At 39.0% G+C, this 144,179-nt stretch overlaps 1 long non-coding RNA gene across 1 annotated transcript; it reads left to right on the forward strand.

Moving 5' to 3' along the window:
- The first annotated feature begins 24,274 nt into the window (after nucleotides 1-24,274).
- On the forward strand, nucleotides 24,275-118,188 carry LOC122455691. Its single transcript, XR_006274090.1, has 3 exons — nucleotides 24,275-24,344; nucleotides 34,193-34,284; nucleotides 117,993-118,188. It is a non-coding gene; the product is annotated as an uncharacterized LOC122455691 (long non-coding RNA).
- Nucleotides 118,189-144,179: the final 25,991 nt, after the last annotated feature.

Consider the following 144,179-nt stretch of genomic DNA (forward strand, 5'->3'; position numbering starts at 1 on the left):
GTCATTAAGCTTAACAGCATGCATATGCTCACTGCTTGGTTGTGTAGAAGCAACCTTTACAAATCCTGTGTGGTAAGAGGCAGTAGCCTAGGATACCCGTGCTCTGAGATGCAGCAGCTTCATGTGTTACCTGATGCCTGTTCCCACTTGGCCAATGACATTTATTCCTCAGGTGCTTGGTGGACTTGCAAGGATACAGCACCTTCTGGGCGCCTCTGCTGGTCCAAGAGACTTGGGATGAGTAACAGGGGAATGGGGAGGTGAACACCCAGCCTCCTTTTCCCCAGGGTAAAATGGTGATTCTGTTTCCCACCAACCCTATACCCTTCTGCCAGTGCAGCTTGGGATTGCTCGTAAGAGTCTGCAAACCCAGCTAATTCACCCACTGCATCTACCATGTTTTCCCAACAAATAGTATTTTATATCATCACTGCACATATTCAGGAACTGTTCCTGAGTAACCAAATCACACTTTTTCAAAGCTTGCAATGCCTTTTCCCCTCAGTCACTTGTCTAACAAATCTCTCATTTCATTTACATAGGCCACATTACTTAATCCAGATCCCCTCTTAAAACTCCTGAATTTTACCCTGTAGGTTTCAAGTGTAATCTGGAACTGTTTCAAAGTCAGTTCCTTAAATTTACCATAATTTGAAGCACCAGCAATAGGCATTTTATTGAATATGTCCAGAGCTCTCCCAGTCAATTTTGCAACCAAAGTAGTCATTTTTTGATCCTCAGAAATCACATGGAGAGTGCAGTCTCCAAAGGTGATGAAATACTTGCTCCCATTTATGGATTTTTGGAGACGTAGAGTCAGCTGCTGAATGGTTCTGTCTCTTCCACTCCATTATAGCCAGTTCATGCTTCTGGGTCTCAATTTGGGCTTGTTTCTGGATCTCAATTTCTTGTCTTAACTCCAAGGCTTGCTGCCTCTCTTTCCTTCTCTCCCTGAGGAGTTTGCTGTGCTAACCTCTGGGCTTCCATAGCTCTTCTGTGTGCAGCCTCCTCTCTGGCCGACTCTTACTTTTATCTCCAGTTCTTTGAGTTGTAATAATCTCTGGTGCTCCTGCTCCTTTTCTGCAATGTACAGCCTAAAAAGCTCCAACTTTGAAATTGCTTTCACTCGTTTTTCTGTTCCTACTTCCCTTTCCCAAAATAAGAAAACAGAAAACAAACCAGTAACCAATTTGTCTGTTCTCCAGCCAGCACACTTAAAACTCCCTTAAAATCAATGCGTGTCTCAAAGCAATCAGCTGTGCAAAGATCCTGGTCAACTACGCCATTGTGACATGTTCAGTCACAGAGACCCGTTTGAGACTGTCACCTGATGTAATGAGATTACCTCTGAGCCCATTTTCCCTACCAGTTTGGGACTCCAGAACCCTGCCTTTTTGAGCCAGACATGCTAACCTGCTGCAACACAGACTCAGGGTCTGAACCTCGCCCCAAAGCTGCAGACTTAACTAAAAACAGCTCAGCAAGTACTTCTGTCTCTAGCACCCAGCAGGATCCAAACCCCAAATACGTTTTACTCTGTATAAAGCTTATACATGGTAAACTCATAAATTTTCTGGCCTTTCTAACACTGATAGAGACATGCACAGCTGTTTGCTCCCCAAAGTATTAATCCCATACGCTGGGTTTACTAATAAACTAAAGTGATTTTATTAAGTATAAAAAGTAGGATTTAACTGGTTTCAAGTAACGGACAGAACAAAGTAAGTCACAAGCAAAATAAAGCAAAAACACCCAAGTCTAAGCCTAATACATTAAGAAACTGATTACATGCAACATCTCACCCTCAGATGTTCCAATAAGCTTCTTTCACAGACTAGACTCCTTCCTAGTCTGGGCCAAATCCTTTTCCCTGGTACAGACCTTGTTAGTTCCAGCAGACATCTTAGGTGGAAAACAGGGGCTCTCTCATGACTGGCAGCTCCCTTTGTTCTGTTTTACCCTCTTTTATAGCTTTGGCACAAGGTGGGACTCATTTGTGTCTCTGGGTCCCCTCCCTTCCTTCTAAATGGAAAAGAATGAGGTTTAAAATGGATTCCAGTAACAGGTGACATTCACATGTCCTGGGACACCCCAGCCTCCGTTCTTCCAGGGCTGGCCCACAGGTACCCAGGAAGTTTTGCAAGTAAATGGAGCCATTTACAGGTCATGGATTTTGAAGCACCCTTAATGGCTTCCACTTAATAGTTTTACATCAGCAATACAAGTTTATATCTTATTTTCTTAACTTCAGACATAGAAATAATACATGCAAACAAATAGGATTAACACACTGGGTAGATCATAAACTTTGTAAAGATACCTTACAAGAGACCTTTTGCATGAAGCATATTCCAGTTACATTATATTCACACTCATAAGCATATTTCCATAAAACATTATGGAGTGAAACATCACAGGGTCCTTAGGTCTGCTTTATAGATGGGGAAAGTCTAAAAAACAAAACAGAAATTGTGACTTGTCTCAGGGGCTTGGATTAGTGGATTAGAATAAGACTAGCTCAGTCAAAGATCTGATATAGATAAATATTTCAAACTAGAAGTAGCTACAGCTAAGCATGTAAATAAGAGAGCATTCACAACTCCCATTGATTTTAGTGGGACTTGCAAGTACTGAAAAGTAGACCCCTTTTCATGTAGGTGCTTAGCCTTAGAACACAAAGGCAAAGTTTTCAAAACGTGAGTGCCTAACACTAATTCTGGACAAGACTTATGTGAGTTTAGGAAAGTTACATCTCATTTTTATCTGTGTAAAATGTGGCTAATGATATTTACCAGCTAAATAATAATAATTCTAGGTAGCTGCATAGGAACGGCTAAGGTGGGTATAGAATCCACATATCTTCTAGCTCCCAATTCTGGTTTAAATCTAATAGGCATGTGACTTTGGGAGTAGAAGGGATTCTTCTGTTGCCACTTTATTTGAATTGTGAATGGAAATTGCTTGCAGCAACCCTACTTTATGCAAAAAGCAGCTGCTAGCAAATTCCTTCATCACCCACATTTCAAAAATGGTTCTAACAAATGGCAGAAAATGCTTCATGTGAAAGTATATTACCAGCATGTGCCACTCTGGCTAGAACTGAAGATCATAATGAAATTTGGTCCTTTTTTCTATTATGTGCTCTTGTGAGAGAAAAAAATGCTTGCATATGGAGTTTTATTTGAGTCTGGTCATGATATTAATATTCCTGGAAGTCTGATGGAATTTCAATTTGCTTTTCTCAGTTTTCCCCTCCACTTTTGTGTGTGCTGTCAGTAGTGCTCTTATTAAACCTTAAGCTAGAAAGATTTTGATCTTTTTTACATAATTATTCTGAAGACAAAATATGGGTGTAACAAGGTAGTTTTTTTTAAAGAAAATATTAAAATTGGCACTGTTTTCATAGAACAACAGTTATCCAGTACTGTCTTGAATTGTAACTTGATTCTATTATAAACTGTAGCCTAATTTATAAGAGATGCCAGTCTGCATCTCCCATGGTTAGTTTAATGGTTATTTAGAAGAAAATCTGTTCAAAAATTGAATTATTTGTCTTATTTTGCGTTGATACTTTAGGTCAATACAATTCAACTAAACAAAACCTGTGAAAAAAGCAACCGGGTAGGACAAGTGAATGAGTGCGTGTATGTGTGTGTGTGTGTCCAACATACATCTAGAGAAGAGAAAATGAAATGTGAAAGGTATAGTGCCAAAAAAGCAGGAAGTAAAGATAAACAAAAAGGGGAAAACAAGTGTGTCAATTGAACTGGGACCAATATAACTCTAACATTGTGTGAATTCATAGACAAATGCATAGAATTTAATACAGCTGTAATTTACACTGAGTAACCACACTTCTAAAATTGTATGTCTGTTTAACATTTTCCAGTATTAGTCAAAGTATTTACATACCAACTCGAATGAGGGAAATCCACAAGGAAATACTTTTATCTATAGAACATTTACAGCTATAACTATAAAATCATACCTATATATTTTTTTCCACTACTTTTTGGAATGTGGTATAAAGAAAAGTGCAACAGTGCACTCAATTAGTGAAGGCAGGGTGTCATAGATACACAGAAATTCAAAGTTTTAATTTTTCCATTACCTCGAATGTTGACTCTTCATGTTTCATTAACATTACATCTGCTGCCTTGGGAATTTATAAAAAGGCCTAGAATGATCCTCAAACTAAATACTTTATTCACCTAGAAATAAACTTTCCAAATGTGTTTTACTCTGGAAGTAAATGGGATTTACTTAAGCGAACTAAGAACAAGACTGAGTGAGATTGGGAAGAATTTGGCACAATTACCAATCATTGTTCCAGGAACATTCCCACCCTGCCATCCACCCCTTGATTAACACATGCATTTTAAATTCACTTTCACTTTATATTTATACACTGATACTGTGACAAATTGCCAGCACTACTATGATGGATCTCGTGCTCTCTCTCCTTAGGGGGATGGGGAAGTTGGGTTCAGGGCACCGTTCTTGCCCCTGAATTGGGGTATTAACTGTCCCACTCTAGTGTCCTAGAGGAAGGGAGTGGAGAGGGAGGGACCCAGGCCTGCCCTCTACTCCGGGTCCCCGCAGGGGCCCTAGGGAGAGCAGTAAACCACTAGAACTAGCGGTTCCTTCCCCTGGGTTACTTACCTCTCTGGCCCTTCAGCTTGTGGGGCTTCCTGCCCTCTCTCTGCACAAACCTGGTGTCGCTTTACCTAGGGTCTTGGTCTTCTTAGCCTACCACAGCACTTTTCCAAACTCTCCTCTGCTTCCCTCTAAACTGCTCTTTGCTCCAATGCCAATCCACTCTACTTCAACGCCTCCTCTTGTCTGATTGAAGCGGGGGGTTATCAGGTGACTGGCTTCAGGTGCTTTAATTCTAATATTATAATTCTCTTCTAATAGTCTTCTGCTGCCCTCTGGCCATGCTGTATCACAATACACAGCTACTGAAATCACAGGGCAGGAATTCCATCTTTCCTGGAGAGTTAAATATGCAAGGTCACTGAAATAGTGCATATCTTGGAAAAGTGATCATGCAAGGAGTACAGCAAAGGGTCACAATTTAATAGTACAAGGATGCAGCAAAGGTGGTTTTGATACACGTCCCAAAGAAACTTGCCAGAGTTTAGTTTAACTATATGCAATGGTCTTCTATATTGGAAACTAATGGGTCACTTAATGCAAGAAATGGGCTCCAGAGATGCTTCCATTCATATGCCATGATAATGAGCATGGCATAAATATGTAGGTAGATAGTGACTGGAAATACAATTGAGCAGAACTCTCAGCAATTCTCATTGCCGTTTATTTAAAATATATAATCAATTGGTTGAAGTGAAATTAGATGCATCTGGGAAAATGCAAACACCAAGAGCAATTATTTAATCTGCTTTGCAAGAGAAGGGGGATTGTGAAATTAAACCTTTTAGCTTCCTGTTTGAATTGGAAGACAGTCAGTCCATTCAGTAGGTAAAAGAATGGTGTGTCTATGGTTTATGTAGACCTGGCATTCAGGTTAGTATAGTGTGTGGGTATTTTTTGTTTTTATACATGACCATTAATCAAGGAGGAGAGGAGGAAAGATTCCTATACTGTCAAGGAGTTTGTTTTCAAGAAATAATTTTGGCTGAATTAAGGACTAATTGATGTATGCTTATGTGCAAGCTTGGATCCACACCACTATGGTCTGTTGTTCATCTAAGGGCTCGATCTTGCTGTCAGTGAAACCAGTGAAAAAACTTCTGTTCCCATCAATGGTAGGATCAGGACCTACATGCTCAATATCAGCCACATCATCATAGGTTTGGAGAATGAAATATTGAGTAGAAAAGCCTGTTCAGAAAATCAGTGCCTTTCTGATATTCAGTAAGTTATGGTCAGTAAATGAGGACTAAGGCAAAGAATAACATTCTTATTTTTGAAGTTATCTAACGTCAAATAAGAAATAAAATTTCCACATACAGTATTCATAAATTCTTGAAAGATACCTTTAATGAAGGTTTGTGGACAGGTACATGTAGCAGCTTGGAGAGATAGTTTAACTATATGTAGGGCCAGGGCTGAACATTAAAACAATTTTCCAGCCAATCCATCCTTTGACGCTAAAGGGCAGAAGAATCATTCCTCCACAGAAACTTAATGCACTCTTTATGATCCTTACTGGAAATACTATCAGGCATCATTATTACATTTGATCAGTCACACTGCTTTTCAGATAGTTCTTCTTCTCCTAGAAGAAATGGCAGACTCCACCTATTAGTATTGGACAGATTCTCTCATTCAAGTCACTAAAGACAAAGAATTGAGAACTGAGGTCTACTCATAAAATCAGGTTTTCGAATGTTCTTGAAATCGGCCACCTTTAATGTGTGCTTGGTTTTGTATGCACTAATACCTGTGTGCACATTTCTCACATCCCATGCCTTGGGTGCACAAGTAAAATATTCAGTGATAATGGCCACACCCTTTAGCTGGCTGAGATGAAACTGTTACATGACTTTCAGTTTGAAAACATCCTTTCCTGGTGTCAGGAGAATGTACACAACATATAGTGTCCTAGTATAAGAAGCATGGCAATCTTTTTCCAAAGTGTCCTTCAAACTTTACATACGAATGATTTTAGAGAATAAATAAGGAACAGCAAGTGTCATGATTACATCTGTCTTCTGACTGCACAGTCTTCAATCCATTTCCAGTACTGTATGCCATATCCTCTGGAATTAGGACCTGTGACTTTCAAGGTCCACTTTTTCAGTTGTCGGGTTTTTTGTTGTTGTTGTGGGGTTTTTTATTTATTTATTTAAGCTTTGAAAAATTTTATCTGCTTCCTTAGCACTTTTGAGAAGTCTGGGCTTGCAGAGATTAAACAAAATGAGAAGCTTTCTTCCCAGAGCTCAAGTTTGGTGTTGGCTAACAATCCAAAATATATATTAGAACTATCTAGGTGGAGGACATTTCCATTACATTCAATAAAATAGAATTACTTTCCTTGGTCAAAGTATTTTTATGCCCTGTAAATTTATAACATGTTATGCCATTTTGTGTTCACTTGTATCATGCCAGATTGTAGCATGATGCAAGGTAACCCAATTTAATATGACAAAGCACACAGGAAATTAAAAACAAGTTCAGGTCTAATCTATTTATACAATGAGTGTCCAATTAAAAATAGAAAAAGCAAATAGAAGCAGAGGGAATATCAAAGTATATGCAGCCTTTTTAAAAGAGGCAAACATCAGAGTTTGAAAAATATGCATTCACTAAAGGAAACCTGCATAAAAGAATTCCTTGTATCTTGAATTTCTCTCCAAAAAATTCTAAGTCTTTATAATGCATCTGAGTGGTGAATAAAACATTTCTCACTGAAGCTAACTCCAGTTATAATACAAAATTGCCAAAGAGAATAGATTTTAATGGAATACAATAATACTAAAAATGAAGCCTGCAACATCTGTTCTAAACTCATATTGTTGAAGAACATATTTCACAATTATATCAATAAAATTAAGAACAGTAATTTATATGAATGTATGTGTCTTTTGTGCAGTGCCACATGCATAGTCAATGTTTTCCTAGCTTTTCAGCCCTCAGTAAGGGAGAAGTTTGTCTTCTAATGTAGTACATTTCCTACCATACAACTAATGGCAAAAAGGCCTGTTCATAAATCCTTTTTTATCACTGAATGACTCATCTAAGCAGGTTAAATAGAATTCTCTTTCAAAATAGTGGGGTTTATTATGACAAAAAATTAGACTTCCCAGTGTGTGTGGGGTTTTTTTTAACTTCATATTGTCATGTTTCCTATTCTCTGCTTCTGGTTGAGTGTTTGTATAATGCTGCCGACTATATTTACTTTCTGCATAACAAATTCATTATTCTCTGACCTATGCCTCACTTCTGGATGTCTCTATTTTACCATGTATTTGTTGAATTCATTAATTGGACAGGGCACAGTTATAATCTTTCATGGGCGGGGGGGAAGCTGACAATTCTGGCCTCGTAGTTATTGTTGCAGAACTAGCTCTGCTGGGCTTTGTCTGTGGTGCCTCACAAGTAGAAGTGAGATTATAAAAAGAGCACACTAGCTAAAGCATTTATCAACTCATTTTAAAGTGATCACAATAAATTCCTATTCAGGACTGACTTAACCCATCACCAAGTCTCTCATAAGTGTGGTGTTTTTAGTAATCAATTAAGATACTTTTAAAAGATGAATGCATATAAAAATTAACATCCATTCATAGCCTGACTGAGCAATGTTAGGAATTAGTTTTTTTAAAAAAATGTAACCACCAATATTGAACAAAAGAGAATTCTGAGCAAGTTATTTCTTAAGTTATCAAGCATGAGCACAAACAACCCCCCGCCTCCACTTTAATAACATATTTCCCCACTGTAATTACCTGTGCAGGAGGTCTGTTTCTTGTACTTGGGACCATGAGCTTTGAAAGAGTAATTCATTTTTTTTGGCCACTGGCTCTGGGGACTGTTTGACTAATGATTTCAAGATATAGTATAAACTTTCTTTGATGTGGCTCTTGTTTACAAGGAACTCCCTAGTATTAGACTAAAAAATGTGGCTACAAGACTGTACACTAAAACAGACATATAAGAAGTTGTTGAAGCAAAGAGAAACTTCTGTTTGAGAAAACAGAATCTGAAATAAAAAATGAAGTCTCTCAATTTGAGACATTCCCAGAAGATCTGAAACTGGTTCAATATACTACCATACTCCTTCAATTGTCTGTCTCTTAATTTTGTGTTGGCTTAGCTTTGCAAAGCTCTAATGTCTGCAGCTTTCCATTGGTAGTCACTTCATGAACTGGAACTTGTACTATCCATAGTGCTCGGTATTATATCCTTTGTAGAGATTTATTGTTTTGCTTCTTTTTCCTAACCCAGGCACCAGCTGTGAATATTGCCCTGCATCTGTGTAGAAAAACATATATTATACACAAACTCTATAAAAAGAACATTATTAAGACTGCAAAATCAAGCAACCAAAAGCTTGGAAATGCCAGAATTAAGGTTGCTTGTGCAATCTTAATTTGGCCCCTTTGTGCATATGCATCATGATGCACTCTTTAATAACATGATCACGTTTTGTTTCTTCCCCCTCCCCCAGAGCCATGTTCACTTAAGGAGCAGCTATTCAATATTTTGTTTTCTCATCAGTGTTCACTATATGGCCTTGGGCCTTATTTACAGCACACAGTTCAAACCCTGCTCTGAAAACAGAATTATTTAATGTCCTCTTGGGCTTTTTTGAGGGTGTTGCTCACTGTAGAATCTGTGGGATTCAAAGATATTATTAATTTATTTTCATAACACCTGCTAGATGATGGAGTATAATCCCAATTTTACTGATGGGGAGTGAGCCACAGAGAGAGAGTAAGGTCAAAAGTGTTCACTAACTTTGTGTATCCAATTTGAGATGTCAAGGACCTGATTTTTCAGAGTACTTAGCATTATATAATACTATATATGTTCAAAGCATGGCTCCCACTGACTTTAGTTAAGGCTGTGAGAGTTCAACACTTCTGTAAATCAGACCCCAGGTCTGAAGTCAGGTCCTTGGCCCTCCTGCTCTTTCAGGAAGAGAGTATGTTGTCCTTTTAGTCCAGTTTGGTTGTGTGAGAAAGTATTATAATTGCTTTTTAATATTTTCTGGGTTCTTATGTTGTGTATGTCTAGAGCAATGTTTCCCAAACTTGGGATGCCGCTTGTTCAGGGAAAGCCCCTGATGGGCCGAGCAGGTTTGTTTACCTGCCATGTCCACAGGTTCGGCCGATCACAGCTCCCACTGGCCACGGTTTGCTGTGCCCGGCCAATGGGTGCTGCTGGAAATGGTGCAGGCCAAGGAATGTACTGGCCGCTGCTTCCCACAGCCCTCATTGGCCTAGATATGTGATAATTTTTCAGATGGTTAAATACCTTTTAAAAATCTGTCTCTAAATAAATATAAATAAAAATCTGGAGCTTGCGCTTTATCTAATTAAAAATAATGCGGTGGCTCTTAAACTTTATTTCTTATAAATATAATATGAAGGTTTCCATTAGTAACTGTAAAATATTGGAAGATCTATTTTCCTGGATTGTTCTTCCCTTCCCATTAGCAAATTCAATAATTTTCCAGTATGTTTACAGAATAGCTTATCAGGCACATTTCATTCTAGGCCCATTGACCAGTCCTACCAGTCATTATTTTCAGTCATGAGGAATGGAATTTCTTTGTTTAAATTACCTACCGGTAGCATTTATTGTAATGAAGATGAACTCTTCAGCCATAGTGTCATAATTTTGAATAAGCATAAGCCAGATAGGCATAAAATGTCCCCTTAATATTTCTAAAAAAAAATCTTTTTTATTTTGGGGACAGTCTGAAGGTAGGATGGATGGATAAATAAATAGGCCTTATAAAGGTTAATAGTTTCTAAAATATATTTACACAGTACAGTTGAGCAGAGAGCTCTGCAGCACACTGAAGACTAAACAGCTCTTTAGAAAATTTTTCTTTGCTTTAGGTTGTTACAATAATATATTTCTTAGTTTTTCATACAAATTAAGCAGACTCTGGGTATTTTCCCCCAAGCAGGGAATGTTGGTTTTCCTCTAGCTAGTGAGTCTCTCTCCATCTTTTCTATGGAATCACTCACTTAAATGCTTGTCTCAGAGGCTCTTATTTCTTTCCACACCATGTGTCCTAACAGGTTTTAAGGCTTGGGGTATTAATGCCTATGTGGCATCCTCCATGACTCACACTTTTCTCTTAACTGCTTATACTTTTTTTGCTCACAACTTCAAGTATAGAATTCTCTAGGACTGAGCAATCCCTGGCCATATAGTCATTCTCTTCCCATGTATAACAGAAACAAGCATAGGTTAAAATTCATTTATTTTAGGGCAGTGTTTTCATTTGTATGCAGCTGCTTTTGCCTGAAGCTTGCCCTTAGTGTCAGGAAGCATGGGGGTGGATGTCCTTTTACCTTTGTATCAGAAAGCCTTTCCTAAAAATCCACAATCTGTTTAGAAAGCTTTTCTTTTTTCTGGTAATAACTTGCTACAATAACTCCCCACTCTCCATTGAAGAGAGAATTCCCATAATGCCTTGGGAGTGGGGATCTGGGGTATCACTGCTGTGCTTTGTATATATTCATCCAGCACAGCTTACAGTATCAAAAGTTTGAGATGGAGAACATCTTTTAGGTCTAAAGTGGGAAAACACTGCAAAAACTTTTTTTAATATTTATTTTTATATTGTCAAAAGTGTGGATGATATCTTAAATTGTAATCTCCGTGATTTACATGTCTGAGCCTGATCCAAGCCACTTGAAGTCAATGGGAGTCTCTTAACTCTTAACAAAATTAACTTTGCATCAGGCCCTAAGTTATGATAAGATGTGACAAACATAAGGCAAGGCAGGGAGAAGTGGGGAAAGACAGCTCCTTAGGAGTCAAGTGTCAACCCATTTAGAGCTTCAAAAATGAGGACCAGGAAGCTGAGTTGGACCTGCTACTAAATGGGGAGCCGTGAACTGCAAGGATTGCTTGTGTATGCTATTGTTCTCTTCTTCCTCTGCTTAGAAAGGCTAATAGACTGATTTTTTTTTTGAAAGGTGTCAAGCACTCATAGTTCCCAGTGACAACAATGGGATCAGTAGGAGCGCAACATCTGTGAAAAATCAGAACACAAGTGACTTGCCTTGGATGTGCAGTGGTCAAGTGGACTAGGTTTAGGACAAAGAGTTCAGAATAACTGGATTTCATTAATTTATTGTGTGATCTTTGATAAGTCACTTAACCTCTCAGCCTCAGTTTCCCCATTTGTTTCTAAAGTGCAAAGTATTATTTAGGCCAGGCATTGGAAGAAAGAGAAATAGAACTCAGGATGTTATGGTGTCTGTCTAATTTCCACATGCCTCACTGTAAAAATAACCTTCTTTCTATTAACATCCCTCCCTTCCTCCCCCAAAAAATGGAACTGCAAAACTCGCACAAAACAAACCAACCAAAAAAGAGTGAAATTAAGGAGAACATATCCAATTTGCCCAGCCCTACCAATTTCATAGTCATTACTGCTTCTATCTGGGAATTTTCTGTACTTGGGTCATATATGTCACAGGTCAGCACTTCATTGTGGAGTCACCTGAGCAGGATTGCTTTTCTCTGCATTTTACTCCTTTCTACTTGGTCATTGGGTGGGCAGGTACAAGTCCGTACCCATTTCTTTTTTTTTTTTTCACTTCCTGAAGGACTCAATACTTATTGTTTGGTGACAAGAATAAAAGGCTCCCGAGATTGGTTTGTTTCCTTATTAATCTTCCACGTTACTGTAGTTTTCTACCTATTGTCTTGCTCCTCCATACCTAGCCCAGTCTTTCCTGTGTTTGTGTTTCTCCCAGTGAATACTGTTCAAGGTCCGGTAACTTTTTATCCAGAAAGAAAAGGAGTACTTGTGGCACCTTAGAGACTAACAAATTTATTAGAGCATAAGCTTTCGTGAGCTACAGCTCACAGCTGTAGCTCACGAAAGCTTATGCTCAAATAAATTTGTTAGTCTCTAAGGTGCCACAAGTACTCCTTTTCTTTTTGCGAATACAGACTAACACGGCTGCTACTCTGAAACCTGTTTTTATCCAGAAAGAGTCAACTTATTCTTGATGTAAATGTAGCATTCATTGATCAGCTTCCATGGTGGATTACTCTCATTCCCTTGGCATCTGTTAATCCCACTTGTATCTTCAAGGGCTCTGTGATGGGGTGGCCAGGTAGGCCAATTAACTCCACAACTACACTTGGAGGAGAAGCCAGGGAGCAGAGAACTAATCAGAAGCAGGTGCAGCTGTGCAGGAACAGGAGGGACCCGTATAAAGCCAGGTGGCTTGCAATAGACAGAGGCTGCTGGGAAAGGCTGCAGGAAGACAAACTGCAATCACTGCCTGGGCAGAGGGAGGAGAGTGATAAGGGGAACCAGATGTGCTAGGAAGCAGTCCAGGGAAGGAGCAGTGAGGGCTGAGAAAGGAAAGCCCAGAACTGCTGAGCTGAATGTCACTGGACTGCAACCCAGAATAGAGGGCAGACTTGGGTTCCCTTACCAGCCTTTGAGGGAGTGGTACAATGGGGCAGTGAGAGGGAAGACTGCCTAGGACTGCTGGGGAAAAGGGACTTTGCTATGCTGAAAAGGGGAACACTGAGTGACCTGGCTGGAAGGCTGAGTCATGAAGAGGATGCTGCAGTTCCTGGAACAAGAGAGGTGCTGCAGACCTCAGGGAAAGATAGCGATGGGGTACAAACTGCAAAAGGGTTGGGGGGAACCTCAAGTGCTAATGCCTCAGAGTGACTAGTAGAAGGACCTCGTCAAAGGTTCTTCTTGACTTCTTATTGTGACTTTTCGATGCCCAGACACTTCAGTCACTTACAATGTTCTTGAAACCCCATTATTGGTTGCTTTATTATTCAATGAGTGATAGAGCTTTTTACCTACATCAGCTCCACCCACCTCATTTTAAGTCTGTATAGAATTTTCAAACAAAGAAACCGAGAGACCTCACTCCTTTGTTATTCTGTACGGTAAATCTGGAATGATTTAATACTGGATACACATTCAGATGCTTGTACCTGCTGAGGAGATACCATTTCCTGTACTGACAACATGTTCTGCAAAATGACTCCTCTAATTGTCTGTCTGATCTCCCAATTTATTCACCCTTCTAGCAAAGAAAATTCTTGAGGAAAAGGCTATTATCCTAATAGGTGTGTTTGAGGCTCCTTACCTCATGGTCTATAACATGGCCCTCGTCTCAAAGTTTGGAGACCCCATTAGATTTTTGAAGGGGCTTCTCAGGCCGAAGCGACTGAGAAAGAAATTAAATATATGCAAAATCGTTTAGTTAAAAAACAAAACAAAAACCCACTTCTCTACTCTGTGTCAGTGTTGCATTAAATTCTAAATCTGGTATAAAAGTTAATCGATGCAGGTACTGTGAAATCACACAATATTTGTCAATACATTAAAAATTTCACATTCTTTTTTTATTTTATTTCTAAAAACTCACTTGTATGCTACAAATACACATATTCAAAAATAAATATTTTAGAATTAGTGAGAAGTATGGTACTGATGTTTTTCTGACAAAATTGCATATAGCTGTGGTTCAAAGTTAGTGTTCCCTATCATCAAAATTGATTGTACCTGCTCGGCTGCAGCAGCAAGTTGGCTCCCCTTTTAGGGGGGACACTGTCTCCCGGGGCACTCACCCCTCTGCACAGCTCAGCTGAGTTACCCTTTCCCCCTGTGAGCTGCTGCTAGCAGCCACTCCCCCTCCCTGCTCCTTGTGCCTACTCAGCTGTTTGCCACTTCTCCCCTGTTGGTTGGAGGGCTGGACAAACAGAAGCCCCAGGCTAGATCCAGCCTGCGGGCCGTAGTTTGGAGACCCCTGGTCTATAATGTCCTATGGCTCCCTTGTGCATGGGAAATGGAACAGTTCCCTATTCCTCCTAAGTGAATAATTCATAATTCTCATGTTCTCTTTTCTCTGGTCACCGGAAGCGCATAAACAGATCAGTGTTCCCACCTTCATCCATTATTTGCCTAGCACTTACAACTAAGTTATCCTGTGTGCAGCAAGTGTCATTCTCCACCTTCTTGTGTTTCAGCTGTCTACCAGAAAACACTTTCCATTTACCATGGCCCCATTATTGAGCAGATGCAAAATCATTTTTCTCATGTTGTAGAACAAATTATTGCACAGGAGGGGGTTAATGAAATAGTCTGCCAGAGGAATAACAATTGAGGGGACAGAGTTCTGGTTATTAAGTTGAATAGAGGCCTGGTGTCCTAAATTATACCTTGTTAGAGGTAGGGAGTGTCTGCATTGTTTCAGTAGAAACAGATGATGCTGACTTAAGGAAGCAATATTGTAACCCTGATATTTTTCAAGTGTGTCTGGTAATTTACTCTGGAGCGTTCAACATCAATGAAACTGTAGCAATTCTAAAATGTATACTTTGGGTAATATGAAGTCTTATATGTTTTACAGAGAAGTTCCTGTGATTAATTTACAGCTCTGGATATTTCATAGACATATTAGAAGCATCCAAAAATTCTGTGTTCTGCGTGTAAAGAATTGTAATTAGAACCAAACTTATAGCTGCTTTGCTGTAGTTTTGGTCAACACTGCTAATGCTGTCAGCATTCTAAATACTGAATTCAAATTACTTTCTAGGCTTCTTGTCATTACGGCTTCCTTAATTTCTATGGTTTGTTTGGAAAAAACTTTTAAATGAAGCCAGTGTCTCCAAATTAAGAATCTTGCCTCAGATCACAGTATGAATTTGTAGCATCTCAACTTTCCATCTCTCACCAATTATAGAATGCAAAAGGCCACAAGCAATTTAAAAATTACGGTTCTGCTTGATTTATTTTTTCCTACTAGTGTTACAAGTAACACCAAAAACTGAATGATTAGGAAAAGGATTTCCCTATTTTTTTTCAGTTTGTTTGCCTTCAGCGTTTTAACACAACTCTGTATGTAGTCAGTTCCCCCTGTTGCACACAGCAATAGAAGAGGGTATTTAAAAGACACAAGAAAATGTGATTGTGTGATTTTTTTGCAGTCTGGGAGAAGGACTGTGGAGCTGCTGTACAAAGTGAAGCTTCTAAGCATTTCTTTTAAGACTAGTCGCCTAAATACCTTTTGAGGATCTGGGCCTTTGTTGCAAGTTGACTGCAGTGCCAAAGGGCCACATTTTTAGAGGTACTTAGGTACTTAAAAATGTTTGTAGGCATCGATGTGCTTTTGAAAATAGCATTACAAATCCATCTCTAAGGGTACATCTACACTGCATGCTTCTTCTAGTGGTATGTTGTGTGATATACAGGTTGCATTCCACCACCCCCCACTCAAGCAGAGGTATAAATAGCCATGGCTTAGGTGAGTAAAGATACAGCTGATGAATACACACACTCTCCTTGCCTAACCCATTACTCCCTGTCCACCCCTGCTATTTTTAGTGTTCCATCGCCTCCCTGCTGCTGGAGCCTTTCCTTCCTGCAGGGAAAGACACTGATGGCAGGGAAAGGCTCTGGCAGAGGGAAGCAGTGTGAAAAGACTCTGCATCTCCCCTGCCAGAGCCTTTCACTGACACATGTAGCTACACACTGCAATGTGCATACAGCCTGCCTTTCGCTCTGGTGTGTAGCTACACTTGTGTATTACCGCCAGTGATGTGTAGTGTACATGTAGCCTTTGTGACTTATAAAATGTGGGTTACAGCTTCCCAAATGTCGCACATAAAAAATCATTTCCACTTCACCATCCAACCAGCTCAGAGCTCCAGCCTAAAATTAACCTTGGCTTTCTGATGCAGAACTTTTCAATTGCAGAATTACTCATAACTCCTTCAGTTCCTGCTGACTGGTTATGTTTACCTCCCTGACTCAAATTTGGCACCGCTGGGACTTGTTGGAGCTTGGGCAATAACAGGAAGATGATTCTGTCAAAGTAGCTGAACAGTCAGTCTTGTTGGATCAAACTGGAGAGGGGAACAACTATTTTCCCCAGTCAGGCAGGCATTTCTGCCTTCAGAAGCTGAAGAACAAAAACTTAACCAAGGCTTTGTCTTTGAGAGATGTTGGTGACCCTTCCCCCACTTTATCTATTAATGCCACACTCCCATAATATTGAGCTGCTTTAGTTGAGCTGTAACCACATACTTAGCCTAGTCTACAAGAGTTTGAAGGGTATTAACAGCAACTAAGGAGAGGGGAACATTCCATACTCACATAGGGATATAACTAGGATTAATGTGGGGGCGGAAAATGAGTCTGAATATCCAACACTTCCTGATTCATAGATTCATAGATACTAAGGTCAGAAGGGACCATTCTGATTATCTAGTCTGACCTCCTGCACAGCGCAGGCCACAGAATCTCACCCACCCACTCCTATGAAAAACCTCACCCATGTCTGAGCTATTGAAGTCCTTAAATCATGGTTCAAAGACTTCAAGGAGCAGAGAAGCCTCCCTCAAGTCAACCATGCCCCATGCTACAGAGGAAGGCGAAAAACCTCCAGGGCCTCTCCAATCTGCCCTGGAGGAAAATTCCTTCCCGACCCCAAATATGGTGATCAGCTAAACCCTGAGCATATGGGCAAGATTCACCAGCCAGATACCCAGGAAAGAATTTTCTATAGTAACTCAGATCCCATCCATCTAATATCCCATCTCAGGGGATTTGGCCTATTTACCCTGAATATTTAAAGATCAATTACTTACCAAAATCCCATTATCCCATCATACCATCTCCTCCATAAACTTATCGAGTAGAATCTTAAAACCAGATAGATCTTTTGCCCCCACTGCTTCCCTTGGAAGGCTATTCCAAAACTTCACTCCTCTGATGGTTAAAAACCTTCGTCTGATTTCAAGTCTAAACTTCCTGGTGGCCAGTTTATACCCATTTGTTCTTGTGTCCACATTGGTGCTGAGCTTAAATAATTCCTCTCCCTCTCCTGTATTTATCCCTCTGATATATTTCTAGAGAGCAATCATATCTCCCCTCAACCTTCTTTTAGTTAGGCTAAACAAGCCAAGCTCCTTAAGTCTCCTTTCATAAGACAAGTTTTCCATTCCTCGGATCATCCTAGTAGCCCTTCTCTGTACCTGCTCCAGTTTGAATTCATCCTTTTTAAACATGGGAGACCAGAATTGCACACAGTATTCTAGGTGAGGTCTCACCAGTGCCTTGTATAACGGTACTAAAACCTCCTTATCCCTACTGGAAATGCCTCTCCTGATGCATCCCAAAACCGCATTAGCTTTTTTCACAGCCATATCACATTGGCAGCTCATAGTCATCCTTTGATCAACCAATACTCCAAGGTCCTTCTCCTCTTCCGTTACTTCTAATTGATGCGTCCCCAACTTATAGCTAAAATTCTTGTTATTAATCCCTAAATGCATAACCTTACACTTCTCACTATTAAATTTCATCCTATTACTATTAGTCCAGTTTACAAGGTCATCCAGATCCTCCTGTATAATATCCCGATCCTTCTCCGAATTGGCAATACCTCCCAGCTTTGTAGCATCTGCAAACTTTATTAGCACACTCCCACTTTTTGTGCCAAGGTCAGTAATAAAAAGATTAAATAAGATTGGTCCCAAAACCGATCCCTGAGGAACTCCACTGGTAACCTCCCTCCAACCTGACAGTTCGCCTTTCAGTAGGACCCGTTGCAGTCTCCCCTTTAACCAATTCCTTATCCACCTTTTGATGTTCATATTGATCCCCATCTTCTCCAATTTAACTAATAATTCCCCATGTGGCACGGTATCAAATGCCTTACTGAAATCTAGGTAAATTAGATCCACTGCATTTCCTTTATCTAAAAAATCTGTTACTTTTTCAAAAAAGGAGATTAGGTTGGTTTGGCACGATCTACCTTTTGTAAAACCATGTTGTATTTTGTCCCATTTACCATTGACTTCATGTCCTTAACTAATTTCTCCTTCAAAATTTTTTCCAGGACCTTGCATACTACAGATGTCAAACTAACTGGCCTGTAGTTACCCGGATCACTTTTTTTTCCTTTCTTCTTAAAAATAGGAACTATATTAGCAATTCTCCAATCATTCGGTACTATTCCTGAGTTTACAGATTCATTAAAAATTCTTGCTAATGGGCTTGCAATTTCAGGTGCCAATTCCTTTAATATTCTTGGATGAAGATTATCTGGGCCCCCCGATTTAGTCCCATTAAGCTGTTTCAGTTTCGCTTCTACCTCTGATATGGTAATATCTACCTCTATATCCTCCTTCCCATTTGTCATGCTACCATTATCCCCAAGATCCTCTTTAGCCTTATTAAAGACTGAGGCAAAGTATTTTAGATATTGGGCCATGCCTAGATTATCTTTAACCTCCACTCCATCCTCAGTGTTAAGCGGCCCCACTTCTTCCTTTTTAGTTTTCTTCTTATTTATATGGCTATAGAACCTTTTACTATTGGTTTTACTTCCCTTTGCAAGGTCCAACTCTACTCGACTTTTAGCCTCTCTCACTTGATCCCTACATGTTCTAACCTCAATTAGGTAGCTTTCCTTGCTGATCCCTCCCATCTTCCACTCCCTGTATGCTTTCTGCTTCTTCATAATCACCTCTCTAAGATGCTTGCTCATCCAGCTTGGTCTACAACTCCTTCCTATGAATTTTTTCCCCTTTCTTGGGATACAGGCTTCCGATAGCTTCTGCAGCTTTGATTTAAAGTAATCCCAGGCCTCCTCTACCTTTAGATCCATAAATTCTTCAGTCCAATCCACTTCCCTAACTAATTTCCTTAATTTTTGAAAGTCAGCCCTTTTGAAATCAAAAACCCTAGTTGCAGATTTATTTTTGTTAATCCTTCCATTTAAAGGATTTTGATGGAGGGGAGGTTACATAGCTGAACATGTTCAAGCTCAAACTGAGACTTTGTCCTGTCATGAGCAGGGGGTGGGACTAGATGACCTCCTGAGGTGTCTTCCAATCCTAATCTTCTATGATTCTATGTGATTGGTAACTGCATAAATTAGGTTAATGAAAGTGGATAGCTTCATGTCTTTTTAAAGTGGTTGGGTTGCTAAGATATTGGAGTGGGGAGGGGGTGTTCCCATCCACTCATGTACTGCAGCAGTAGCTCTTTCATTTGGGTATATATGCTATGTTAAATTCTGTTACACATGGTAAATTTATTTAAAGACTGTAAATTTATTTTGTACCTGATATTGTGGTTGGGCAAGTCACTATGATGGCTGCTGGGATGGTACTTCCAGGTGACATTCATGCATTATTTAAATAATGCATAAGTGGGCTCTGTCTCTCACTTTTTTTGTTTTCTGAGATCGAGGTTAATGATGCCTCTGGACAGAGAAACCTGCCAACATAAAATGCTTGTAGTTGGCCAGGAACTACTTAAGCCATTTTTATAAGGGTGTGAATTGTTTCCTACTTTATAGTGTAAACCAGTGTCTGGTTCCTGGTAGTGAAATAGAAAAGAGTCCACAGATGCACCAAAGGGACTGAGGTCTCCTTATGGTTCAGTGGAATAGGGAGCACTCCATAGTCTGAAGAACAGTTTTGCCTATTCCTTTCTGCAAGAACGATTCCTTGATCTGTATCTTGCATTTAGGGGCACAGAATGCAGCATCTGTGCCCTTCTTCTCAGCTGGGCTCCAAGCCTCCTCTTTGTGGCAACATTGGCATCAATATTTAATTTTTATTTTATTTTTCATTAGATCCTATGCTGAAGCTTGGAAGACAAAGTATAATGGACTGAATAAGTCTGGAGAAATCACTTGCTCAGGGCTTCAGTGGATTTCTCCTGTGCAGAAGCTAGGCAGAAGTTTTTGCCAAATTTGGTTTGAACATATGAAAGCATTTTACAAAAGCTTGGTGATTCAGAAAGCTAGATATGGATAATCTTCACTGTCCTATTAAAATCTGTACTACTGTAACATTAACCTGTAACACACATTTTGCTGCTCCTTTTACTTAGAGTTTTACTTGAAGGTATTTGAGATGTTTCCTATACTTGGAGTAGGGTAATAGGATAATAATACTAATGCAATCAGTAAAAATCTAGGGTGAAATCATGGGTCCATTGAATTCAATGATAACTCCCTTTGACTTCAGTGAAGGCAGGATTTCATGTCAAGATTTTAATTGCACACTTTTCATATTTGAGCCTTCCATGACAACTCTGAATTTGATGAATGCATGTAACTGTTGGAAGAATTTGTTACTGTGAGTATAATTATTTAGGCTTGGTGAGATAAACTGTGGAGCAAACATTGTCTATGACACAGTTCAAGGCAACTGCACTTCCATTTTTCTTCCATAGTCTAGCAAGGGCATCGACCCTAAGCTGAAAGCCATTCTCTCTCATGGGTGGATACACAAGCGTGTCCCTTCTAACCATGGTATTTCCAAGTTGAACAGTTCCCTGCCTACACTATGATATCTCCAGAAAAAGACCAGTCTACTTAAGCAGACTTCCTTTGTGTTCTCTTCAGAGTTGGTTAACAGTGTAATGACCATACTGAATCACACAGCTCTTTCTAAGCAAGCTCATTTTATTCTTAAGGTAAAAGCAGCATGTAGAGAACATCTTTAAAAGAACCTACATGCATACCAGATATCACCTTAACTGCAACGTGGCTTCTGGCAAGTGAGCAGCCCTTCAAACCCTGTCCAGGGGTATTTCTGTGGTTTCAAGCTCATATCACCCTTTGCTCAAAGCAAGAACCCCCTTGAATCTGTGTGTGTGAGTCCTTTATCCAGTTTGAAATCTCTGAAGAAACCATGGATAGGTAATCAGTCAGATAATGGTCCCCTCCCCAGAAAGAAGAAGCTTCAAATTGCTGAGTTCTTGTCTAATCAGAGGGGTTACATTGGCATGCCCCCTCCTTCTAAAGATTTATTGGGAAACGCACTTAATTTTAAAAGTTCACATTGTTTTAAAAAGTCCTTTGGCATCCCAACATTTCCCAAAGATTACATCAGCCATGTCTCTTAGAGAGGTTATATTTAATTCCACAATAACACACAAACAATTGCATTGTTAATATGATAGATCCCAAAGGTATTAAATTTAATTCAATGAGGTTTAACTTAATTTAGTAAGGTTTATCCAGGATATTTCCTTATTTGTCACAGTCTGCTCCTTCCACAGTTTCACCAACTGTTTTGGCTTCCATCATTGTATTGAGCTTGGGCCCCAACTGCGTTTTATTCTTTTTGAAGAATCCCCTCTGAGCTAGCTGACCCCTGAATTGAACAAGGCCACAGAGGGAAAGTGAAGTGCCAATTACAGCAAGATGAAGCGGAAGAGCTATAGAAAGAGGTCCTGAATTCATGCAGGTTCTTAACCGGGCTTTGAAGCTCATAGTATTTTAAGGTCAAAAAGCAACAAGTACTTGCAGATGGGGAAGATTTTTTGTGCATTATTTGCTACCAGAATATTTAATATATATGATACTTATTTCAGTTCTTCATTATTCCTTGAGACCTTTAAAAATCACAATTGCCAGTAATAAAGACATTGTATCAAAACATCCCCAAGGGTAAGTTAAATAAAAATTCTCTGGAGCCTGTTTGAAGGTGTTAACCTAATCACTGGTATGCCTGTCAAACCTCAAGGAAAGTGATAAGTAAATCAGTAATTCCATGAAATATGGACTCTTACTTATCTGACTTGACCTTTCTCCCTGCTCTTTAACCTTTCTGCCGTTCAAGTCTCAAAAAATGGCTGTGTACTAAGATTAATGTAAAGCTGATTGCTACTTGGTAAACTGGTGCTGTACACAGTGCTGAAGTGTGTTATTTCACCTCTGGAGGGTCTGATTGGAAGTAGGACAGTGGGAAAACTAACATAATGCAGCTGCATTCTTTTATAAATTGAGAATTTGGTTGTCCTGTTGTGAAAGAAATAGCTTATATGTGGATACAGACCTTATGTAAGAGTTTTAAAAAAATTGTTTTATGTCGGTTTCACCTTGATGGGTTTTACAGTAACTTTTCTCTATCAAGATGGATATTCCCAAATATGAGCTGTTTTGCTTAATCTAGTTCCAAAATAAAATGATCACTGCAAATTGTCTCTTACACAAGAAGAATGATGACATTGATCATAAATTGTTAAACTTATTTTTAATGTTCTGATGGGTGAATGTTGAATGACTGGTGATTAAAAAAGAAACCTAGCAATTAGCTATTTTTGTAAGATTTTTCTGTAGAACTTTCTGTAAACTGATGACTTAATGTCATATCAAGACCTTTTCACCCGGATAAGATTATGCCAGAATGATAAAATATTGTTAGGGATCATAGACTTAATCTATGTAGATTAAGATCTATGTGGAAGGTAGAGTAAGTGAAATTTCCAAACCATAAACTCTGGTAAACAAGAGTTGTTAAAAGTCTGCTTATCAAGTATGTTCTGTTAAAGTCTATTATAGTATCTGTGGTTGTGGGAGGCGAAAGTATTAGACACCATCCAGGAATAGAATCCTACACAGGAAGCTTTATAATTGTTTTTAAGGTTATGGTTCAAACACTGGGTATCTTGGTTTCAGTATTACCCAGCTCCAAGTTATAGGCTGGATTGAATTTTGTTAAAATACTTGAGTTGGGATTTCTAATCAGACATCTTCTTAGAATCCTCTTTAGAATTTGTAAGGATAGTTTATTTTTAGTATTCCTTTGATTTAACTCATTTCATGACTTAATTCCAATTTAATATTGTAGATTTAACCTTGATTTCATGGTTGTACTGCTTTATTCTTAGTTTAGTTTAATGTTAGTGACCTTTTAAAAAAATATATTTGTTGGTTGTGTGACTTCTATAAAAAGATACCAAGTCACATTTCTTTCAATAAGGACCGTGAGCCCAGTTGTGGACACTAGTTAGACAACTTAAAAGACTCGCCAGCTCCCACTAATTATCATCCATAGATTCTTAAATCCATGAACAATTTACTTCTCACCGTTAAATTAGTTACTGATAAGTGATCAAAAGGATGATTAAATTTAAAGAGTCTTTTGGGGATTAAAAAAACTGCAATCCTTAGGGATGTGGCAGCTGAATTTGTGCAGAAAATTTAAGGACAGAAGGGAGGTCTGTGATCATAGAGTTTCACTTTCTGCATAACATAGGCCATAGAATCTCATAAAGTGATGTCCATAGCTTCTGGTTGAACTACAACATATCTTTTACAAAGATAACATAATTTAAGATTTCAAGTAATGGTGAATCAAGCACACTTTTAGGTAAATAGTTCTAATAATTAACTACCCTCCGTGTTAAAGGTCAGAAGGGGCCATTATGATCATCCATTATGATCATCCGCATGCAGCTCCCAGTGGCCGTAGTTCACTGTTCCCGGCCAATGGGAGCTGCAGGAAGTGGTGGCCCAGTGGGGAACGGTGAACTGTGGCCCTTGGGAGCTGCGAGCGGCTGTACCTGCAGACGCTCAGGTAAACAAAGCATCTCACGGCCCGCCAGGGGCTTACCCTGAACAAGCTGTGAACCAAGTTTGGGAACCCCTGGACTAGAGTAATCAGAAAGGGTCTACATTTGATTGGAGCATAAGAAAAGATCAAAAGAATAGTCAATTAGAACAGTCAAAATTGTATAAAAGACAGAGGCAGTAGGCAGGAGTTAAGAAACTAGGGGTAGGGGATAAGTTAAGAGCAGGATGAGTCAGGAGAAGTGAGAAAAAGCAACCACAGGGGCTGGGACAGAGCAGAAAAGGACCCTGGAAGAACAGAGGGAAAGAAGACTACGGAGAGTAAGCATGCTATCTATAGCGTAAAATTTAGATATAAATAGGATTAATGAATGTGTCTGTATGTTTGGGTTACTAAAAATGTGAGTGTTGGTCCTGTTAATGTTACATTATTTCATATGTATGTAGTTCAAGATTGCTGTCAGTGACAGCGGGCGACTGATCACCAAAAGCAGAATACAGCCATTTAGTATTGCTCCAACTATGTTTACGGTTTGGATACTTTTAGCCTGTATCCAAGGATTGTGCTAAGGAATTTATGTTTAGACGTCTTGAATCAGGGAATATGGGTTACATTAAATAAAGAAAATACTTTGTTTAGGAAGAACACTGCCTGGTTTCCAATCAATTATATTGGGAGGCTGTATCTGTCCTTTCAAGGGTAGCAGGTCTAATAGGATGTTTTTCCTGAGAGAGTGTGTTCTGCAAAATCCTGGCAATTCCTCTAGGACAGGACCCCTTTCACCTTGCAAAAATGGATAAATGAGTCTACTGAAGAGAGCCTCTGGTAAACCCAGGAAGGGGAAATAGGTGAGCTATTCTGGGAGTACTCTCGGTCTGTTTTTGGAGGTAACTCTGGCTTTAGTTATTGCAAGATCAGGTCCTGTGGAAGCAAAATGCTGAACATGTGCTTTACTTTAACCACTCCAGTGAGACTATTCACAAACTTAAAATTAAGCACCCACTTAAGTATTTTGCTGGTCACATTGCTTTAGTCACACCCCAATGTACATTTATCCAGTGCCATCTCCTCTTGCTCTTGAGCCCAATACTTTGTAATTTGTATCTGTTTATTTTAGACAATAAGAGCAGGAACTTCTTTCTCTGTTTTTCTAAAGCATCAATCATAACTCTAATGGTGCATATTATAAACAACAGTGACAGGCCTAGCAAGTTTGTTGCAAACAAAAGTGTTTTGGGAGCCCATAAAGAGATGAAGAATTTCTGCATTCAAACTACCTTATAATTATTCAATATTTGGGCAGCTCTGACATTTTAATGCAAGTAAGAGATCTTTTTAACAATTGGACACATTTAATTATACTACTTGGGATGTACAGAGGGGAAAAATGCATTTATCAAGCACACCTGGCCATCCCAGTCACCCACTCACTCAGATGTAGGATATTTTGTGTTGCCAGAAATGTATTTTTGCAGTGGGTTATTCCTGGACCCCTGAGACTTTAAAAAACAAGTAAATGCATATTTTCCTAATTATAATCTCGGATGTTGTTCAGCCCTGGAGAGGTGCCTTCATAACTCTCTGCTTCTTTTTCTGAACAACTGCAATCATACGTATGAAGAGAAATATAGAAAGGATCAAGTTTCATGAATGATAGATGCTTTGCAATTTCAGGTGGCTGTCTTAACTCAAGGATAATGGGAGTGGTTGCTGTGTTTTACAAGGCAGTAATCATCTTTGATAGGATAAACTGAACATTTATATTGCAGTAACACCTAAAAGCATGTTGCACTAGACACAGTACAGATGTAGAAAATAACTGTTCCTGCCCCAAGGAGTTTACTAACTCCTGAAGCAAGAGTGGTGTAATGATTTAGGACTTCCCCTCACAATGCCTGGGCAGAACTGCAGACCAACTGAAGAGGACTGTAAATACCAGAGAATCTATCTAGTTTCTATAGTGAACACAGTGTGTGCTGGGGATAAGGCTGTTGAGTCAATACTGTGTCAGCACCCATGCCGTGCAGACATGATCAATAGATATCCTATTTGTTACCTTGATACAAGGTGCTCCTAATAAGAGAATGAAACAAATCCTTCATAGAAGGAATCTGACTGTTTCGGGGGGGGGGGGGAGGGACATCTCCATAAGATACAAGAAAATATTCACAGCAAATCCAGAAACCAGTTAGAATTTCTTAGTTCAGGTTTTGCTACTTACTTACCCTGAAAGGGTCACACACCTTTCGGCCAAACATATCCTGAGTTTTTATGACTTCAAGTGGATTGACTGTCGCACCTGGAAGTCCCAGGCGTAGCCCATTGTGCCAGGTGCTGTACAAACGGGGTTGGGCCGGGAACAACCCCAACATGAACCCAGGTGTAATGTTCAAATGGTATGATGGGATAACTTGATTTTGGCAATTAATTGATCTTTAATTATTCTTGGTAAATAGGCCCAATGGCCTGTGATGGGATGTTAGATGGAATGGGATCTGAGTTACTACAGAGAATTCTTTCCTGGGTATCTGGCAGGTGAATCTTGCCTACATGCTCAGGGTTCAGCTGATCACCATATTTGGGGTCAGGAAGGAATTTTCCTCCAGGGCAGATTGGAAGAGGCCCTGGGGGTTTTTCGCCTTCCTCTGTAGCATGGAGCATGGGTCACTTCCTGGAGGATTCTCTGAACCTTGAAGTACATGATTTGAGGACTTCAATAGCTCAGACATAGGTGAGAGGTTTATTGCAGGAGTGGGTGGCTGAGATTCTGTGGCTTGCATTGTCCAGGAGGTCAGACTATATGATCATAATGGTCCCTTCTGACCTTAGTATCTATGAGTCTGAGTTTTGAATTTCCATTCATGGGAAATTTCACCACTTTTACATTTGTTTTTCTTCTAAATCAGAAAAAAAATATTTTCAACAGAAAACAGTTTTGATTTGGGGGAAGACGAGGAAAGCTGCTTGGAAAATTTTCAAGCTGCTAAGAACCCAGCTTTTCATGACTCTTGAGTACTTATTATCCCTTAATCTTGGTAAATGCAGATTATTAAAACTATTTTCTTTAAAGTAAAACTTCTTCCCCACTGCCTCCTTGTTGTATTTCTACTTTAAGCCCTAACTGGATGCACATGTGTGGTTTTTATTTTTTAACTGAAAATAAAATTGAGGGATTTAATCAGCAAAGCATTTCCACAAAACTGGCATTTTGAACCCCTTTAGTTTACTTTACCCTGCAGTATGCTTATGTTTTCCTGAGCAGATTGCAAACTATAAGAGGGCAACATTCAATAGATTGAATGGTATATTTAATCAGTTAAGGCCTGTTCCTGTGAGGTGCTAAGTGCCCTCAACTCAAGCATCTACCAGTTGGTAGGATGTAAGTGTACAGTTTGTTCTTGCTCAGTACTATGTGAGATCAGATCCTTAATTATCGTTAATGTTCTCTCTATTAAAAGGAAACTGGATTCAATAGATTGCACTAGTGCTTCTAGAATTTATATTCCCCCTTCAGTATGAAAGAAGATTTGCTGAAAGAATGTTAAGCAGTGAGTTAACTTTGATGGTCTTTAGCACATCTTCAACATGGGGTTGAGTTGTTATAAAGTGAAATTGATTTCCAGATTACTTGGTCTTTATGCCATATATTTTAGGGCATAAGGAGATCAGTTAAAAATGGTAGTGTCTGAATAAGAACACTTTTTATGGGATTAAAAAGTAGTCTGATTAAAAAAAAAGAACATTTACATTTTCCATGTTTCAGAGTAGCAGCTGTGTTAGTCTGTATTCGCAAAAAAGAAAAGGACTACTTGTGGCACCTTAGAGACTAACAAATGTATTTGAGCATAACTTCATGCCCTTTCCATGTTGTGACTTATGCCCATTAAAAAATGCCCTGTCAATGTTCTTAGGTACCATAGTTTTAAGTAGGTGGAAATTAGCAAGAAAGCACCAAAATCCTGAACATAGAGATATTTTTAAAAAATTAACCCTTTGATCTGCATTTACATCTGAATTTACATTGGTCATGAGAGTTTGCGGCATGCCAGGATGTATAACATGGGAATATTAATGTCAAATACTGTTATTGCCCATGTAGTTGTGTATTAATATGAAATAAAACACATTTTAAAATGTATGCTTCCAATAGTGATGTGGAGAGCAGCAAATCTGTGAGCACCTACTAGAAATGAGTAAGTGCCTAAGCCCTGTTCTCCACATAACCATCTTGTTCCTGACAAAAAATGTCCCTGGAGTTCAAGGACTGAAAAAAAAAAAAGAAAACTTCACTTCACAATATCCTTTAGGTATTACCCTTGTACAAGCATTCTCTGCTCTCCCCATCCTCAAAGTGCCAGGTCTCAACCCCACTTTCTCCAACTACTGCCTTTTTGTCTCTTCATTACTAAACTAAATGAACATGCCATTTGCAATCATTGCCTTGAGTTCCTCTGGATCACTCCAAACTGACTTCTGCCCTCTACACTATTGAAATAGTTCTAATTAATATTTGCATTAACCTCACGGGCTCTTCTTCATCTTCCTTGACCTCTGTGACACTTTCTGTCATGCTCTCCTTGACATCCTATCCTCAGTTCACTTGTGAAAGATATTTAACACACACACACCTCTCTGAACATTGGTTCAGTTTCTATGTAAGTAGATCGGCCTCCTCTTCTCTCCTGCTCGCTGTAGAGATCTACCAAAGGTCTGATAATGTCCCCTCTTGTTTTCCTCTTCACCTTGTCTTTGGGAAGTCTCACCTACACATGTGGCTTCTGCTATCATCTCTCTACTGATTACACACATCTGCCAGTCCTCTCCAGTCTTGTGGGTTTTTTTTTTTTTCAAACAAATCCTGCATTTAGTCTGTCTTGGGTAGTTCACTTTACGAACTTAATATGTCCAAAACTGAAATCCTTATGTTCCCTTCCCAGCTCCTCTCCACTAGCTCTGTTTATTGTCACTGACTACACTAAAAACCACTGTCTCAAGCCAGTTATTTATGACTTTTCTTCCTTTTTCTCTAAACATGTAGGCTGTGTCTATACCTTGCTGTTTTTTTCCTCCCCATTACCTTCTGATTTATATTTTTTATTTCTTCCATTACAACTGAAACTTTCAATCAAGCCCTCAATATTTCCAGTCTTGCTTATTACATCATTTCCCTCCTGTCCATTCAAAAAGCTTCCCTCAAAATATTTTAACTTATTATTCTGACAATATCACCCTGGTCTTTGAGATCTTCCACTATATTTATTTCAAGCTGCTTATTCCCAGCTTCAAAGTCTTGCATAATATCACCCTCCCAACTTTTCCACCCTTGTCTCATTTCACTTCACTTTACCTCTTCCACTATGGTAACAATACTAACCCTTCCCACACATCTAGCAGCATATTTAGGTTTCTATTATTTGTACTATGGATGTCCCAGAGGACCCCCCATATGGGATCAGGCCCAATTGAGCTAGACAATACAGAAACATACAACAAAAAAAGTACTGTAAACTCTTCAGGGCACAGACTAACTATAAAAAAAAAAAAGGGTGGATATGGGATATGTGCTTCTTCCATGCTGTCCTTTATACATAGGACACCCTTCTTGATCTCATTCGTCATGGCCTTATATACTTCTTATTCAAGTCCCACAAAGGATCCACTTCTCCTGTGGTAACAGTGGGAAAACTATCCGATCTACATTAAGTGTATGGAGCTATTAGGAATAATGTATGCATTAAAATGAAACCTGTTAACTTTACATTACCATGCCATGGCTAATCATCACCATGATGCCTCCTTTATATTCGTTTGTTTGTTGTTGTTCCTAGCTCTCTAACCTTTGTCTGTCTGTTTGCCTGCCTGTAGACTATACATTCTTTGAGGAATGGACCTTTCTTTCCCTGCATTTCCCCTCATTGGGAATATTATGGGCACTATCATAGACAAATAGGTAGAGTATTGGTAAATGAAGTTTAAAGTGTCTGAAATTTACCAATCTGCTAGCTGTGGTGGATATCTGTGCATATAACTCAATAAAATTTTTTTCAGATAGCTGTACTACTTTCACGCAAAAAGAATTCCTTCTGTTTTTTGTTTTCATTTTGAGTGCACTTTAGATGCGTGTATGAAATCTGCTTTGAAGTATGCTTTAAATGCATTAATTTAAAATTCCACACAACGTAGTACAGTAGAACCTCTGAGTTATGAACACTTTGGGAATGGAGGTTGTTCATAACTCTGATCAAAACATTGATTGCTTTTTCAAAATTCTACAACTGAACATTGACTTAATACAGCTTTAAATCTTTACTCTGAAGAAGACCAATGCTGCTTTCTCTTCTTGTTTTAGTAGTTTACGTTAACACAGTACTGTACAGTATGTTTTTTTTTTTTTCATCTTGCCTCTGCTGCTGCGTACTTCTGGTTCCAAATGAGGTAGGGGTGTGTGTGTGTGACTGACTGACTGACTGACTGACTGGTCATTTCGTAACTCTAGTGTTAGTAACTCTGATAGTCTACTGTATTTTGGAAATAAAGGTTACAGCTCATTGTGACATTCCCCAGAATATAATCTGGACACATGGATATCTGTGTTCCCTCAATTCTCCAACCTGGGGTTCCCTTTACACTGCCTGACTGTGAGAGAAACCATTTTGATCTGCTTACACACAGCCTCCAGCACATAAATTGCTCCCAGCTATACTGTCTGAGTGTTATAGCCAGTCAGCCTTGACTTGCGCTGCGGTCAATACCAGCAAACTGAAGTCCCAGACTTTCCCCCAGAAATGTGCATCTTGTACTGCCCAAGACCCTCCTGGACAATATAAGCTCATATAAAATATGTCATTTCACTAATAGAAAATGACATGCACAAACCTTGCTATCTCAAATGGATTTCAGAGTAGCAGCCGTGTTAGTCTGTATTCGCAAAAAGAAAAGGAGTACTTGTGGCACCTTAGAGACTAACAAATTTATTAGAGCATAAGCTTTCGTGAGCTACAGCTCACTTCATCGGATGCATTTGGTGGAAAAAACAGAGGAGAGATTTATATACACACACACACAGAGAACATGAAACAATGGGTTTATCATACACACTGTAAGGAGAGTGATCACTTAAGATAAGCCATCACCAACAGCAGGGGGGGGAAAGGAGGAAAACCTTTCATGGTGACAAGCAGGTAGGCTAATTCCAGCAGTTAACAAGAATATCAGAGGAACAGTGGGGGGTGGGGTGGGAGGGAGAAATACCATGGGGAAATAGTTTTACTTTGTGTAATGACTCATCCATTCCCAGTCTCTATTCAAGCCTAAGTTAATTGTATCCAGTTTGCAAATTAATTCCAATTCAGCAGTCTCTCGTTGGAGTCTGTTTTTGAAGCTTTTTTGTTGAAGGATAGCCACTCTTAGGTCTGTGATCGAGTGACCAGAGAGATTGAAGTGTTCTCCAACTGGTTTTTGAATGTTATAATTCTTGACGTCTGATTTGTGTCCATTCATTCTTTTACGTAGAGACTGTCCAGTCTCAAATGGAGTTTCTAAAACACTTGAATACAAACATACGGGTTTAGATAAAACAATAAAACAATTTTATTAACTACAGGAAGATAGATTTTTAAGTGATTACTTGTAATGAGGCATAAAAGTCAGAATTAGTTTACATTTTATTTCTTTGTAACCAACACCTAACTTACGCTAAGTGAATTCAAAGAAAAGGTTTCGCTCACCACTTGCTTTACACTGGCTGGAATCCTTTCAGTCAGGAGCTCTCTCCTGTTAATTATTAATTTCCTTGTCCTTCAGGTGGTTTTACCATGAGTAGAAATGAAGGGGGAGAGATTTTGTATCCTCTGTTCTCCTTTCTTATAGCTCTTTTTTTTTTTTCTTTGAAAATCATCTCCAGCTAAGGTTCAGGATAAAGTATTACTTGTCTGAGTTATTCTCTGATATTGAAAAGAGGACACTGTTGTGTTAGGTTTCAGAGTAGCAGCCATGTTAGTCTGTATTCGCAAAAACGAAAAGGAGTACTTGTGGCACCTTAGAGACTAACAAATTTATTTGAGCATAAGCTTTCATGAGCTACAGCTCACTTCATCAGATGCATCTGTAGCTCATGAAAGCTTATGCTCAAATAAATTTGTTAGTCTCCTAGGTGCCACAAGTACTCCTTTTCTTTTTACTGTTGTGTTTAGGCACTATACCACCATGTAGTAAGACAGTCCATGACCTAAAGAGGTGACAAGCGTGTTTGTGGAATGCACATGTGTTCAAAAAAAATTAAATGAGATCATTTATTCCTAGGGGAGCAATTTATTGCAGACCCTAATTTTGCATCTTTTTTATAAATACATGTTTTGATATTTTGTCACTTTGGGTCTACCAGCTGTTTTTGAGGCAAGGATTGTCTACTGCTTGTTTCTGGACCACCTAATGGAATGTGCCCTTGATCATGAATAAGCCTCTTTATGTGATTGTAATACAAGTAATAATTACCACACTGCTCTGAAGCAATTATATTCGTTATTTTTTTCTTATATTCATCTAGATATAGTATCTTAGTAATTTTGAGCAAGTTTTAGGTTCAGATCTCTGTCCAAAATAATACTTGGTGCTGAGAACTCTTTCAGGTCTGCAGCTGGTTTGAATGTTATATTTTCCATGGAAAGCACAGTCCCTATCCATTAACCTTACTCCAGTCCTCTGATGCATTCCAGGTTCTTGGTAAGCTTTTCAAAGCTGAAGGATTTTCTCCTCACTATTCCTTTAAAGGATACTGAAAGGTGATTCATGTGGGTTTCATACAATGACAACTTTTAATAGGTTAAGTTATGAAACTGTTGTATCTGTTCAAATATAAGGATAAAACCTCAACATCCCATCTCCAGGATAAAGCCTTCCTAGTCTATAGGAGGTGACCTTCAGGTTCTTTTAAGAATACCAGGGTAAAGAATTCAGGCCCTTGGGAATATCAGCCTCATCTATCACTAACGTCCCATTTATGTCCCTGTTGAGCATATGTCTGTATGATCCTTAGATCTTTATTTTTACTTTTTAATCAGTTCTTTACTTTGTAGCATACTGTTTCTGTCATTTGCCACTCATTGATTTAGTCTCCTATTCCTTTGTGTTCAGACTACATACCACTATTCCTCTGGCCAATTTCTCACCTGGTTTTTGATTTCTAATAAGCTTATTGTTAGAGGGCTTATTCCTTCACCCACTTACTTTCCTGGTCCTTCTCGCATGAACAGAGAGCAACAATACCTGAAGTCCAAAGGTGCAAACAATTCAATGTTTATTGGGGTGAACTTCCAGGAAGCATGATTCCAGTTTCCTTCCTTAGTGTCCCCCTTCCCAGCTCTGACACCACAGAGCCTTACCTGTGTCCCTGTTCCCATTCCTGCCCTTAGCTAAACATGACTCCAATTTCCTCCCCCCACCCACTCACTTCCTGATTGACTGCAGACTATATAGTAAAACTTGAGTTCTGCTTAGCTATACCTTCACCAATCATTTTACTGAAATTTAACTAACCAATCCTAACATATTGTAATATGATTATTTACCAATTATATCCCACCACCTTAATTAGTTTACACCCAGCAAAATTAATTATACAGCAGACAGAAACAATCACAGAACCAGACAGAGATTATACAGACAAACAATAGGGAAATGGGGACTACAGTGATAGAACAACAAAGAAATGAGGATTTCACATTCCAGCTATTGATACGTGAGTTCTTGCCAGACAGGATGCTATCAAACTAAGTTTCCTTTTACATCTTCTAGGCCCTTCCCTTTCTCTGGAAGCGATAGGCATTATCAGGACAGGATTGTATTCCTAACAGCCCAATAGCAGCTTATTTCAATGTGACTAGTCTGGAATGTGAGGATCTGACCATTCGCTTCTCAGTTTATGGCTGCCTCTGCTGCTTAGACACAGATCTTAACCTAAGCACAGGGCCTCAGACTGTCACAGTAAGAGAAGGACCTTACACTGTCAGACAGTGATTTTGATTCTTTCTTTTATACCTCTATAACTAGCCAAGTGATAAGAATACATCTAAATTCTTCGAGTATAGGCCTTTACAGACAGGCCTGAATATCTATATCCTGACACTTATCATTTAATCTAATCTCCCTTATTTTTCTATTATTGTATCAGCTAGTGAACAGGGGACTGCAAACAGGGGAGCTTGAGAGGGGGAGAAGGAGATACCCCTGCTGCATGAACAAGGTACAAGTACTAATCTTGGGGTGAGTGAGTTTATTTGGCTGTTTATATTTTTCTTTTTCTTTCAGGTTATTTCCATTACAGGGTCCGTTGGGATTGTGTGTCTGGGAACTGTTTGAGCCTTTGTTCTCTGCATCATCTTTGATCAGCCTCAATCAGTCTTGTGATCGCCCTCCCACTGTGTGATTAATGATGGGGGGGCGCTGACTTAGGAGAGAAGGCCTTAAAAGCCAGAGGCTAAGCAACCAAGGGGAGCTAGCAAATAGGGGACTGCAAATGGGAATTTGAGAGGGGGTTGGTGGTAGTGAGATGTAATATAATAGCTATGGTAAGGAAGGGCCACATCACCAGTGCCAACACTGTTCCTGTCTCCTCCACTTGCACTGTATCTAGACAGAGAACCTAACCATGGATGCCTGTACCCAGAGCCTGGTGTGGATTTGCAGAGACTGTGGCCTGCATTTCCTATTCATAGAAAACCAGGATTGGGGGACCATCCAATGTGAAAGGTGCCTGCTGGTGGAATCTCTCAGGAAGCAGGTGGGAGAGATACAGGAGGAGGTGGCTAGGCTGAGGAGCATCTGTGCCCATGAGGAATTCATTGACCATGTTCATATGGAGACTTCCGAGGCTGAGGATGCTATCCAACTAGAAAGGACTGCTGTCATGTCACCAAGGGAGGAGGATAAGGCTTTGGTACAGGGAGAACACTGGCTGCTGGTTACTTCTGGCAGCAGGCAGTGCTCCACCCCTATTCCCAACCCACTCACCATAGTGATGGAGAACCGTTATGCTGCCCTGGCTACTAGTGATGAGGAATCACCCCCAAAGGTTGAAGAGGAGAAACCATGTACCCCCAAGGCTGGGAGGATCACAGCCACTAATCCCTGGAGGAAATGTAGGGTAGTGGTGGTTGGAGACCCTCTTCTGAGGGGGCAGAGGTAGCCATCTGTCACCCTGATATGGCATCCCAGGAGGTATGCTGCCCATATGCTCATCCATGTGGGCACTAATGATACTCCAAGGTATGACCCTCGGTAGATCAGAAGTGACTACAGGTCTCTGGGAGTAAGGGTGAGGGAGTTGGGAGCGCAGGTCATGTTCTCTTCAGTCCCTCCAGTCAAGGGTAGGGGCCTCGGCAGAGAAAGATGCATCCTGGAGGTGAATGCTGGTTGCGAGGATGGTGTCGCCAGGAGGGCTTTGGCTTCCTTGACCACAGGATGCTCTTCCAGGAAGAAGGACTACTAAGCAGAGATGGGGTCCACCTATTGAGGAAGAGCATAATTGGCCACAGACTGGCTAACCTAGTGAGGAGGGCTTTAAACTAGGTTGGAAGGGGGCAAGAGACCAAAGCCCACAGGTAAGTCAAAAACATGGAGACCTGGGAGAAGGGTCAGAATTTGTGGGGAACATGGACTGTTACAGCAGTGATAACAGAGAGACAAGACAGAATTGTGAGGAATCAAATCAGGATATTAGATGTCTATACTAATGCAAGAAGTATGAGGAATAAGCAGGAAGAACTCGAAATGCTAGTAAAAAAATGCAACTATGACATAGTTAGCATTACAGAGAGTTGGTGGGAAAATGCACATGATGGGAATATTGGATAGAAGGGTACAACTTGCTCAGGAAGGACAGGTGGGAAAAGGGGAGGAGGTGTTGCCTTATATAATAATGTACACACTTGGACTGAGGTTAAGATGGAAATAGGAGACAGACTTGTTGAAAATCTCTGAGTATGGATAAAAGGGGTAAAAAAACAAGGGTGATGTCATGGTAGGGGTCTACTACAGAAAAACTAACCAGGAAGAAGTGGTGGGTGAGCCTTTTTTTAAACAAATAACAAAATCATGCAAAGCACAGGACTTGGGGGACTTCAACTACTCAGACATCTGTAGGGGAAAATAAAACAGCAGGGCACAGATTATCCAACAAACTCTTGGAATGTATTGGAGACATTTTTTTATTTCAGAAGGTGGAGAAAGCAACCAGGGAGAGGCTGTTCTAGATTTGATTTTGACAAATAGAGAGGAACTGGTTGAGAATTTGAAAGTGGAAGGCAGGTTAGGTGAAAATGATCATGAAATGGTAGTGTTCATGATTTTAAGGAATGGTAGTAGGGAGAACAGCAAAGTAAAGACAATGGATTTCAGAGGCTAAAATAGGAAACGAAGAAGTTATAAATTACTTAGACAAGTTAGATGTCTTCAAGTCACCAAGGCCTGATGAAATGCATCATAGAATACTCAAGGAGCTGACTGAGGAGATATCTGAGCCATTAGCAATTAACTTTGAAAAGGTGTGGAAGATGGGAGAGATTCCAGAAGACTGGAAAAGGGGAATTAAAGTGCCTGTCTGATAAAAGGGAAATAAGGAGAACCCTGGGAATCATAGACCTATCAGCTTAACTTCTGTACCTGGAAAGGTAATGGAGCAAATAATTAAGCAATCAATTTGCAAACATCTAGAAGATAATAAGATAAGTAACAGCATGGATATGTCAAGAACAAATCATGTCATACCAACCTGATAGCTTTCTTTGAAAGGGTAATAAGCCTTGTGGATGGGGGAAAGTGGTAGACATGGTATATCTTGACTTTAATAAGGCTTTTGATACTGTCTCACATGACCTTCTCATAAACAAACTAGGGAAATGCATAAATAGCTGGAAAACCATTCCCAGATAATAGTTATCAGTGGTCCAGTCATGCTAGAAGGGCATAACAAGTGGGGTCCCACAGGCATCAGTTCTGGGTCCAGTCAGTTCAATATCTTCATCAATGATTTAGATAATGGCATAGAGAGGACACACAAAGTTTGCATATGATACCAAGCTTGGAGGGGTTGCATACGCTTTGGAGGATAGCTTCATACTTTATACTTCAAAATGATCTGGACAAACTGGAGAAATGGTCTGAATTAAATACGATGAAATTCAATAAGGACAAATGCAAATTACTCCACTTAGGAAGGAACAATCAGTTGCACACATACAAAATGGGAAAGACTGCCTAGGAAAGATTACTGCAGATAAGGATTTGGGAGTCCTAATGGACCACAATCTAAATATGAGTCAACAGTGTAACACTGCAAAAAAAGCGAACATCATTCTAGGTTGTATTAGCAGGAGTGCGGTAAGCAAGACACAAGAAGTAATTCTTCTGCTCTACTCCATGCTGATTAGGCCGCAACTAGAATATTGTGTCCAATTCTGGGTGCCACACTTCACGAAAGATGTGGACAAAGTGGAGAAAATCCAAAGAAGAGCAACAAAAATTTTTAAAGGTTTAAAAAACGTGGCCTTTGAGGGAAGATTGAAAAAATTGGGGGTCTTTTAGTCTAGAAAAGAGAAGACTGAGAGGGAACATAAGTTTTCAAATACATAAAAGGTTGTTACAAGGAAAAGGGAGAAGAATTGTTCTTCTTACCTTTTGAAGAAAGGACAAAAAACAATGGGCTTAAATTGCCGCAAGGGAAGTTTAGGTTGGATATTAGGAAAAACTTCCTGTCAGGATGGTTAAGCACTGGAATACATTTCCTGGGGAGGTTGTGGAATTTCCATCACTGGAGATTTTTAAGAGCAGGTTAGACAAACTCCTGTCAGGGATGGTCTAGACAATACTTAGTCCTGCCATGAGTGCAGGGGACTAGACTACATGGCCTCTTGAGGTCTCTTCCAGACCTCTGATTATGTGGTGGGTTTTTCTTGCACAGGTATAAAAATTTTGCTCAGACCCCCATACATAGACCTGTAGACCTGTGAACATATCTCCATTGCACTACTTTTAAAACTAAAATCTCACTCGTGTTAGATCTGTAATTTAATATGTGACCAAATATCTGCAATTAATATGTAACCAACGTCCTAAAGTTCAGCATATCTGAAACAATTCGTTCTCTAAAATCTGATTTTTTTTTTTTATTTTTTATTGAAGAGGCTCAGTGAATACCAAATGATGTCACAGCATTGGAATCACTCGGTGTGTTGTGCTTCTTCAGAAATTAAGGGAGTTGTCACTTAATATAGCAGCCATCAGTAGTGACCTCTGTAGTTAAGGTCATATAAATTCCAGGGTGAGGGCTCAGATGGAGGAAAACTTTTCTGACCAAAAAAAGTGTGTGTTTTTTGTTTTTTTAAAAAGTGTTCTTTACTCAGGCTCCTGGATACTGAGAAGACCCTGCAGTTCTAATGGCTCAGATTTAAGATAGCCTGAGTTTCCAATTGTCAGTAGATAAAATCTCCATAAATCCTGAGTGGGATTGCTGACAATGGTTCCAAAATCTGAACAAACTTGCCTCAGCTCTTTTTTGAAGTAAGAGAGTTAAAAAATGCTTTCCCATTGTGTATTAGTAGCAATAGGTTCTTGTAAAGGGATCACTCATAAATGGGGGATCAAATCTGTGCATGTTAGTCAAAATGTGATGGGCACTCTACAGGTATACAAGGAGAGAAACAGAACCTACTCTTATGAGTTTACACATGCTGAGGTACTCCAATCATGATTTGCTTGCCTTGCTTGTGTGTGGTGGGTTTTTTGGGGTGGGGGGCAGGGATTTTTTAGGGGGGTTGTATCCTTGATCCCTAATTAGTGTGAGGTCTTTGGGAAAGCATCTTTGCTTTATTTTGCCTTTTTATACTATATCTAGCACACTGAGGGCACTTCCAGACCAAATATTTATAATGGGAAACTTAAAAGATAGACAAAATACAATGTGTACAATGTGGCATGAAACTCGAATGAGAAGTGGACTGAAAGGGGACAAAGATTCTTCCCTAATTGCACAAGTATGTGTGTGGGGTGGGGGGTGGAAGGTGATGGGAGGAGACAGAATAAACAGAATCTTGTGTTGGGCCAAAATGTGTGAAGGGTTCAGAAATTTATTGTAAATGGGTTTTTCCAGGTGTGTTTAGGGAAGCCTGGCTATTAGCCTGTCTAAATTTGACTTTTTGCAGAGCCTGCAAAGGCTAGGAGTGTGTGGGTCCATGGTGGTGGCTGTGTCTATGAATGTTTATCTTTTGTGATTTCATCTTCCCATAATGTCTGAGAGCTATGCTTTAAACTAGGAGTCTGTGATTGTGACTGGTGAGATAAAATTTTCAGTGAGATACACTAGTGTGAGCACTCTGTATGTGACAAATTGCAATGACAAGGCTGTGTTGATGTGAAATGAAATCATGACCACAATAATATAAAGAGGTGTGTTTGAGGCATCCTTGCTGAACTCCAAGTGAAGGAAGATGCACTTAAAATGCCCACTACTTGCACTCAGTTATTGCCAGAGCTGGTCAAATAGTATTCAGATACCACATTTGGAGAGGGGTGGCAATTGCTTTGTGAATCATTCAGAAACTAGTCTTGTGTGTCGGATACACACACTATCTGAAATTATTAACGATGTTCATTATAAAAATAGTGATAATGACTGTGGACTGTTCAAACTGATGCTTGATCTGGGAGATTAGCTACTCATTCTCATGGTTTTGTTTCTGGGTAACTGATTCTTTTTAAACAGGAGAATAACTAATGGAAAATGACAAACAACTAAAGCAGCTATAGCACAAATTCATGATACTTTTTCAGGATATTCAGCCATCTCTTGCATACCTGGCAGTCATCCAAATATGCATAAATAACTAGACGTATGAGCCCACAAAAAGATGCAAAAGCATTTGTGAATCTGTTCTAAATATTTATCTACCTGCTATGGTTAGCTGCATACCTAAGGGCACAAATCTTATTCTCTCTAGATAACAGGCAGTTGTACCAGATGTCCCAATTTTATAGGGACAGTCCCAATATTTGGGGCTTTGTCTTATATAAGTGCATATTACCCCTCACCCTGTCCTGATTTCACACTTGCCATCTGGTCACTCTATTTGTATTACCCCATGCAACCTGATCAAAAGCCCATTGAAGATGATGGAAAGACTCCCATTGACTTCACTAGATTAGGTCCACAGAGAGATGAAGAGGCTTGGCAATTTGGAGACTGCCTGCTGGGAGCAATGGAGTTCAGGACCAAGTTTCATCCCAAGCCAACTAATGTGGGTGCTGAGACTATTACAATAGTGGTGGATCCTGCCCCTTGGTGGGAAAATACTTTACAGAAGTGGGGTTGACCGGCTCTTTAGTGTGCAGACTGTTTTTGTGGGTATGAAGGTTGCTGCAACAAGGGGCCTCTTGAAAGTGGATAAAAACAGAGAGGAATTGGGATTCGGCTCTGGAACAAAAAAACGAGAGGCAAAAGAATTAAAAGTAAACAGGAGATTAAATTTCTCTAAATCTTAATGCTCTGAACTACTAATTAGAAAAGTCATTAGAGGGAATTAGGATTTTAATCTGAGCGTGCCCCTGAGTTAGGTACTCAATTGGTATAAAGGGACTATACATTCAGGCAGACTTCCAAAGGTACTAGATGGCCTTGCTTGCAGACCCAACTGCCAAAACAAATTGCCAGAGTAATTGAGTTCTTGTTTTTATAACTATTTGATTGGACTATGGTTGCAAATTTTTCCAGTGTGAATTGCATCCAAAAATAGAAAGGTAACCCATAAACATATGCTGCACTTTTGTTAGTTTCTATTTCTTAACATTTCTTTTCTAGTTATTTACCATTTAAAGGATAAAAATCTGTTATCTTTTGGTACAGTATCTATAGTTGACAAGCCTGCTAAGATTTAGATGAGAGTATGCCTGTGTTTCCTTTGAAAAACTGTGGTTTTTGTCATTTGATTTCTGGCCCATCACACTGAGCTGATTAGTGTACTATGCAGATATTCTGACTACAAGCATAAATCAGTTAAACAACCTTTTAACTGTAGTTTTCTTTGAGAGGAAATTAATTTTGACATGGTTTCAAGTGCTTTTTAGGACTGCTCAAAAACACTTTTACACTCATCTTATTCTCTCAAACAACATCTGTTTAAACAATGTAAATAGTTAACAGAAGGTACTTTCCTAATGAAGGGGGGGGAGAAGAAGTAATTACCATATAAAACCTTTAAGTTCCTGATTTAAGAACAAGTACATATGAACATGCAGTGATTACGACCTACCAATAGGTGCCAGTATTAGATAATTGAGATAAGGAATCTAATGACAAACTGAAACACATCATAGAAAAACAGAATAAAAATCATACAAGGTGTATGTTATATTTAATTCAAATGTTATTAGTTTCTATTTCTCCAGTCTTTTCTTTAGACCTCAAAAGGAACATTATTTTATCAGAAATTCCAAGGAAGAAATAGGAGAAGAATCATCCCCTTCCCCCCCATCCCCTCCAGCCTTAGTCACTTACTAAATACTTTTAATTGTCTTCAAAGAGACTGCCCATTTTGAATGCAAGCTTGATTTCAGAAATGTACTCCATCAGCCTCTTCATGTGTTTTCTGCAGCATAAGGGTCTCTGGCATCTTCCACAGCCATGAAGTAAACAAAAACACAGATTGGCCCTCCGTGTGAAAGAACAGACTAGGTTCTGCAGGTATTCATTTTGTTTCATCACAGCTCACTTTAGGGGCCAAATAGCCCTTCCCTCCCTTTTCACTTTTACTACCAGTGGGACTGTTTAGAGATTAATTGGACTTCTTTGCATGACAAGGCAGAAGCGGCAGAATCAGGCCCTTCTTTGGGTAAAGGGACATAATGAGTTGTTGGACATCTGCTGTAAAAACAACCCTTACCTCTGCTAGGCAGATAACGTCTGTCTCCGCCCTTTATATTTTTGAACTATAACCTTTCCCACTTCACAAGCTGAAAACATTAGATGATTATACAAGCATGGACTCTAAAGACAGTGGTGCTATGCCAATGCAAAAAATAATTTTTGGTTTGGAAAACTAATTTTTGTTTAAACTCATACAAATACTCTTGACATATTGGGGAAAATTACATGCAGCAAAACACAGTAGACCTACACAGCACTTACAGTAAAGGCAGTTCTTTATTATCTATTTTACAAAATTCTTTTTTTTTCTCTTTGTCACATTTAGTCTACAGAAAAACCTAAAAGCAAAATAACTACTTTTTTCCCATTGTGTTAATCTGAGCTCTAGAAAATGTCACTCGCTAATGTTTATGCAGTTTTGAGAAAGTAATGAGAGAGCCCTAGCAGATGAAAGTAGAGTGCTGAATAAGTTTTGCTGTCCCAAGAGAATTTTCAAGATTTTAGAAAAAATTTCCTGTCCAAAATTGCCTAGGCAATCTCAACAATCTTCATGTACTGAAAATCCAAAGAAAAAGTTGGATCAGGTCATTCAAAACATTTTGTTTCAATTTTGACCTTTTTCAACTTTTTCACTATATATTAACTCAAATTTCTAAACAAAAGATCATTACAAACAAAAAAAAACCAGAATGCTTAGGATGTTTTCAAAACCTTTTCAGAATGGATGATCTGTTGTAATGTAGCCTTTTCCAGGAAAAATTTTGCCTCTTTATTTATTTTTTAAGGGTATGGAAAAGAGCAAAAAGCTGTACAAATCTGATATAGGTAAAAATAGATGGATGTTCTGATGCATGCTCCAGTAGTTGTCTATTGGGTCATAATTTCATGCAAAGTCTTTCTATTTATTTATTTATTTTATTTAATATAGGGAATGTTCTTGAACAGAATTAGATTTATTTATTTATTTATTTGTGAAGTAAGGTGTGCTTCACAATGTAGAAGCAAACTGAAGGCTGTGAGAATGTTAGATAAGCTTCATCAATGTTGAGATAGCTAGTGTAAAATTATTTTGTAAAGAAAATTACTTTCCTTTTTGGGTTCAGTGATCAGCAGGGGATATTAGGTTTGCAGAATCCTTTCATGTTGAGCAGTCTAATATCTCAACAATACTGTGCTACTGGTAAGTTAAAAGCTGTGAGTATTGGCATATAGAAGTGCATTTTTTCACCTGACATTTAAACTTTTGTAAAGTATGAAGATAAAACATACAAAGGAATAGAATAGCCTGTTGGTGGCAGCAATAACTTGTATTTAATTTCTTCTGAGAAGTCTGGAAAATATGCAGCCCACAAGCAAACTGTAGGCAATTGCATGTAATAGAGATTTCCAGTTATGCATCTGAAAATTCTACATTGATTCTTAACTTTTAATTTTAAAATCCAGATTTAAAATTACAAAAGTGGGTCTAGTCTTTAGTTAATAATTTAGAAAAATTGTGTATGAGCATGTGAGTAAGGACAGAGGCATATTGCTTGGCATGGAAGTTAAATTTAGAGAATAATGAGATTGGCAGTGAGCTGACAACATGCCATCATTCTACTCTCAGCTCTCCCTTACAGAAGCTAGTTGGAATTCTCTAGCTCTCTGTGCAACTTTTGTGGGCCTCAGCTTTGAGGAAAGTTCAGCTTCCCCAACTGGATCAGCAGAATTTATGGTGGTAATGAATTTGTTAGTCTCTGAGGTGCCACAAGTACTCCTTTTCTTTTTTCCAAAGAATTAGATTTACTGTGTAGGGCCTTTCTCAGGATTAGACAGGCTTTGCCACTAAAGATGACATACTGAATGTATAAGTGCATGTATTTTCTCATCTCCACATTGCCTGTTCTTTCAATTCTTCTGCAGGAATTTGCTGCAATGTTACTGATTTCTGTGTCCTCAGGCTGCTTGCCTATCTTGAATTCCATCATGCGTGCTCCTCTTCCAAAGTTTGCACAAATGTTGTCAGCTAATCTACTGTAGGGAAGAAGCTGCAACACAATAGAGAAAAGACTTGTTGACCAGTGTTCAGCCCACTGGTGCACTGTGTTTAAAAGCTCAATGTGTTAGTTTTGGGGAAGAAATTTAGGACACAGAGTAGGTGCCCACATCTAAAACTTAACATATTAGTGTTATGGGAATTAAATTTTAAGAAGATTCATAGCAATTCCAACAACTGGTGTTCCCTTCTCCTCCCCCTTTCTTTCTTTGTTTCATTGTTTTAATATATAGGGCATAACAGATGTAAGTTATTTCCTATCTCTTTATCACATTATAGTCTTAGCTGAGGATATTTGCAGGATTCCTATTTCTGGTTTATTTTCTTCTCAAATCTATAAACTTTACCAAGTGTTTCTTAAATGAATCTTCCATTTTCTTTCGCAATCCCAAAATGAATCAATTTTTTCCATACATAACTTGTTCTTTTATCTGTATGGAGGATTTTTCCTTGACATAGGCCACATTTTTGTTTTCTCTTTCTTAATAGGCCAAAATGCTTAATATCATGCTGAGATGAATAATGGGATTGCAAATATAAGTTAAGAGCAGGTCAAATCCCAAAGTCATGTACATACCTAGTTAGTTCATTTAGCCAAGATTGATGTCCAAAAAGGACATGCTAATTTTTAAAGTCCATTAGGGTGAGTATTCAACTAAATTCCAACTAAACTTTAAGTGTTGTTTTAGTAAAGATCATCAAATCTTTTTAACTTTTTAAACAATTCTAAGAGGCTCTCCTGTGCAGGGTGGACAGTAAGTCTGTCCACAGTGCTGTTAAAATAAAGGAGCCTGTCAAATAGGAGAATAAAGACTATTAAGTGGGGAAACTGTTAAAATATAGACATATTAGTTGTGCTCCTTTTCTGAGAATTTGTAGGAGGCAGATTGGCTGGTTTTGAGGGTCTTTAGCTGGATCATGTTCCAAAAGATACAGACTTCTTCAATAGCTTGTAGTTTTGTTTGAAATAATGGTGGTGGTTTGTTTTTTTTTCCACTCCTGCCACTTCTTATGCCCAGTTGTGGGGTATAAACCCTTTCTCACATGCTAGAGTGATAGCGCTTAGGTCAAAAAAAGAATAACATTGCCCCTATGACTAAAGCTGACTGGAAGATTTCTCTCCTCTCAGGTATATAAAAAGGGTAGCAAAATTAGTACTACTTCTAGCCTTATCCTTGTTTTTGTATTTATGGATCACATAACCTCTTTCCACATGTATTAGTTCACTTTTGGTGTCCACTTTCAGGAGTCCCAGAATAATTTGTTGGGTCTTCCCCCACCCCCAATCGCCTGGGGTTCACAATCAATGTCTGCTTTTTTTTTTTTTAACCAGACTTGGTTCTTAAGTGCTTCCAATTTTCTTTACAATGAAGAAATGTTATAAATCAGTAACTTTTAAAATTTGGACATTGCTTTTTCACAGTTTTTGTTTTTACTTTACAGTTAAATTCCATGTAACCCTTTCTCTGCTAACTTCTCTACACTGTTTACTTCAAACCCACACTTTCCTTTACTGAGGAGACAGATTTTGGTAGAGATTCCATCTTAGTATGCCAGGCCCCCAAAAAATCTTCTTTTAAAGGAGCTTAAAAAGCCCCCACTTTTTGGTTCAGGCAACATTTTCAAAAGGGCAGGATAGGACTGGCCCCATTCCATTTCTGCCCAGACCCTGATGGCTTGTAAAACTCGGGGCCATCCAGTTACCCTGTAAAGGGGAGCAGACCTTTGATCAATCTGGAACAGGAAGAAGCTTTTGTGAATTTTTCATGTGCTGTAACTGAAACTGATCCTCTCTCTTTCCTCTTTCTTTAATATCATCTTCAACAGTGCCTCCATCTACCTTACCTCAACATTGTGGGTGCACATTTCTTTTAAACAGGGGCAGCCATGTCAAACACCATACCTAAGAGAGAACCATTCCTTTCACTTAAAACTAGTCAGTCACTGCACATGACTGAGTAAGAACATGTAGTTCTTTTGTTTTGAAACATCCTGTTTGAAATATAAAAGTTCCGTTTAAAAATGTTGAAATATCCTGATTCAGCATTATCAAAATGCCGTGTTTATTTTTTCACAATAAAATTTCTTCAAAACTGGCACATTTGTCTAAACATCAATTTAGATAAAAATGGCATCTTCTTCAAATTCTATTTTGACAAAATTTCCGACCAACTCTTATTGACACCACTATGTATCACTAGTCAAATGATATATGACTGTGAAAATCCTATCATCAGAACATCTTTAGGTAATTGATACAATTGATATCTTTTTAAAGACGCACCTATACATTTGCAGAACCAAAGGTAGTTATCTGTGCAAGGCATATAAATGTATTGGAAACTTACTCTCATTAATAACATAAATCTACTATCTAAACAGACATTTTCTTCATCTAGGTGGCAGTTTATCTAAATCAAAAGAATAAAACCAACCTCAAGAAAATCTTATGTCCCTTATTTAAAAATGTTAATTGGCATTGATATCCATTTCAATACCGTAGTTTCAAACTAAGTTCTGATGTTTTAATTTTGCATGACATTTGAGGAATAGTGTAGTCTAAAGTGATTTTCTATAAATACAGACTAAAATATTAAAAGACTTTATTCTTTTGGTAGACATTACCAAATGTGGTACCATGGCACATTTGTTCCTTTAATTTCATGTAAATTTACATTTTATGATGTTTGCTTCTCCAAGATTATATAATCCCTTTTTTATTGAAAAGAATCACAGTTATGCAAATGATGAAATCCAAGAGACAATCAGCAATTAACAGTGAAAGATAGGCTGTTACCATACGAGTTTTATTCACACTGAACAAAATAAGACTCACTTTAAAATAAACCTTTATTAAAAAGATTCATTTAGTGTAGTGGGATTGTTGTTGTTGTTGTTTTTAAAGCACTTCGTTCAGACAAATGTTAGTAGTCTTACTGATTGTCATAATGTTTGTTAATGTCTTCAGTTTTTGTTCCTTTTACTCCAAATAAATTAGTCGGTTCCCTTGCTTAAAAAAGCAAAGGATGCTTCAGCAATGACTAAAGAATTGATCCTGAAAAGCTCTGGTGGGAGTTCTGTCTCATCAGGATGAGACCCTTTCTATGGTAGGATATATATGAAGCTATAGATGAGCATAGGTATCTTGATCCCAGATATGAGAGTAGTTGCAAGTAGAGTTAGTTGTGTAGTCAGATAGCTCATCACTTGCAATACTGGAGGCAAATAATGCACCTACCACTGTGTTTGGAGGCCAAACAGAGGGTTTGGCTAATGTAGAAAATAGCCTGTTTATTTAGCTATCCATGTTGCACTCTTTACATCTACACTCCATACAATGCATCACCCTCTCTTTGCTTCTGAGTGCACTTTTAATCTATAGAGATGGCATGAGTCCTGTCTACTTTTAGAAGCATCATTCCTTGGATTCCATCCCTATGGTTGGGATGAGTTAAGGCACCACAATGAACAACAAACCTTTGAACTGGATTACATCATGTGTTCCATTCTATGCTAGAATGAATTTTGCTGCCTCTCCTTTTAGCACCATGTGCTCAGGTAGTGTTCTGCAGTACAGGGAATAGCAGTTGGCTGATGAAGATAGCAACATGAGAAGGAACCTTTCCTCAGCTGCTGTGGGCCTCTCACACTTCCATTTCTTAAGGAGCAGAGAGACTCTGAGGAAGGGAACACAGGAGTGACAGTAGATTTTGAGCAGGTGAGAACGGGGGGCTGGTGATATCACAAGAAAATAACCGTTCATTAATTTAGTGCCTCTCATTTGACATTCTCAAGACATTTAATGAGTTAAACCTCATGCTACCCTTGTGAGGTAGCCATTACTATTCCTGTTTTTGTTAGATAGGAAACATTAAATGTGGAAATATTAAATTAACTTTTTAGTCCCTTTTTTTGGCGTGAGTCATGAAAATATGCCTATGCATATTTGGGACCATGTACAGTACATCTGGGTACTCTGTTTATGTAGTATAGATACAATATCAAATGGGATAACTTAAATGCGATGCTGTTTCTATTTTTGGAGCATGGCTATACTACATTGACCAGGAAGTGCGGCCGCAGCCCGCATTGGCCTGGAGCGGCGAACCATGGCCAGTGGGAGCCGCAATCAGCCAAACCTGCTGAAGCGGCAGGTAAACAAACTGGCCCGGCCCACCAGGGGCTTTCCCTGAACAAGCGGTGGCCCTACTTTGAGAACCACTGCTCTAAAGTGTGCCTTGCCTCTGTTTTCTAGAAGCAGGGAATGGATGATGGGGGATGAATCACTTGATTTTTTTACCTGTTCTGTTTATTCTCTGTGAAGCACGTGGTATTGGCCACTGTTGGAAGACAGGATACAGGGCTAGATGAACCATTGGTTTGACCCAGTATGGCTGTTATGTCCTAATTGGTCCATGTAGACCCTGCTGGTGTGTTTATTACAGTGTTGTTTGAAACTGTACTACATTTTAAGGTATGCACCAGCAAGGTCTACACAGACCAATTAATGTGCAACACATTTGTGACCTTGCAGGGCATTACCCCGCCATGTATACAAGCCCTAACAACTAAAAATAATCCAATAACAGTTTTCCAACTTGGTCCCATCCTGCTGTTTAATCAATACAGCATTACAGAAGCAAGATAGCTGATTGAAGCTCCACCTGCATAATATACAGATACAGCTTCCGTTCTTCAGCCACATCATTCAAGACTTTCCTCTGAGGGCATGGGTAATGGTGCCAGGCTTGGAGGAGCTGTAGGTTTGGGCTCATTATTTGTGGAAAAAGAAAAATGTACAGGGAATTTCACTTGTTCAGCGGTTGTCCCATCTTTTGACCCAGTTATGCTTCCAGCACATTTCAGAGGTCATTTGACTAAAAGGAGGAGGAGTGAAAACCAGTATTTGGCAGGTGTCAGGAGTGCTTTTTTTATATATATCAGATATATTTTGAAGTCTTCTCATTTTCTCCCTAACCCGTAGATAGATTTTGCCATGATAATTCTCACCTTTATGATCTCTAAGCATAGGTGCTAGAACTACAGGTGTGTGTGTGTGTTGTGGGGGGAGGGAAGGCTGCAGCACCCCCAGGCTGGGAAAGATTCCATTATATACAGGGTTTACAGTCTGGTTCAATGGCTCTCAGCACCCCCATTATACAAATTGTTCCAGCACCCCTGTCTCTACAATATGTCATCACTTTACATTTCCCTTTGAAACTAGGTGTAGATTATATATATTTCATACATTACATGGTAATTGTGAGCCTCATCCAACTCCCACTTAAGTCAGTGGAAAGACATATATTGACTTTGATAAGGTGGAGTCCTGTGGCTGTGAGAATGGGAAACTCCTGGCCTTGTGACTTGCACTGATTGCTGGTGTTCAGCAAGCATAATTCAAGGTTTTACTATTAGCATTTAGAGCCCTAAATTTATTAAAAATGTGCACACCCAGACACACCCACACACACCCACACACACACACGTACATGTATATGTAACCTAGTGGCACTGTTTGCCTGACTACTATTAGATATTGATGCTGATGGGAAATATCTAAGAAGCAGGCATCACGTGTCCTAGCTATATGTGATGGCAGAGTTTTTTGTTTTGTTTTTTTCTAGAAAAAGATGATCCCTGGGGTGGACTAAGCAGTGATTTGGGAGAAACTGTATGAACAGCAAAATCTAGGATGAAGATTTTGAGCTGATCTTGGTTATTATATTATTTTCTTTATTAATAAACCAAACTCCAGGTAGAAAATTATTGTGGATTACATATACTGTGAGAGAGACTCAATATATATAATATAGCTTTCGGGGCAAGACAAATCTACTCCCATTATTAGGCAAGTATATAATATAAACTTTATAAATTTTACTTTTGATCTTTACAATTTGTTTGTATGCAATATGGTCACCCGATGGAAGATAGCACGTCATATTGCATTCATACCATTTGCAGTTGAACAATAGACTGGACACAAAGGGCCAATAGCTGTGGCCAATAATGTGGGTTTATTATACATGTGTAGTTGTTACCACCATAGTTTCTTTCCTGACTCTTCAGCATATTAATCAAGTGCACAGCAGTGTCAAAGGTCCTGTTCATGCAAGGTGCTGAGGATATCTTAATAGCATCCTCTCCTCCTGTCACTAAATGTCAGAGACCCTGGTCCACAGGGCTCTTTGGAGTTAACAAACTGCCACCATGGGCCTGCTGACTGTTGTCAGAATAGAAGCTGAATTTAGAGGACCCCAGTTCTGGGATCTGATTAGCAGAATGCTGGAAGCCCCAGTTGGTCCACAGCCGCTATTTAAATTCAGCACAGGAACAGGAAGTTGTCCATGCAACTGGGATCCACCTTGTTCTGGACTGTGTGCTTCTTCCTCCAGCTCCCTGGCCTGACTTTCTGGTATCCCGATCTGGCCTGATTCTAGTTACTGATCCATGATTCTGCTCTTGAGTTCATCTCCTGCTTCTGATCTCCTGGTAACCTGACCCTGCCTGACTCCTGACACTCAACTCTTGGTTTGCTCTCTGGCCTGTCTTGGACTCTGACCTTCCAGTTTCTGACCTGGCCTCACCCCGCCCCTGGTTTGATCACTAGATCAGACTATCCATGTCCCGGTCATGACACTAAAGTCCATGGGAATTGAGGGTATTCATCTGCAGCTAATTTCATGGAGTATCTATCCCAGCCAAACATGCTGAAAATCTTGTATGAAAGCCTTATGAAATTTCAAGTTCAGTTCTTCTTTGTTTTCTGTTTCTCACTGCAGAGTAAAAGATGGAGGGTTTGTTCTCTGGATGGTTGTCAGTGTTAGTATTTTGATAGTTGCCTGCCTCCAGAATCTAGACTCATCTTGTTGTGAATATAACTTGTACATTCACCTCTGTGTCAGGTTTGCATGATCACTTTTAGATGGCTGGCAGACTTTCAAGTTCCTTTTCCTCTGAGAAGTCAATTCTACCCCAGCTTCCTAGTAATTAAAATGGGGGGAGGGGAGACTAAAAACCTCCTGTGAACATATAGCATAGAGGCAGAATGTTAGTGAATGCATTGGTTTTCCAAGGTTTGGTGCAAAATAGAATATTTTTCTAAGTTGTCTGTAGTTCTTCAGTAGGTCTGTAAGTAAAAATACAGTTCATAACTGTCAGTTTTCCTGGGCGATTGTTATTCTTTTGCTTAAAGTGAAAAGCAATGAGATCTTGACCTTTTCCTGGAGAGAATAAATGGGCTTATTTATCAATGGCCATTTCCTCCATGAAGAGCTTACTTCCTGCATCTCCAGTAAATACACAAACACTGTGTATTATAAATTATAAATATTCTTTAAGTGCTTGATTTTTTACTTTTTAATTACTCAGTACATTCTCTATCTTTTATTCCTCCTCTTTTAGAATGTGTAAACTAAATTGTAATAGCGTAATAGAGGACATGGTATCACTACACACAAAAATTTGGTGTTTGATCATTTTAAACTGAGTTCCTCACTTTGCAGGTATGACTTTCTCACTGGATTTACTTTATAAAGTAGAAAAAAAGAGGAGGCTCTTTAGGCAGCAGCAAAAAAGTGGGATTTATAATAACTCAGCATAGGTACTTGTTAAGGATTAATCCTACCCTGACAGAGTTGATATAGAGAGAGTTTCATGGCTGTGTACAGCCACCCTCATAACCAAGTACTAGCAGTTTGTATTTGACTTAATGCATGTGGACGGAATCTCCCCATGGTGTAGAAGTTTGTGCTAATGGAGAAGGTGACAACTTGCTGGAAAGGGGAATTTCTAGGTCCCCAAACCAATACAAATTTATACTGCCCTGTGCAGCAAGCACAAACTTATTATGGTGTCCAGAAAGCAATTAGGATCTCCTAAAAGCAGCACCAATACTATAGGATATTGAGGTGGATGTGAAATCCTTATGACAGCAGGATTCCTTGTCAACTGACTGCACCAGATGGAACCTCAGCTTCATTTCACTGTGGAAGCTGTTAGCTGCATAGGACGGATTTGCTCTGTTCTTTCAAAATCAAATGACTGTGTGTCAACATTATTTCTGGTTTCAGAGTAGCAGCCGTGTTAGTCTGTATTCGCAAAAAGAAAAGGAGTACTTGGCACCTTAGAGACTAACAAATTTCTGGTTGTGATGGCCTTGCCATAAGCCTTAGAATCCTTATGGCCATTGAAATATTCAGACCATACAGCTTACTACAATATCTCTTCTGGGTGGGAAATGGATAAAGGTGAAACTAAGACAATGAATTCTGTCCACTATGGCTAGCAGCTCTTTTCATGCACTTGTGGACCACAGGGAGGGAGCAGATATTGGGGCCAGCATGTACATCTTGTAGCACTTAGTCCAAAGTGAATCCGTCTTGAGGTTGGCTAGTCACTATCCCATCATGAAAATGAAGAAGAGCAGAAAAGCTACAAAAAGCAATTAAGTTAGTAGTAGAGAATAATAGGTAAAATAGAAAGTAACTCTAGGGGGAAAAAAACATTTAGAGCCAGATTCTGATTTGTCAAACCAAAATATATCTCAAGTAATTCCACTAGAGTCAAATCTACAGTGGTATAATTTACAGCGGAGATTTGTGCATAATATATAAAACTTAAAATCCCTGGCAGACCTCACTTAGAAATTAAGCTATTCAATAGCTAATTATTAATAAATATATAAAAAACGTTAGCTGTACTTTTCAATGTAACCTGTTTAATAACAGAAGGTAGCACTGATGCAGAAAAGCACATTTGAAGCATATGTTCTTTTTTAATCATAACATCTACATTAGATAAAGAGCTATGAATAGAAGATAAATAGAAAAATAAAACCTAAATATGCATTGCAGATGGGTGGAACAGCTACAGGTTTAGAGACTCATTTTAGATATGTTCAAAAAAATCTGAATGACCTGAAACTTATCCCTCCCTGCCATACTCAGTTTTCATCCTTCTTTCTCCTGAGCCCAACCAGATGCTCCCACAGTTTCTCAGAAAGGACTATGAAACTTTCTTACCTATCTTTACTTTAATACTAAAAATTGTACAAAAAACAAATCTCAAGTATTTAGAATCTCTATAGCTCAATATCTATCTATTTATTTAACTGTCCTGTAGAGGTGATGATCATAGTAAACTGCAGAACCATACAATAAATGGGTCATGTTAAAAAGACCCCTTAACTCTGCCAATTAATCCATCTCCCAGGACATATCTAACCCTCTGAGCAACACAAAAATTAAATCAGCCTTCCAGATAAACATTTCTTCTTCCCATCCACAAATATGGGTTCCCCTGCAACAAATCATACTTGCCTGAGGCCTAGAGATTGAGCTTTGGTTCAGTTAACTTTTCTTCTTAGGAAAATATATTGCTACTTCAAGGTCTGATAGCACTATAGGGACCTATGTTTGTTTAATTGGGAAGAGCTAATTTATCAGCTTTCCAATGGGAAAGCTTACTTGTACCCTGCAAGGGCCAGAGACTTTATAAAATCATATCATTGGAAACTCAAAGACCACCTGTCATTTTTAGAGGTTTTAATTATCCCTCTGTCTCCTATATTGAATCATGGGTGATGAGGCACTTGATTTAATAGGTGCAGGGAATATTTTTTAAATTAATTTTAAAAAATATTTTTAAAAATGCTCCAAAAGGTTCCTAAAATACATTGTCCTGTAATATGTGGCATGCACAGCCTGCCTGATCTGATAGAAAGACTTATCTATGGTCATTTGGGAAGTTCTGTAGAGCTCACTCCTGGCTTTACCTCTTGTGAGTTAGATGCCAACCTTAAACACATAGTACTAAATTTTTTATACCATGTTTCACCATCACATACCCATATGTATAACATGGCACAAGATTATGTGTTAGGGAACTCCTGGATTCTAATTCAAGCTCTAGCTCTGACTTTACTCTCTGTTCAGGCTTTGGTTAAAAACCACTTAAATTGCCTAACCCTGCAAGATTAACATAAATAGATGATTGCATCTCCATATCTCAGATTGCCCATATGTATAAGACAGGTGACACAACACAGTTGTGTTATGAGGATTAGTTAACATGGGCAAAGTTCACAAAGGATTAGAAGCACTAGAGAAGTGATAAATAAAAATATCATCATGATGTAATTGCTGTATGGGATTTGACACTTTATAACCTTCAGTGACAGACATTTATCAATACCCAGGACAGATAGATAGGATTTATCCTACAATCAGCAAAAACCCTAAAAGAACTTGTTGTAACTGTTCAGTGTACTTGGGCCTGTTAAAGCCATTAGAATAATTAGATTAAAGGTGGCCAGGATTAAAATGAAGACTCTCAAATCATTTTAATAAAATACTATAATATAAAAACATTACATAAAATGCATGGGTTCTTTCTTAAGGAAAACGTCCTTCTATATTCTGACATTTACTTAAAAACAAAAAAGGAAGAACAGAGAAAAGAAAAAACTAATTCTATTTAGGTGCTTGTTCTATACCCATTTTTGTGAGAACCAGATTTTTAAACGTATTTCAAGTATATTTTAATAATCTAGCCCCAATTGCCTACCTAGGACTCAAGTAGCGACTGTTCTCTGGGACACATTTCCTTACCACTGACAAATTGTTTCACAGTGGTTACAGATGGCATTATTTCATTTCTTCAGATTTAACCACTTTTTTTAAAAAAAATGCCCATACAGAAAGTCTGAGAGCCTAAAATAATTACACTATAGTAAATATCCAGCAGTATTAAGTACTAATATATAAATTCATTCTGCCAGCGAGCAGAAAATAATCAAATGGAGATGGTAATTTACCTCAGCCAGTGAAGTAATCAAAATAAAATAAGAATCTCTGTAAAGTCCCTTTCTCCTAATTCTCTTCCTCCCACCCCTTTCATCCTGTCCATAGTAAAATATGCTGTGATCTAAATGTACTCTCTAAATGGACTCATGATGGGAACCAAGCAAATTAAACACCTCTGAGCCAAAGTAACAGTTACTGTGATTAAATCCAATAGTTGCCCAAACGATGTTCTTCAGCCAAATGCCAGGATGTATGTCTGCATTAAAATACCTTGGGTTATCTAATACAGCCTGAAGTGCATTACTGAAGCATTAAGCTAAATAACTTGAATTGAGTCAAATAAATATAACTTGAATCTCTTCCATTTCCCCCTGAAGCCTTCAGTCATTGTGTGGGAGTGGAAGTGGGGGTGTGGTAGTTATGTAAATAAGTAAAGAGGGGAGCAGAAAGTAATCCAAACTAGTTAGTGAGTTGACAGATATACTTTAAGATTCAGAAAAGGGGCGTATGTGCATGTGTGCATCAGGATGTAGGTGTAAGAGGTAGAAGGGGAAGGAGCCATCCACACCCTTTACTTTGAGCGTCGGCTGACACTTCTCTCTCACGCTCAAGGACTGTGTCTTGGCAGTGATAGGAGGACAGTGAAGGAAAACAAAGTAAGAGCAACAAAAATAAGGGAGGGATGAGGTTTTCCTTTCCTATTTATTATCTTACGACATCTGTTGTACTGTCATGCTACATTTGACCTCTAATAAAGCGAACTATTACTGTACACACAAGCTACTCCTTTATTGTGTTAGGAAAAAAAGGAGCACTTGCAATTGTTCATCCTTTGATGAGAGGAAGAACAATATAGAGGGAGGGATGCAATCATCCACTTTCTCTAAAAAGACAATTTATTTTGAATCTGTTGTGTTATAATGATAAACACACATTCATTTCTGTCTCTCCTGCCTTCTCCCTCTCCCTTTCTCTGTCAGGCTTTTGACATCTAGTCCAATTACTTTCCAGTTTGTCTTCTACAGGCCTCGATTTTCCTTAGAGAATGTTTGAGAGTATTGGATAGAGTATTATCCTTCTGTGTGGTGCCTAAGGAATATCTGCACTCTCCCTCTTGGGGTGGTTTGTATCAGACATCCACAACGCATAGCAAAACTCTGCCTTTGACAGGAATACATACACTGACCTTCAATTAGACTGCAGGTTAAGACAATACTGGAAAATCAATAGCTCATTTTCTCTCTCTTCTGCTCAGATTTTGATGTTTACTAAGATAAAGGATGACAATGCTAAAGGCAGGAATCTTGGCTGAACATCCATTGATGTTACCATGGGCTCAAGGGGTTGTGCATTGGCCTAATCGTTGCAATGCTTCTAAACTCAGATCTGTCAATAAATATCAGCCACTGCTTTAGACAACAGCCACTACTTCCCCTTTGGCATCAAATATCACTTTTTCTCTTTTTCTCCCCCAGACTTTCCACCCTGAGCTTTGCCAAGAAACGTACTGGGTAATTGGAACTCCAGTCATGGAACGCTTTGGCACTGAAGGATGTTGTTTAATTTTATCACTGTTTGCAGTTGCCTCCCAAAGGAGTGGAAAGAGGGATTTTGATGGCTGTCAGAAGTGTGCAGGTAGAAGTGTAGAGCAATAAAACTTTAGGGAAGAAAGATAATTATGAAATGTCCATCAGTTTTGTAATCAGGGGAAGTTTGTACTAAGAATACAGTAGTGATTTCTCTTATCCTGGTTATTATTGTCTGAGTTAAAGTTGTTTGTCTTCCTGGATTTAATAATAGCAGCCATACATATATTTCATATTGAAACTGTGCTCTAATGATATTGAAAGGTAGACACCACCCAACAAAAGCCTGGAAATTCTGTGTTTAAGATGCCATTCTCTTTTTTTAATTTTCCCAAAATGCTACATGTTCCAGGGAACTAAACCCAGGAGTCAAAGTCCTGGTACTGCTCTTCCCAGTTCTCCCACTGATTTTAATGAGTGGCCTTAGACAAAGAACTTAGGCCTAAATTTCCAAAACTTGTTGCTTGCTATAATGTGACATTTAAATTTCTTGAAGGCACTCATAAATTAAGGGTATAATGTCTATGTGCCTCTTCCCTAGAAATACGTATACCCAAGTGCTAAGGTCTAGCCTAGGAGACAAGCTCAGGAGCATGTTATGAAAACCTAAGCAAATTTTCATGACAAGATGGTGTAAAAAATGCTTCAGTCTCTTTATTCTATGCTACATCTTTGTCAGAAAATAGGTATGAATTTTTCTGTTTTAGACAATTGTCTCAATTTTTCCATCACCAAAATGGATGTAATGATTCCTCCTTCTGAATGAAAAAAACATTGTGCAATGTGTTGTTATTTTGAGATGGGGTTTTATAAACCTAGGCAGAAATCCTAGACAGACTTACAATGAGACTGCTGAGAAAATACTTTTCAGTTACCTATAAAACTTTAAACAGTTAATCCAAGCAGAGGTATCCCTGCTCGATAAGGATCACTTAGCAACTAAAGAAAATGTGTAGTTTCAAACACCAACCATTTTCTCTATGGTTGCATGTATCTTTAAAAGGTATGGCTAGATTTATTTTTTAATGAACATGTTTATTATCTGCTGAAAATTAGCTAATAATGGACATCAGTTTGACCTTTACTACAGCATCCATTACTAGTGAAAGTTTTCATAAATAATACACGTGGTCTTATAATGGATTTTTTTTATATGTAAGAAGTCAGATTTAAATAATCACAGTGGCCACACACTATGTGGTGCAGGCACCAAAATTAAAACTATGTCCATATGAACATCAGAATGGCCATTCTAGGTTATACCAATGGTCCATCGAGCCCAATATCCTGTCTTCAGACAGTGGCCAATGCCAGCTTCTTCAAAGGGAATGAACAGAACAGAGCAGTTATCAAGTGATCCATCTTCTGTGATCCAGTCCCAGCATCTGACGGTCAGAGACTTAGGGACATCCAGAACATGGGATTGCATTCATGACCATCTTGATTAATAGCAACTAATGGATCTATCCACCATAATTTCATCAAATTCTTTTTTGAACCCAGTTATAGTTTTGGCTTTCTTTCTTTAAAAAAAAAAAACAACCTGCTGCCTATTAATGTCATTGATTGACCCCTGATTCTTGTGTTTATATGAAGGGGTAAATAACTCTTTCTCCACACCCATCCATGATTTTATAAACCCCCATCATATACCCCTTTGGTTGTCTCTTTTCCAAGCTGAACAGTTCCAGTCTTTTTAGTCTCTCCTAATAGGAAAACTGTTCTGTCCCCTTAATCATTTTGCTTTCCTTCTCTGTACCTTTTCCATTTCTAGTATCTTTTTTGAGATGTGGCAATCAGAACTGCACACAGTATTCAAGGTGTGGATGTACCATGGATTTATATAATGGCATTTTGATATGGACTGCCTTATTATCTATCCCTTTCCTAATGGTTTCTAACTTTGTGTTAGCTTTTTTGAGTGCCGCTGCACATTAAGCAGATGTTTTCAGAGAACTATTCACAATGACTCCCAGATCTCTTACTTGAGTAGTAACAGCAGACTTAGACTCCCACCATTTTGTATGTATAACTAAGATTGTTTTCCAATGTGTATTACTTCACATTTATCAACATTGAATTTCATCTTCCATTTTGTTGTCCGGTCACCCAGTTTTGTGAGATCCCTTTCTGGCAATATGGTATGTGGGAATATATGAATAATACGTGGTAAATATATTTACTTGTAATTTTATTTTGCTCTGAAAGTATCTAGTCGCTTTTTGAGCTAATAAATCACACTTTTGATAAAAAGCTGTGTTTAAACAAAAACAAACAAAAAACCCCACCTCAACATAAAAATTGAGCCAGAGAGACCAGTGGTAGTTCTTTGCCATGTCCTAGGGGAAACTCTCTCTTAAACTAGCCTTTCCGCTGTGTTAGGCCTGCAGTGAAGGAGTGCCCCACATCACTTTACATTCACCCCTCTGGGGAGAGTAGTTTTCTGACTGGCAGCTTCCAGGCCTTGGCTGAAAATATAGTAACTGTGATGTGAGACCTTAAAGATGGGGAAGTGTAAAGTTAGGAAAACTTATTAGTTCCCTTAAGAGCTACTTGAGGGAGGTGAAGGAGTCCTTAGAGACTATCTGCCAGTGACTAAGAGTACAAGAAAACACAATAGTATGTAGCTAGCTTCACTTGTCTGAATGAGAAATCTTTAAATTCTTCTATGTTTCTGCTGGCTCCCAGAGTACCTTTTTAGTTTCTTTCAAATTCCTACAGGTTAGCATCTCTCCTCTCTTCAGGTCTATTTTCCTTAGGCCTTGAATATTGCATTTTAAAAGAAATAAAGGGTATAGCTCTCCCTAGGTGAGATCTCTGCCTACATTAGTAATCCTAGTGACATGATGCTTTCTAAGGCACTAATTGTGCATTAGTGCAGGCTTTTAGAGAAGCAAAGCAGCACAAGAGTGCTTGAGGGAGTTTTCTAATGAGCTGTCCATGTTTCCTTTAGAAACTTTCAGATGCTTCCTTGATACAGAGGGAGCTTGGGAATGGGATCTCTTTTCTTCCCTTTCCATATAGATGTAGGTATGATATATCCACTTTTTTTTTAAGTGGAAGGTATTCTGGGAATGCTGGGTCAAGAGATAAAAGCCCAGCTCATTTGTAGATTTTCAGTGTAGAAATCAAAAAACTTTAGGCCTGACCACAATGTAACCTCTCACATGCATACTCACTGCTTCAGTGAATAATGGTTTGCAGGACTGACCTTTTTTTTTTTTTTCCTGTTTGTATGATTATTTTTTAAAAAGGTTTAGAATAAAATTCTCTTCTAGTCCACATAGCAGGTGATTATTACATATTTTGCACTCAAAATTTCCATTGATGTATGCAGAGTAACAGGGGTGTCATTTTAGAAAAAATGGCAGGAGGGTGGAAGTTGAGTCAATATATAGAACATGCTCTGTCCCAAATAGCATAATGAATGGAGAAAAACTAAGCAGTTACTGATTTCCTAATGACTGCGTCCAAAGCTAGGAGTGAGGGGGCAGCTGCCACCCTTTTCTCATAGCAAATTATGCCCCTGAAGAGCATGGGGCTAGACGTTAATTTTAGGTGCAGTGTCACAAACAAATATTTTTTCTTAATCACGTCTTTACTCTTCCAAGAGGAGGTTCTGTGCTGATGAGCATAGTATTAGAATCTAATCCAGGGATCGGCAACCTTTGGCACGCAGCCCATCAGGGAAATCCGCCGGTGGGCCAGGATGGTTTGTTTACCTGCAGCATCCGCAGGTTCAGCCAATTGCAGCTCCCACTAGCCGCAGTTTGCCGTTCCAGGCCAATGGGGGCTGCGGGAAGCAGTGGCCAGCACATCCCTCGGCCCTGGTGTTCCAGTCGAAAAACAGACACCTGGCAACACTTAATAAAGATGTGCTTAGGGTTAAAGTAAAGGGAAGTGGAAACAAAGAGCTTCTCTCTGAATTGGGGGAGCCGTGCTCTGATTTTGCAGGTGAAGTAAGTTCTCCCTCTTCTGTTTCAATTTGTTAGTCTCTAAGGTGCCACAAGTACTCCTTTTCTTTTTGCGAATACAGACTAACACGGCTGCTACTCTGAAAATTGGCTGTTAGTCACTGCATCCCAGAGATCTAGGGCAAGGTTTTCTTTGGGGTATTGTATCTCTCCTTAGCTGAATATTCTCATTAACTATGGGCACCAAGGTGTTCCTCAGTCCCCTCGGGTGGCCGTTGGGTTGTGCAATGAAGATTGGGTGACTCCTTGAAACTCTGGTGCCCTTACTGAAATATAGCACAGAACAAGACCCTTTATTCACTTTGATCTGGAAATTAGATCCTGGTTCTCTTATCTGCCTGAATTTTTGATGGATCAGTGGCCTGGTGCAGCACTCAACATTTTGAAAAAAGCTAAGTGTGCCAAGCACCTAATACATTGCTTCACTCTCCTGGGAGGAAAATGGAGCTTTTATCAAGTTGGGTGATGTGGGGAGGAAAATACATTCGAAGCAGGCCTCAGAACATGGGTGGTTGTTGTTGTTTTAATTTTTGTTTCCCCTTGTCCTCTAAAAATAAATATCTGGCCAGTAAATTTACAGATTTAATCCTCCCTTCAATTTTCCACTTCATTTTAAGTGGTTTCCCAAAACATGTGTTAACCACTTATGCTTAACTGTCTGTCCCGAATTGTACCTAGCTCAGACACTCTGGTTTTCTTCCCCGACCTGAAGAGGAGCTCTGTGAAGCTAAAAAGCTTGTACCTTCCACCAACAGAAGTTGATCAAATAAAAAGTATTACCTCGCCTACCTTCTGTCTATGAGCAACTTCTTTTCCTCAAATGTTAATAGTTAAAAAAAAAATCAAATGATTTGAAATAATGCTGCACAGTCTAGATTGCTCATGAACAATTCTGTGGATATTCACTACCGGAACTGTGGGTTTTTTTGTGTCTAGTTAGATAAATCCCATGGCAACAAACCCTTCCAGCACAAATACTTGCATGTGTTGATTTAAAATTCTTTCTGCAAATACTGGTGCAGCTAACTTTGAAATTCATTTTGCATAAACGTGCGTGCCACTAAGTCAATCAGTCACAAAATGTTCATGAAAATCAAACATACTGAATGGATGTGAGTGTGGCCTAAGAAAACTGATTTTAAAATACAGCTGAACATTCACAAAGGTACTCTTCTACCCCCCTTCCCCCATCCCCCAGAATGGGCCTAGTAATTGCTACATTACAAATAGAACCTTAACTCTTGCAACTATACCATTCAACCCTTCTGACTCAGGTCTGCAGTTTGACCTGCATACATACTGCAAATTGATAGCAGTTGGACGCATATCTCAGCAGGAGTCATGGTCTGACCTGCCCCCTAGCAGGGTCATAAGCCCAAGTCCTGTGGTTGCTGCCCCAAGTCAGACCAATTTGCATGTAGATGGAAGGGGGATTAGGCTCAAACCTGAGTCAGAGCCCCAGGTTTAGTGTGCAGTGTAGACATAATCTCTCACAAAGTCCCAGAGCCTGGGCTCCAGTCCAAACCTAGACATCTACACTGCAGTTGTATAACCCCACAGCCTGAGCCCCACAAGCCCAAGTCAGCTGCCATGGGCCAGCCATGGGTGTTTTATTGTAGTCACTCATACCCTGAGTGGCCTGAATTTCACTCACTTCTGAGTGATTTTTGAAAGATAGTTCATCCAGGAGCCATTGAATTCTGACTTCACACTTGTAAAGCACCAGATATGACAGGTGCACAATGGTGCACCTGTCACTTCCACTTCTGAGCCCAAACTCTCATATTAGAACATGGGTGATAACTCTGGGAGTAGATAGCATATTTGGAAATAAAATAATCTTTGTTTATTTTCTAGTGGAAGAGTTACCAATCTGATATTGGTGCTACACTTTCACATATCCTGCAGCACACCACATTTCCTTCGCTCAAATGCACCAAAACTAATTTTTCATCTTTCACTGAGATCTCATGAGCGAGAGCTTTGAATCTGATATCATACTGTCTTTCAAAAAAAGGTGCACCAGTGACTTAATGGAGCTACTGCTGATTTACACTGGTATGGTAGTGTTAAGAATTGAGCCTCTAAGGAGAACTTAGATATATCCCAGTTCTCCCTAGCATATACCTCTTTAATGCTTTGAATGCTAGGCTCACTAGTAAAAGGATTTCACTGATGCCTAAACAGCCTAGACAAAGTGCATAAACTCATCCCTGAAATATACATATTATTTCTCCTTCTATTCTCTTTCCATTTTTTACATTAAAAAACTCCAGACCATCATGCATGCACCTAAACTTGGAAAAAGCATCATAAGATCTTTGACCACAGATCTGGCTTGTAAGTAACTTTCTTTTGTGCTTCACTTGGTTAACTAATAGCTTACATTCATTTGCACTACACAGGATAAAAGTGTTTATAAAATCCACCTTCAGAATAACTTTTATATTAACCTTGCGACTAACTTCCTTATCCAAGTCCCACATTGGCAGTGTGTGCCAAGAACATGTGCAGTAGGGCATGTTGGTGTGACTGCTGGTGAGTTAGAAGCCTTCCTCATCCCCATCTTTACACTTTCACTGGGATCCAGTAAAATGGTAACTTTTTGTGATGGTTGAATTTCAGTTTGAATGGTGTCAATGGGGTTTGGAATGTGAATCTTTATCCTCTTTCCAGGGGCCCAGACCTTTCCAATTTAACTTTCCAATCTCTGCCCCAGATGTCCAATAAGGCATCAAGGTTACTTTTTTAATGATATGTCAGAGTATAATTTGGCTGCTGACTTGTCAGATCCCACTAGAATTTTCATTAAATAAGTCTCTTGGGTAACAAATTACAGCTAACATGATGATAAAATACATAAGATTTGCCAGGACCACTCTCGTGTATGGTAACTTTTAGGTGTGATAAGGCTGCTTTTGATACAGAAGATCATCACTCTTGAGTGTATACAACACCAGAGTTATTGGGTTTTTTTCTCAAGTTCTTACTAGATCATCAGGTTTTTTTTAAATGAGTTTATTTTCAGTTTCATATTTACCCAGCGCTTAGCACAACAGGTGCAGGCTTGTTTAGGAAGCCAGAAATGAACAGAAGAATCCAGCTACCTTCTTTGTGGATTTGAACTTCAAATGTTTGTCATTCCAGCTTTTCGTTGCAGGTATAAGAGGATTTATAAGTGTGGCTTGGAGCCATTGTTCAAATCCCAAGACAGCCAGTAAACTTCTAATTTGTTTCAGTATAGATAAACGTGAAATACTGGTATGGAGGTGTCAGTAACAACTCCATCATTAGAGTATAGACTTTGGACTCATTCCTCAGATGCACTGATCATAAGCCTAAAGGCTGCTCTTAGTTATTCTGGCTAAGATGGTTCCATAGGGATTAATCTGCTGTCCAAACATCGCCTGGAGAACTGTGTGCTCCTAACTCACCTCTTCTGTGCCTGAGGAAGGAGAAGGTGGCATAAAGCTGGATCTATCTATTTAAATCCCCTTTTGAACTTCTTGAGAGGTGCTGAGGGGACATGAGCAGGGCCAAAGGTTTTGCCTTTTCATTCTAAGCCTGATTTTCTAGCACCTTTTAAAGTTTTTTATCTAATTATTATTGATATTTATATAACAATAATAATAATAATAATAATAATAAACAATAACACCCCCCAAACACAAGCTTGGAACTTAACATACTGAGGAGAAAAGTATAAATTATTAGCTTATATACATAAAATGAAATACCAATTACACAAAAGGCAATTAAAATACAGAAGACACAGACATAGGGAAGGGGAGGGGAGAAGGATACCAGAACAAGGTGCTCTTTCTGGAGTCCTAACCGAAACTACCAATTTAGTCTGCCATTTCTATGAAATCTGCCCATTTGTCAATGAACTTGTCTGTAGTTCCCTCTAACTTTTGAATAAAGTAACTTATTCTTTTGCCACTTGCTATGCTTTAAAAAGGATGTAAGAAAAACTTTGCTGGAGAATTTATTGAGGGCAAAAATTAAGCCAATGATAATATTTTCCCCAAGTGTATTTTTTTTTGAGGAGGGGAGGCATGTATTCACAGCTTCTCTAAACTCTTACCATTGCTCAGAGATGGCTAACTTGTTACAGTGCAGTATATATTAATAGAATATTTTCTATTGAGAAATGTTCTGTGATATGATATGGTAATTCCTCTTTTTCCTGCACTATAAAAAAAAAAGTATAGCATAATGCTGTGCAGCAAGTAGAAAAGCAGTAAAAAAATGGTGGTGGTTAATTTGCTTGATCTGGCTGAAATTTGGTGTAATGGTGTCTAAATTTAGTGTAGAAAGCCTTTCATTCCTGTCAGAAAATAAATGTACCATGTGAATTTTCATTTCGTGCCACACATGTAACATACATGTTCTACCACTCTAACTATAACAAGGTGACCCAATCTTTCTAGCTATAAAATTTTAGTACTTCATTTTATTGAACCCTAACGAACACAGCAAGCAAATCTACACTTGGAGCTCTGTGGAGCTATAAGAAGGTATAACTCCCACTAGCCCAGAAAGGAGAAAAAGTATAGGTTCATTAAAAATACGTGAATCTAAATGATGTTCTCCTGGATAAGAAACATTAGGACACACCATAATGAGTTAAAGGCAAATGAGATGATCAGAATTATGTTCCCTATAAATAGCTGCAAAGATGCTGACTGTGTAAAGAAAACGTAACATTTCAATGTGCAGTTATATTTCACAGCTAGTTACAAAATTCCCTTGTGCAAGATACACATTAATAAATAGACATCACACTGCACACCTCAACTGAATTGTTCATATATCCTTTAATGTATTTTCAGGCAATTTCTATTTGGGGGTAAAATGGCTATCAAACAGCATTTCAGCAATCACTGCCTCCCTGAAGGTTTAATCCAATATTACGAGTTCTCTATCACTTGGTTTCCATGATCAAAGTCATAAAATCATTCCAGCCATGTGGTGTAGGATTATTCCCAACTATTTAATCAATTTAGGAAATTATATGTTGCCAATCACCATGGTATTTAGCCCTGACTAGAGATAGGTTAATGATAAACAAAATTATTTGTTCTAATTGCTCTGACCTACACTGGGTTGTATCTTGCCCCTGAGGCTGTTACCCAGTCTGGATTTGCAAGAGAGCATAGGACACAAACCCAGCATGCATGCTGTGCCAAAGGGAGTTGGGAAAGGGTAGTATTAAGTCAATGAAGCCAACACTGTGGTAGCTGGAGATCCTCTTAAACCAGAAAATTCACAGCTGCACTAGTGGAGCAACTATATTATTGGACAGGATCTGGCCTTATTTATTAATAAAACTTTTACCCATATCTGCCATTGTTTCCCTTAAAAATTGGAGGGATGCATATTATGTTAATCTTGGATTTCATGTGCCTAAAAGTGTTTGAATTTCAGTGTGCAAAATGGAACTTTCTTTGCTACCCCTAAAAATGGATCTGAGGAGTTGTCGGCCATTTTCTACCAGAAAGATGGATTCTAAGTTTTGTGGGGGGGGTTTTAAACAAATCTATCACTTTCATATTTCCTGCTCTTAGTTTCCATCACTAGTTATGAGAATAATTCTTTCCTTTATTCCATCTGGAAAAAACTTTATTGTTAATTTACCATCTGTCATTTGATATCTTTTTTCCTCCTGTCTTAAAAAATGCTTTCAGAGTTTTTACTATTTGTTGATCCTTTTCACATCCTAATTTTATCACATTACTCTTTCTAGCCTTTCTTATTTGTTTAGATTTGACTAGGGTGAATTTCAACTGACATCTTAATTCCATATTCCAGAATATATTTTTATAACTCAGATCAGCTTTCCTAAACTGATGTGTATGCTTGTGCATGCTTCCCTTTGTATGTACACATCCCTTGTAAGCACTTGGTGTCAAATGGTGATTTAAAATTCATACACCCCATGCGCTCCTCCCAACATAAATTACTCCATATGGGCCTGATTCCAAGACACTGAGCAAAGCCTAAGGAAGCAGTCAGTATTGCTGGGTGGTGGAATTGGATGTAATCTACTGATACTCCATACAGGGTATTAGATATAATTTATCTAATTTATAATTTGGATGAGCCCAGGAGTCGTATCTTCATTTTTGGTCAAATTACCCAGCTGCTCCCTTCTCCTTTCCAATTCCTGTTACAGAGGTTGACCATGGAAATGAGACCTGCAGTACCCTGCTGATTCTCTCCCACAACCCCCATGCAGAAAACTGCATAATTTTCCTCTGAACTAGATGTAGAATAGACTATATGAACACTGACACATTTCAGAGTAGCAGCCGTGTTAGTCTGTATTCGCAAAAAGAAAAGGAGTACTTGTGGCACCTTAGAGACTAACAAATTTATTTGAGCATAAGCTTTCGTGAGCTACAGCTCACTTCATCGGATGCTCAGGAAAGCTTATGCTCAAATACATTTGTTAGTCTCTAAGGTGCCACAAGTACTCCTTTTCTTTATATGAACACTGACTCTTTGATAAATTCTATAGAATATAGTCTAGAAACTGCTTTTTTTTAACATATCATTTCTCTGTCAATACCCAAGTAGTTACAATGCTCTTTTGCACTTCACGATGGCTTTTAATAGGTTCCATTTGCTGATGTTTCCCGATACAGTTTCTTATGTTACCAGAGTTTAGGGCAGTGACTAAAACCTTCTTTCATTGTTTTGAAACTTAGTCAAATAAATAGGCATATAAATGTCCATCACATTAACTTTTGCAGAAAGAAACAAAATTTATTTCATTCTTCATCAGTAAGGCAGTTCAGACCCCTTTATTTTGTCTATCCTTTTTAGTAAAGTATATATATTCTGATATTTTAAATACCCAGTCATTTTTCTGATTAAACCCCATATATCTCATTCCAATTCCATTGAACTGTATCCTTCATTAAAGGCACATGACTCTCATCCATCAGTCTTACACATATGTGCTTCTATAATTTATGGAAGAACAATTACTTTCATAATGTCCTTTTCTCTCCAGTCTTCTTTTGTTTTTCCTTAGTAACCCTTCACCCCCACACTATTAGTCTACAAGTATAGAATTTTCATTCTCCGTTTGGGTTTATCTCCTTCATTCTAGTCTTCCTCACAGTCTACTTTCATGAAGGAGGGAAACAAATCATTCTGAATCAATTCAGCTGTGTTATGAGATCTGCTCACTGGTTGATGGAGAAGTCTGATGCATCACTTACCACTGGAAGAACTGTGCTTGCTGCAAGGGTTCAAGCCAACTCCTATTCAAGTAAAGGAAACATCTTTATTGACTTGAATGCTAATCTGAGTCAGACCTTTCATATGTAATTATACATCTGTATTGATGGACTTGTCCACTTATATTCGTGCCCATGAGCTGGGACACCAATCTATATAGAAATTAGTAGCTGTTTCCCACTACCTCAGACAGAGGTAAAGAATGTGAAAGTAAACTGACTGGCAAAAAACAAAAGTCAAAGTAAAGGGCTTGTTTTAAAAAAAGTAGTGAGAAGGAAGTAAGATGAAAATGAAATCGGACAAGGAGATTACATTTCCTATTTTAGCTATAGTCATTGATTTTGATTTTTATAGGAAAATACACCATCATTTTTCTGTGTCTAAGGAAATCCTTGCCTTATCTGAGATGGTATGTTTCTTCATACAAGTAACAATATTATTTCAATTTTCTATTTAGAAATTGATAAAAATGCCTTCAGGAGACATAAGCTTCTCTAAAGATGTCATACACAAAACTACCTGCTGGTATAAAGTACCTACACCGCTTTTACACAAAGAACAATGAGCAGTGGAAAAAACACAATGACCATATTTGGATAATTAACAAACCTTTAAAAACAAAACTGTTTATATCTTCTGCCTGAATCTCAGCTGTGGTAAATCAGCGTTAGCTCATTGTGTTTAATTTAAGCTGATTTATTCCATCTGAGGATCTGGAATCCTTGTTGTTGTTTTTTTTAAAAAAAGCAGTTTCTCTATTTCTTTGCAAAAAGAAAAGGAGTACTTGTGGCACCTTAGAGACTAACAAATTTATTAGAGCATAAGCTTTCGTGAGCTACAGCTCACTTCATCGGATGCATTTGGTGGAAAAAAAATTTCTTTGAATATAATTTAAAATCACATATTCCTTAAAACTGTTTAGCCTGGGGAGAGGCCTGAGAGTAAATCAAATGATATTTAACTTAATTGAAAAAATGACCTGTGTAGTCATGTACTTTAGGTCCCTACCACTGAGCAATGCAGAAGTGAACATCCTCACAATCCAGGAGCTATGCAGATTAAAAAAAAAAAACTGTACTCAGGGGCATGCATCCTTTCATAGTCTGACAAACTACAGGAAAAATCATGGGAAATTCTTATTTCTGCTTGATTTCTCAACATCTTTCATCAGCTAGTCTAAAAATTGACCCATCACCATAATTAGAAGAACAAACACAGTTGTTCATGCAAAAATATTTAAATCAGCCCTCCTGGTTCCATAATGCTGGTTCCATAATGCTTTCTGTCTGAGGATCTGAAAGGACTTTAGACATTGAATTTTCATTTCAATCATCCCTCGGAAGTATTTATTAATCCCTTTTCAAAGGAGGAGTCATGGCAATGTTAAGTGAGTTGTCCAGAGTCACACAGGAAGTTTGCATCAGAGCTAGGGATCAGTCTTAGGCTTCCTAGCTCCCAACTGTGTACATCACTAGAAAGAATAATAATTTCCTGACTTTGCTGGCTCTTCTTAGAAGCAGCTCAGTTCAATCTGGATTAGGAAAATTATCAGCTCTCAAAAAATTTCCAGCCAGTGAGTTTCACACACAAGCAGAGCTGAAATTTTGGTGTGAAAAGCATGCTATCACCACACACAAAATCCAGCCTGACTTAAAACTTTACTAAAAGAAACTGAGCTAATCATTTTTCACCACTCATCTACTGACCCTTACAAGAATTTTCCTACATGGTCACTGGGCCCTGGATTTTCACTTCAGTCAGTGTCAGTACTTCTAAAGGCACATTTGTATGAGCATACCATTTCTTACCTGTAGAATCACAATTCTTTAATGTTTATGATAAGAATGCAAATACACAGTAAAGTAAAATAAACACAAATGTATGTACATGTATCTCTATAGTTAGCTATTATCATATTGGAACTAAACATAAGTATTATATGAAGACTGAACCCTCTGGTTTTGTTGCATGTCTCCTCTGGTGATGTTCTCTCCAAGGCAGAGATTGTATGAAGAGGTTATTACAATGCTCTTTCTTTGCCTGGATAGGCAGTTTTCTCTTAGCACTAGTTCAGTGGATGGCAATCTTTCCATTTCCATTCACTTCAATGGGTTTTAGATCAAGCCCAGTTTGCTATTGTTTTTTTTTTTTAAACAACAAGTTTTAAGGGATGTTTGTTTATTTTTAGTTAAAGCAAATAAACCACTATTATTTTGGAAATACAGAGAACAAGATAAAAAATCATCCTGAAGTTTCCCATTGAATTCACTTGGCTTTTGGATCAATCCCCATGCAAATAAAGTGACATCAGAATTTTTTAAAATACCTTTTTGGGGTTTTTTTTGCTCATTCTAATTTATTTTGATAAGTCTCGTGATTGTAACTCAGTCTAGAGCTAAAGAATGAAGTCTCCACAGAGCTCATTATGCCTAATTCAACCTGAAAATTAAATCTGGCAATTTAACTTTTCAGAAGCAATGTCTCCTGTAGTGGAAAACAATAGATTCCTACAGTGGTTCTACTATTATAAAGCTGTATCATGAAATTTTAATAGGTCATTCAATATGTTGTGGCCTTGGGCTATTGATAAGCTAGGAATTGTATCCATGTCTGTGGAAAACATGTAATTCAGAAACCTTTTTTCTTTTCACATGTAACAATTTAAATCTTATTTAGTTTTCTTGTAATAAACTGGAGGTTTGTCAGACTTGTCTCCCTACAACAAAGCTTCTCAAAGGCAGGTATCTGTTTGTCTGTGTAATATCTCTTTCCTACCACTGAAACATTGCACATTTATTTCAGGAGTAGTGAAAAGAGACCTGCATCCTATTAAAAAGCAGAGCTTTCAGTGGATAGAGTTGCATATATTTTCACTCTCCTTCAGGGCCTCTGGTTTAGTTAGTTATTATTTAATATGATTTTCAGGAGTCCAAGCACTGGATAGGCTCCTACCCATGAACCTTCAAGCTATATATTAAGTATTTATTAGACAGAAATCAAAGCAGGAAAACAGCATTCCTTTTCCAGAGGTCTAATTTAGTCCAAACACAAATCAATGCATAACCATGCCTAGTATTCTTCCAGCAAACACTATATTTTTAATATGCACTTTTCCCCATAAATAGAAAAAATATTAACTACTTACATTTTTAAATGTGTAAAACAAATTTGTGCATTTCTGATCAGTAAAAATAGAAAAAAGAAAACTGACCATGTTGGGTGTTGGTGGAGAGTCTGAATTTCCCAATGTCTTTAGATCTGTTCAGGGGTGAAAGTGACACAGTTTTCCCTGCATAGCTCTACAGTAATCATAGGGTGAAGATTTGCTTCCCAGCATTTACCTTTAAATCATCAAATTCTTGTCCATGTAGAGACAGCTTAGACACATGCCGGATCAATGCTAGTATGCTAAGGCAGACAAAATCCAGGTCATGAGACCAAAGATTTGTATGCTGCTTTTTTTTTCAATGCCTTTTGAAGAGAGTGGGTGGCCTAACACTGTCAAAGGAGAAATCCTTCAGAGATAGCCACAGCATTTCAGTGATCTTTTGAATTCACCATCAGAGACAAGGCACTAATAAGAATAGTGAATCAGCCAACATGTAATGATAACATGGATCAGACCCGTCCCTTGATGAATTTAGCATGGCTATCAGTGTAAGGAAGAACTACAGGGCTCCCATATCTAATGGCATTCCTGCAGAAATACTCAGGTACAGAAGGAGAGCCTGCTGAAGGGACTGCCTGGACTATTTCTTAATATATGGAGTACTGAAGATGTACTTCAAGACTTCAGACACTACCACTGTCACCATATACAAGAGGAACAGTGAAAAGTCAAGCGTGGCAACTATTATGGGATCTTGTTACTCTCTACAATTGGAAAGGTTCTGACTAGAGTTCTCTTTTGAACATCTGCTACACAACATGGTTAATCATGTGCTACCAGATTCACAATGCAGTTTTAGGCCAATGCAAGGAATGGCAGGAATGGTTTTTGTAAACCAGCAAATGCAGGAGAAATGCAGAGAACAGGAACTTTACAGTCTTTATTGGCCTGGCTACAAGCTTTTGACACCATCAGTAGACCCAGGCTTTGGCAATTATTACCTAAGTTTGGTTGTTCAGAAATATTCACCAACATTCTGAGGCTATTTTATGATGGAATGCTCAGACGAATCTGCATAGATAGTGTTCTGCCGGCCCCGTTTCCTATCACCTCACAATCAAGCTCAAAAAGTGGTCTTGTATAAACCTGTGCTAGGGAAATCCTGCACAAAACCAAAAGTCACCATCAGCAACACATAGCTGAGTGCTGTTACAGACTCTTGGTAGTATATTGTCTAATGATGTTACTGTAGACAAAAGCAGACAAGTCATATCAACAGAGACAGTTCATCAGTTGGCAAACTATCAGGCAGAGTCAGGCATCGATATGATATTAAGCACAAACCAAATTAAGACTATAAAGCAGTTGTGCTATCCCACTTCTTGTATTGGTGTAAGGCTTGGACCTGCTACAGGCATTAGATTAAGCTCCTAGATAAGGTTCATTGATGACATCTATGTGCCATACTCCTGCATCAAATGATAAGATAAAGTTACCAATAATGAAGTTCTGGAATGTAGTCACTGCACAGGGATTGAAGCCATGCTTATTGCATCAAAGTTACAATGTGGACTGGTCATGTGTTGAGTATAGATGAACCAAAATACCAAAGCAGTGGCTTCCTGGTGAACTGAAAGTGGGCAACCGCATATGAAAAAGCCAGAATAAAAGCTTCAAGGACACATTGAAGCAGCTGAAACAATACAACATTGACATTTAGAACTGGGAGTCATCACCGACAGCTGGATCATGCTGGCAGTCTATAGTCAGCGATGGGGTTACTTGGTTCAAGATTAATTGCCGTAAGGATTTTGAGACACGGAGGCTAAATTGTAAACAGCATCAGGCACAAATTGTAATCTTTTCCTCAACATTGAGCTACCTATGCACTTTATGAGGAAAGGACTGCCAGTTGCACTTCGGTCTTATTAGCTGCAAATGTACTCACAAGACATAAAACTGTCATCAACGTCAGCTTCAGCCACCACCACAAAAACAACTATAACAAGCTTGAGATGCGAAGGAAGGATGGTCTTGTAGTTAAATGTTGGACTGAGACTCGAGAGATTTGGATTCTACTTCTGATTCTGTCACAAAGGACCAGGAAGAGATTTCCCTCTTTCCCTCCCCCCCATCCATACACACCGTCCATTGTATTCTGGGTTGTTGTTTGTTTAATCTCCTTCCTCTGAAGTGTCCAAATGGCTAGTGTCCTGTGGGCTGTAATATTTTGGATTCATTTCAGTTGTTAGGGTTGATTTTCAGGTTCCTGGGTGGGGTTGGTGGCCTGTGATAGACAGAAGGTCAGAGTAGATGATCTAGTGGTCTCTTCTGGCCTGAAACTCTGTGACAAGCTTCCAGTAAGACCTTGGCCAAGTCACTTCATCCCATTTTGTAAAATGGGGATAACAATACTCCTGTCTCCTTCCCTTTTGTCTTTTCTATTTGGATTATAAGTAAGGCTACATTTTAGTCATAGGTATTTTTAATAAAAGTCACGGACAGGCATGGGCAGTAACAAAAATTCAGAGCCTGTGACCTGTTCCTGACTTTTACTATATACCCCTGACTAAAACTTGGGGGGAGGGCCCTGGGGGTGCAGCCTGGGTACTTGTGGGGTGCAGCTTGAGTGCTTGGGGGGGTGGTGGTCAGGGGGGTGGCTCAGGGGAGCGCTGCGGGTGCTCGGTGTGGGGGGAGTTGGCAGGACTGTGGCAGGTTCCCTACCCAGCTCCTGGGAAACAGCAATTTCCCCTTCCTAGCTCCATGGGCTGCCACCGCTCCACCCCAAGCCCTGGTTCTGCAGCTCCCATTGGCTGGGAACTGGGGTGGTGCCTATGGGCTGAGGCAGCACATGGAGCTAGGAGCTGAGGGAGGGGAGTTCCTGTCGCTCTTCTAGGGAGCCTCCTCAGGTAAGCACTTTCCCACACCCCAATCCCCAGCCCTGAGCCCTCACATCCCCCCTCCCCAAACTCCTGCTGCTGGGGGGCGGGAGAGGGTGAGACAGCAGCAGCCAGTACGACTGGCCCAGGGGCTGCCCAAGCTGCTCAGGTGGTGCCTGAGCCAGCGGCAGGGGCTGGTGCAGAAGTCACAGAAATCATGGAAAGTCACAGAAACCGTGACCTCCGTGACAAACATGTAGCCTTAATTATAAGGTCTTCAGGGCAAGGACTGTATGTAACTAAGTAGGTTAGCATAATTGTTCTCCAGACTCATTCGGGGCTTTAGGTGCTATTTTAATAAACTGTAGTCAGCTGATGTGATTCATCACCAGAGACATCACATATTTAAAAAGAATATCACTAAAATACCCATATATAACTTGGTTAACCTAGGTTTCAGAGTAGCAGCCGTGTTAGTCTGTATTCACAAAAAGAAAAGCAGTACTTCTGGCACCTTAGAGACTAACTAATAAATTTGTTAGTCTCTAAGGTGCCACAAGTACTGCTTTTCTTTTTGGTTAACCTAAATTGATTGAGGAAGTGCAGGTTAGTTTGGAGGGTTTCTGATTTTCCTTCTGTGACAAGTTTACAAAGAAACTATTATAATTGGCTTGTGAGAAGTTTAATTGCAATATTTCTAAAAATATTTGTATTTATTCTATAGTTGCCATCATTTCCATGATAATTTTTTACATTTTCCATGACATTTTGGGGTGTAGTTTAAAGTTAAAAAGAGGGAATAGGAGGATGCTGGTTGTCTCTAAGGTTCTTAAAGCTTCACCTTTCTGTAGTGCATTGAGGAAGATGGATGTGATCAACAATGCCTCTTAAAGCTACAGCTAAACAACATTTTAAGTTAAGTGTCTTAGAACTTGTGGGTGTAGGGGGAAGTTGAACCTTGTAATCCAATTAGTTGGAGGAGACAGCAGATTTTTCCCCCTCCAGCATATGAAAAGTATTTAAAACACTACCCTATATAAGAGGCAAAGTTTACTAGGTAAAGCACAGAAAGGGTCAATACGCTCTCTATTACTGAAGAGTAGGCATTTTGTGCATGTGGAGGCAGTTATTAGACTTTTTATCTCAGAAAAGATGGCATCTTCTGAATGATTTGCCCAATGCTGACACCTATTCCATTCCTGAAGGCAGTACCCTACCCCAATCCTGAGTGCTGGATCAAAGTACTGGTCTCAAATATTTTTTTTTTGTTTTTTCTTTGTGGATTCAAGCTGCTGCTCTTCCTCCTCTGGCGTAAGTGATAGGAAAGGGAAATAAACTGTGAAGTTAGCTTTTCAGATGCTCCCATGCTATTGGCTTTCAGTGCAGACCTGGGGGTCCCGGCTTTAAGATTCATGGCAACTGCCTATCTCTTGGGACACAGCTAGGATCACCACCAGTATTTCAGGTGAAGACACAATCATGAAGTGGGATCCATCCATGGTACATCACCAAGGACTTACACCACAGATGGTTTATGACCATGAGAGGATGTAGCTGTTGTTGCTGTTGCTCAGGTAATAATCCCAATGAAAAGATAGCATAAGAAGTAATGGTATGCTCTTTTCTATTACTAATAGTTGCTATGTTGTCATTTTGTGTGTTTCCTGAATACTCTCATACCCTTGGGGTGTTATTTCCAGGCCCTTTTTCCCTTAAACTTTTTGACTTTCTATTTGTTTTTCTCTTCAAAAAATCATGATTAATACATTTCTAAAGCTATTTTTGAATTAGTAACCTCTCACGTGGCATGGGAGAATTATTGAAGGAAAGCCATTTTCTGATGCAAATTCTGTGTTTTGTTTTAGTTTTGGGGTTGCTTTTAAAAAAAGGAAGTACATAATTTTAAAACCTTGCTCAATAAAAATAACCCTCTATAGAAAGAATAGCATCAGAGTTTGAGAGTCATGCCACTAAGGAGAAAAATAAAAACCTATTACATTCCTCATCCTGTCATCCAACATTATCCACCAAATCTAAACTACTTATCAGTTATGATTTCTTTTACCTGATATCCAACTAATCCTATTGTTTTTTCTCTTAAAGAATTCCATCGGTAACACTGATATGATCATCAGTGGCATCCAAGACTTTGTTTACTTAATCCCTTTCTACCTTTTTATTCCATTCCCATATCTTCCATTTTTTCTTACCCTTGAATACTCCAGCTAGCTTTACAGAATTCTTCTTTAAAATCAGCCATACGTCAGGAACACAACATGTGAAAACATGACTACTTCTGAACTCAGGGGTAAGCGGATACCATCTCCTTTTCCATCTATAAGCATGTTTCCCTGGTGTGTGTGTGTGTGTGTGTGTGTGTGTGTGTAGTGGTTTGTTTGTTTTTTACTGTGATCACTTCCTAAATCTCTGCCTCTGCAGGTGGTGCTTTCAGGAGGGATGTTTTAGTCCTGAAATCCCTGATTCAATGGGACTTGGATGTGCTAGTTCCAGGAATTGGATCAAAACAACTGTCCTATCTAAGAAATGCATCAAAGTGCATAATTTTGATGCATTATCAAAAAGCCAACTGGTGCTGGTTTGAAACCTGACTTGAACAAAGGTAAAAATCATCAGCCCACTACAGCTGAAAGAGAAACTCCATTAAATAGTTGAATATGCTCTTCCCAGAACTGCAGCCATGGAGGCTGAGAACACTTACAAATTTATGGTTTTCTGCTTAGCTCAAATGCTAGAAACCTTGAACCATAAATGTTGCTCTCTAGTTACATTTTTTGGTTCATATTGTGATCAAGTTCCACCATTACAGGACCTTCCATTTAATCACTGATTCCTGTCAATAAACTAATTTGATTCAATGCTTCCTTCTCCAGAATGCTCCTCAAATGAAATTTTGTAAAGCTTAATTTAAGAGGAATAGCAGACAAATCTAAATGACTATAATTACCTTTATTATGATTAAACTTCATTGTATGAAAAGCTGCATTACAGGAAAGGCTGCATCAACTATTTACCAGAAGACACATGATGTTGATGATGAAAGAGTTCAAATGAAATAAATAGAACACACACACACACACACACACACACAATGTGATGATGCTGATCAATAAATGCTCTTCGGATAGAGGTAATTAACAAATTCAATCTGTTGTGATTTGAGAATCCCAAGTGATTTGAGAATCTTTAGGAAGAGAAATGTTAAAACCTTTGTCAACAGTAAGAGATCACATTTGTAAAATTAGTTCTGTCAGAGTTTAAAACAATAAAACATGTACACTAGAAATGAAGTTCTGCTGCACATACAATGGAATAGAATGCAAACAAAATGGCTCACATGATTAAGCGCACACAGGAGATGAACAAAGAACAATGAAAAGCATTGGCTTATGAGCTCTCTTTCCATGGGAAATCCCGGAAGTTTTTTTAAAAATATCCACAAATATTTTGAATGGTTCAGTTTCATAGAAAGTGAACTGCAAATCTGTTGGCACGTGGCCTTGGATTTAAAGCAGTAATGTTGGGACAAGTACTATGTCTACCAAACGTAGAGCAGTCAAGGATCCATGAGAATAGATGATCCTGGCACTGCAGATCTTTAGTCATTTGTGTGTAGCAGGCTCTCTCTATTTACATACATCAATCCTTCTCCCCAAAGATCTTGCCACATAATTGGCTATTCTGCCATGCTCCCACTGATTCCTGCATCACAGTTTTCCACACTGTTTCCTGACAAGAGAGGTTGAGGCCCTGGAGTAGAAACTTATGCAGCAATTCATCATGTAAGTTAGGACATGTTTTGATGGCAGCATGCTGCATAAAGCAGCTATACCTGCCTGATGACCGTGCCCCTCCAGTGCACAGCTTTAAGTATGTATTGTTGATTAAGAGCGAGGGGCCAGTGGTAGCTACTTGGTGAAGGGGACAGTGCTTCATAACCATCTTGTCCTCTGCCTAATCAATGAGTGTTTCCTTCTCTCTGTGCCATATAGCCAATCCTGAGCGTCCTTGTCCTTGTCCTTGTCCTTTATATACAGGACACACTGGACAACAATTTTTAATGATGTCTTCTTTTTATATTTAAACTGAGACTGCAATTAAGCTTTGTGATAGACCAATTAACTATGACCAAGGCCTAGAGTATTTTGTGATGGAAGAATTTTCTCCATAATTTTCTTTTTGTTGCATAATTCATTCTTCTATGATGATTTCTTTGTGTGATTGTAAGAAGTCTCTGTCTACCATTCCTTTTTGCCTGGATTTGCTGTGCCCTTTCCCTGGGATGACAGGGATTTATTTGAATTAATTTTAATTGGCAAATACATTATTCACATAACTGTGGCAGAGATAACGTTGTGTTGAAGCCCCTTGTCACAAATCAATTGTCACAGGAGTGGCTGAAAGCATACCGTTGTTCAGTAAAGCACTGAGCCTGCCTCCCTTGCACACTACTCTTAGAAAGGAACAGAGTTTATATAAATGAATACTTAAAGGTATATGTCTCGAGTAAATCAAATAAACAATGAATTGTTACTACAAAAGACATGGAATTCCAAGAATGACACTGATTACCACAGGTTTCAGAGTGGTAGCCATGTTACTCTGTATCAACAAAAAGAACGAGGAGTACTGTGGCACCTTAGAGAGTTAGTCTTTAAGGTGACCCAAGTACTCCTTGTTCTTTTTACTCATTATCACTTCTTTCTTTCTTTCTTTCTTTCTTTCTTTCTTTCTTTCTTTCTCATTATTATTCTCACTACTTATACATACAATACATCCCAAACATCTGAGAATATCTTACATTTTTAGAACTATGTTAGTCTTCTTCATAAGAATTAGGCTGAGTGATCTATAGGAATGACTGGGTTGTTGAACCATAGTTTGTATTTAACTGTATTGTGTTGTCACTCTGACACGCATGATAAAGCTCCAGTAGCATGACAAAAGGTTTCCCATCCTACCCTAATTGAAGAGGGCACTAAAAAGGATATGATAGTTTAGGCCCATAATGTTGCCATTGGATATATACTCAGCCTCCTTCCCAGGCACTATTCAGCATATTTGTATCAAACTTCAAGACATTTGAAATGAGATTCCAGTTTGCATTTTGATGTATTCCTGAACCTCAAGCCATGCCCACAGATATTTAACAAATGTGGGTGGGAATCTCCCTCCTGCTCATCTCTAAACAGCAATATCCTTTCCAATAAGCCTTGGCACCAGCTGCTTTGGACCTCAGAGGTTTTTGTGGGATTGTTGAGACTGAGGCATGTTTAGGGGGTAATGAGGGGCCTCTGGGAGTGACAGCAGTTAGGGAAGCAAGGATGGTTCCCCTTTGAGATACCAGTTTTTTCACTGAACCTCTAGTACAATCTGGAGGGGTTATTTCATTCCCAGCCCATGAGAGCCAAATGGTAAGGTTCAGTTTGTTAACCCAGTTTGTTAAAGCAAACTTGCTAGCATGCAGAGCCTGCCACACGCGTATCTTTCTGTACAAAGGTGTATTTAAGGCAATACCTTGAAGTGCACATAGCAGTTGTACAAATCAGATCTGGATAGAGATTGAAGAAAATTAAGGCTCCCAATGCTATCTACTGAGATAGATGTGCATACCTCAATGTATTTATAATATCCAGAAAATATACAATTGTTTTGATAAAAAGTTTTAAATTGTCACTGTCTCAGCCATATTTCAGTTGCATTAACTGCATATAACTCTTTGCTCTGAGACACTTGAAAATGTGACCCTAAGTCTTTGCTCAGTTTATGAGAATATGATTTACCAGCAGTGAGCAAAGATTTTTATACCACTCTAATAGGCATTGCATTTTCTAGCAGGTACAAGAGGGGTCTGAGAATTAAGAGATTAGGGAGCTTTTTATAGCTTTGAGATCCATTGATGAGCTTTAGGGTAAGGACTGTTGGTGATTATGGTTACATGGTGCATGGAACAATGGGGTCCAGATGTGTTTTGCTTCTAGGCACCAATGCAATATAAAAAGCAACAAACAAACAAAAAAATGTTCTAAGGGAGAGATCTGAAAAACAAAAATTGAAGTAAGGCACCCTACTTTCATTGACTCTCAGTGGAAGTTGGGCAATTGACTGTCTTTTTGTGCCTTTTGAGAATCTTCTCCTTAGGACTTCATTAAAAATTAATATTACTATTGCAGCAGCATCTAGAAGCCAACCAGGTTGGAGCCCCTAGATTGCTTTCAGCAATTAATATTTATTAGTAACTAGTACCACAGCCATCACTAAATCATCCTATTTTATTGTAGAGGTTTTGATTGGCAGGACCTTTTTTCTTACTAGTGAGAGTTTTGTGGTGGGAGTTTCTAGTCAGAATGAAGCATAGTTATTTGTTGTACGGTAGAATTCTAGAGCCTTCCACAGACAGCAGGGCCCCATTCTGATGGTTGCTGTATATATGCACAGTAAGAGCTTGTACCAAGGAGTACTGTGGTCCATTGCCTGGAGAAAGGTTTGTTAATTGATAGTCCTCTTTGAGTTTATTAAGACTGTCCCATTAACTTCTGCCATAATGTGCTCCAAAGGCAACTCCATTCCGTGTCAGGTTACAGAAAGTTACTATTAATGCAAGGGAATGCTTTTATTAATCGATAAACCAATTCCCCTTCTACAAGCAAAATATTCTTTTGAAGAAATAGTTCTATAGAGCTTCATAAAAATTCAACTCCCCCATTAGCCCAGTTATGTATACAACAATAGGTTTCTAAAGGTGTGTATTTTGTAACCAAAAACCACTTTTTAAATTAAAAGCAAATTTTGTCTCAGACACCAACCTGCTGGTTTCAGGTAGACGTAATTCAGAAATGTAGTAGTTACAACTTATAGTTCTTTTTTAACAGCAGGGAAAACAGGAGAGGCCAACAATTCACCCTCACAGGATTGTCTTTGTCGAGGACATTAGAGGGATGACAGTACCTGACATATCTGCATTAAAAATACATCTGTTTCACAAACGGCAGGAGAGAAGCAGATAAAGATTATTTTAGTACTTACATGACTCTCTCTGATGGTACCAATCTAAAATTCATATTGTCTCCAATTTAAAACAGCATCTGATTACACAGCACAGTATGTTCCTAAATATCTTTAAGGAATAAACATTAGTGTACATAAGCACTTTTAATTAAAATGAGGGAGGAAGGTTTAAGTTTTTTCTTTTCCTTCAATTTTTTAAGTTTACTTCGCGCTTACCAAAGATGTCAGCTGCTAGTGGAAACAAAGTAGGTACAGAATTAGAGAGATAGGGGCGAGAGGCCTCAGCACTGGTGTGACTCGTATGTGTTGTGGAAGGACTATACCCAAAGGCCAGCTATTACTAAAGCATCATAACTTTTCATGGTGCTTTACATCAGGTAAATATACCCTAATAAGGGATATACTACTCTTTCCCTTGGTGCAGATAGGTAATTTTATTATTAATGACAATTATGTGTATATATAGCTAAGAAATCATCCTTTGTTATGGCTTGTTCCCATTATTATAAAAGTGGCATGTTTAATGCTGTTTGTTTATTGCAAATGCCACCTCACAAAACCTGACATTTCCTGATTAGTCTCTTGCCCAGCTTGAATTACTTCATTATTCACAAAAGAAACAGCTGAAACTTTTTGTCTTATAGAAAATTGTTCATTAGCAACAGCAAATAACTAACATTAGCCAACTTGAAAAGCACAGTTTAGAGTGTCTGATTGTTCAGTGATGAAGTATATGGCAGATTATTTTCCCTCAACAGAATTCGTGGTTGGACTATTTGTGCGGGTTGGGGGATGGAAAGGGCTGACAGGGAGGTACAGAGCAGGGAACTGTGTAAAGAAAACACAGAAGATATATATAAGAGTTTAATGTTAAAGGCTTTATTCTTGCCCTGATGTGCATTTAACTCCTAATGTTGGAAGTTACATGTGCACATGAAAGCCCTTAAGAGGGAGCGATTCAATTTGCATTTTTTCTTTTAAAAAAACAGGCCTGATTCTCCATTCTTTTACACTAGTTTTATGCAGGTGTAACTCCAGTATGGCTCTTAAGACCAAAAAGCCCCGCATCCCATGTGGGTATCAGAAGCATCAGATACTCCCCACATGAAATCATAGCCCCATTGAAATCAGTGGCAGTATTCCCAGTGACTTCAATGGGGTCAGTATTTTACCCCCATTTCTATTCCCTTTTCTACTGGAGTCTGTTTGCTTTTGCCAGATGGGTCTATTCTCCCAAAGGGCCCTCCTAAATATATGAGGAATGGTCATTTCAATCTGCCTATATAGGAAGATGAAACCCTTCTGGGAGAAATTCTTTGATTTCTCTTTACCATATTCAGTAGGTTCTGCTCTAGCATCTACCTATTTGCTCTATATAGCAATCAGTCTGCATCTTTTCCATTCACAATTTTAGCAACCCTGGTTGTCAGAAGCTGTAGCTGCCAAACTTGAGTTTGCCGTACAGTGTACATTATTCTGTACACCACTTGGCTGCATGACAAAATACATTCTTCATCTGGGTAATAAATGTGTCACTCCCCTTCCCCCTCCCCCCCCCACACATATGCATAGAGAGTAAAGGACTGTGTGCTTCCAAATTTCACAGGTGTCCCTGCCTCCATCTGGGTTCTAATTGAGTGACTTGTTCTCTTTACACCTCACTGAGAAATAAGCTAATTTCATTTGTTTTGTTTTTAACTCCCACCTCTTGGCCATGCACTTCTGGTTTTCCATTCATTTCTAATTCACATTACTAATTCCCATCCTTAAACTCCCACTTTAATTCCCTTTGTATATGGACTCTGTATGTGTTCTCTTTCTAGCTCTTGCTTTTCCTACAGCTCGAGGGGTTAATTTATGGTATATTAATGGTTTATTTGAAGGTTATGCCATGTCATCAACTACTGAAAATGCATTTGTCTTTTTAAGGATTGGCAATTTCCTTATAAATTGCTTACTGAATATACCTAAGGCATTTAGAGTGAAATGGGGAATCTTTATGATATAGAAACTCCATTTGCACTGGTTGCTGAGAAGTTATAATTTTTCTGTCATGTAAATAAATTGTAAGATATTTATACACCTGGGTACATTATGTAGCATGCTTGTATTATAATATTAATTCTTAATAGCTTATTGTGAGACAAAGCACAAACCAACCCATTACCAAGAGCACTGGATGTTTGTATCACCACTGTGCACAAGAAACCTTTCTAATGCTTTTGCCCTGGTCACCAAGGAAGATAGTCGGTCTGAACCTTTCCCCTTTAATGCTGAGATAATTTTGCATTAGCACAGTGTAACAAGAAATCCTAGCACTCACTACAAGGCTAAAGAAATATGTGAATAGCTCTGCTGAGAAGAGCGAATGTGAAAGTTGTGGAAGATTGACAAGTACTTTAATGAAAGAAGGAGTTGAATCATGTTATCTACATAGGCTGTACAACATATTTGGCCATGATTCATGTAATTTACTTTGCTGCTGATAGATACAAACCTATCTATCTAATATGTTGTACCTCTGCTGACTCCCCATGTGTTAGATTATAAGAGGATTCTTTCATATCTCTAATAGTAAAGGTCCTATTTTTGGTATACTATCCCAGGTTTTTAGCTTTTTCTCACGACTTTGTCTCTGTATTTTAGAGTCGTCCCACTAATTAATACTTATACGCTATATTCTAAGATAATTGTCTTATTTACATTTACTTCCCCAATTTCTTTCAGATTCAAACTGCAGTGGAAGTTACCACTACAATGCTTTTAATATCAAGTACCTTAACTGTGAACAACCACTTCTCATTACACCTCACCACTAGCCACCCAACATAAACATATCACAGCAGAGTTTGCTAGAAATGCTGCTGATAGAGACAAAATCTAGGATGTAACCAGCATATGGATTAAACTAGTAGTAATGTTTTTAGTTACAACATTCATTATGGTATTGTAATTGCTGATAAATTCTCTCTATTCATATTCTGTGGATTTTATGTGCTGTTACATATTCTAACATAGTTTAACTCAATAAATGCAGCTAGCATTGTTAGGATTCATACCAAAACACCCAACTGATGTTGGCAATGTTTCCAACAATAAATATAAGCACCACTGAATACGTCTACTTTAAAAAAAGTCTTATTTTTCAGTATAGATTTAGAACATAGTAAATACTATAGATGCATATACAAGTACACACAGCTATAATGTATATGTAACAAGAAAATAAAACTATTCTAATCTTGTGCAATAATCTGACCAGACCAAGGGCATCTATGACACATATTGTGTATTTTATTAGCTAGCACCTTTTTGAACAATCAAGCCAAGTTTTGTGTCATCTTTAAATAATTGTGTCTCCCTGCCACACCAGTCTCTTTCTCTCCAGTAAACTGGTCAAGGCTCTCCTAGCCCAAACTTTTCCTAGCAGATAACAATCAGTGAAACCCAGTGCCTGAGCACCTCTGAAATGTTTCTTTGCAATGCTCAGCCCCTACCACTGGGCATTCATAAAAGTTCACTGCTCTGTTAAAGGTCTGTTAATGTCACTGGGGTAAATACACTGTTCCCTTCAAACACAGCACTGAATTGGTTTACAGTAAAATGAAAACAAGATTGTTAACAAAAGAGCATAGATTAAGTGATACCAAGTAAAAGAGATAAAGGTAGAGATGGTTACAAGCAAATAAAAGTGAAAACATACCTCTAAGAATCTAAACCTTAATCTAGCAAGATTGTCTTTGTTCAAGATGGTTTCTTTTACCAACAGTCTCTCCTCCTGCTTTTTTACTGGCCAGCTTGGCCAGGACCCATTACAGAGATCAAATCACTTAGTTTCTTTATCTCCTAAAGTGAAGGAGAAAGATAGAGTCTCTCTCCATTCCTTACATCCCCAAAGGAATGTTTTTGTCTTACAAGCCAGGATGGCATCCTGGTGATTCTGCCTCTGGTGTGTCTCTGAGGTGCGGAAGCCATGTTAATTCTCAGTCCCTAGAGTTCAGAAGCATGATAACACCTGCCAGTTTAGCTCGCTGGCTTTATTGACAGGTAATATGTAAACTGAGGTAAACTCACATTCCTTTCTCTAGAACAGACCAGTTTATCACCTTTACCTGGGCTAGACTGTCTGGTCTTAAACATGTTCTGGTAGCATCATACAGAGGGAATTTATAACTTCACATATAAAGTTAACACACATGTGAAACGATCTATAGTTGCTCAGGAGTATGAGTATCAACCTCAGGACAGACTCTTAAGAGGCTGTGCGCAAACCCCAAATTGGTTGAGTTGTATATTTAGATTTCATCAATGAAGTGTCAAGTGTGAACTCCTCAAGCACTATAACAGCTTTCATAAGTAATCACTGATAGTCCCCTTGAGTACAGTACTCCATTCTATCTTGCCACCAGGCAAGCTTGCTTTTGTGATAGATGGTCCCTTACACCAAAAATCACAAAAATATTCAGGTTATTCCCAGTCCCAAAGGACCAGTCATTTACCCGAGGTCAGTTACACTCTAGATCTCTCGCAAAAGACAACGTTTATAGCCAATCCTATCATACATTAACTAAAGGTTTAGTAACTAGGAAAAAAATGTAAAGAGTTATTTACAAGGTTAAAGCAGGTAAACATATACACACACGAGTTAGCCTTAGGTTCCAAAAGGTAATAGAAACAGCTATAATGTGCAAGTTTAGGGCTAGCCCAGGCCAAGCACTGGGGAACTCTTGCTTATGCTTTGAAATCTTTGCCCCTCAGAGTTCAAGCAGCATAGATTTATAGTTCCTTCTTGTCAGGGATATTTATTCCCTCCCACCCTGAGTTCAAGCTGATGGGATGAGTCCACCTGCACATCTCCTTTTCTTGGGTGTTGGGGGCGGGGGAGCAATCAACAAAGTCTTTGTTCTTTGATGTTTCACAGTGGCTTATTTGGTTTCAATGGGCCTTCTTGGTGGCAGGACCTAACACCGTCGGTAGGAAGCCAGTATTTATACATTAATTAATGCTCCTGTTCTGTTTGATTTACACAATTACAGAGGATTACAATGCAAATATTTAATAACACCTTCTAACATGGGATACAACTTTTATGAGTAAGACTTATACACGAATCATCCTACAAGTAGTTCAGAAAGGCTACATACATTCTTATAAATCTAATATCTATTTTAACAATACTAACACACAGGAGAGCCAGAGTGGTTTCTAACTAAGCATTTGTCTATGTTCTGTGTGGCCTAGGGGGCCTTTGCATGAGCTGGCACCTGGCCTGCCAGCATCACAACATTCATTTTTACAATGATATTAATAACCAGCATCCTATTTGCTTTTGTATGACATTTCACTAAGCATATTTTGTGCCAGTATTATTTTGGCATGGTAGAGTGTGAATACCCAGCGTAAATAATCAAGTATTGGTGTGCCACCAATAAAACACGCCAGGCCAGAACATTAGTCATCCTAAGGTTGTAAAGAGAGATTCAACTGGAAGTACAAGAGAAATTGAGAACATATATATGTTGTGGAGTTCTCGCATTCACTCAAACCAGAACTTCAGGGAAGTTATGCATGTTTGGCTGGGGCAGACGTGTGTGTGTGTGTGTGTGTGTGTGTGTGTGTGTGTGTGTGTGTGTGTGTGTGTGGAGGCAGGAAGCATAAGACCACTTAAATGACTTTCTTTTCATCAGAGTTGAGAGAGATTTGCTGGGTTTGATATGGTTCTCCCAACTGATATGTAGAAAGGTTCTTATTGGTCATTCTGTCTATGGTTGATTTTGATGGCCAATATGATGATTTTTCTAATGCTACTCATAGCTTTCTATAACAGAAGAAACCACAGAACAAATACTCCACCACCAGTGATAGCATGAGCTTTGGCCCAAGATTGGAAAAACAGCAATACTGTATGTCAGGAAAGACAGAGATGAATTAGAAAGACATTCTGGAGTAAACTGTCTATTCTATGTTTGGCTGTCACAGGCAATACTATTATTTTGAAGAACATGTAAGTTTGCCAAATAGCGTTATACAAATCATTCATGTGTCCTCATCTCAAAACAAGAAAGAGAAGTGATCATGAGAAGGTTATTAGTTTAGTGAGAGCCCATACGTATTACAAAGTTGTCACTCCCTATTATAGATAATGACAACTAAAGCTGTGTCTGACAATTCTAACTTTCATTTTTCTTTTTTACTTTCATGTGAAAAATGAGACTTGCAAGATCTGGAGAGCCTGAAAATACAGATAAATGATAAAAATTCTGCCTATTCCTTCAGCAAGCAGAGTTTTCTTTCTGTGGGTTTTGTTTTAGATGTATGACTTTCAGGTAAGTGACTGTGCTTTTCTCTATTTGGAAAGCAATGAGAATGTTTTGGGTGCCACTGCAATATAAATAATTAGTAATAGTAAGTGTGCAGATATTGACATTTAGCATTAACTAAAAGAACAATTCCTAAGTTTGCTCACATTCTGAATCTGTGTGAAAACTACCTTTTGGAGGAGCAAAAATCTGTATGGGTTTTGCCTGAGATGACCCCTTTTTGCAGAGAATAGCTAAAACCCAAAGTGCCAAATGTTTCACTTTTTGCAGAAATGAAGGGTGTGTGTGTGTGTATCTATATCTATATATTTCCAGCAATGTGAATGTTTTTACCCATCTCTGCTGTTTATTAATGACCAGATCCTCCTATCTGTCCATGTGTAGAACTCCTGTTGTGTGAGACTCAGACACAGAATCAGATTCCAAATACTAATAGGGTAGAAAAGAAGTCTGTTAATCCTCTCAGCAATTTAAAATTCCTACTTGGAAATTGATGTTCTGTCTTAAAGATATTTTGCTCATCCTCCAAAGATAATTACTTTTGAGTCAATCTATTTAAAATTCACCCCAAATATTTATCAATCAAAATGTTTCTGGAATATGTAATTGTTGGAGAACGAGCTGTGATTCCCTTATCTCCTGCACAACTTCAATCACCAGTAACTGTTTTAGAAGTGGTGAGAGCTGCAGGGGGAAAAGTACCTTCACAAAAACTTCCATCAAAGATTGCAATCAAAAATAATCATAAATACAGTCTGACAGCTGTACAAGCACTCCAGTCTGACTTAGAAATTAAATTAAATTTGTTTAGCCCCAACATTTCTGAGTTGGAGAAGATGCATTCTGAAAAAAAATCCTTTGTTAGTTTAGTAGAGAAAGTTACAGATTTACAATCATCCACTGCACATTTTTAAACTCTATCTGATTAAGGATAATGCTTTTATACTTCATAAATTTGGAGTATTGGAAGATATTATTAAAACAAGAAATCTGGGGTTGCCTGAGAACTCAGCAGGTTTAGATTTAACTACTGCATTATCTTGAGAGAGAGAGAGTGTGTGTGTGTAAGAGAAATTTGCCCACCATTGCATATCCTTACACCATTTACAATTTCATTTAAATATGGATCACTGATTTCAACAATTCTTTCATCTCACTTTGGCTATTACATTTACTTCTGGTAGAGCTAAAGAGAATTATGTCTGTAAGCTTGCAATAAAAACGGAAAGTAGCATTGTTTAGGGGCAATTCAAATTCATCACAAGAAACTTCTGATTTTAAAGTTAATGAGATTCTGTGCTGTACTTGTGAGGTGCTGGGCAGAACTCACAGTCCAGGTGCAGGAAACCTAAAGTGAGTTTAAGGCAGAGCTGGCCAAATCGCGGCTTGTGAGCTGCATGTGGCTCTTTTACAGTTAAAGTGCAGCTCGCAGCACCCTCCATACCCCCCTTCTCTTCCTACCAGACTTGGGGGTTGGGAAAGCTCAGAGATTCCGCCCAGCGGGGTGGTGGGGCTAGGGGCTTCAGTCCTGTGGAAGGCACCTGCCAAGGCTTCAGCCCCAAGCCCCGATATGCACCTCCCCTGGGGCAGAATTCCCTAGACCCACCACCCTGCCACAGAGCTGGAGCTTTGGCTGGCATTCCCTGCAGGGCTGAAGCCCTGGCCCCCAGCTTGCACACCTGGGTCTCGAACTTCTGAACATTATTGTATGCAGCCCAGAGGGTCAGTAAGTTTGGCCATTCCTAATTTAAGGCATCCTTTCAGCCTGCCAATTCTGGACTACCCACAGGGAATGGTGTACCCACCAGCATAATTGATTTTGTTCTGACAGCCTGTCTAAGCTATGGCAACCTCCTGGGATCCCCTATGGGTAGTAGCATGGCATGCTGCAGATCTACTCTTGGAACACCCACTACAGCAGGGCTTGCAAGTGGGGTGGGGGGATCTTCATGAGGCAGCCATACAGCTGTTTTCTGCAGTGTCTGCACCAAGGGAATTCTCCCACAACCAGAACCAAGACTTCTAGGGCACCTTCATGTTACTATGGCCCTTTTACCTGGCATTAATGGACTGGGAAATGGGATGTCACCCAGAAATTGTAGTAGTTATCATAACATCTGTATTATTTCCTCTAGCACTTTGTGGATGGGGAAACTATCTTTTATTTGATGCCATCTCAGTAACTAAGAATATATATGTTGAAACGGATCTTTAATGGCCTACAGCGGGGCAGATTGTTACCAATAACAGTGAAAATTTAGATACAGTACAATGTTCTCAATGCAAAACAGTTTATCTGAGAGAGAATCACACAAGCAGTAAAAGGTTATATAATACATCTTCCTAATAAGCCTCAATTCCCCAGCATAAACCCTCAGTAACTATGTTGGCCCTACACAGTATCCTGACTGGCAAACAAAGCAGGTATAGCTACCAGGCCTAGATGGAGACTTCTTTTCTTCTTTTCTCTTCTCAGGTATACTTGGTCTGTCAAATGTCCCCTGAAGCAGGGTTTGGCTAACCCGAGGCCCTCTGGTTCAAAAGTCTTACAAAAGTTCTTCGTAGCAGGGTGTTGGCTACCCTGAGACTCTCTGGACTTCAGATATTAATTGGGGCACTAACTTACACCGCAAGTATGAGATTCATAGTACTTTTGTTCTTAAATGAGTCACATGTTCCAGAAATATGCCCTGTGGGCATTTCATTACTTGTTTTTCTGATTAATATTTTGGAAGGGGCTGCAAAAAGAGACACACCAAAGGCCATTTGTTATATACTCTCTCATCAATCATTCACTTAATCTTTTAGTGTGGGTACCATCCTAAAGGGTCATTTTGACCTAGGTCATTTATCACCCAGCTCACTGGTCATGTGTTTTCTGCTTATTTACTTTTCTGAGCTGGCCATTGGCTGACGTGACCAAAGTTTCAAGTTGAAACACGCACACAGAGAGAGAGATAGAGGATTAGGAGTGAGAACTACAGTAAGAGAACCTTTTAATGTACTATACGAACAGGCTTCATATTTTCCCCCTACATTTCCCTACCAACTGGATCTATAATCCACTTCCAGAATTCAACTCATGTGAAATGCAAGGAGCTTTGGGTCTTCATCTGCAATCCTCAGGGAACGTATTGTCTGTTCCATTAGCCCTCTCAAAAATATGAAGATTGATAGGAGATGGAGGAAGGGGGAAGGGGAGAAAAGGGAGGCTATTGTGTTTCAAAGGTCAAGCAGAAAAAGGAGATCAAGGATCTTCTTATGGAACATTTTGAAATTAGCCATGAGGTTGGCTTGGCATCTGAAATCATATCAAAGGTAACTAGATTTTTCTGCTTATATTCTTATTAGTTTTTCTCTGTTAAGATTTTCTTTTTTTATTTCAGAATTGATAAAACCCCATTTATACTGTAACCTACAAATTCCACAATCCACAAGTGTCCAATACTAGCCTTTAATCAGGAGGAGAATACTGTGCCTTAACAAACATACAACACAATACCTGCAGTATTTTTTATGTTGGCATTTAGGGATTTTGCCATGGGGTTCTTTCTCACTCTCCCATTTCTGTGCAAAGCAGTCAAATCATTTGAGAGAGTCTTCCTGTGTGATTGTAGTTTGATAACATTTTGAGCAATTTAATGGATATCTGCTTTGCATAATCTCCTATTTCTCTCATTCCATTATAGCACATAAGGTTAATCAATTATAAATTATGCTGTAAGAGAGAGTTAAAAATGGTCCTTCTAATACTCATTACTGGAGCTTGGTTCCTATAAATCACTAAGCCAAAGTGATGTAAGCCAATTTAATATGTTTAATTTAGACATCAAGATAAATGTTTTCAGGATTTCAAATAAGCTTTTTTGCTGAATCAAATTATAAAGTTTGCATTTGCACAGTTTTTTATGAAAACTGTTTACGTGTGACTGAGGACAAAGGGTATTCAAAAGGCAGAGTACGGCACCAACCAATCAAATGCTATCAGTGTGGATATCATTTTGAAACACCACTTACCTTAAGGTTCCACTATTCCATCTTTCTCTTTATTCCTGCCTCAGGTGCCCTCATGTCAATCATCAACAGGATTCTTTTTGGATCTTAGTGCAACATTTGATAGAGTTTGGCATAATAAGCACTTAGTGAAACTCAGTGAGATGGGAATCCATGGTAAAATGTACTTTTGGATAAGAGATTTCCTACAGTTCATAAAAATAGCAATAAAACTAAATGATACTTTTTCAAAGAAAAGGCTGCTCAGTGTGGGAGCACCTCAGGGCTCAGTTTTAAGTTGTCTTTTCCTTTGGAATCTCAGGACACTTGAAATCATCTGTATACACATATGCAGACAATATTGTACTTTGTATCATGGGTCATGAAATAGATGTACTGGAGAATGAATTGAATGAGAACATGGATATTGTAACTAGATTGGCAAAGGAATATAAATTCCAGCCAAAACTAGCAAAAATAAAGTCTGCCTACTTTACTATAAATCATAGGAGGTTCAATTGCAGTCCGAAACCAACATTGGTCGGAGATGTTATTGCTGTTCAGAGGAACCCAGTGTACCTTGAAGTAACCTTGGACGCAGAACTAAGGTTTGGACCACATTTCAGAAAGATGACGGCCAAAGCAGAGATTGAATGTTCTGTGATGTGTTGCCAGTAATTATTGGGATTCCTGTGGTAGGACACTGAAAGCAACATACTGCTCAGTAGTTCATCCAATACTTGAATATGCCTTACCTGTCTCGTCACATATTGCTCTCAGTAATCTTGTGCAGTCATCTGTAGTTCACACAATAATTGGAGCTGTAAGATCTAATCCAACAGCAAGTTGTGAACAAGAATCTGATGTTCAACATTTTGAGAATCATAGAGAAGAACAGCTCATTTGGTATGAGAATTTGTCTTTTCTTCCTGAGCATCACTGCTCAAGTCTATTCAGAAATTGTGAAAAGAAATCAAGGCTGAAACAGTCATCTTGTTTTGCAGGGTGTATACAGGCTATGAAAGAAATGGAAGTACTTGATGATGTTAGGAAGGCAGAGTGAGCAAAGAAATTTTGTTTCCCTAGTAATTCCTACACATGAATCTATTTGCTTTCGTACATTTCTCTCCCATTTGAAACGTTGCTTGAAAGAACACATGAACTTGGCCACCCTAACGAAAATTGCAGAAAAGACTATCCAACAGTATCAGTAACAAGACAAACAGATTCATGTATAAATGGATGATTCATCAGATAAATCCTTCAAGAATGGTGGATTTGGTGTCTTCATCCTGTGGCCTAATGGAGAGAGTACAGGAAACAGGATCGATTCATGATATATCAGTTTGAGCTCTATAGCTGAATTGAAAGTTATTTTCACTGCACTGCAACAAGTAAACAGAGAAGAAATAGAGGTGGATGTTGTGATGTCTGTTGACTCGCAAGCATTTGCATTTGCAGTTTTTCACAGTTCACGGAAACGGCAAAGGATGGTATCAAGAGTTTGTGACAGAGAAGCAAGCGGACACTGTAGAGTATCCATCTAGCAGTCAGGTTGATTGCCTACCAAAAATTCATTCTTGAGACATTCCCAAATGGAACCACATTTTAAATTCAAATTCCTAAATAACAATAATGTAAATTCCTAGACAACAATTTACACAACTTTCCTGTTGTCAGGCCTCCTGGGTCTTGAACCCAGATCTGAGGCAGGGGGCATCTTGGAAGTCACCACTTTTCAATCCTCCACACAGCAGCTCATAGGCAACAACTAGAACTGGAATCTAGGAAGCTCAACTGGGTCACAAGGCCTGCCGCTTTGCTCTGATTGGGAGTGCTCCAAGGCTCCTGATTGGGCCATAGCCCCTATTTAAGTCAGAGGAAGAAACAGGAAGTTGTATGTGCAACTGGGCTTCATCCTGCTGTGGACTGCTGGTGTGGTGTTTACCTGTTCCTGTCTTCTGATCTATTGGTATCCAGATAACTGCCTCCTGGTTCCTGTCCTCATTTCTATCATCTGATCCCAACATCCTGGTATCCTGACTTGGCCTGGCTCTTGGTAAACTGCCTCCTGGTTCCTACCTTCTGGTTCTGTTACTTGAACCTGACAACCTGGTATCCTGACTTGGGCTGATTCTTGATAACTGACTCTTAATCCCTGCTATTCCGTTTGTCTCTCAACTCTGATCTCCTGGCATTCCATCCTGACCTAACTCCTAGTAATTGGCTTCTGTCCCCTGGACTCTTGGCTTATGCCTGGCCACTAACCTGGCTGCCCACGTCCCAGTCCTGATTATGCCCTTTCAGATGGAGGCTGATAGAATCATAGAATATCAGGATTGGAAGGGACCTCAGGAGGTCATCTAGTCCAACCCCCTGCTCAAAGCAGTACCAATCCCCAACTTTGTCAAGCCTGACCTTAAAAAGTTCTAAGGAAGGAGATTCTACCACCTCCCTAGGTAACGCATTCCAGTGTGTCACCACCCTCCTAGTGAAAAAGTTTTTCCTAATATCCAACCTAAACCTCCCCCACTTGCAACTTGAGATCATTACTTCTCGTTCTGTCATCTGCTACCACTGAGAACAGCCTAGATCCATCCTCTTTGGAACCCCCTTTCAGGTAGTTGAAAGCAGCTATCAAATCCCCCCTCATTCTTCTCTTCCGCAGACTAAACAATCCCAGTTCACTCAGCCTCTACTCATAAGTCATGTGTTCCAGTTCCCTAATCATTTCTGTTGCCCTCTGCTGGACATTTTCCAATTTTTCCACATCCTTCTTGTAGTATGGGGCCCAAAACTGGACACAGTACCAGATGAGGCCTCACCAATGTCGAATAGAGGGGAATGATCACGTCCCTCGATCTGCTGGCAATACCCCTACTTATACATTCCAAAATGCCATTGGCCTTCTTGGCAACAAGGGCACACTGTTGACTCATATCCAACTTCTCATCCACTGTAACCCCTAGGTCTTTTTCTGCTGAACTGCTGCCTAGCCATTCGGTCCCTAGTCTGTAGCAATGCATGGGATTTTTCTGTCCTAAGTGCAGGACTCTGCACTTGTCCTTGTTGAACCTCATTAGATTTTTTTTGGCCCAATCCTCTAATTTGTTTAGGTCCCTCTGTATCCTATCCCTACCCTCCAGCATATCTACCTCTCCTCACAGTTTAGTGCCATCTGCAAACTTGCTGAGGGTGCACTCCACACCATCCTCCAGATCATTAATGAAGATATTGAACAAAACCGGCCAGAGGACCGACCCTTGGGGCACTCCTCTTGATACTGGCTGCCAACTAGACATGGAGCCATTGATCACTACCCATTAAGCCTGAGAATCTAGACAGCTTTCTATTCATCTTATAGTCCATTCATCCAGCCCATACTTCTTTAACTTGCTGGCAAGAATACTGTAGGAGACTGTGTCAAAAGCTTTGCAAAAGTCAAGGAACAACACATCCACTGCTTTCCCTTCATCCACAGAGCTAGTTATCTCATCATAGAAGGCAATTAGATTAGTCAGGCGTGACTTGCCCTTGGTGAATCCATGCTGACTGTTCCTGATCACTTTCCTCTCCTCTAAGTGCTACAGAATTGATTCCTTGAGAACCTGCTCCATGATTTTTCCAGGGACTGAGGTGAGGCTGACTGGCCTGTAGTTCCCAGGACCCTCCTTCTTCCTTTTTTTAAAGATGGGCACTACATTAGCCTTTTTCCAGTCATCTGGAACCTCCCCCGATCACCATGAGTTTTCAAAGATAATGGCCAATGGCTCTGCAATCACATCTGCCAACTCCTTTAGCACTCTCAGATGTAGCACATCTGGCCCCATGGACTTGTGCTCGTCCAGCTTTTCTAAATAGTCCTGAACCACTTCTTTCTTCACAGAGGGCTGGTCACCTCCTCCCCATGCTGTGCTTCCCAGTGCAGTAGTCTGGAAGCTGACCTTGTTCGTGAAGACAGAGACAAAAAAAGCATTGAGTACATTAGCTTTTTCCACATCCTCTGTCACTAGGTTGTCTCCCTCATTCAGTAAGGGGCCCACACTTTCCTTGACTTTCTTCTTGTTGCTAACATACCTGAAGAAGTCCTTCTTGTTACTCTTAATATCTCTTGCTCACTGCAACTCTAGGTGTGATTTGGTCTTCCTGATTTCACTCCTGCATGCCTGATAGATACTGTGTTTATAATACTGTGCTGATAAGACTTGAGGTCAAATAGACTATCCCGTACTATTCCATCATGAAATTTGGATGGCCGGGATCAATCAGGCAAAGACACCATTTGATGTATTTTTACAGTTCTTCAGGTTTGAGTCTACAGTTTGCTAGGATGGTACAAAAGCCTTAAGGCAACAGCAGGAAAATGTTTACACTAAAAATCAGGAGTCAACTGTCTAAAATTAAGGACCAAAAGCCACATTTAGGCACCTAAACAACTAAATAATTGGTGTCATTTTTTAAAGTGCTGGACACCTAGAATTCCTACTGAAGTCAATAGGAGCTGTGAGTACTCAATATCACTGAAAAAACTAGACCACTTTTAAGTATGGATTTACATGCTGAACTTTAGACAACTAAGTCTGAATTTTTTGGTTCAGGATTATTACACTACTGAATAAACACACATTAACTACCCTCCTTCCTCCCTCCACCTCTTTCCAACTGTCATTGTTCCCCTGTCATCTCAAGTCTTAACTATTTTAATGAAAAGAGAGGTACAATATAGCATAGAGCTATCTTTACCTTTCTAACTGCTGATTCTTAAATCTCTCTAGAGTTACATTTTTGAAATAATCTACAAAGTCTGCTGAAAGTCTGCTGGCTATCTTGCCAGTATGAAGTCTAAAATAAACCCTTAAGGGCTGCAAAGACTTTTTCAGGCTTTATATTCTCTTGGTGGCACAAATAATTGGTGAGACTGTAATGCATTATTTTACCCAAACTGGCCTCTAGGTATTTCTGAATGAGTTTAGTCTCTTGTAGACATATAGTTTTACTGTAACTGTTTGTGTTTGTTTTCTTAAACTAAGCTTAATTACTACATAAATATTTCAGTTACCACAGGAAACTGTTTCCATTAATCTGTATACTTTATTCACTGAATCCAGTTAACATTCTGAGTCTAGGGCTGTGGTTAAGCAAGGACATTATTCTACAGAGGTCATCCTCTCTCATCACACCAAAGTCTTTGCTTTTATATCCTCAACAAGAACACAACAGAATCACTAAACAAAAGCTAATTATCCAAGTTGAGCAATGAGTTGCCTTGAGCTGACTAGACTATGATCTGAAGGACTCATTTTACAACAGGAAATAATGTAGATTTCTAGTGATTATGAAAATATTATTTGGCTAGTGCCACTATGTCCTCAAGAAGGAAAACAAATGATGCAAACTTGTGAATAAGATGATTTGTCAAACCAATCAGTGCCATAATACAAAAGGATTGCAGGAAGAGAAAACAGGAACAAGTGACTTAGAGTAAGAAAATGGTCCGGGGTTGAAACACCTAGTCCTAGAAGTGTACTCTTTTCAGGTCTCATCCAAAGACCATTGAAGTCAATGTGAGTCTTTCTAATGACTTTCATGGGCCCAAGTTCCAATGTAATTTTTCATGTGCTGAGTGGGGTGGCACTAAATGAATATTGACTCCTCAAGTATTTGGGTGGTGGGTTTTACCCCATTGATTCATGTGTGCCTCAGAATGGATTCTGGGAGCTAGGTGATGTCAGTGTTTCAGACTGAAGTGTCTGAAATGTCCTTTTCATTATGAAGAGTAGTCAAATCCGTAGTTTAAATCTAATGTCAATACCTCACTTTCCAGAGAAAAACTGAGGAAAGGTCTGACAATATGTCCTGTGCTGATATTATGTAAATTTTAATTTAGAATACTGAATAAAATTTTTAAGACACTTAGAAGCTGGCTTTTGAAATGTTCACTGTTTTAAAGCTTTGGTCATGATGGGTAAAGTGGATGAGCTTGTTCTGATGACTCAAAAATTAGTCTTAGTTTATAAACAATTTTTCTGTAATTTAAACTGTTTTCAGAGTAGCAGCCGTGTTAGTCTGTATTCGCAAAAAGAAAAGGAGTACTTGTGGCACCTTAGAGACTAACAAATTTATTAGAGCATAAGCTTTCGTGAGCTACAGCACTCATCCGATGAAGTGAGCTGTAGCTCACGAAAGCATATGCTCTAATAAATTTGTTAGTCTCTAAGGTGCCACAAGTACTCCTTTTCTTTTTTCTTTAAACTGTTTTGTAAGAGTGGTTCCTTTTTTTTTTCATAAAAGATGTTTACCTAGCACAGGGAAATCCTGAGCAAAATGTTTTAGGAGGTATGTCTCTTATTCCGAATAATCCCTTCAACCAAAAGCTTGGCCTACTCTACTGGGTGCTCTGTATGCATACAATGGGCCATTTCATCAGTTGGCATAAATCAAAATAGCTCTGAGGTCAGTGGAGCTCTTAATCTGACCCAGTGCTTCTCTAGTTCACTTGCATTTCTTTCTTCTCCTCTCTGCTCCTCAATATATTTTGTGGTCTCTTTGTATTTATGCCCAAACTGTACTCCATTTTTGTCCTATTTTCTCCTCTGTGCCCCCTTTCCTCTCCTATGTACTTATTGATGTACACCGTTTTCTAAATAGATGATGCCAGTAGTGTCAGTCAAAATGCTACATGTGCAGTGCTAGTACGTATTCAAAATTAAGTTGAATAAATTTCCCTGTCCCTGTTTTTATGTCAATTACAGCCACAGAAAAGCACTTGCTCACACATTCCTCCCCCTTACTCTACTGCAGTTAGCCAGCCATTGTGGAAAGTCTCTGGGGCCAGGTCACACACCGGCTGTGGTGTTTAGCACTGCTGGTGGCATTAATGCTTCTCTCCAATTGTATGTGGTTCATGGCTATCCATCAGATCAGGCACAAGGGGGAGAGTTAGCTTTCTTATGCCTTTTCCCCCACATGGCTCCCATCAAGTAGGGCCATCCATATTTTGTCTCTCAGTATTGGACAAAATGAAACAAGCAAACAAAGCCACAACCAGTATACAATGTGACAGATCCCACAGTCCTTACTCAGGAAAATTCTTATTAACTCCAAAGAGAGTTTTGCTTGAATAAGGACTGTGGGATTTGACCTATTGTTTTGGGTTCTTTGCACATAGGACATCTAGAATGTCAATAATTCTGGGGGGAAATGATAAAATCTCTAAGTTTCCAGGTTCCCCGAATCTTACTCTGTAAACCACAAGCAAAGAAAAAATAAAACCAACAGGGCTTGATTTAAGAGCAGGATGAAAACTGGGTGATGATAATAGGAATCCAGTGACCCATTAAGATCTAAACTACCATAATCATTAGTGTACATTATGACAAGATATGGAGATAGCTCTAGTATGTTACAGTGACTGCTGAGTGAAAGTGTATTTAATAAGAATAGCCTCACAATGTGAAACATTTCATTTTCAATAGAGGCCCAGAGAAGGGTAGGTACAATGTAGTAGATGTAGAGTCAAATTCTTGATTATGCTGGTGTAAATCTGTTCCTCCAGTGATATATTCTTGAGAGGAGAATTTGGCCCAATCTTTCACATTTGCAAGCTTAAAATACCCAAAATACAATAATTAAAATGCTTAATACAGAAAAAAAAATTATAAAAACACCATTTATCGTACCATAAAAGGCACAGTACTATATAAATCTCATATAAACAAGATGTATAGTTTAAATGGCAATATTACTCAAAATTACAACTGTCCTATAAATAGCCTTATAAACCATGCTTAAAGGATATTATGCTATTTAATCACTTGAGCTCAGGAAGAAACCTATTTCACATGGGGCTCCAGAAGAAAACCTCATTTTGCAAGTTATTTCTTTGTCTTAGGTATTGTATATCTAATTGTATATCTAAATTACAATAAGGACCTCAAACCATAGGTTACCGAATTCTCAATGAATAACCTTTGAAGATAAAAGGAAGCTTCTTTTATTCCCTGATGAAATGAAAATCAAAACTCAGGCAGGGAAACTGTCTGCTTTAATGTGGATGTAGTTAATTTAGCTTTTAATAAAGGGCAAAGTGATGTGTTTACAGTAATTACAAAGCAAAACAAATCAGCATATGATTTATTGTATTTGAGGTACAGCATCCCCACTAATGCTTTTAGCACATTTTTTTTTACTAGTTTGGAAATGTATTTATCTGTACATTACCCCTAACATGGAAGTGAATGGGAAAACAGAGAATAAGAGGTGGAGTTCCTGGGAAACAGAATGTTAAAAGCAAAGTGAATTTTATTTCCTTTTATCCTCAATAAAGGTATCTATTAAAGCTTTCCACAAATATTTATTTGAAATTACTTTCACTTTATTTCATTTTCTATTCTAATATAACATAACACAAGTCTAAATCAGAACAAAACTACAATATGAACAACATTAATTGGGATGGTGCCCAAAGGTCAACCAAGAATGGGGCCCCATTGTGCAAACAGAGTAGCAGATGGTCTCTGCCCCAAAGAGTTTAAAGTCTAAATAGTCCTGACAGACACAGGGCAGGAGAAGGTATATAACACAACCAGAGTGAATAACGTGATGGCAACAAACATCAGGGGAGTGCTAAAGTTTTTTGGCTTTGGGATAGATTAATTTAGGAGGGGATAAGCTAAATGGAAAGAAAAGAGAAGGGGTGAGAGGGATAGAGCAGAGGAGAAAAGGGTAAGGGGAAGGTGTGGAGTGAGTCTGAGATGAAGAGACTATGACGGGATCGGGGGGAGACGATTAGAGCAACCAGACAATTGGCACTGGACAGTAACTGTAGAAAGGTTTCTGCGGCCTGGTCTACACATTAAACTCAGGTCGACTTAGCTACTTCACTTGCTGCTGTGAAAAAATTTAGGTCCTTTATGACATAGTTCTAGGTTGACCAGATATCCCAATTTTATAGGGACAGTCCCAATATTTGGGGCTTTCTCTAATATAGGCGCCTATTACCCTCCCTTCCCTGTCCCGATTTTTGACACTTGCTATCTAGTTACCCTACGTAGTTCAGTTGACCTAATCCTGCTATATATGCAGCAAGTGCAATGGAAGAGGTCTCTGGCTGATTTCTTTCTGCAGTTTTCCCCCAAGGCAACATGGTGGGGAGGGGAGACATCACCTGGCTTCTAGTGCTCCCTCTTCCCCAAGTAGTGGCATATCTTCTTCCTAGTTCTGGGTCTCTGGGGTGTTGGGAGGAACTGTGGCTGGACCCCATTTCCCTTTCCCTCACTCCTCAATGCAGCAGTCTGATTTGGCAACTTTTGTTCCCAAATGGAATATTTTGATTGTGCTGAAACATTTTTTAGTTTTATTTTTTAGGAAATATCAAAATTTTCCATTCTGAAATGGAATTAAAACAGATTTTGAAATGTTAGAATTCCCCCACAGAATGGAAAATCTGAGTTTTGACCAGCTCTACTGATAAATTAATCCTATCTAGGCTATGATTCATCAAAATGCTTAAGTATTTGATGTGCTTAACTTTAAGTCTGCACAAAGTTTGGGATTTTTATTGACAATAAATTTGCACAACTATATTTTTAAGTCATTTCATTTTGATAGAGTTCCAAAAAGTGGAGTGTTACAGCTCATGGGTAATACTGTGTTGTATCCATTTGGGATGAAGATCCCAGAGAGACATTTGCAAATCCAACTTTACTGACTTTGATACAAGGGATACATTTGGCCAGGATGTCTAGTGCTTTATTTGAACTTTGAAATCAGCTTCCTCCAGAGCCAGGGACAATACAAATAATAGTAACTTTGAGTTTGTAGTGGTTTTCCCCTAGTTTGCCTATATATTTTTATTTCAGTCTTTTGGCTCATTTAGTTCCCAAAGTGGTATCCCTCCACATGTAGTGTTTAGTGAAGTACACGGGAATCAGATTTGTCATGAAACAGTGCTTTTCGTAACCATATAGGCACTCAGTTCAGGTTTTTAGAAACATTGCAGAGATTTTGAAAAAGCATAGATGGCAGTTAGGTGCCCAACTTTCACTGAAAGTAAAATAACTTCTCTATCTGCCTTTGAACCCTTCTCTTTGTTTCTCACGGGGCGTGCTGAGAAACTTAAGAGAGGCATAATCACTGCAGCTGGTTAAAAACTTTTCAATGGATCAATTTTCCATTGGAAAATAGTTTAATCAAAATGGTGCTATCAAAATAAAACTTTTGGATGGTCCCAAATAGAATTTTTTGGCATTCGTGTTTTCACAAGAAATTTTGCCATCTTGTGGTGTTCTGAATTGGAAAAAAAAGCTCCCAAAATGTCAAAATTTCCTGCAGAACAGAAATTTCAGTTCGTGATCAGCTTTAATAATCATAGTCTCATTTATATACTTGACTCTACTTTCCCCACAGCAAACACTTCTAAATTCCGAACTCTTACTTTAAAGTCTATATTGCCAAGGTTATGGTAGTTTGCGAACAATATTTAAACAAACACCAACATCATACCTGTTTTGACTACAGAATAATTAAATATTTCAGTTGTGGGAAATGATAGGTGGAGAAATATTTAGCTATCTTCTGAATTAAGAGGAACCAATTTATTTTTAAATGTTCTTCATTACTCTAAACAAATTACTGATTTTGGAATACTAAAAGAATGGTAACCTTATGGTGTTGAAATAATTGCTGAATTTGGGGAGGGACATGTTGTATTGTGTTTATATATCTTCCCCCTCCCCCGCCCTCTTTCACACAGATAATGAAGTTTTGCCCACAAATAATCTATTTAACTGAAAGAAGTCAATTCAGACTCTTGCGTGGAAGCAAGTCAACAATCAGAGCTATGGAAAACGTTCACTGTATCTTCTAGGTGAGCCTGAGTTGAGGTTCCAGTAACCTGGGTTTCAGGGACTACTTTTTTATGTTTGTTTTTGTTCAGTGTCACAAGGCCGACCAGCCGTATGAACCTACTTAAGGAAAATCAAACTCCTGAGCAAACTTAAATTGCTAAATTACCCAGTTTTGTGCATAGTCTTTTGCCTTAACCTGGTCAGAATATGCATATGTGGCAATGTTTGTCCCCTGTTTTACTTTGTAAAGTAAAGCAACTTTCCCCTATCCCTCTCTCCTAATTTTGGCACAACTCCATACTTTAGATGCAAGAGGATATTCTGTTTGAAGTTTTAAAAAAACACCACTGGCTAACTACAAAAGAACCAGCTTGGATCAAGATCAAAGATAGATGTGGTTTAAAAAATAACATAAAGCTATTATAAACCTTCAGGGCAATGTAAGGAGGTAGCAGGAAATGTTTGTACTGATAAGGGAGTCCTAATGAAAGAGCAGAAACCTGATCACTGGTGAATTTTATCTTGACATTGTCTGGAATAAGAATGGAGAAATGATCAAGAAATATGACAGGTTTCAAGAGATACAGTCTTGCAATGCTGTCATCTTAGTTAATCAACAAACAATACACTGGAAAGAGTATCACAAATCACAATCACAAATTTAGTCCTAGCAGCTGAACCAGATACAGTAAATAGGATACAAGTTAGGAAGTGTCTTATGAGTGATGAAAGCAAATGTAGGAAGAGTTAGGAAATATACTTTGGTAGTTAGAAGCATTAAAATGCTTAAGTTTAACATTGCAGGCATTGAGACAATACAAAATGAACAGAAAAGCAATAGCTGAAATCAAGTAATGTTTGGATTTGCTATTAAACACATGATGAAAGTAACTGAATTTTTTAAATATAATTCAAGGTCATTACTGTAAAAATTATTAAAATAATACAGAGGCTTGGATGTGAACCTCTAAAGCTATACATTTGTATGTTTTGATTTGAGAGACTTGTCGTAGGGGATTTTTTCCCCCTATGGAAATCACGCCAGTTATTTTCCGTGACTATCTTTAAAAGAAATCAAAGCTTTTTTGTTAACGTTTATTTATATTATTGCCTTGATCCTATTGTCCTGACCTCTGGAACCATGCAGGGCTGCACTGGAGTCAATCAGGGTCCATCCATTTGTAGGGAACTACATCTTAACATTTTCAACAATAATATTTGTTGCTGCAAGTAATACATTGAAACAAGACATCATGTCGATTGTAATTTTTATTCTGTTTAAAAATTATGCTTTTCTTACTATTGTGGTATGCAGAACGGTGATTGATTTGTATGTATGATAAAGTAATGACACAAAAATCACTTTAAATGGGCCACTTGCAAACATTTATGTCTAGAGGAAGAGCAGTGTTTGCCAGCAAAAGTAGAGAACTGTATGCAGTTCCCCTCAATCTGTATAAAAAGGATATAGACATGTTGAAATGAACTATATTGAAAAGAGACTAAAATGTGCTTTGCTTAATATTTTTTTTTACTTTCTCTGGAAAACAGAAAAATTAACATGAAGACAAGAACGTGTTCTATCCTTGTGTCCTGTAACTGTTAAAACCATTCATTGACTAGCCTCTCAAGTGTGAAGGCCTTAAGCAATTTGACTGTTAGCAACAATAGCTTCTCCCTCTGAGTCTGTGTAGATTTGGATGCGTCTGGGGATGAATATATTTTGATTTTTGAGCAGTATACTACAGTTTATTTCCCCAGATCTGGCTTCATGTTCTTTCATGATTAACTTATGAAAATAAATATACTATTATGGTATATGAAATGGATTTTACCAAAAGCTTTGATTTGAAATCTGTTAGGATACAAAGTATTTGAAGGGGAGGATTGAAATCACGAATAGAACTTTAAACTGTTGAGATAGAATTTCACAAATCCTCCCAGTTAATCTTCAGATAAATTTAAAACATGTAGACTACAAATTTAGCAAAATTCTTAAACACTTCAGCTTAAAGAAAAGGAGTACTTGTGATGAAGCTCACTTCATCGGAGCTGTAGCTCACGAAAGCTTATGCTCAAATAAATTTGTTAGTCTCTAAGGTGCCACAAGTACTCCTTTTCTTTTTGCGAATACAGACTAACACGGCTGCTACTCTGAAACTTCAGCTTACTTACCTTTAATTAAAAGACCACAAGTGTCACAGTACTGCCTTCTCTATTTTCCAGAGCAAACTATATTCTGGAATTTCTTTAATTTTTGTGTGTAGATTTGAGTTTAGTTTCTGTATCAGATCTTCAAGGTACTGAAAATAATTATAACAGTTCAGCTTCTCAGACTTGTATCATGAGAAAAATATTTCTAAGTGTAATCTTAGAAGTATCCATGGAAACTATTTGCTCTCAATCTCTCCTTCTAAAGTTGATCCACTTTTTTGATAAATAATTAAGGAGATATAGGAGGAGAGGTACTGGACCCTTGGTGTCCTATTTCCCAGTGGATGCCTTAACCACCAGACTGCAGAGACTTTCTCTCTCTCTGGCCCAATCACTGTTTAAGTATTTATCCAAAGGGGAATTGCTTCAGCAGGAGATATTGAGAGAGGTGGTTCTCCCACATCCTGGATGAGTGTTCTCACCACTGAGCTAAAAGGGATGTGGCATTACCTCTTTCCTATTCCCCCAGATTTTGAATGGGGCCCAATCCATGCTCTGTGCATGCCTATTGGATTAGGCCTCCCAGAAGAGTTAGGCTTTCCACCATTCATCCTTCCCTGAACGGTGATGAAGCTTAGGTGGAAGATAGGCATCCAGATATCTAGAGTGAGGCAGCAGCACAGAGGCAGAAATTTAGTTATCTAAGGAACTCTTACAGTGAAACTTTAGGTGCCAAGTGTATTTAAGCATCTGCAAAGTTGGGCAGCAGTGAAGCAGGGATTTTGTCAATCACAGAGGTACCTAAAACCAGGACTTGGGTGGCTAAAACTGGTACTTAGGGAGCTAAATCCATTTGTGGATCTATGCCTTAGTCTATATCACTGTTACAGGAAACATGACCAGTACTGTGAGGAGACTGAAAACCACCTTTTCATAATTTCTCTCCCACTTGGAGTCACTGTAATGTCTTACTACAAATTCCTTAATCTTCTTGCTCTTATTTTTCTGCTTTTATATTAGGAAACACACTGAAAGCAAAGGGAACGAATTATGATAAACCAAAAATAGCTATGAAAGCCAAGAGTATAAAAGAGATTGAGAGGATAAGAAAGCCAAAAGGCTCAGAATGGTAAGGAGAATTGAAGATAAGGCCTGGTGTCACTGGAAGAGCTGAAACAGTAGTAGTGGAATAGCAGAAAGATGTGATTAGAACAACCAGGAGAATTACAAAGAGGGAAGCAGAGTGGCTGGGGAGCTGAGAAAGACAAGTGGCATGTGTAAGAGAACAGAGATTCTCATCAACCAGAAAAGGGTTTTGAGAATTTCACATCCGCAAAGTCATTTCATGCTCAGTGGAAGTAGCCAGCTCTTATTACCTTTTCTTTGCTCTTATGCTTGCCTGTTGATCTTTCCAGCTGTCACTCTGGCAAAATAAAACCTTTGGATGTGAAGGGGAGTTGAGTGTTTTTTCCATGAAATTTGAATAATTTTATTTAATGGATCCTCTTTTATCTATTTATGAAAAAGATTCCATTAAAGAACAGCAGTTGCACCCTGAATTCTTTATAATGTTATAAAAATGCTAGGCAAAGTAGCAGGACTTTCTAGGATAATTGCCCTGAGTGTTCTATTAAGTGCACCATGGCCTGCTTCAATCAGCTAGTAGCCCTGAAAGCAGTAGTAAACATGCCATGTAGGATTTTGCATGAGAGAAATTAAATTAAAAACATTTGGAGCAAAAATAATGAGGCTGAAAGATTGAACTCAAGAAGAAGTATTGTATCCTATAATGACTATCTGTTCAGCTGTTGAAGAAACATTACATCAATGGTGATCTGGACAAGTGCTGGCCAAGAGGATGTGAGGGATTGTGGACCTCGAACCCAAGCCCAAAGGCAGTGCCAAGGCCAAGGCCAAGACCACCACCCAGCAGCTCACCAGAGCAACCTGAAAAGAGAACCACTGAAGTGCCACTGAAGACCCTTCAAAGGGTCCTGTCCTAAAGCTTCTGATTGGGGGAAATGTCCAGCACCTTAAAATAGAGCTCCCCAGCCATTAGTCAGCTCCCCTGGCTGACTGCTATGGTAGATCTTCCTGCTTGCATGACTCCTCATTGGTGTACTTCTTATCCTAGATCCCTGGTCTGTTCCTGGTTCCTGCTTTCCTGCCTTGTTCTATGTCCCTTCTTCTATGGCTTACCCTGACTCTGTCTCCAGCCCTGATCCTTACTTTGGCGCCTGCCTTGAACCCATAGGTCTGACTGCTGACACCCCTGTCATTACAGCATGAGAATAATTGTAAATGTGTAATTAAAATAATAGTCTCTAAACTTATCATGTAACACTTTATATCTTCAGCTTGTTATCCTGATATCAGCTAACTAATCGATTTTGTGAGCATTAATCAATCAATCAGTCCCTTGTCAGCTAGGTTAGTCAGGCATAATTACATAAAGCAATTTTGCTTCTCTGAGGGGATTATTTAACTGAATATGCCCATCACTGGAGAGACTTAAAATGTACTTTGAGTGTGACTCTCCAAAGCACCTTTTGTTTCCTAGCCTCAAAGAGTGCTCTACAATGCTTGATGACTTGGCTTTTTGGAGCCTCTGTTTGGGGAGGCCTGCTTGATAGTAATGGGAAATGAGACTCTGGGCCTTTGGAGTCCATTCTTCTTCGAGTGGCTCTGCTACTAATTGTGTGATGCAGAGCAAGTCATTTGGCCTAACTTTTTTTCAAAAATGACTAGTGATTTTAGGGTGTCCAATTTGAGACATCTTAAAAGGGCTTGATTTTTGGAGGATGGGTGCTCAATATTAATGAAAATCAAGTCCACTTAAGGTCTCATGTTTAGATACCCCAAATCAGTTGTCACTTCAGCAAACAGAGACCTTAACCTTTATGTGCTTCATTTTGTCTATCTGTAAAGTTAACGACTGCACTACTGGAAGGCACTACAGAGGAGTCTCAAACTCAGTTTACCTTAGGGCCAGTCCTCCCAGAGATCCAATAATGTCACCAAAGATGGTGTTCAGAAAAGAAAATGTTTACATTGTATTTTTTTGTTTCAAATTTCTTAGAAATAATAAAACTGTCATACAACTTTTCTGTCATACAATTCTTCACCTGCCAGAAAGTTTTTAGTGTTTGCCAGTTCTGTCAGTTTGTTGATGTTTCGCCTCAGTGACTGAAGAGTTGAAACCTTCAGGACTGCAGCTGTGTTCAGTATAGTCGTGTTCAGTATTTTGACTTGTTTATGTTCATTGTGAAAAAAAGTGACACTGCCTCCATGGTTTCAGAGTAGCAGCCGTGTTAGTCTGTATTCGCAAAAAGAAAAGGAGTACTTGTGGCACCTTAGAGACTAACAAATTTATTAGAGCATAAGCTTTCGTGAGCTACAGCTCACTTCATCGGATGCATCCGATGAAGTGAGCTGTAGCTCACGAAAGCTTATGCTCTAATAAATTTGTTAGTCTCTAAGGTGCCACAAGTACTCCTTTTCTTTTTGCCTCCATGGCTGACTCTGCCTGGCAACTAATGATGCTGCCTTCAGGGCTGACTTTGCCTGGCAACTAGTGATGATATCTCTGTCCCTCTCCCCCAGCCAATGGGAGCTGCAGGGGGGGGCAGTTGCAGCAGACATTGCTGGCACAATGTCTGCATGCATCTCTCCTCTGCAGGCCACGTTGGGGAGGTTCTCAGGCCGCAGATGGGCTGGGACTTTGAGACCCCCTGCACTACAGTGATTAGTGTGGTATAAAAACCTATATAGAGTAGAATTCCTACAGGTAGTATGGTGAAACTTATTTCATACGTATTTTTAACAGGCATCATGATATTTGTGTAAAATGATCTTTATAAGTGTTAAAACATTATTGTTAATTACAAAGGGTGTCCCGAGATACAATTGTATCCTATTTTTATTAAACAATCACGTGTTTTTGATGGGATTGGTCAGTGTTTTGGAAAATGGCATTTTTGTTTGGTACCTTTGCTAACAGCTTAATCTCTACAAATCAATGTCTCTATGTCAAGTCAGTATTAACGCTCTCCTGATTTAGTTTAACTTCTTAAGCTTTCTGATGTGGCCACATATGATGTCTATAAAGGATTCCTTTCGAACATTTTTGTGTCCATTCATTTCAAAGAGAAATACCAGAAGCTTTTACTTCATCAATTAGATATTAATATTGACTGAAATCGAGAGGTTTTTTTTAATATACATCAAATATTTGTCTTCCTTTGAAATAGTATTACATTTTCCATAGAACTTTTCAACCATGTTATCATTCCCATGGCTTTTGTCTTCTATTTTATTATTAACCAAATACTTTTCATCAGTATCTCTGTGATATTTCTACTGAAATAAAATAATGGGTTGATCAGTGTATAAATTAAGTAACTAGAGAGGGATATTTCTTATAGGAAATGTACTAAGCATTTAAATTTGCTGTCTAAATGTTATGCAGTAATCCAATAACTGAGCCAGAATTCAAAAATTTTCTGTCTTTTGCACAGTATCTGCCAACAGTGTAGGACTTACCTGAGTAACTGCAAATTTCAGCATCTGAAGGCTGTTTTACACATCTACAATATGTAGTGGGTACTTACCATTTGGGACACACTTAAAATCATTTAATGGAAGCTAGAGGTATTTTCCAGAGTCTGGCAATGTGTAGCTCTGAGACTGTGTCCAGCAGCTCAGGCTGCTGCATATATTTTACTTTTCTGCCACCATAAAGGGGAGAACAAAATTAAACAAAAGCTGTTACTTATTTTGTTTGAGTGCATTCCTTATTTACCTAGTGCCTAGGAATATTACAGTTTGCTTCAGTGTCCTCAATTCATTTACAGTACCAACCCAATCCAGAAGGAGGAAACATTTGTCAGATATTATACACTGTGGGTAAGATTCACTCCCAGATACTTAAGAGAGGCCATACCGGGTCATCTAGCCCAGTATCCTGTCTTCTGATAGTGCCACATGTTTCAGATTGAACAAACTGGGCAATTGAGTGATCCATCCCCTGACATCCAGTCTCATCTTCTGGCAATTGGAGGTTTAGGGACACCTAGAATGTAGGGTTTCATCTCTGACCATCTTGCCTAATAGTCATTGATGAACCTATCCTCTACGAACTCATCTGATTCTTTTTTTAACCCAGTTATACTTTTGATTGTCACAACATACCTTGACAATAAGTTCCACAGGTTGACTGTGCAATGTATGAAGAAATAGGTTTGTTTTAAACCTCCTGCCTATTAATTTCACTTAGTAACCCCTTTTACTGCATTGTGTTATGTGAAGGGATAAATAACACTTTTTCTCCACACCATTCATGATTGCATAGACCTCTATCATATCCCCCTGTCACTTGTTGTGGGTTTTTTGAGGTGTTTCTGCTTCTCCTAACTGACCATCCTTCATTTGTTCTCAGTTAGGTCAGTTCCTGTTCTAAACCAGTTTAAAAGATAAAACTAAGTTCGCTTTAATATTTACCCTCACCTCCAATTAAATATATTAGCCCTTCAATTTTAGGGCTTGCAGTCTCCTGGCTGTTTTCTTGGAAGCAACTTGGTATAGGGCTTTCAGCCCTTCCTTATCCTGGACCTTTCTGCCTCCTTTTCCTTCTCTGTATTGTCGCCTTTATAGCAGGCCTTGTTTCCTCTATTGGGTTGTAGCTGTGGTGCCTGCCTCCATGATTGGCAGCTGCATGGGGGTGTGTGATCAGGCTGCTTGCTTGTAAGCAGGAGACACTCCTCTTCCTCCTCCGTGTTCAGTTTGTAGACCTTGTCCTCTCTTTCCTTCCCCCACCCATATCTTCCAAGATAAAGAGTCCTAGTCCTCTTAATCTCTCCTATTATGGAAACTGTTCCACACTCCCTAATCATTTTTGTTGCCCTTCTCTGTGCTTTTTCCAATTCTAGTATCTTTTTTGAGATAAGGCGATCAGAACTGCATGCAGTATTCAAGGTGTGGGGGTACCATGGATTTATATAGTGGCATTATGATACTTACTGTCTTATTATCTATCCCTTTCCTAATGGTTCCTAACATTATTACCGTTTTTGACTGCCACTGCACATTGAGTAGATGTTTTCAGAGAACTATCCACAATGACTCCAAGATCTTTCTTGAGTGGTAACAGCTAATTTTGACCCCATCATTTTGTATGTGTTTTCCAGGTGTATTGCTTTACACATATCAACAATGAATTTCATCTGCCAGTTTGTTGCGCAGTCACCCAGTTTTGTAAGAGCCCTTTGAAAATTATCATAGGCAGCTTTGGACTTAACTATCTCGAGTCATCTTATTTCCTTTGCAAACTTTGCCACCTCGATGTTTATCCCTTTTTCCAGATCACTTATGAATATGTTGAACTGCACTGGTCCCAGTACAGATCCTTGGGAGACCCTGCTATTGATCTATTTCCACTATGAATACTGACATTTATTCTTACCCTTGGTTTCCTGTCTTTTAACCAGTTACTGATTCACAAGAGGACTTTCCTTCTTTTCCCATGACTGCTTCCCTTGCTTAAGAATGTAGGTGTGGAACCTTGTCAAAGGCTTTCTAAAATTTCAACATTGGAATTGTGTTATCCACTGGGTTACCCTTGTCCACATGCTTGTTGACCCCACTCGTAGAATTCTAATAGATTGGAGAGGCATAATTTCTCTTTACAACAATTGCAATGATTCTTCCCCAACATACAATGTTCATCTATGTGTCTGATAATTCTATTTTTACTCTAATTTCAACATACAAGTCAGGCAATGCCCCTGGGAATGGCAGGCCTGTAATGAAGCAGCACCATAAACTGCCATAACCCCCAAAAATACAGACTGTGAGAGCTTGATACCAGGAGATGCTCTTCATCCACACAGCCAGGGCTCTTATTAATCCCTAGACAAACTTTAAAGATGCTTTCCTACAGAAAGTGGAATTTCTGCAGGAGGGTAACGGCAATACTACTGCCATTTCTCTACAAGTTATTTCCTTATACAATGCAGCTATTGCCATGAGTACAGGAGACAGGGCTGTTACTAGTTCTCTGGGGGTCTGCCCTTGTATTTGTTGGGAGTGACAAGCATAATGAAAACTGTATAGAATCTCTTCTTCTTGCCTCACTTTTTAAAATATTAGACACATCAGCTCAATTAGGAGCATTGAGTCTGCTTCTAAACTCAGTTACAGCACTGAAAATCCAAAGGGACTGCATCAGCATTAATGGAGTTATGTTAGTGTGATTGAGACCAAATTATAAATTACATTTCATTTACCTTTTTATGTGAGGTATCACTCCCATTCACCCGCAGCAGTGATGTCCCCCCCTCACCCTCCATGGAATGAGATGCACGGTATATAAGGAAAATAAAATGACTAAAGAGAATCCAAATCTTGCATAGAGTAAGCAAAGCAGAAGCAAAAGTGACACCAGCTCAGCTTGGTCCTTACTAATCCATACGGAACCTGGGAGCAAAGCTGGCAGATTGCATTGATTGCTTCCTGGATCACTGCTGGAATTCTAGTGAAACTGGCGACTCCTAAAAAGTTCAAAATCAAGTGCAATGCTACCCAAAGTAATGACAAAATACATTAGAGACTACCTCTCTATGTTCAGTTTATTGGTTTCTTTTAAAGTAATGTTTATTTTAAAGTAGCATCTATGTCTGTTTGAAATGTCAGTGCTTGTAATTATTTGAAGTTAGAAACATACAAAAGCCTTATTTGCAATAGCTTGACAAGCAAAGAGGATGAGCTTTCCTTTTTCTCCTAACTTCTTTCTTCTCTTTTTTCCTTGAAGAGCCTGATGACTATGGTTCAGATTTATAACAATGTACAGAGGCCAATTCTTATCTCAGTTACACTGCTATAACTCCATAGTAATTCTCTTGACTTTAGAGATTTACAGAGATGAGAATTGGATCCAGAATTTGAGATCCTTTAATCTTAATTGTTGTAATGTATTGTGCATGCCAGCTTTTCCTATTGTGAATTTATTTATGCTTTTTTTTTCTTTTTCACTATAGGGAACTTGTATGGTTCAAATTCATCCCAATGCAAGGCGCAATGTATGTCTCAAGCCCCATTCTGGTCCTGTTTAGAAATGTGGCTAAGAGGAGAAGATGGAGGCAAACTATGGTGCTTTCCATCACCCATGTATCACTGCAGAGCTCTCCACAATATGAGTGCTTGATTTGGGGGGGTCAGGCTACAGGAAAAGCTGCATGGTAGGCTGCAAGTTCTTCTGTATCTAATGGAATGGGATGGGGGTGGGCAAGAAACTGAACTGCAGCTGTGTGCACTCTCTTTGAGTTGTGGGTTTGATTTCACACCTCTCCCTCTCCTTCATTTCACCTGAATGAACAATTTATTCCTTGATTTTATTCTGGAAAAGCAGATTTTACATTGAGTTAATACACCTGAAATTAAAAGGGAAAGTCATCAAAAAGGCAAGTTTGAAATATATATATTAATGAGGATGGAAAGAAAATCGTAACTAATATTTGGCTGATGTTAAATTAATTTGTATTGATCTCAGTGTATTTTCTCTTGAGACTTATCTTAAATGGTTCTGTCCAGGTCTATTCCTTTTAAATCATGGCAGAGGCTTAATAAAAGAACTAAACTCTTGAAATCTTGGAGACACATATTCTAAAGATTGCAAGTGCAAAATTAGATATTTGGTATTGTAACTTGTAGAGGGTTTTATTGCTTCATTTAGTTGAGTCTCATAAAATATGTCAGCCTTAAAAATTTAGGAGGAATAACTTTATAAAACAACTCTCAGCCTTGTGGGTTTTTTTAAATTAGCCCGTTATTAGGTTTAGTGGCCGATTAGCCTAGCCAAACCAAACAGGTGCCATAGCACTGAATCCTCTAGATGTAACATTGTTCTGGTAGCAAACCTAATAAAATGTGTTTTATCCTTAATTTGGTAAGTTGAAAAAATTCTCTGTAAGAACTTGCAGAGATTTGAGCTAATAAAGGAAAACAAAATGCAGCTAAGGAACGATATCTCATCAAAGGGAAGATGTTTTTCTAGTTTTTACTTTTTATCTGCAGTAGCAGGAAGCAAGAAATTGTGTGATCCAAAATAAGGGCAGAGAGAAAACATAGGGGAGGGGGAAATAAAAGAAGAGGTATATATGAGAAAATAATAACAAATGAATGTAGGTGACAGAGGACATCAGCTGGCTAGTTAGACTCAGATTTATTGAAGTCCCATATTTACGTGCAATTATAGAGGTTTTCAAGCCCTGCTGATATCACATAAAAAACTTTGAAAAAACATTTTATTTAACCACAATTCTCCTGGTAAATCAAAATATTCTGTTGTATTTCTTCTTCCCTCACTTTTCTTTTTTAATATTGGACACAGCAGCTTAAAATTAAGACCATTAAGTCTTCTGCTTCTAAACTCAGTTACAGCACTGAAAATCCAAAGGGATTGCATCAGTGTTAACAGAGTTATGTTAGTGTGATTGAAACTAAAATCTGACTCACCATTTTAAAAGTGCATCTACCTCAGCTGCCTATTCCTCCTATGAGGCCATAATTGTTCTGTGGGTGATTCACAAGCAGGACAATGCCCTTGGAAAAATTACAGTACTCCTCCAATCACCCGCCTGACCATTCTCTGTTTTGTATTGGATTTTTGAAAAAAAACAAACAACCCTTGTTAAGTCATACATGGCTCCCATATTATTACATATGTATCTTGTGGTTTCGCTGTTAGGCCTCAATCATTGTTCCTACTCTGACAGGCATTGGACAGACATATATTAATATATGTAGAGCCCTGCACAGATACAAAAATAGAGGGTCTGCCGTGGCTCCCCACAGCTGCTAGTATGGCTCTCCCTGACTTTGCTCTGGCTTGGGGGGTGGACTCAGAGCCTCAGCCTGGCCATGATGAGAGCCAAGCAGGCAGTTGTGGGAGCCACAGGAGACCCTCCACCTGCCCTGGGCGGGGAAGCCCGAGCAGCCCCAGGCCACATGCCCTGGGCAGGTGGAGGGTCACAGCTGCCCACCCAGCTCTTACCATCAGAGCCCACCACAGATATAAAATGTGTATCTGCATCCAAGCAGCTATCCACAAAAATGGTCCATGGATATAAAGCGGATACCTGCAGATTTGCAGGGTTCTAAAGCTATGACCCAAACAGTTTACTTCCCTTGCTGAAATGCCCATTCCCAAAGCTAGACAGAGTAACCGTTTCAGATAGCCAATTTGCCGCCTCCAGCAATATTATACTAAATGACTGAGATGCATGGGTCTCTCGTGGCGGCATCTAGGATGGTGCTGTCAGCAGAACAATACCGGAATACTGCTCTTTTAAAATATCCTTTGTGGCCCTTGAAACTAATTGATTTGTGGGGTGGAGAAAGCCCAAGATGCAGTTCAGGGGAGGATTCTACAGCCTGCAGTAATGAAGGTAGGCAAATCACAACACGCTTCTTAACTGCAGGTGCCTGTCACTGGCAGGAGAGATGGATTAATTGCTGAGTAGGCAGCCTGTGGTCAGATCAGGTGTAGTTAATAGTTCAAGAGGTTGTATGCTTTACTGGACCAAGTGAATCCTTTGTCCTAATCTGATTTCCTATGTGGCCTTAGCCAAGTAATCTTACCTTTCTGCATTAATTCTCTTCTCTCTAAAATGAGGGTGTATACTTAATCTACTCAATAGGTGTGATAGGACAGATAATTATTTAGGGTTCATAAAATGTTCTAAGTGCTTGGAATTTCTATGATGAGAGAAAGAGAGAAAAAATAGAATGTGGGTGGTTATAAGCAGAACAAGCGATGAGAATGCTGGACCCTACACTTGTAGTATCCTGAAGAATCAGCTCAACAATCTTCTTCCAAATTGTTAAGCCAGAACTGTGGTAGGTGATAGAAGTGGGTGCAGAGGAGTCAATAAAGTTTAGTGACGGGACAGAAAATGGTTAAACAGTACTATCAGAAAGTGTAAAGACAGCTTCTGATCATGCTAGGCAGATTCAGAGTCCGCTTTTGAGAAACAGGTAAAATAAAATCCAGAATTAGGCATTATTGGGGTGTTCCTGCTTCAGAAAAGCAACCGTTCTCCATGGATGCAGAGTCCAGGAGTCCTGCACAGAATCCATGGACAGTAGCTGCCTTCTTTGGACTGGAGTGGGTCTCTCAAATGTGAAAAAGACTTCTGCCTTTGGATACAAGAAAGTGCTATGAGTCCACACTGAAAAGGGAGAATATGTAAATGACAAAACAAATGCAATAGTAAACCTTAAATGTTCATTGTTACATATGCAGCCTGCACAGGACACTTTAAAAATAAACTCATTTAAGTTAGCCAGCCAGCAGCCTCAGACATCAAGGCTTCCTCTGAACTGAGACTGGTCTCAGAGCTTTAAAGCCTGACCAAACACTGGCACAGCATTAATGCAGGAGCCTTGACCCCTGAGACTACCTACCAAATGTACTCAATACACTCACTGAATGTCTCCAATGCTATTATTGTAGGGGAAAAGAATCCGTACATAAATATTGTATGTAGCAGCTCCAAGGCATGTCGTTATTGCTCTAACTCCATTGGTTTATTCCTGGATAGATTTATCTATTTAAGCGCATTATAAAAACAAGTTGAAAAGTAATGTTCATGCCATGGAAATAAGTATTGAATAGCAGCAAACAGCAACAGAGGAAGATAACAAAAACCTAGATGACTTCATAACAAGGGACTGCTGCTTGTCGGCTACTTTTGAACCGGGGACTACTCTCCTCCTGCAGTCAAGTGTGCCAGCAATAATCCACAGGCTTGCACGACATTCCAGCTGCTTGTTAGGGCCAAAGTTATTCCTTTATATCTGTTCATATTATTCCTTTTTGAATATTATTTGGAAGAAAGGGATAAGTCTTCATGCACAAGGCACTGCCTGCCCTTGGGTAAAATATTTGTTTGTTGGCCTTACCTAAGTATGAGATAAAAAGTTCTGTGGAACATTTAAGTAGGACACAAGTATTCTTTATACTGTTCCCCCTGTGTCTGTTTCTGGGGGTGGGGGAGGAATAGCATTGGACAATTATAGACAACTATGTATCTGTGACAGAGCATCTTGCCCTTCACTGACCCTGCAGGGATTAACTGCACCCTATGGACCATGGAGGCTACGCCTCCTCGACCATGCTGGGCATGCTCCAGCTGGAAGCCAGGTATAAAAGGGAGCAGCTTGGCTCAGTTGAGATTGATAACTGAGGAATGAAGAAGATGCTCTACCTGGAAGCTGTGGAAGCCCCAGATCATGGAAGTCAGAGGCACCAAGACCCAGGTTGATACCCAGGTACCTGCAGACACCCAAAGAAGGTTGGAGCTATCAGGAGCCGCACAGGCTAAGGAGCCCACAGAAACCAGACTACTGCATCAGGGATAAGAAGTAGCCCATGGAACTAGTCATTGCACTAGGTGGCATCAGCACGTTTCGGTCAGATCCCCACTGACTGAGTGACGAGCACCTGCCAGGGCCCTGCGCTGGGACCAAGTGGTTAGGGAGGGCCTTACTGGCTGTGGCTGTTAGGCCACACAGCCCTGAAGGAGAGGGCAGCCACCTTTGACTGTGGATGTTGGGCCAATGTACCCTGAGACTAAGGGGGATTGGGCAGATTTAGCTGCAAGGCTATAACAACCTTTACCCCACCCTATAAGGGGATGGGGCATGCTTGCCCTGCAACAGTATCAATGGCTTTTCCTGAATGTGTTGTTATAATCACTGCCCTTTGCAGACTTCTCCCGCTGTGCTAGCACTGATGCTTTAACCACTAGTAAAATATTATGTGTCACTCTCTTAAAAACTTTGCTAATGTTATATTAGAAAGAACTTTCTCTTCCCAGTAGACCCTTCAAGTGGAGTTCAACCTGCTGAATCCAGATTAGGTTTGTTCAATAGTGCCCAGTGATAATTTTGCCAGTACATTTAAATTATAAGAAATTCTGATTTGCAAAAAGAAAAAAAGAGCTTAAGAACTAACTGGTCTAATTATTTAGAGAGAGTGGGTCAGACTTTGCATTCTGTTATACTAATTTTATGCCAATGTGACTCCATCGAAGTAAAAGGTATCACAGTTATGTAATTGAGTGGTGAATCAGGCTCAGCATTTTTCTCCATTGCAAAATCAATGTTATGGAAAATGATGTTAAAGTATAATTTCCATACTTCAGGGATTACCAGAAAATGACTCATGATAAACTGACTGCATTTCTGGAATTGGCATTACAACATAAATTTAGCCTCTCTTTTCAAATCCTTAAATATTTCAGATTATTATTTAAGAACATCTCCATTGCCTTCATTAATTCTTCTGGTAGTTTGCAAAACCTTAACAGTAACTTTTACATCCACTATACATAAGTAAAGGATTATGCAGGCAGCCTGGAAGCAAAAAGATATTCTGGAATATAGGAGGCAGAGAAGAGGAGAAAATCCATATTCTTCCAGTTTTGCTAAGGCAATATAAGTGCAATATATGACACTGTTGCTTTTGGGGGATCTGAATTTACCTCATTGGGGATTAAATTGTAAGATTTTCTTCTTTGGTAGATTACGTGAGACCATGCTGTATATACTGTTACCAAGATATTACTTATAGAACAGAATACATAAGAGAAAAGCAGATCTGACCAATAAATAATTCAGATGGCAATAAGACTCATTGCTCCCTGAATATGAATAAGTTTAGCCTTTTTCCGCTGTACTGGTTCCATTGAATTTGTCAAATATAGGTAGAATTTTCACAAACACCTAGAATATTTAGGAGCACAAATCCCACAGGTGCTATAGAAAATCCCGCCCATTATTAACATGTAGACGTAAACTCAATACAGTGATTTATTTTAGTGTCATTTTATTAGTAATGTGCCTGAGATGGCCAATTTGATAAATCTGAGAAAAAGAAAAGGAATCAAAAATAGAAAAAATTTAGACATAATTAATGTCCATTTATTCATGTATCACTTATGAACAAAAAAAATATTTCAATTGTAGGTATATTTTAAACTGTGTTAGTATGACAGGAGTGTTTGTTTAATCTATAGATACATTTAAAAAGAAGAATACAGCATATTTTCAAAGCAGAGTGGAAAAAGAGTGGAAGTTTGCAATCTGTGATCCATGGATCACACTGGCAGTCTGGAGATCTTGCTGGCCAGCTGATCCTGGCCCCTCCTCCAGGGTTACACCTACCAAGTCACATTAATGACAACTAAAACCACATGTTTTGCTACTACTGATTTTCCATGTGAGTAACTGTAGTTGCCACAGGAATGGTATTTGATTTCTCAGGAGAAGTTAAGTAATTTGCAGAACTGGAAATGGGAGGGAAGATGGCCAATAAGGCAGTCTCTCTGTTGATATGTGGTCTACTCAAAAATGGGGTATCCCTTGCATACCATTTTACTCTTCTAATCTCCATTAAGGGTCTGGTCTGAAATTCACTGAAGTAATTTGAAAGACCCCATTGGATGCAATACACTTTGGATCAGGCCCTACCTGAAAATTTGTTTCAATCTTTCAGACAAAACTTGAAATTATGAAATTCAGTCAGCAAATAATGAGATTCTTGTACACTGTGCGTTTTGATTAATCACCTGTTCACCAGTTGCTATTCACTCTAACCAATGAGTTAAGAGGTCATGGGTCTCTGGTTTATCGTAATTTTTTCTTTTAACAATTCAATATCATGTCACTATAAGCACCTTACCTTCTCTATTATCCCAAGGATGGGAAGGAATAGCAGACCAATCTTCATGCATTAATTTATGATCGTCTGCAAGAATTGCCTTGTGCTTTTTCCTCCAGACATTCAACATTTATTGAAAATTTCACTCCAGTTTGACACAAAACCAGTCAATAGTGCTGGTATTCTTAGATTGCTATAATCTCTTTTATCTCAAAATAGCAAAAATGCGATGCCTGGCCAATTCGCCACTGAGCAGTACAACATATTAGAACAAAAGTATGTTTATTTCCCCATGGGCCTACATTGAGAATCAAGTAAGTTGCATCTTACCTGACTTAAATGTACATTAATAAACCCATAATTAATTACCAATATATAGTTACAGTTAATCTAAATGCCCTTGAGCATGCTTGTGTTTGCTTCTTATAAAAAACCTCCTGTTTTCCAACTGAAATAATGATAAGAAATCAGGATCAGCCTTATTTCAAAACTTATTTATTTAGAAGGGGATGGGGCCTATTCCCTCTATCTGGCTTTTAATTATCATTTAAAAGGATTTACTGATCACTGACAGCCCTTTTCTTGCACCTTTACTCACTGTGAATAGCACTGTACTCCTTAAATTGTCCCATTGAAACTGTGGGGGCTACTAGCTTGAGGGTTAGTACTCAGCAAAGTGACAAAGCCTGGCACAATATGCCCTTAAGGAAATGACCACATTAAAATGAACAGTCATTTGATGACGTTCTATAATATTTTATGTGCAATGCACAGCTCTGAAAAACACCCATATGACTTCCACTGAAATCAATAGAAATTGCATATGCTGTAAGTCAGAGTGCAGAACTGGGGCCTCATGACAAAAGCTGAGTGAAAGTTTTCTTTCAAAACTTATTTCAGTGAAAAAATGCAGATTTGGTGAAACTGCAACATTTTGCAAATTTGTGTTATTTTTGTCCAATTGTTCAGTTAGGAGAGGGAGGGAAGGAATCAAAATGTTACCTTTTGACATTTTCAATATAGAATGATTTGATTTTTTTCTTGTAATGACTTTTGTTTCAACATTTCCTTAAAATGTTGTTGATTGTAAAATAATAATAATAACTAATAATAATTGTTGAAATCAAAACTAATGTTTCCAGTATTTGAAATTGCCAACTGACCAAAAAATCTGCTATTCACCCAGCTCTATGCATACCATGATTTGTAGAGGTGCTGAGCACCCAGCTTCTGATTTAAATAAATTGGACCTGCAGGTGCTTGGCAATCTTTAAAATCAGGCTTCTAATCTCTCTCTGCCTCAGCATCTCCATCTGTAAAATCCACTTAGAACTGCCCTGCTTCCCAGGGATGTTGGAAGGGTTATGTCATTAATTTTGGAAGGCATGTAGATACAAAGAAAATGAGCATCAATAGAAGGCCTGTGTATAACACAGGCAGGGAGACTAGATACAGAAGGGAGAAGAGATGTCACAAAAGCAGATGACTGAACCCTGAAGTTTGAATTGCCTCTTGGAAATTTTGTGATTTTTGGTTGGGACAGGGTGTAACGATTATGTCTAGAATTTTCATGAGTTTGTGCAAGAAAAATTGGCAGTTTAAACAGCTAAAAATGGAATTTCAGGCTCCTCTGGACATGCATAGCCTTTTCAAAGAGACATAATAGACATTGTGCACCAATATGGGAAGGAGGGAATGGGGTGGTAAAGGGGCACACTTATGGGCATGGCCATTTCCCTCATGTTTTAAAGAGTCTTAACAGGGGTCCTGCACACTCAAATAGGTGTCTAGTCTAGTTATAATTCAAGCACGACTGATTCACCGAGCATAAATTAACACATTCAGCTCAGCTGGTCACTCATTGACTCACAGAGATGCACCTACAGACCCTATTACACAGTGACTAAGAGGTCACCTAATACAACTGCCTGAGACATCTGTGTAATAACTATTTGCAGCACTAAACCTACTATCATATCACACATCTTATAGAACATTTGGCATCATAGGCTGATAGAACTTCCCACTTTCATCTTCTGTTTTGCTAAAGTCCTGCTTTTACCTGTTTCTCCACTATTATTAGATCTGCTGGGTCTGTAGGTACCTCAAAGGAAGAGGGAAATTGCAAGTAATTTCTCTTGGTGAGCCCCGCTTCCCCTTTTAAAAGAGAGACAATTTCATTGCCTCTTTCATCATCTAATGAGAAAAGTTCTGAAGTAGTTTAATGAATAATGGATTTTGCAACAATCATTCCATTTGGCTTTTTTTTGGAGGATTCTCTATAGAGCCAAAACACTTGTTCCAGCTCATCTTCCCTCCTTTGTGGTAAGAAAGGTTTAATAAATTATCAAAATTAAGAAGAGGAAAGGACCATTTCTGTGTGCGCCCAGCAAACAGGCAGAAAAGGAAGATTAGTGTGAAGAAAAAAGCACCGTTAGCTGTATTAAAGTACTCTGAAGTTCTTATAGACTCTCAATACAATAGACTACCTGCATAATAGACAGGCACTGAAAGGATTACAATTACCATTAAATTCACCCTGGCTCAAAACATTTGTCTTAGGTATCTCTGAATGCTCAGATTCTGTATGTTGCATGGAAATGGAAGAACACCAACAATGATCTGGAAATCTCTGAGTGGAGGAACAAAGAAAATAGGGCCAGGTTGGGGCATTGATGCCTTAGCTTGTGCTGGAGGGTATGCAGAGGAGATTCCTCCAGTAGTGTCCAGTGGAGTGGGACATGCTACATCATCCTTAAAACGGGTTCCAATATTTGAACATGGCCTAGTGCCATGGGGATAGATAAATGACTTCACGGGGCCAGCCAGTCAGTATTTTCCATGTTGAAATGTTCACTATGGAATTAGTGTTGGATCAGGAAGACTTTGGAGCCTGACTCTACTGAGAAAGGGAAAAGATAGGCAGAATATCAGAAATACTTTCCTAAGAAAAATATCTATTAAAGTGGAGAATAAACTCCCTCCCCCACCCCATTAAAGTGGTGGAAGCCACCTCACTCCTGGAGACAAGATAAATACTAGAGACTATCCTTTAGTGGTACCGAGATGAACTTCACTTTCTCATCTTTAACTTCTCTGATACTCTAGAAATAGTGACTCATGCATATCTGAATATGGTGAAAATTCTGCATGCACTAAGAAGCAGTGATGGGAGATGATAAAGTTTGAAGATTAAGTTCCAAAAGTACTGAAAATTTTAGAGGGCTGTCCAAATCATATTAAAACTTATCCAAACCTCTTTGGTCTGGAAATTCCCTGGGGATAGTTTTTCTCCTGGTACATTTGGTATCTCTGCTTTCTTTCCTGGACGAATCTTGCAGCATAGAGGTGGCAAAAGACAATGGTAATGGAAAAGTTTACTGAGCTTTTTAGAACATTAAATTTAAAAATGAAATACTCAGATACTAAATGAAGGTTTAGGCAGGTTCTTTATTTTATCTGAACCATTTATCCATCCTATTAAGAAGAGGCAATATTGGCAAATTGCCTTACCTGCAGGTTCTGTAGCATGCTCATCAATATCTCTTCCAGGAATGTTACATAAAGGTAATTCATTTATTGGCACATTTAACCCTCCCTATTTTATGCATAGCTTTGTCAAGGCTGATTGGAATCAAATCAGTCAAACGGTCAAATTTACTAATTTTAACAAGCAGCAGCCTCCGGTTACGCAGTTATCAGAACGCTGCCCTTTCCTAGCCCTCTGCAAGGTTGATCAATGCAATTATCATCCATTGACATATGGCAAGGAGCTATGAGTATTTTCACGTGAACTAAATTGAATGGGACACAAATCATCGACTTATGTCAAGGGAAACCAGAGTCAGCACCTGAAATATAGAAAATTTCAGTGGGAGTTGACAGGCAGTGAGGGAGGAAAACGGAACAGAATGTTGTTGATATTGTTGTGGACAAAAATCACTCAACCATGGTGCAGGTTAATATTTGCCCTGTCACCCAGAGCAAGTAAAGCAGTGCTGTGTGATCTGCACTCTGCATGTCTGTTTTACTTATAGAAGTGTTTGCTTGTTCATTTTCATATTCTTTCCAGTGGGTAAGTATCCCTATTCATTTAACAAGTAAGTTTTGTTAAATATAATCAGGTACACTGCAAGTGCACCTGGCAATACTTCTCTTCTTCTTTAATGCCCATCTGTCACCTCAGCAGTGACAATAGGGCCAAATCTTTCCACCACTTTGTCTTGTATCAGTATCACTGTTTCATTCATCTTTAAAACTTTTTGTTCTATGTCATGCTTCACCATGTCTATCCAATGGTATGCACTCTGATATGTATAACCATGTATGATCTCCTTTCTGGGTCAATTTTTGACATGTTTCCAAGTCATACAATCTTTCTTGAGTCTTCTCTAACAGCCATTTTCTTATCACTTCATTTTTGAAACTCTCAGTATGCCCTCTCAGCCAGTTCAGTTCTGCTATCATAACTTCCATTCATTGGCTTTCTTCATACTCCAACATTCCGACCCACATAGTTTTCTTGTAAGATGCTGATTTTGTCTAAATGTGGTTAGCCTTCCAGATCTAGCAGAGCTTTTTTCCCAAATGCAGTAGTGGCTAGTCTGATTCTTCTTTTTTATGTCATTTTCACAATTCCCATTCTTCAATACTAGTCCTCATGGGTATGCAATTTTTTCCACTTGTTCTAATTTTTCATCTCTGATATTGAGCTTTACCTCTTCCTCCTGCCAGGAAGCTGTGGAGAAGGCTCCCAGAGACAACACCCCAGAGAAGGGACAACTGGATTGACAGACTGCAGAATCCTAGTGGCCCATGGAAGGTAGGAAAGAACTCATGGCACAGCAGATGTTGTTGAGGCCTGATTACACCTGCCTGGGTTAAGGGCCCTGAGCTGGACCCCAGTGGAGTGGGTGGGCCTGGGTTCCCTTACTGACCCCTGAGAGACTTAAGGCAGAGGTCCCCAGACTGTGGGGTGTGCCCCCCTAGGAGTTGTGGAGGTAGGTTTGGGGAGAGTGCGCGGGTGTGGGGGGCCTAAGCCTCCCCTCATGGGGGGAGAGGAGGAAGTGCCAGCCAGACCCACTCCACTCCCAGCTCTGCTCTGGCCTGGTCCCCGGCCATGGCTCCTCACCTGGCCCCAGCCCTGCTTCCCACCCCAGATCTGCCCCCAGCTGCAGCCCCAGCCTTGCCCCCACCTTACCCCGTCCATGTCCCTCTTCCTGGGAACCGTGGCCCTTCTCCCAGTTCTGGGGGGAAGGATGCAGACGATTAAGGGGGGGGGAAGTGACCCTGAAAAGTTTGGGGACCAATGACGTATGGGCTGAAGGGATTTCCAGACTGTCTGAGTATCAGGAACAACTGCCCCACCAAGTATAACGGGAAAAACTGTACATCCCAGTGGACTGAAACTGGCACTTTTCATAGCCCAGAATGGGACTACCGTTGAGACTCAGGCAAAAGGAGCTGACTGACCTCAACAGGGGACTGAGTGAACTCTAGCACTCCATCTGGCCAAAAGGGACATGATAGCATTAACACTGCAATTGACATCTCTTTTGCCTGTGGGCAGAACTGTGTTGTATGACACAAAATATAACAATGACATAATTAGACATGGATCCTACCAATATGACTTCAGATTTTTAATCCCACAAGATGCTGGAGGAGTGGGCAGTGGCTCAAGACCAGCTTTTTTGGTTCAGACTGTTTGAGACATGTGTGACGTTGCATCCCATAATGCTTTATAGAAATATGCTTATGAGTGTAAATATGACATAACTGAAATATGTTATATGCTAGATATGCCATGTAACATAACTTTGCAAAGGTTATGATCTACTGAATATATTCATCCTATTTGTATGCATGTATCATTTTTATATATGAAGTTATGAGCATTGGCTCTATTCTTGTATTTAAAGTGTTTGCTGTAGGAAGCACATGAGGCAGATTTGGTCAACATAGTGTGAAGGGGTTATTCAAGAAATTGGAGTACTTAACTAACAATAGACTTTGGGATGATGCCAATCCACGTCTGAGTTTTCCTGGGAACATTCAAACTAACATGTAAACAATGGCGTCGGCCTGCAAAAAACTGAATCATTCATAGACATGTGACTTGCCCTGGTGACTAGAGACTCCATCTTGTGGCTCTGATGTTGCACAAGAGAAAGACTATATAAGGCCCTGGATACCCCAGCATTTTGTCTTCAGCTGGCTCAGAAGATAGCCTCTCCACACCAAGAAGATGCCTGAAAGAAACTGGAATAAAGAACAGTAATTACAGGGGTGTGAGTGATTGCTAGACACAGACCAGGAGGAAGTCTAGTCTGTAAAAGAAGCTTATTGGAACATCTCTGAGGGTGAGATTTACCTACATTTAGTTTCCTACTGTATTAGGCTTAGACTTGCATGTTTTATTTTAGTTTGCTTGGTAACTTTCTTCGTTCTGTCTCTTATTACTTGGAACCACTTAAATCCTACTTTTTATATTTAATAAAATCACTTTTTACTTATTAATTAACCCAGAGCAAGTAATTAATTCCTGGGGGAGCAAACAGCTGTGCATATCTCTCTCTCAGTGTTATAGAGGGTGAACAATTTGAGTTTACCCTGTATAAGCTTTATACAGAGTAAAACGGATTTATTTGGGGTTTGGACCCCACTGGGAACTGGGTATCTGGGTGTTGGAGACAGGAGCACTTCCTAAGCTGTTTTCAGTTAAGCCTGCAGGTTTTGGGGGATACAGTTCAGACCTGGGTCCGTGTTTGTAGCAGGCTAGTGTGTCTGGCTCACAGGGCAGGGTACTGAAGTCCCAAGCTGTCAGGGAAAACGGGCTCAGAGGTAGTCCCAGCACATCAGGTGGCAGTCCCAAGGGGGTATCTGTGACCCAACCCTTCAGAATATGGTTCTATAATGACAAGAGAGTGTTACCTGCAAGACTGGGCTCTGTAGGTATTTTGAACATGAACCCAAAGTGCCTGGCTGTTTGGGTCTGCAGTTCTGGTTGGATCCCATCTCCCATTATATGACTAAATATAATATTTTACGTATATAAGCTAGCTTTCATTCCAAAGCAACACAAACTAATGCAAAAATTACATCTAGAAAAGATATGCTATATTTCCTCTCCAAGCCATTTATTTTCCCTTCTCCAAATGCCAACAGTGAGAAATGTGGCAACACCTCAGCCTCATATTCTCATCTACTATGCTACATTATTCGCTCCTCTTTTTTCTAGTTATTACACTTTACCAGAAACAAATGTTGGAAATGTAATACTCAAGTTGCCCTGAATGTTATATATCTGCATGGCTGCTGAATTTCATTTGATTTTTTTCCTTTAATTTTTAAAAGTCTTTTCTCTTAATAGTTCAAAGGTGAGTTAGCCCTGTAGTGTATTCAGATTTGATAAGTGCAATTTTGATTGCCAAGTGTCAACAGCTCTGATGTAGAAGCAGCAGTGGTAAATTAGAAAGACAGCAAGCATTGCCTGTACAAATAACATATGCAGAATATACAATGTGAGACTTTTGTTTGACAATGCTCAGAAAGATGTGATTAAATACTATTAAATCTTCAGTCTGGATATCAAGCATTCTAATACAAAATTATTAGTGCATAGTGAGGAGTATTGAGAAATAAACCATGCAAATAAATCTGTGATTTTTTTTTAGAATTTTCACTCTTAACCTTCAGGCTACCATAGACTCTTGTCTGCTTCCTCCTTATCCCATCCTTTCAAAAGTGGTATGAAAAAATAGCGGCTGTCTAAGGATTAACTTCAGAGCTTTTCATTTTTTCTCTTTTCTGCTTCCCTTAAAGATGTTGAAAGCTTTCAACAGGTAAAAGCAGGACTTTCACAAGTCAAGTTTTAAAGTATAATTAGGCAAGCCAAAAAGAATTTGAAGAGCAACTAGCCAAAGACTCAAAAAGTAACAGCAAAACATTTTTAAATACATCAGGAGCAGGAAGACTGCTAAACCGTAAGAGAGGACACTGGACAATTGAGGTGTTAAAGGAGCAGTCAAGGAAGGTAAGGCGTTTACAGAGAAACTAAATGAATCATTTGCATCTGTCTTCACAGCAGAGGATGTGAGGAATATTCCCACACCTGAGCCATTCTTTTTAAGGTGAGAAATCTGAGGAATTCCACGAGGTTATGGAACAAATTGATTAATTAAACAGTAATAAGTCACCAGAACCAGAAGTTATTCGACAAGAGATCTGAAGGAACTCAAATATGAAATTGAAGAACTACTAACTGTGGTATGCAACCTTTCATTTAAATCTACTTCTGTGCTAAATGACTAGAGGATAGCTAATGTGACATCTATTTTTTAAAAAGGCTCCAGAGGTGATCCTGGCCATTACAGGCAGATAAGCATAATATCAGTACCAGGCAAATTCGTTGAAACAATAGTAAAGAACAGAATGATCAGACACCTAGATGAACATGATTTGCTGTGGAAGAGTCAACATGGTTTTTGTCAAGGGAAATCACACCTTACCAATATGTTAGAATTCTTTGAGGGGATCAACAATCATGTGGACAAGAGTGATCCAGTAGATATAGTGTAATTAAACTCTCTGAAAGCCTTTGACAAGGTTGCTCACCAAGGGCTCTTCAGCAAAATAAGCAGTCAAGGGATAAGATCCTTCTCTCTTATGGATCATGGATCAGCAACTGTTAAAAGATAGGAAACAAAGGGTAGGAATAAATGGTCAGTTTTCAGAATGGAGAGAGGTAAATAGTGGTGGTCCCCCATGTGTCTGTACTGGGAGCAGTGTTGTTTAACATATTCATAAATGATCTGGAAAAAGGGTCAAACAGTAACGTGGCAAAATTGAAAAATGATACAAAATTACTCAAGATAGTTAAGTCCAAAGTAGACTGCGGAGAGTTAAAAAGGAATCTCACAAAACTTGATGACTGGGCAACAAAATGACAGATGAAATTCAATGTTGATAAATGCAAAGTAATGCACACTGGAAAACATAATCCAAATTGTACATACTAAATGATGGTATCTAAATTAGCTGTTACAACTCAAGAAAGATCTTGGAGTCATTGTGGATAGTTCTCCTGGAACATCAGCACACTGTGCAATGGCAGTCAAAGCAAACAATCTTAAGAACCATTAGGAAAGGTATAGATAATAAGACAGACAGTCAGGGCTTTGGAGCAAAGCCTGGAGCTGGAGCGCAGAGCAGCTCCAGAGCTGCAGGTTTTTGCTTGGAGCTGGAGCGGAGCCGGAGCACAGCTCCAAAGCCCTGCAGACAATATCATCATGCTTCTATAAAAATCCATGGTACATCTACTAAGAGCTGCCACATACTGGTCTGGGGAAACAAAGCCTCAGAAAAATTCCCAGGAGTAATGGGAAAGTTGATTTCAATAGCTATAAAGACACAAGTGGTATTAACTACAGTATGGAATAGAAATGATTGAGGGCTTAACTGATACAGGCTTAGTCCCCAACCCTGGGCCCAATATGCCACAAGAATCTGGGAGAGGATTTCTTGGTGCAGGCATAGTGTCAGGTCAACATAATCTGCCCTAGGATACCCCTCCTCAGAGCCTTGGTGTATAGGTGAGGGCAGGGACATGTCGGGGATGGGATGTTAGAGTAGTCTCAGAAATGCAATGCAGTTCACTAGGAAAATTCTGGACTGCTATAGAATGTGGAGAATTCTCTCTTACTATAAGTTATGGGAAAGGAAGGGAGCAAAAAGTAGAATTATGCATTTGTGGCATAATGCACCTTTTCCAAGACCCCACAAAAAGCCCTCATTAAGGATTTCAGCTTCTGAGAGTTGGAGTGTGTAGAGAGGTGAGGACGGAGCTGGTAGAGAGTGGAGTAGGGGTATTAGCTAGGTTCCTCCCACTTCTTCCAACCAACAGCACAGTAGGAGTTAATAAAATATTAAGATGCATCAGCTTCCATTAGTTTTCTCTTCTGTGCTGTGGAACCCTCTCCTTGGGGAAAATGGAAAGGAAACTGTACAAGAAAAGGTATGGCCAATGAGGCTGTGACAGCATTGCTCTAGTTTTCTCCTCGTTACAGGAGAATACAGGACTTTTGTTTTTTATTTTTTGCTATTTTTAAAGGTACAGAAAATACCTTATGGAGTAAATAGTAACTGGAAATCAAAGCTTTTGATTCAGAACTATACTTCACAAACTGATTAGAAATATGTCAAATTACAATTGATATTTCCAACTAAAACATTATTTACTTAAAATTGGGGGGGCGAGTGTTTGTTTTCCTTGCTAATTTATTTCTGAGAACCATTTAGATTATGAAACCAGTTTTTCAAGAACTCCAGTTACCATAGCAAATGTCACTACCAGTCATAATTACCATATCGTGTTGGAAAATATATTCCACATGATGATACAATTGCTATAGTAACTATGTAGTTATTAAACAGAAATACAACAGCAACTTTGAAAATCTTTCAATGAATTGTCATCTTGTTTTGTAAATGTGCCATTTGTTATAATTTTTTCCTTTACTGAAAATTTTTCATTAGTACCAACACAATACAATTACACAGCAATTACAAGGGTAGAACAATAGATGTACAGTATCTATATTCAGAAAATGAATTTATTATTGATAAGAAAATCTTTAAATAATAATTACAGAATGCAGTATGTTTTGCTAAGCCTCCCTTTTCATTATGCATTGTAGTTGTAGCTGTGTCAGTCCCAGGATATTTAGAGAGACAAAGTGGGTGAGGTAATATCTTTTATTGGGCCAACGTCTGCTCATGAGAGAGACAAGCTTTCAAGCCACACAGAACTCTTCTGGATGTCTAGGAAACTAGTTGGTCCAATAAAAGATATTACCTCACCCACCTTTTCTCTCTGTGCATTTGTGCATTAGAAAGATACTGTAACTCAAGACTTCTCTATCTTCTAATTTTCATTACCATAGGAAACAGCTAAATCATTGTATACTTATGGGAATTTAACCCACTGTTCAGAGGTTAAGTGTCCTCTTCTAATAGCTGAGCTACAGATTTTTGAGTCTGCTACTGCTTCCTGCTAGCGGACTTAGGATCCTGGAGAGGATTCCTTGGTGCAGGCACAGTATAAAATCAACATAATAACAAGAAGTGGAGGGTCATATTTTTATTATTATTATCTGTTGTTGGTTTTTATTATTATTTTTTTATTAATTTGTTATTAATTTATGTATTTATAATATGGTAGTAACTAAAGGCCCCAAGCAGGATTATGGCCCCATGGTGTTATGTTCTGAGCAAACATAGAAACTAGACAATCCTTGCCCTAATGTGTTTATAGTTTAAAGAGCTTTTAGGATTAGGTTCATATTCTACTTGTAGCTTTATTGGGATTGGATGTATATATGGTGCCCAAGTGGGGCTAGAACTCTGGAAGATGTCAGACACTTGAGATGAAGTTCCTCAAGTAAGAGAAGTAAGTTCTGTATGTTTTATGTTCCCCTATAGTGGCTATTCCATGGAGGTTGGTCTGCTGTAATCACTTTTCAAAGATTTTCAAAAGGTTCTTTTGAAAATCCCAGCCCCAGTCCTATACCTTTCAAGGTCAAGAATTCAAACCCCATGGTCTAGCTACAGCTACAGAAAATGTCCTAGGTAGGGCTATCTCAAGAAGGTTAAGCAGCAAGCTGCCAGCTATCCAAGAGAGTAATTTTTCCTTTTGCTGTACAAAGGGACAGTCATAGGGCTATGGTGGAAAACATCTCATCGAGATTTAACCATTAGCTAATACAACCCAATTCTTAATTATTCAATCTTAGGGCTGATCTTCACTACAGATGTAAATAGACCTAAATTATGCTATAATATGTTATGTAACTGAAGTTGACATAGTTTAGGTTGACTTACACAATGCTGTGTAAATGGGAGACCCTCTCTTGCTGGCTCACCTTACACTTCTCAGGGAGCTGAAGTACAGGAGTCTATGGGAGATTGCATCGGTTGCAGCAGTGCTGATCTAGTTGTAAGTATAGTCATGCCCTTAGTTGCTTAAATATCAATTTACTTCAGTGGTAGTGAGGTTTTTTTTTTTTGGTTTTTCACTGAACAGGTAAAAACAAAATGGTAGCAGTAAATAATCTGATCTATTAATGCACATAAAATTCTGTATTATAGAATGGGGATAATGTGGCCATTAGTATGAATGCTTCTACTTCCTATCAGTGGCTAGGTTGTAATAGCAATGAGCTGCCAGGACATGGCCTGAAAGGAAACTCATGCCTGAGAAGTGGATAATCATGTCACCACATCAGATAACAAAACTTTTGTTCATGCAACTGCTAAGTTTGGTGGGTTTACCACATGGTATGGGGTTTCAGTTGCCACAGTTTCATCTTTACATATATGGAATGTTCATAGTTCAATTGTCACAGGTGAAAATGCTTCACAGAGAAGCACCAAGGCTATGAGTCATGAAATTCCATCAAATCCATCACTTCCTTTTAGGCATAGCTAAAGAACAACTTCAGCTTTGACGTAAACGTTTCTGGTTTTTTGGATGAACGTTTTTTGTCACTTCTTTGGTATCAGAGAGTTAAAATACTTGTACTCCGGCTTTAAGTTTAAGCTTCTTGTTACAAAGTAAAATAACTGCTGGGAAAGAATAACTAACTCAGCATATGTCAGAGGTCTCTTTATGGTGATAAATTTTAATGGAAGATGAGCAGCCCATATTTTCCTGTGCTGAGATGGGCACCCATTTTGTCTGCTCAGACTGACAGGTTTAAAAATTAATTATTTTTTTCTGACTCATGACGGATACCTTTTCTAGACATATTGCTGCATAACAGACAAATATCCTCTCTTAAAGACTTGCTATATAATTTGAAAAAAAGTGTGTACCCCTGAGACAGACATTCCTGTCAATATCCTTTGGGAATAATGAGGCCCAAGAGCAGAGTTTAAGTCTAGGAGATGGTTCAAAATACTGTGCTGTGTCCTTATCTCCTTTTCGCAGATAAGAGGGGAGAAAGCTGTTTCTTACCTAGAGAATCAGAAGAACAGTAGCAAATAAAATCCACAACTGAAAATTCCTCTCTATCCTTTGAAGAATATTTTTTCTAGAATTTGCCCCCCCCTTTCTTAACTGTAGGGGAACAGTATTTAATGAAACCATATTTACTGTAAAATGAATCCCATCTGGTTTCTTTTTAATACATGAAGTTGAACCTCATGTTTGGTTTTTAATCATAGATTTTGTTTTTAGTATTCCAATGTGAAATCCTAAAGGTTTGTCTGCTGATTGGGAGTAGTCCTCATATAATTTGTGTTTCAGTTCCAAAGGGTTTCAAAAAGCTATGTAAGTCCCAGATTATGATCTTAGTGGTATTAGTTGATATGGATGTCAACCATTTTGATTTCTCAATAAATATTTCCATTATTTGTGTTATGCTTTTGAACTGACTGTCCACTTTAAGGCCCTAATTCAGCCAGGTACTTACGCACATCCCAGCAGGTGAGCAGTCTTATTTCAGCCAATGAGATGACTGATGGGCTGGAGTATAGGGGCATGCATGAGTGTATAGAAGATCAGGGTTCTACTTTTCATGGCAGAACCTGCCTCCAGTCCACAGCAACAGCTAACTGGGCTGTGCACTGAGGACCTCCATCTTGAACATGGAGTGGCAGAATCGTCTCCTCCAGCACACTCAGTTGTCCACGTTGGGCTACTTATGTGTTGCTGACAATGGGTGACAGTGGCTGGCACAACTCTGTAGGTGCTGAACCTGGTTTTAACTGCAAGGGTAGCCAAGGACAAATCCTGTTTGGCACCATTTCAAAAAATGTTGTTAAAACCTGCAGTAATATGCTTGCTTCAGATACAGAGAATAATGAGAATGTATTTTAACCAAATCAATCACAATTTAATAAGAGGATTTAGGGTGGGGATATGGGAACGTTGATGTTTGGACTGGTTTAGAATCTTTCAGGCCCAATTCACCAATCCCAGTAGTTGGTAGAAATAACATCATCATCATCTTGTATATGAAGTTCCTGGGATAACCTATCACCCTACTGTGCCAGAATTCTTACATTCTTGCTTTGGTATAGTGAGGAAGAAGGTTAATACTTAGGACTTGTCTACAAGTGAAAGTTGTTTTGGGTGATGCTTATCCATGTTAAGTGATCCAGAACAACTGGTGCATGAGCAGTACATCCTTACTGCTTTCTTATCCCATCTTAAGATACTTCCCTTAGGGATAATCGCACCCACACAGCACTGCATTGTTCCAAAATAAGAGACAAGGTGGGTGAGGTAATATCTTTTACTGGGCCAACTTCTATTGGTGGAAGAGACAAGCTTTAGAGCTTCACAGAGTTCTTTTTCAGATCTGGAAAAGGCAGCCAAATACAAGGTGAGACAGATTGTTAAGCATAAGGAATTAACACATGTTTCAAGAAACCACATGAAATGAAGTGGGCAATTAGCACCTCAGCAATCATAGGACAAAGGAAAGTTAGTAGGTTACCAACTGTTTTAATGAGCCATAAAACCAGTGTCTTTAAGATCATGGGTTTTAGTGTCTAGTAGTCTAGCAGAGCTATGAATTTAAGTCCCCAGGCTTGTCTTTCAAAAGCATTGTACAAGTTTTCCTTGAGAAGAGGACTGGTAAATCAGATGTGGAGTGATCTCTTTGAGAAAAGTGTTTGCACACAGGCAATAGGGTGATCTTGCTTTTTATTATTTTTCTGTGTAAGTTCTTTTGACAGTGTAATGATTGTCTGGTTTCACCCACATAGTTGCTATTGGGGCATTTGATGCACTGATTGAGCTATGCCACATGTTGTGATAGACATGGATAGGACCCATATATCCTGAAACGTGTGTTGTGGGGAGGTATTGGTTATCACTGCAGTGGAGATATGTCTGCAGGTTTTGCATATGTTCTGGAGCCACTTTGAGTTGATGTGTCCTGATCTGTGGGACACTTACTTCTGATGATGAGCCTAGTAAGAATGGGGAGTTTGAAGGTCAGTAGAGGTGTCAGGAAAGAATTTTTTCAGGATGTGATCCTCCATCAAGTATGGGTTGTGGTTGTTTGAGACCCCTATGGGTTTTTGGGGTGGTAGGTGACAATTTGTGGTGTGCGGTTGGTGGGGTTCTTTTTTCCTGTATTGAAACAGGTTCTTCCAGTTTATTTGGCTTGCCCATTTCATGATGTGCTTTACTTCTCTGGTGTAGTGTCCTTATTTGGTGAAGGCAGTTTTAAGTGTGTGAAGGTGTGAACCCCAAAGTTTCTTCTCAGAGCATATTCTACGATATCTGAGTATCTGTTGTAGATAAGATTTCTTGATGTTCCTGGGGTGATTACTGAGTCTGTGGAAGTGTTTCTTGTATGTAGTTGTCTGTAGGGTTCCATTGTTAAAGCTGATTATGGTGTCCAGGAAGTTGATACTGTTGCAGGAATGTTCTAGAGAGAGTTGGATGGATGGGTGATACTTTTGACATGAAAAGCTATGAGGGAGTTTAGGTCTGTCGGGAGGATGAAAATATCATTGATGCATCTCAGATTTATAATTGGTTTTGTGGTGAACTTTTTCCAGAAATTCTTCCTTTAGGTGGCCCATGGAGAGGTTGGTATATTGAGGAGCCATTCTAGTACCTGTGGCTGTTCTCATAGTTTGGACAAAGTGTTTGTTTTAAAATGTGTAGTTGTTATGAAATAGTATGAAATGTCTGACTTTGGTGATGTGTCTAGGATGGATATGTATCTGAGTGTTATCCACTGTCAGTAGATATTTGAGGCAGGTAATGATGCAATCAAGGTGAGGGATATTGTTATATCAGTAGGTGGCCTGGATGGTTTTCTTAGGGAGGTTTTCAATGATGCAGAGTTTCTGGAGGAAACTGGCCCTTTGTGTGGTAAGTGGTTTGAGGATCGTCTGTGTGAGTCCTGATATTCCTTCTGTTACAGTGCCATGGCCAGATATGATTAATCTGCCTGGATTCCCTTGTTTGTGTATCTTGGGAAGCATGTGGAAGGCCCCTGAGGTGGGTTCCTAGGGAATGAGGTTGTAAAGTTTTATTTTGGAGTTGTTTGGGGAAGGATTATGTGATATTCTTAAATTCCTGTGTGAATTGTGGTGTGGCATCATCTTTTAGTTCTTTATAGCAGGTGGTGTTGGAGAGTTTCTGTTGGAGAGGCTCATTTGGCCTCGTTAATGCAGTCATCGTGGTTGAGGACTACTGTGGCACCCCCTTTGTCTCCTAGTTTGATCACTATCTGGTGGTTGGATTTCAGGGACTTTATAGCTATCCTCTCAATGGTGGTGAGATTGTGGTGGATGTGATGTTTATTAAGGATTTGTCTATTTATTTCCTGAAGCAATCAATGTCATAATGAAGTGTGTGGTGTGTTCAGAAATAACAGCACAGCATTCTGGGCAGACATGTCATGGTTCAATGTTCTGTTGCTAGTGTCTGTGCACTCTTGGATTTTTTTCTACTGTGCATTGTTGGACACCTATCAGAAGCTCCTGGAATGCTTTAAAAAATCCCACAATTCCTCTCCTTTCATTACATCATTCATCTGGCTTTTGCAAGCCCAGTGCCATTTTCCAACTACTGTCAGGTAGCATGGCAGTACTCTGCTGAGCACTGTGATTCTGATGGACATTTAATATGAACAAGCGGATGCACTTGTGCAATAACTCGAGAGGCATGGCAATATTGTCATCTGAGGAGGATGAGAAAGATGAAATTGAGCAGTCATTTTTGCATGAGGTTTTCCTGGAGCAGCTTCAGGTGAGCTGACACTTCTGGGATGAGCTAGCTAGTGCTGACTGGTGGGACAGGAAAGCACTGTAGACCTGGGTTGAACAGCAGTGGCAGCAGAACTCCAGGATGTCAAATGCCATTTTTCTAGAAACCTGCATGCTGCAGCATGATATCACCTATGTGAGAGCTCTGATCAGTGTGAAGAAGCATGTAGCAATTTGTAATTTGAAAGCTTGCCTCCATTAAATACTACCGGTCGGTACCTAACCAGTTTGGTGTTAATAGATCAACTGTCAGGGCTGTTGTCATGGAGGTGGGCACTGCTATCTAGAAGTTGCTGTCATCTGGGTCCTAAGGCTTGAGAATGCACAGGAAGTTATTGATGAATTTGCATGTTTGGGGTTCCCAGTTTGTATTGGGGTCATTGATGGTACCCATATGCCTATTCTTTGTCCCCCGACATCAGACTTCGGAGTTCATCAACAGAAAGGAGTATTTCTCCAAGGGGGTTCAAGGTCTGGTGGATCACCAAGGAAGGTTCTCCAGTATTAATATGGGGTCATCTGGAAAGGCCCATGATGACAGAATCTCTACTAACTGTGCAGTTTTTTGCAGTGAGAACTGGAACTTTTGCTCCCAGAATGACTATGTATCCAGACTGAGAGGATAGATAAGGTCAAATGTAGACATAGGGAGTGGGTGATGCTGGAAAAATTATTGACATCTGTCAAATGTCATTAAAGATTAATCATAACAATGGATGCAAATTATTTAAAATATGCATAATAATTAATATGGAAAATATAATACTATAAAGCAGGTAATAAATGTTTGGGTACACAGTAATTGTATGTGACAAGGCATCGCTATAATTACTTTCCTTCCAAACTGCCTCTTGTAATTGATCAATTGTTTTTCATTTTTTAAATAGCAGATCCTCCTATTTCTAAGGTGTCTCCAGTTTTAAAATTGCCTCTAGCTTCATATCTCTTTTCTTCATTATGGAAAGATTGTATGAAGTGTCATTGTAGCTGTGTCAGTCCCAGGATTTTAGAGAGACAAGGTGGGTGAGGTAATATCTTTTATTTGATCTTTCTGTTGGTGAGATAGACAGGCTTTCAAGCTTACACAAATCTTCTTCAGCTTTGGCAAATGTACACAGAGTTTCACAGCTAAATACAAGGTGGAACAATTGTTTAGCAAAAATAGTAAATATGTTTTGCAAGGGACCGTTCAAGGTGAAGTGGCAACTGGGGGTGTGGGTTGTTAGTGGCTTATAGATGGTTGTAATAAGCCATAAATCCAGTGTGTCTATTCATTCCATGATTTGTAGGGTCTAGCTAAATTATGAATTTGAGCTCCCAGGTTCATCTTTTGAATGTGTTGTGCAGGTTTTCTTTGAGGATGAGGACTGATAGGTCATATATAGAGTGATTGCTTTATGAAAAGTTTTCACTCAATATTCAATTTCTATGGACAATGAGGTAACACCTTTCCTAACAGAATACTTTGCTACATCTGATTACATACCTGAAACTACAATGCAAAGATCTTATTGCCAACAATGGAAAAAAAGTGATAGGTTCTCAACATGAGTATGATACTGCAAATTATACTGGATTTCACTAGAACAAATGTGATTTGATTCTACTTGATTTGATTTCTGGCATATTACCAGGCACAAGTCTTCAATAAAGAGATTGCAATTAATAAAATATTATCATCACTTCTGACTGGTCAAAAATAGTTTGGACTACTGGAGTGGGCTGTTTCATCATGGGGAGAGCTAAGTGACCACTGACACAGAATACTGTATTCGTATTCTATTTTAGTTACAGGTAACCACACACTTCAACGGCAATTATTATGGTAAAAGCTGCTGCAAAGTTTTATGAGATGTTGCTTCACTATGAGAATCCCAAACCCTTTACTCAGGCAACATTGCCATTAATTTCAACAGGAGTTGTACTTGAATAATGGATGCAAGATTTGGCCCTGTAATACACAGTTACATAGAATCTTCCATTCCTGGGTCTCAAAATGCATAATAAATATTAAGTCATTAAGCCTCAAATACTTTTGTCAGGATTTCAGGTATCTGAGCACACCCATTTTCCTAACTGGTTAATGGAGATGCAGAAAAGTTAATGATAAAATTTTCATATATGGGTTTCTGCAATTCAGGGACTTAAATCCGTATTGATTTCCAAAGCTGCAAAGGCTTCAAAAGGGGTCAAGTGCGCACAAAAGCTGTGAATGCTCAACACTTTTGGAGACCTGGTCTTTTATTTAGATAGCTAAAGATGGATTTAGCTGCCTATCTTAAGGCATCCAAGTCTGAAAAATTTGGCTTACGTGACTTAACCAAGTTTGCACAATAAGAAAGTCGTGAACCCTGCAATAGAATCTGCCTCCCAGGCAGCAGCTTTAATTGCTAGAAGATACTGCCTCTCAAACCTAATAGGACCACAGTCCGTAAATTAAGTCAACTACAGTGGTCCTTGTGAAAAAGTGAATATTTACCAAAAGTTACTACACCATGGTATGTTGTAGTAAAGTTGTAACCATGTTGTCCCAGGGTATTAGAGAGATGAGGTGCTTGAGGTAATATCTTTGGTAAGATCAACTTCTGCTGGTGAGAGAGACAAGCTATTGAGCTTACACACAACTCTTCTTTAGGTCTTCAGTGGTCTTCCTCAGGACTTGAAGAAGAGCTCTCTGTAAGATTGAAAGCTTGTCTCTCTCACTAGCAGAAATTGGTCTAATAAAAGATATTACCTCAACCACCTTGTCTCCCTACACCATTGAAATATTTCTCTATGCCTAGTCTCTATAGCAGCGTTTCCCAAACTTGGGTCGCCGCTTGTTCAGGGAAAGCTTCTGGCGGGCCGGGCCAGTTTGTTTACCTGCCATGTCCGCAGGTTCGGCCGATCACGGCTCCCACTGGCCACGGTTCGCTGTTCCAGGCCAATGGGGGCTGCGGGAAGCGGCGGCCAATACATCCCTCAGCCTGCACCGCTTCCTTCAGCCCCCATTGGCCAGGCACAGCAAACCGTGGCCTGTGGGAGCTGCGATTGGCTGAACCTGTGGATGTGGCAGGTAAACAAACCGGCCCAGCCCACCAAGGGCTTTCTCTGAACAAGCGGCGTCTCAAATTTGGGAAGCACTGCTCTATAGAATATGCAATAACTACTAAATCTCAAAATCTATGCTATACCTGTTGAAATTTTAATAGCACTTCCTTTTTTGAGGATTGGCTGAGTTATAGTACCTCTGGCACAATTTGAGCATTCAACGATGAGCTGTTTGTCTTAAAATCAAACAAAATCTCTGACAAAAAGCTTTTAAAAAGTTTTCTTCTATTTTTTCATAGTTTTAAAAATATAACCAAAAAGAATATAATGTGATTTCAAGCTGGTTTTGTGCTAAACTCTTCTTATTTCTTAGTATGTACAACAAAATCTAGTGTTTAAAAAAAAAAAGGAACAAGGTCTGATTTGTAAATAAAGACATAAATCACCTGATCGTGGCTGCTATGCTTGTCATGATGTCCTTACCTTTTCTGGATATGTGCGTGTAAGTCTGTATATGTATAAGCTGGATATGTGTGTAAAAATCACAATTACCTGTATAATTGTGTGTGTGGAGGAGGTGTCGGTGTGTATGCGCGCATGACACACACTTGCACTCTATATAACCTGTAGATTTACATCATTTTTTCCCTTTAAACTTCATTAATCATCCTTGCAAATGGAATGCTTCCCTTGAGTGTCATTTTTATGTTAAAATTATATTATATTTGATTTGAAAGCAACCTAATTAAGGTATGCTTCCTGTAAGCTATTTAAGTCTCACCTCCCAATGGAATCATGGAACATTTAGAAAAATCATGAATTACATCTTATATAATCTTTATTACTACTTTTTAAATGAGTAATATATTCAGTTTTGGTTGAAATAACATAACCCTGAGGAGCAATTTGTTTCTACAAATTAGATTGGCTCCTCACATATGAGATTGTTAAGCATGAAGAAAAAAGTTATTTGGCTCTGTGTGCCCCCTAGGAATAGCTTTTTGTAGAACTGAACTATAAAATGTAGTCTGATTCAAGGTAAAACTGGTTAATAATAAAAAAGATGCAGCAACAGCCTGCTCTAATGTACTAGCCTCTTTTATTTTTTTTTCTTCCCGCTTCTTTGGTCTTAGATGAGGTGAAGCATATGTATGTAATTGATCTGTAGGGCTCAGAAGTGAAACATAAAAAGATGGAGAGGCCAGGCATCTCTGACTTTGTAGCTTCTATGTGGCTTCCCCCCCTGCCCCCCAGCTTTCAGTTTCTCTTCTAGTTTTACACATCTGTTAACTATTAATAAAGCCAGGGGGATTCTGTCACTTTGTAAAAGAGAGTTGAGTTACTTAGTATATCTGGAGGAAAGTATGATTATTTCTATGGGGTAAAGTGATGTTTAGCATGTTCAATATATAGTGCCAATTAAATATTTTATGATGTGATAGTTCCCCTGCAAGAGACTTGAATATTATGCACTGTTTTGTAGAAGAGGGTTTCCAAATGATAACGCTAAAAGATTTTAAAAAATCATTGTGATAATCATATGGTTCTCAGTTTATCCTCTTTATATAGTTACTGTAAATTAGTAATTATCTTTGTTTTTTGCATGTAGATAGATGTATAGACTTAATTCATGGAGCATTAATAGGTTCAGGAAAGCAAATGTTACTACTAACAGCTAATGGCTCTAGTGAAAGTTACATCCTAAAACACACCAAGATTTATTATAATTTCAGAACTAGGCTATGCAACATCTGCTGTCTGCTCTTTCTTGGTTAAATAGTGTATATTTATATTGTATGTAGTATAAGGCTCTGATCCAGCAAAGCATGTGCTTAGCTTTAAATGTAACTAGTACCATTCAAATGAATAAGATTACTTTGTGTCTAGATAATTTGCTGGATTCGGGCCTTAATGATGAAGCTTATTGTAAAGGTTTTTTTAAAAAAAAATATGTAAATAATGGCACTTCAATCTCCCTTTTGGAGAATTTTAGCTTCATCAGACTAGTTTTTAAAGTTAATTCTCTACTTTGCCCATAGATCATTCACATATCATCTAGTTCATGGCCATAAATTTGGGAGACATTATATATATTAGAATATTATTGTAGTGGAATGCAATATTTTGTGATACAAATAACAGTGGTTTAGACCTGGTGTCACTAAAAGCAGTATACACTTTTATGTAGGTTTTCATCTTTCCTCATAAAACAACTCTTCAGCTTCCTATGAAATGTTTTTGTTATTCTGCTCTAAAATCTCTTGACTTTGACCAAAAAAAGTTGGGGAAAAAGGTGGCCAGAAATAACTGCAGTGTTCCAGGTTTGGTACTGCCACAGCTGTATAGAGAGATAGACTTTCTGTGTTGTGGATATGATGTCAATGTATGTATATTGAAAAACCGCACTGGCAATGTTTGTTGATGTAGCACATTGAAAAAATCTGATCTAATGTGTTGTCCACAATCACCTCTAAGCCTCTTCTAGGATCTTTACTTTCCTGAATCCCCACTCCTATTAAATATATGTGCTCGGGATGATTTCCCCAAGTTATATTGCGTTTCACATTGTGTTCATATTGCAATCAATCTAAGCCATTCTTTATCATTTCTCTAGATTCAGTGTTTTTTGCAATTTGTTTCAATGTTTTCTCTGCAAATATCCTCAATGCACATGTTTAGTCCTTCAATAAATGTCTTACTTTTATGGCCAACATTGTCCAAAATGTGTGCTTAAAGTTAGGTTCCAAATACAATACTTAGACCTAAGTAAGTGGCTTGACATTCAAAAGTGTTGAGCACCCAACAGCTCTAATTTTTTTCCTACCATGTAGCACTAGTGCAGGCAGACCTCTAACTGGCTGCTAGGGTTTTAGCCACCAGGTCATCTAAAACCTGCTCAGAACTCATCAAAACGATGTAGTTGTTAAAATGTTAGCAGTTGTGAGGGCTTTGTCTACATTAGAGCTTCTACCACCGGTGGAGCTGAACTAGTGGTAGCAAAGGTGGGAAATTTTAGGGAGAAATGTGGTATAGATAAAGCCTCAAGCTCTCTCAGATTATAATAGGAAGGGCTCTCAGATCAGAGGCTAGCACAGTAGGCTGAGAATTGGAAGACCAAGATTTAATTCCCTGCTCCACCACAGACTCCATACGATCACTTAGGGCTTGTATGAAGTAAGCTGGGGTGTGAATCTACCCTGCAATAGCCTGCTGCAGATTGTCCATGTGGACCCTGCTGATGCACATTAACAATTTGTTAGTGGACTTTGATCTAGTCTTATTTCAAAGAGGACTAAATCAGAGTACATTACTTAATTGGTAATGCACGTCAGCAGGGTCCACATGGACAGTTAGTTTGCAGCAGGCTAGTGCAGTGTAGATTCACACTCTAGCTTGCTGCAAACTAAACCTTCATGTAGATGAGCTCTTAGTGTCTGTGTCTCAATTCCTCAGCTGTGAAAGTATTTAACATTATCTCCTTACCTCAGAGGGGTATTGTGAGAAAAAATATATCAAAGATGTGGATGTGAGCAAAAAACTACAGTAACAGGGGACCATATAAGTATCTAGATAGAACTTTCCATTCACCAAACCCTGGAGCTGTGCCCATTTAATATAATAACCCCTGCACTATGAACCTCTCTCTGGTATGTGTGCATGTGGGTATATCATGTCAGAGGAGTATGAACTATGCTTCTCTTCCTTCTCTACTTTACTGCTGCATTCTGTCCTCTTAACTTTTCCCTAAATCTGAGAAGCTGGTCTTTTGATCCCTTTGCCTTAATAAAGAATTCTTTTACCTGACAATGGTAAGCATTTTTTCTCCCCAGTTTGATTTAGGAACAACCTGATCTGTGAAACAGTCTGTTCTTGCAATTGCTGCCTATGACATTCCCCTCTGGTGTTATCTGTTTGGTGATCTGCTACGTCACTCCAATCCTTGGCTCTGGGAACCAGCCTTACCCTGCTCTGCTGTGAGAACCCTCACTTCTGGGCTGTTCATGCACAGCCTCTGGCATGTGAACTGCTCCCAGCTACCACTGCTTGGATTGTGCAACTGAATGACACTAGCCAATATCTCTGGTCTCAGACACAGCCCTAGGAACCTCCATCTTGCAGTGTCCAGTTATGCCCACTGGGTGCTACAAGCTTATGGGTTTGTCAGTTTAACAAATATATTGATATGTACCAGGCTTATTATTCCAAGGGGAGTCTCTGACACCCTTCAAACTAAATGCAGTGCTTCAGGTAGAATAAACAAATAGATGTATTAACTACAAAGATAGATTTTAATTGAATATAAGTCAAAGCATAAAAAGTCAGATTTGGTCAAATGAAATAAAAGCAAAACATATTCTAAGCTGATCTTAACACTTTCAATTCCCTTACAAATTTAGATTCTTCTCACCACAGGCTGGCTGGTTGCTCTTCAGCCAGGCTCTCCCCTTTGATAAGTGCTTCAGTCGCTTGGTGTGGTGTCTGCAGATGGGGGTGGAAGGGAGAGGAAGAGCATGGCAAACATCTCTGCTTTTTATCATGTTCTTTCTTCCCTCTTGGCTTTGCCTACCCACCTTCAGAGTCAGGTGACCATTACCTCATCACAGTCCCAAACTGACCAAAGGAAGGGGGGTGACTCACTTGAGAGTCTAACAGATCCTTTGTTGCTGCTTAGACCAGTGTCTTTTGTTCCTGTGAGGCTGGGCTGGGCTTGTCCCAGACATACCATGATGAGGTGTGAATTGCCCCTCTGCTCTTGAAGAGTTTTGCCTGGGCCTGTTTTAAGCCATGAGGACACATTTTCAGCCTCATAACTGTATACATGAAATTAGAACCTATAATATTACTATAGCATTACTGTAACAGCAATTACTATAACATCACTATAACAACAATGCTCAGTGCATCATGAGCCTTCCAAAGACATTCAACATGACAAACTTTGCATTGGATACCACACAAACATATTATAAGGATGAACATGGGGGTGCTGGGTGTTCCCCCGAAGTACAGAGCATCACACTGCCATTAAGCATAGACTACAACTAAGGCTATAGAATGTACAAGAAAAGCTGAAGGAAGCTGGATGAGCAAGCATCTCAGAGAGGTGATTAAGAAAAAGCAGAAAGCATACAGAAAGGAGGGATCAGCAAGGAAAGCTACCCTATTGAGGTCAGAACATGTAGGGATAAAGTGAGACAGGCTAAAAGTCAAGTAGAGTTGGACCTTGCAAAGGGAATTAAAACCAATAGTAAAAGGTTCTATAGCCATATAAATAAGAAGAAAACAAAGAACGAAGAAGTGGGACCGCTAAACACTGAGGATGGAGTGGAGGTTAAGGATAATCTAGGCATGGCCCAATATCTAAACAAATACTTTGCCTCAGTCTTTAATAAGGCTAAAGAGGATCTTAGGGATAATGGTAGCATGACAAATGGGAATGAGGATATGGAGGTAGATATTACCATATCTGAGGTAGAAGCGAAACTCAAACACCTTAATGGGACTAAATCGGGGGGCCAGATAATCTTCATCCAAGAATATTAAAGGAATTGGCACCCAAAATTGCAAGCCCATTAGCAAGAATTTGTAATGAATCTGTAAACTCAAGGGTTGTACCGTATGATTGGAGAATTGCTAATATAGTTCCTATTTTTAAGAAAGGAGAAAAAAAAGTGTGATCCAGGTAGCTACAGGCCTGTTAGTTTGACATCTGTAGTAT

Source organism: Dermochelys coriacea, chromosome 9 (assembly GCF_009764565.3).
Source record: "Dermochelys coriacea isolate rDerCor1 chromosome 9, rDerCor1.pri.v4, whole genome shotgun sequence".
Lineage (NCBI taxonomy): Eukaryota > Metazoa > Chordata > Testudines > Dermochelyidae > Dermochelys > Dermochelys coriacea.